Consider the following 144,179-nt stretch of genomic DNA (forward strand, 5'->3'; position numbering starts at 1 on the left):
GCAAAAGTGTAGGGTATTGAGGCATTGATAATTAACAGCAGCTTAACAAGAGACTCCTCCCTCCTCTGGAATTGAGATTTCTTTGGTTTGTAGTTTTTAGTTTTGACCATCTGTGCTGGTTTTGGATGGGACAGAGTTGATATTTTTCACAGTGGCTGGTTTGGGTCTGTGTTTTGGGTTTGTGTTGAACACAGGGTTGGTAACATAGAGATGTTTTTGTTATTGGTGAGCAGGGCTTACACAGGGCTATGTGGGGCTTGGCTGCTGGTTGGGATTAAACCATGACACCAGCACAGCTGTATGGCCATTCACAGTACAGAGCCAGCCACTGTGAGGAGGAGTACTCCTGACACACTGACTGGAGTATCTGGAGGGGATGTGCTGAGTGGCTGCTACCCAGAACAAGAGATTTCAGCAAGGTTTTGAAGCAGGAACACTAAAACTTCTGCTTGACAAATCAGCATGTCACAAAAGGCCACAGAGATGCTTTGAAATGAGATATGACAAGTTAAAACCTAAAGATGGATCAAAAAAGGACAGGAATGAAAACCTTCTTTTGCTTTGCAAATACAAATCCCCAGTGAATGACATCTTTTAAAAAAGCAGATACAAATCCATCCTGTACTCCTCCCTCCCCATCTTCAACTGCTTGTGATTCAAGTAGAAAAACCCCTACTTCTGTCACACTCTGGGAGCTTTCTGGCATGACACTGCAGAGTAACCTTGTATGTTAGAGAGACTAAAAGGATTGAAACATCTTTGCCTACTGTCTGTGACTTTCAAACAGATATAAAGAACTTGCATTTTATTTGAATATACTTTTCCAGGTTAGAGAGGCACAAAGTACATAATCTTGAAGCTGTCACCAGTAACTTGCTAATTTTTAGAAATCCCCTGCTTATTTAGTTTTTCTGTAACATTTGAAAAAAACAAAAGCAAAAACAAAGATCAAAAACAACAACAACAACAACAAACAAAACAAACAAAAAACCCAAAAAACCAAATCACAAAACAAACTAAACTATTTATTCAAGACAAATGTACCTTTTAGCCTTTCTTTAACAGAGAGTATTTTGGATGTTTAAACCACACATGCCTCTGGCAAGGACATGCCAAGAAGACACTTGGACCCCTGCCAATCTGGTTTCAAGCTTGTCGGCACTGGTTTAAAACAGGACAAGCAACCTGACACAGAATGACCCTGCATCAAGTTGGGCTTGGACAACACCATCTCCAAAGAACCCAACCAGCCTAGATTTTTCTAGGATTTCACTTGCATTGGGATGGCCAGGCCCCAGTCAATGCAAATACCATGTTGACAAGGTGGTCATGGGACAATATCTTCAGGGGGTTATTGGCAATTATAGGCATTGGTAATGATGTTCATGACTGCTATTGGATTTTGAGGCACTGTAATCAGCCTTGTTATCTACTGAAAACCTGCCATGTGTTCATCCATCAGCTTTCTTCTGGCAGCCCTGGCCTCTCTGACCCTATGCTGTCCTGCAGCTACCGTTGTTGAGGTGAACTGGACCCTTGGGACTCATTTCTGCCTAAACTCAGCTGTACTCTATTGATTATTTGTCTTGGAAGGCGTTGCCATCTGGATGATTAGCATGGACCATTTTCTAACCAATGTCCAGAGGCAAAACTAGCTGAAACCCCACAGGGCTGGAGTCACGACTGGGTTTGGGGCTTAATGCTTTCTGTGTTACCTTTCCATGGATGGATGGATGGATGGATGGATGGATGGATGGATGGATGGATGGATGGGGCAGTGCAAACCAGGGCTCTCCAGAGTGTATTTCCTGCTGGCTGAGCTAATAAACTCATGCTTGTTGTGTTAGTTTTTCATTCCTTCCAGCATCATGCTACACTCAATATTTGCATCCCAAACACCCTCTGTAAGAGCACCCTGAGCACCCACCAATGTTCCCACAGCCTTCACTTCAGCCAAAGGAACAAACTTTACCTGATGGGGCTGTAGAAACCTTGCCAAGGGATCACAGATCTGAATTTCAAAACAAGATCCCTTCCCTGAAGTTCCAACTGTGTTGGATTTTAGCTCCTCTGGATCCCCAGTTAAGCTGTGCACACAACCTGCCCTCAGCATCCAGGGAATGCCTGCAGCCTTGCCAGTGCTGGCACTGCCTGGCAGAGTGGGGCTGGAGAGCAGCTGAATTAGGCACACCTGCATGCCCTGAACACTCCTTTTCTGCACTTCTCCTTTGCATTCCTCTCTCACTCCCCTCAGAGATCACACCAGCTTCCCTGGCTTACCACAGACTCTTTACCAGCCCTCATAATCCATCCTTTCCTGGGGCTTCCTTGTCCTACAGAGCCACTGTGGTGGCTCTGGGCAGCAGCTGGTCCTTTGGGCCTGAAGCCAGGGCCATTAGTCCTGAGCAGTGAGGAGGAAGATGAGGAACACCAACACCTCTGCCTTATGCAGAGTATGTAAGCACCAGCCTAACTTCTACATGTCAGGGATCTGACCCCTCTGTCAGTCACCCTGATGAATCCTCTATTCATCAAGAGATAGTATTTTCCCTTCACTTGGACAATCACATTCCAGGGTTCATGTATCTATGAATCCATGACAAATGTAATTAAAAGATTTTATTTTATTAAAAATCGACATATTTATACATTTATACATTCCACATACTGCTGTGTATGTTCACCAGTATAACCACTAAGTCCAAAAGCCTTAATGGTACAAACTTCCATCTGAACAAATTTACTGCAGGGGAACTTCAATTTAGAAATCAATCATACATTACAGAATGTTATTAACTTTTCTTCTTTTTCCTTACAAAGTAGCAGCACATTTAACTACCAGTGTGTTCACAAGGCATAAGCCCCAAAGTGTTGTACAGCAAGAGAAAAATTAATTAGCTAATATAGGCAATAGGAAGAGAGCTCACAATGAAAATGTATTAGTTGCTGCCTGTTATGAACAGCAGGATGTTAATAAAACACTTAGAGCCATGCTGAATAGAGACTGCAGCAAATCAGGAAGAGTTATAAAATAAAAAATTACTTATTGGTAGAACTGTATAAAACAAAATATTTTTAATGTCATTCGAGACAGGAGTCCTGTGAAGAACAGACGTTGTTATAAAGACTCAGCAGTCAGGATAATGCTTGTGTGTTTAAACATGTAATAAAGTTCTAAGAAAACATACACTCCATCCCTACCACCACCTTTCCACAGCTCACATCAGTAGGGCTTCATGTGGCTGAATAATAAAGTGACATTTTACTGAAGACACATCTGCTCAGGAGTCCCCCAGACCTCTCAAGATTTGTACCCATGTCAGTTAAGTGCTAGAAGAGTGACATTAATCAGGTAACAAAGGCTGGAAAGTTTTTGGAGACTGGGAGCAAGGGGAGCAAAGAGAGAAGTTCTCACTGTAACCTCCTGTACACACCTGAGTCGCCTTGGGATGGGCTGCCTGAACAAGTTCATAGGTATCTCTGGTGTGCTCTGTGTAGCAACCCTCAAAGGCTCCTTTTCCCCTGCCTTTGACAATATTACAAGAATACTGATCTCAATGGGACAACTTATCCACTTAAACAAAAGAAATGAAGATGTAATTGAATTCTTTCTCATGAATATACAGATATGAATCTTATTTTGAGCAGAGTGCCAGATTCTGAGCAATTTTTTTTGTTAGGATTTTTCCTCTTATTGACTGAAAGAGAGAAAAACTGCATATGATGACAAACACACATCATAGGTAATTTTTACATGAGGAAGTGTGGAGATATGAAAGTGTAGAGGAAAGTTTAACAAGTGCTTTTTGTATGTACCATCATCTGTAGCAGTGAATGGCTGAAAAAAAGTCAGAGCTGCAATATTTCAGTAACTGGAGGTTCCACGTTAGACAAACATGTCTTGATATCTGCAGAGGCATCAGTGTGAGAGACTAATCTCATTTATTATGTCCTGAATCACAGTCACAGTGTCACATTAAAAACAAATCTGCACTACTGTTTTGGTTTTGACACATACAAAGTTGGAGGAGACTCGTTGGAAAAAGTGAGGGAGATGAATTTCAAATAATTTACCAGCAGCTAAATTAAGGATAAATATTCTGGCAGAATCTCCACTCTCCAAGGGCAGGTCTTAGACTCCACATTCCTTAGCTGGAGATAAAAAGATCACATCAAGCTTTAACTCCCAAAAAGCATTTGCTTCCAAACTAGAAAAATGGTCAGAGAAATATTCCTCTTTCCTGCCTCTCCTCCTTCACAAATGCAGTCAGTAATTAATACCCAAATCTGGTTCCTTCCCTGTTCACTCCCTCTGTGCTGCTGCAGCCATAACTTACCAGAGTGGCAATGCTGGCCCAGGATTTGAGGTACATAAACCACGAACCACCAAACTGACAGTGCCAAAACAAAAGGATTGAACTCAGGTTCCCCAGAATGAAGCTCTCTTACCCAAGGGTGTTCAGTTGTCCCACCTAAGGAAATTTGAATGTCACCTTTCATAAATTTCCTGGTGACAAAGCCCAGAGTGCCACACAGCACTCTGATGTGGGCTGACATCTCCTCTGGTTGGGAATATTCCCAGTTGCTCACATGCTGGACACACACAGGAAGAACACCACCCACCTGCCACCTCCTTGCTGAGCTCTTGCTCTGCCTCAGCCTCACACTGGCTTTCTTTGCTTTTCCCTTTAGTTACCATGGGATTTCCATATTAATTCATTCATTCATATGAGTGCTAGCATAAAATTTAACAAAGCAACAGGTAACAATGTATCAATTCTTCCAGCCCACATTTTCAGGGGATTGGGTTTCAAAGAACTAGATGCCCCCAACTTAAATATTAATCACACTTTTGATTGCAAAAATGCTGGCTTTCATTGTTCTGGTTTCTGTATTTGTCCTGTATGTACAATTACTGGTTTTGCTGCATTTTAGCCAAAGTACATATCTGCAAAAAAGATATTGACTATTAATAAAGAATTATTTAATCTTTTATAGACATACTTTTTCTTGCAAAAGGAACTGAGAACTTTCCTGAGGCCTGGAATGATATGATTTTTATTCCATTGCAGCAGTAATTTATCACTACTAAGTGGGTAAAATTACTCATCATGGAGAGAAGTCTGTTTTAATACCTCCTTAGTAAAAAGGAAAAAAGAGCATACTCAGGATGCTGGCAGCAAAAGAAACTATTTCTTAAGAAATGCATGCTAGTGTACACAAAAGGTTTGTAGGGTCTTTGTAAAAATCACTTCCACTCTTATCAGCAAGTATTTTGAGGACAGGGGACTACAAATTTTTGTATACCATTACTGTCAGTTGTATACACAATGTTCAAAGCCATGGCTACAAGATACAAACTCTGCTTGTACCAGTGCCACAGCAGAATCACTCATGCCAGAACTGAGTCAGAAATGCCCACACGTGACTTCTTTTGAAGTGCCTCTCACTAAATGTGACTTGCATGTCTTAGTAAAAAGCACTACAAAATTCCTTACTCGGGCTTTGAAAAATAAATAAAATTCAGCACAAGTTATACTTCCCTAATTTCAAAATTAGGAGAAAGATTCAAAGGTCTTCTGCTTCAAAGCAAAGTACTCCACACCTCGAGTACAGCTCTCGGACCCACAATGCAAGAAAGGTGTTGAACTGTTGGAAGAAGTCAAGGGTAAAGCCTCAGTGATGATCACAGGGCTGGAGCACCTCTCCTGTGCACGCAGGCTGAGAGCTGGGGCTGTTCAGCCTGGAGAGAAGCTCTTGGACGACCTTACAGCACCTTCCAGAACCTGAAGGGAGACAGCAAGGGAGCTGAAGAGGGACTTTGTACAGATGCATGGAGTAATAGGGCAAAGGGGAATGGCCTTAAGCTGAAGGAGGGCAAACTTAGCTCAGATATCAGGAAGAAATTGTTTACTGTGAGTGTGGTGAGGCTCAGGCACAGGTTGCTCAGGGAAGCTGTAGAGAACCCATCCTTGGAAGTGTGCAAGGCCAGGCTGGATGAGGCCTTGAACAACCTGGTCTAGTGGAAGGTACCCCTGCCTATGGCAGGTGGGTTGGAATAGATGGTCTTTAAGATCCCTTTCACCCCAAACCAATGCCTGTTTCTGTGAGAAGAGATGGATATCTTCTTCCCCTGGATGAGGTCTGGCTGCCCCTTCTTGGAGGCAGCACTGCACCTAGAAGGCAGCTTCCTAAGCCAGCCTTTCTGTACAAGGAGGCTGCATCAGGACAACAGCAAATTTGTTTTACTGAGGCCCATGGTGTGACTCTGGGTGTCCTGTGTGGGGCCAGGACCTGGACTCCATGATCCTGATGCATCCCTTCCAACTCAGCTTATTCTGTGATTCTAGAAAGGACCAAGCAGATGGTCCATTTTGCTGAAAGCCTCCACTGATTTGGAATTCTGAAACAGGGAGCAGCCATACTAACTCAACTGCATGCAATCAGTAAGCCTGGTATTTATTAGAGCTTTACAGAATTCAAAGAAATACTTTCACTTTGCAGTACTTAAGTTTATTTAAAGTTGTCATTATTTAACCTCTCTTGGGGGAAGCTACATCTTTTAAATCAACTTTAAATTTGTTAAATAGCAATGTGAATACATATGAGGGCAGTTAAGTAAAGGGTTTGTGTTATTTGAAAAATTTTAGTTCACAGAATATTTAGTAGAATATAAAAAACCCAGTACCCCTGTAGTGCACTTCTATAGATTTCTTACAATTTTATAACTTCTCTCTGTGGTTTTGATTGCACAAAGTCATCCATAAGCACTAAAAACCTATTTTTGTAGAGTTCCAACCTGCCTAAGTTATGTTACAGCAAACACTTAGCACATCATCTGTACATTTATGTATCAGTTACATCTTAATCCTCCAAAGAAATGCTAGAATGATAAGATCAATTTATTCAACTGTATGTACAGCATATTTGCATATTAATAAATAAATCAGTATTAAAGTCAGGGTCTCTTCCCCCATATAAAAGTGACTACAAGTCTGACCAGACAAACTTTCTTTCTTTTTTCTTCCAAGCTCATCTGTGTGATTGAGGTTATTGGTTTCCACTCAGTACATTACAGTAACTGCAGGAGCAGAAACCTAACAGAACAGCACTTACATTTAAATTCCATATAGAAGGTGGATGGGAGGGCGATACTAAAAAGTGCATCAAAAGCCAACATTTTGTAGAGCAAAAAAATTGAAGTTGAGAATGTGGTCCTGTGGAAGATAATCCAGCCCAAAAGAAGACATGCTGCAGCCAGCATTAAAATTGATGCACATCTCTGTCTTCGTTGTAAGCTGCACGATGCCAATCCTGCCCCATCACTCTTCAGGAATTCCAACTCCAATAAATGCCATCTTCCCCTCCACAAATTTATCAACACCACAGTCAGTGCAAAGTGACAATTCTTAAAATGACTGTTTGCCTTCACTCCGTAACATTCATCCTCCCTGTGAAGAAAAGGCTCCTTTTCTCTTAAGTGTTTACTCCTATTCACAGAAGAGCCCATATTTGCACCTCTTCATGTATGGTAGTGAATTTTCTATCTACATTCATTAGAAATCAAAAAGATAAGTAGCAGTATTTTATATTTACTGGAAGTCTTCCCATTAGCCCAAAAACTAGCTGTCCACCTTGATTTATACTTAAAGTAGCTGCACTTTTTTCTTTCCAGCCCACTTTCAATGGGGTATAAGTCATGGGAACTGTGGGAATATTTCAAGTCTGATTGCTGGAGCTGGGAGAGTGATGAGTCACATTGGAATTGAGATGTCTGTTTGCAGCACAGTGCGTGTGGGCCATAGTCCCATTGGGATATCTGACAAACACAGGCTCACAGAAAGGATTTTGGCACACCTGACAAACCTTTTTGTCTGAAAGAAGAATCGGGGCTCCTTTTTGTTTAACCTAAAAGAGAGGGGGGAAAAATTCCAAATGTGAATCTAACAAGAAAGGAAGGGAAATGATGGAGCATAATTGCAACTATACCAAATGGATAAAAGAAAAACAATTTTAATAATCTGCTGTGAACTCTAAGCAACACTGTCCTAACTAGGAATAGAAGAAAGCTTTACAACTGAATTTACCATTAATAAAATCTACTAATAAGCTTCAATTAATACTAAGTGCTGGATAATTTTTTTAAACAAATTTTGACAGATGACACTGTAAAAAATTGAATTGGAAATTCTGGCAATCCCTCCTAGTGAAAGAAATGCTAACTGACACTTGTTAAAGTTTCTGCAAGAACTTTGTTAATCTGCAAATCCCAGACTCACTTCATATTCATCCCAGAAGCTCACCAAGGTTACTCCTATTTCAAGGCCCTCATTTTCCCTTTTGTTTTACAGAGAAAACATTCAATTAATTTTGAATCTAGTAGTCATGGCAAAAAAACCCCAAACCTAATAAATGCCAAAGACATGAAGACAGCTTTTGTACTAATTCTTCAAACTGTGTATATCAAAGGACTCAACTGTAAAGCTTCAAAATGCTTTTATATTTAAAAACACCCCAGTAACCTACCTTCTCGTGCTTGTAGATTAAGTTTTCAGCTTGTGCTAACCCAAGTGCCACCTGAGTCATTCTTTTTGTGTGAATGCTTTGTCTCACTGCTCCAGCCAGGAATGGGGAGAGGAGCTGCACTGACCAGCTGTCAGGCACCACCTGCAAAACCAGACCTGCATCGAATTCCGCAGCGTGGTTATTGAGGAGATCCACGGCGGCCATGACGAGCGCGCAGTCCGAGGTGCCCGGGGTTAAATACACTGACAGCAGCAGGTGGAACAGCCTCCGCCTGTACTGCGAGTCTCTGCTCTCAGAGTTCCACATACAGTACTCCTCAGCAGCATGGAAGTCCTTCAACTCATGGACAAGGATATGCAAAGCCTTCTCGTGTTCTTCTAGTTTCCCATATAAAATTGCACTCTCCATATGAAGGTCTGTGCCCTGGATTTTGTCTGTTAAATGAGAAACAAGGCAACATTTGCTCAGTGGAGGAGACAACTGCTCCCTCTCCCAGCCAGTGCAACTGTAGAGAAGGCAGATGCTTGTGAGCACAGGAATGCTCAGATGTATGGAAACATCTCTGACAAAAGAGCACCACAAAATATGGGACAAAGAAATTATTAAACAGTAAGTGATCAACCATGGTCACTGACACCTTTTCAATTCTAGCAGACACTGCTACCGTGTACAATAAACTGTAAGATGAAGCTGCAATATTTTTAACCTCTGCTTCTCCCAATATTATAGGAGGTCATAGAATAAACTCCATAAAAGACAATAAAAATCCAATAGTACTTCCCATTAAGAAAAGGACACTACAAACCCTTAATCCAGTTTAAAGTTTAAGTGTCAGCAATAGGCAGGTAGAATGGCAAGTTCATCTGGCATTTCAAAATAAAGTAGAAAATAATCTAATTATTGTAAAGGTGATAAAGATTTGGCATAGGCCTATGCATGGAAAATACAATGTGTAAAATGCATGGAAATACAATGATTTTCTCATCAAAATGTTTTGGTTATCTGGGGGGAACACACTAGCTTGCATTGATCTCACTTGCATGTAATGTAAGAATTGTCATGTAAGAAATCTTTTATTTTGAAGCACATGGATTTCAAGAGAATAATCCATTTTGTAACTCTTGCCTGGAAAAATTTGTTTAAAAACTGACTAAAAGATGAAAAAAACCAAGACTTTCAATGACTGTGCTCCATTTGTACAGTATCCATCACATAACATTTTGCTGCCTGAAAAGGCAAGGAAACATTAAACTTTGGTAAATTTATTTAGTTGCTACTCCCATAAATGTTGCAATTTTTATTTCCACTTACACTGGATTTTTTTCCCACTGAATTTCAAAAAATCATTTCACATCTTTCAGTTCAGTAACAAGTCACTTCCCTTTCATCCACTATTCCATCATTCTTCAGCCATAATCCTCCATACCAGAGAAGATTTACACACTTGGCTTGCTTAATTGCACTGTATGTTTTCATTCCAGTAGATGAAACATTATAAATTAACCATTATAAGCACTGACCAAGAAAAATACTTAGCTCAACTGTTGCTTGCCTAATGCCAATAGTAACATGTAAGTTGTACTTTTCACCTTAGAAGATGCTCATATTTTTATTTAACATGAACCCCAATGCGAGTTTCAGGGTTATGGGTAACAAGTCCTTGGCAATTAGATTCCTTAAAGTTTCACTTCCATTCACTAGAAGCAAGCTGTTTAAAAAATAAAGTTGCAGGTCCCTCATTTGCAAAAGGTTGTCATGTCATCTCATGTCATGCAAAAGTTCCACACTCATCATTAAAAAGAAGGTGACTATCAAGAAAATTGTATGCAGATATTTGTTCTGGCCAGTCGGTATTTTGTCTCTGGTGCAGTGGCAAACATACCATTGGAGCTATAGAGACCTAGGACAACAGCAACGCACATGCTTTCTAAATTAACCTGTGTTTGTTAGAAATACAGCCTATCAAACAAAAACACAGAGAAACTTTATATCTTTTAGTTTTCTATCCTTCAAAGGACTATTATTTTGTGTCCAGCTGGAAATCACATACAGCATTTAAAACCGACAACATGCAACGTACCTAAAATAAAGCGAATTCTATAAAGATCAGATTTCTGAAGCAGACTGCGAAGTTTCAACAGCAGCTCGGTTGTTTCTGTACAATTATCTGTGGTCACAGATTTTAGCTGAAGTATTGCCTCCAAGTACAAGACAGCTAGATGAGTATGGTACTTCTCTTTCTACAGATGAATAGAACAATGTTAGCTCAGTTTACAAATCTCTTGGCCCCAGCAATAACAGTGATGAATATTTACTTAATGACATAGAAATGTGTTTTAACTTATTTAATTTGAATTATTGACGAAGTTTTTTGTCCATACAGATAGACAACTTAATTCAGAGCAGCCTCACAAACTACATTGTAAATACAGGATTCCTCATATTCAGGTATGTTCTTTGACCTTTTCTATTTCTGCAATAAAATCTGACAAAGCCACCAGAGATAGAAAAGCACTCTAAAGGCACAGTGCTTTTTTTGTTATCCACTATCCAATATTCATCAAAATAAGCTGATGATTTGACTGTTTAAAACATTCTCACTAAATCATTCACAATAATCTAGTAATTTTTAAACACCAAATTGATTTATAACCTATCTTTTACTAGCAGGTAGATTTAATTGTAAAGTATTTTCACAAATATTTTACAAGGCACTGTGTTTAACTCAAAAAGTTTGTTTGGAAATATCCATGACATCAGAGATAAGTACATTCATCAGCCATGGTGTAACATACCTGCAACACCAATAAGGGAAAACCACTAATCTGATGTGCATTTGAAGAATGTGAATTAATGCACTAACCATCAGCTCTGCAGAGTTCTTTCAGTGTTCATTTCCTTACTTTATTTCTGGGTTAAAGAACTTCTCTTGTGCTTCAAATGTTTCATAGCCAAATACAACATTTGGCTGCTTTTCTATTGAGCTAAAGCCCCCAAAAGTGTAATACACTGTCACTTAGGACTTGTGAATGCATCTTTTGGGCATTCAGCATCAAGAGTGGTTTGGAATTCTAGTGAGGGGTGCATGGTTTAATTCGATTAATTGTTCAAATCACTCTAAAAAGACAGAATAAAACATTTTCATTTGTAAAACATTGAATCAGCAATTTTAATATATTGCTGTCACAATGCAATAGGATCAACCTGTTGCTGATCATTTTCTATGATCTTGCCAGAAGAAAATTTGAGCCTCATCAAGTGAGTGAAATAAAGTATGCAATAACCAGATGTAACCCCTCAGGGTTACATCTGGTTATTGCATACTTTATGTCTGAGGGGACATAAGCAATTATTTTGCTATCACAAGCACTGAAAAATTCAAAATAGTGAAGGTATCCACTCCTCATCTTTTACTTTAATCTTAAAAAGACTCCTACCCTGCTCTGAGTACACTTGAAGGACTTTATATTAAGCCTATTTCTTCCAAACATTGCCTATTTTCAGCCTTGTTGATCATAACCTGCATTCTGAATCCTATGCCTACTTTTAGCATTCTCACATAACTCACCTGTATTTTTCTTTCCAGTACTAGATGTTCTAGATATTTGACACGTGCTTTAGGATATTTGTTAAGGCAACTGATGATATCATCTGGATTAATGCTGTTTTTCTCCTGTTCTTCCAAAGGCCTTTTAGTGAAAATCTGTACACCAACCTAGAAAGAGTTTATTGCATTTAGGAACTCAATGGCAATTATATTATTAAATGAATATTTAAAATGAAAAAGGAATAGCACTATTGTTAATACATTGTTCAGGAAGATAAACATAAAACCTTGCTCAGCACCACAGGATTCACTACCCTGTGCTTATCTTGATCTCACTCACTCCTATCTGCATACCTCAATTTGTAGTGTATACACTGTCCAGCCTATAAGCCTTGGCCTGGGCATAACTTCCACAAGAAATATTGAATGGATTTGCACAATAGAATAAGAGACTTCAGCCTTTGTAGCAGGATAGCTCAAATTAGAGACCAGAATGCTCTAAGCCTTTTCACATGTGATGATATAGACAGAGCAAGAGACTTCTGTAATTACCAAACCAAAAGCTTAGAAATCTGCCACTGCACAAATAGCTATGCTTAAATTAATATAAATCAGGGAGTGACAAGTTCCAACAGCACAGACTGTCTGATACAGCACCAAACATCACACTTTTTTTTTCTTATTTTGGCAGATTAAGTTAATTCTTCTAGCAATGAAATCTTGTCTTGAATGGAGGCTATTTATTTCATGTCTTGGTGTACACAGATACCACCCATCATCTTTAAAACAAGAGGCAGCAGCAACAGTTGACCTGCCAGGTGATTTATTTATTATAAGATTCAAAAATTATCTTACTTAAATGAAGAAAACAGAAGACATGCTGTACTTTTAATGCTCTAAACTTTGTTTTCAGAATAAAAACAGGCAATTATCACTAGCACTTGCTAATAGAGGGACTTGGATGAATTGAGAAACCTGCAAGTTTTCTCCTGATGATCACTATTTAACTGGCGTTAAATATTCTGCACAAGGTCCAATCAGGTATCAAGAAAATCCAACATTAAGGAAAACCCAAACACCACTGCAGGGAAATACTGATATTCTGTTAAAAGTGTATCAATCACAAACCTCTTCATTTTTTTGTAAAATCCATTCAGAGTACTTCCACACTAGCTCTTGGTCTGAGCAGAATGTAAGGAAGTCTACTATGTAGTCATAGAGATCTGACCGTGTAGAATCTTGAATGTCTCCATCAACTATTTTCACCCATAACTGCAACAAAAACACATATTAAAGTGCTTAAAACATGTATTAGCTCTTCCAGCTCAAAATTCATGTCAGCTATTAAAAGACTTAGTCCAAGAGTTGTGGAATTAGAAAGAGTTGACAAGAACACAAATTGCAAGCAACATTGCTGGTCACCCGCTTTTGCCACCACACCCTTCTCTTGCATCTGGCACATTCACCCAACTCAGACCCCATATCATGTGGGCTCATTCTGAGAGTGACTAAAGGAGGTACACTAATCACAAAGAAAGCTTTTTATCAAAAGTCCTTTTCTCCAACACATGGTATATTTTTCATGTGTTCTGTGTGTGCAAGATGAAAAGCAAATTATACAAGCAATTTAGAAGAAAAGCTGGTGTTCTGCTTTTCTCTCGTTTTGACTGAAGAACTACAAGTACCAGGTGATTTAATTTTTACATACATTATAATTGGAATTAAAATGTGCTACACCTAGCTACACCAGTTTACCAATAATCCTTGTTTTTTGCAGCATTGAAATTCTTCCAAGATTTCTTGCACATGACAGATATGTTTTTGTTGCCCTTACCTGTTTTCTTTTCAGGCTGTTCTTACTATTTATATAACTGACCTGAATGCATTTGATTGGGTTACTGTGTTTAATGTGCTCAAAAAGCTGCACAATAAGGCAAACTTAATATACTGGATATGGTCTGAGACACATCAAGAACATTCTAATTTCTCTAGGTGGAGTTTTGCAGACACAAAGAACAGGATTATTTAACCTGCAGTGTACAGGCCACTGCTAGTATTAGTGACATCAGATGGAAGGTCCCCAAAGGGATTACTAACCCATCTGAAACCCACAGATCTTGCAGAATGTGTTCACTCTTCCTCACCAGGTAAGCAAATAACCCTCAGTTGCTGTCTATGTCTGCCATGAGAATACAATGCTGTTTTGCTGTGTGTATACAGATCAATCAGCACCGGGCATGCTGCTTGGTCCCAATAAATATATTTTAAAGTGATTGCTTGATTATTTTAGCACTTTTGTCCATCTTTTAGGAGTATAAACATATGTTCTGGTATGTACAGTTTTGCTTTAACAAGATCATACAAGCATCTAAGTAGCTGTCAACTTCAGTAAGCTCTTCAGACTTTTCATATCTAGCATATTAATTTATTCAAGGAAGTCTTAGTGTAAGTTTCAAGTTTCTTATAAACACACATCACAACTTCTCAAATAGATAAATTAAGACCTCAGATTTTTATCTTAGAACTAAAACAGTATTTTGGAATAGATTTCAGGTGACACAAAAAGCTTTAGTCTAACCTGAAGTGCTGCAGCATCCTGACCATTGTAGTGATACAGGAGACCAAGTGCAAAATACCTGTAAAGAAAGAGAAGATAATGTTAAAACTGCTAGAACTTTCCCACTAATTTCATTATGACTTATTAGCACAGATTGCAACAAATAATGGCTTACAATGACATGTACATGGCCATGTCTACACTTCAACAAGACTCTGTAGGCTGTTGTTATGAATCAAAGGAGAGAAGTTCTGCCCTAAAAGTGTGTCTCCATCATTCCTGTCCCCAAGACAGTTTGTAGTTACTAGATCCAAACTACACCAAGTATGTGCCCAATGCCATTCTGTCAATTTAATGTACGGACATTACACACACCTCCAAGAACTATTGCTCCAATAGTTCATCAGTTGTCATTAAATCATATTTTATTATGTGTTTATTTAAAACTCTCTTTTACTGTCAGAAATGCTTTTCTTTACTGTGTCATGGAGTCAGGTCAGGCAAAGAAGAGCTTTGTACAGTGCAAATTCATTCAATGAATGAATGAATGCATGAATTCATTCAATTCACACTTGTAAAGGTGTGTCTTGTAAACAACACTTACCAAAAGGTTTTAACAAAACCCCTAAAATAAATGAAATCACCCCAAATATAACCATAATTAAAGACTCTTCCTCACCAATATAGTTGCTACTACTGCACCAGACAGTTTAAAGCTAAAGAAATGAAAACCAAAATAGACATACTACATAAGGCTGGAGTTTGTATTTTACACATTTACTATCTAATGTTTCCTGCTTAATGATTAATTCTCTGCCTGCTGGCATTTCTGTTTTGAAGTCATTTGCAGTCATCTTAAGGAACCTCTTTTTAGTCAATCAGTGGAACATAGAAAGTTTGCAATTCAGAAGAAAGAGTTCTTTCCCTGAACAAGCAACTACAATTTTAAAGCCACTAACTGGTTAAAAGCTTTTACCTAAGGTAGTGCATGCTTTAGGGCATCTTTTCATTCTGTCTGTGTACAGCTACTGCAGCCATTCCACTCTTCCATTATCTCAAGCAAACATTTAACTTTTTTCTCCCAAACTTGCACCAGTTCTTTATTTTTGTGTTGGATACGGAAACTTTCACAGAGAATTCTGCATTTACCAGGATAAGACAATGCATTTCCTTTACTTTAGACTGTCAAGTAATAGGTTTTCACCGACAATTTTAAATGCTAACAATTAGCATTAATACTTAATTCAGACTGAGTTGTGTTTGGACAGGTGAAAGCACAGGAACTACAAGTGCTCAAACATATTGTTCGATAAGCCAAGAGCATCTAAGACAATTTTCCCTCTGATCTAGAAGGTGCAATAATAAAAAAATCCACTTACTTTTTGTGTTTTTCCAGCCAGGCAGCACTATCTGTTAAAAGACAGAAGTTCTCTGAAACTAGGAGATCCAGCAGGCTCTCATGATTTGCCTCTGCATACAGTTTGAGTAAAGCAGTGTCAATATCCTCCTTGTAGCCATTTGCAACCTCAGTGCTGCGGACTTCATTCAAGTAACTCATGAGGAATCGTTTGCATTTTGTCATCTTCTCCTGGTCCCCTTGGGTCAGCTGGTTCAGGTCGGCGTACTCGTGCAGAGGGGGATGAGACCGGATAAATGAAGAGGAAGTAGGCAACAGGAAGGGGTACAGAGAGATCAGCTCCCGGACATCAAGCTGGCCGCTTCTGCAATTACAGTGTCAAACTAGATGAAGCAAAAAGAAAGAAAAAGTATACATAGGCACAAAAAAAATGTGTGCTAACATATGCTTAGTCAGGACACTAGCATGTAGGCAGTTTCTGGAATATTTTTTGCTATATCTTTAGGGGAGGGGCCATGTGGGTTTGCTGTCTGGAGGGGGCCCCTTTGGAGGTTTTCTCCCAAATTAGTTAAACCAGGACAAAAATGTCCTAGGGTGACATTATGATGCTTGTATCCCCAGTGGTCTGTTCTGTTTATGCTGGATGTTATGTTCTGTGCCTTCAAGACTGGCTCTGAAAAATCAAATATTTGTTTTGTTATCAGCCTGCTCATTCCCCCACAGTCGGTGGGACACAGCAGCACACATAGTGCTGCTTTTGCTTTTTGCTCTTGCTTTTGCTTGTGAGTTAGTTTATCTAGGCAGTTTGAATTTTCTTCTTCCTCCTCTACACACTGAAAGCTCTGAGAATTCTGAGACTGGCCAGCCTTTTGCTTTTAAGCTTCCACAGCTGTTCTCTGGCATAAACAAAAATCAGCTGAACAGCCCTACAGCAGTCCTAGGACTGCCCTAGACTTCATCCATACATTATGGGAGCTAGTCTTCTGTTGGCAAAAAAAAAAAACAAAAAACAAATGTGAACCCTTTCAGGCAAGCCACAAAGACAGTGTCAGTGTAATTCTGGGGAAAATAGCAACTTCCTGTACAAAACTAAAGCTTTCAGAATGTGTGTATGCATGATGAAAACACTTTCCCCAATCCCAAAAAGCACCAGATTTCTCACTTGGCTCTCTTCTTACAGAGGTTCTGTAAGCAAACCACGGATACTGATTATGCATCCATTTAACCAGTAAGTCTGATGTACAGGCAGAGGCCTTGGGTGTACATCTGTGGGGGCTCCCCTGGAATGGCTTTTCCACTTCAGGTGTGAAGGACGCCCTACACTTTTATTCAGCAGCAAGATGTAACATAGATATGCCACATAAAACATTTTTCTTTCAGCCTAGATTGAAATTCCTCAAGCTTTTAAAGAATGCATGTTGTGACAGAAGAATTTTTTTTTCCCCACATGGCAAAAAATCCCTAATTTTTACAGCTAGAGGGAACCCTCTTTCCAGGCCTTGCTTTAGAAGAACAGCAAGCAAATATCCTAATGTTTTAAAATAAAATATCCTGATATTATAAAATATCAGGATATTTTATAATATTTTATTTCACTGTCAAAGTTTTTATTCAGAATTCACGTTTAAAAATTAACATTACTGAAGTGCAGGAAATATTGTTGCTGAAAAAAAAAATCAAAATGAACTTGACAGTTCTCTAAAAGAAGCCCTGTTTAGTTATTTTGTTGGAAATATAACTTTTTAAAAATAATTCTTATCTACCTGGTGATCAGCCAACTCAAAGACTTTCTCTTCACAACTTTGATTGGAATGAATTCCAAAAAGAAACAAATGATAACACAGAATTAGAAAAGCAGCAGATTTCTACAGGCAATAAAGTGTGAAAGATCATCATAAATAGGCTCATCCCTTCACTACAGGCATGCCCTGCATCGTTCTTCTTGCCAGAGACACAATTCCAAAACCATCCAGGAAATATGAACTAGTAGGAGCCATCACCACGACAATCCCCATTTAGAACTTTGCTTTCAAGTTAACACAGTCCCTTGGCTACAAAAATCTATACCAGAAGAAGGAAATTCTGGGAGAAAGCAGCAACAGCAAATTTAACAGCAGCATCCTCTCTTCTAGAGCCTAGTGACTGCAAAGCACAGGAGTAGCAACACAGACAATAGAGAAGAACCACAACAGACAAAACTGGGGAGCCTTCCCTTGAAGAGAGGTATGAACAGCAGATTTTCCCAATTCCTATAGAGAACTCCTACTGCCTAAAGCCCACCTCCACACTAGAAAAGACCCACCTCTAACAGAGGGTAAAGCATTCAGGTCTACTTCACAGATTTCTGCAGTTGAAATTTCTTTTAATCCTTCTTTTGGGATTTGGCTTTGAAATTCTTAGATCTACATTATGATAAGAGGCAGAATAACCCAGAAGTAGCAAGTTCTATCAGTGGCATGACCTGATGGTTCCAAGAATATTTGAATTTTCAGTAGGAACTTACCACAGTAACCTAACTGCAGTTTTAGCAACTGCAACTACTCTGAAATTTCAAGTCCTGAGATTAAATATATTATATGAGATTCATTATGCTAGAAAATGAATCCTATTTGAAGGAAGAGATTTTTTTTTTCCCTCTAATCCAAACAAATCTTCCCTGATTTGTTTTAGAACAAAAGTCAACCCATAACTTGAATAACATCCACAGGCTGCTCAAAATTTGTGCAGAAAAAAGGAGTCTTAATGAACCTGGAGAAATTCAAATATAAACATCGATTCCCTTGCTAGCTATGCTGTCAAGTATCTGAAGATGGCCCTAAGCTTGAGTTGGAGACTCTGACCATTGAAATAGATGATGTTTAAAAATGTTATATTTAATATGCCACTTTTAGTAAGTTTAAAAACATTTTCCAACTCTTACAGCAGCTTCTGAGTCCTTCCATCTTACCACCCAAGTTTTCCTAGATAAGGAAGTAGTCAGCTACCTTACCTCTGACTTCACAAATTCTGGTCTCAATGATGATCTGTTTCCAAAAGAAGAATCCACTTTAAACTTTGGCTAGTCCAGAGCCTGGGCTGTGAATCACCTGGGGTTCTCTCAGCAGGTCTGACTCAAGTTTAGCTGTACAGTTTTCTCTCCCCACAGCAGTGGGAAGCAGCAATCAAGCAGCCTCCTTAAAAGCACAACATTATCCAAAAGTTTCTTCAGAAAAATACCAAATACTAAACAATGACCCCACCTGCACAAATGGCTAACATTCAGCTCAAGGCTTATGGCCTCTGGGATTTGTGGATGTCTTGTGGATCTTTCCATCAGATCTGGACAAAACTGTTTTAGAGTAGTTACAAAGGATCTCATCTCTTGAAAAACACATCTGAGCCTTCAGCTTCTAGCATTTCAGGCTCAGCAAAACACAGATCACACAGCAGAAAACAAACTCTTGAGACATCAGTGTTGTGAGGCAACTTCCCTTTGAGCAATTCTGCATTAATTCTCTTCAGGCTTCATATATATAAACAATGCAACAAGAAGAATCTACAAGTTTTCAGGAAACTTAGGCCTAAATTCAGACCCTTATATCTACAGGTATCAGAGATGCCAAAGAAGCGTACAGTGGTAACTGTTTTACCTAAATCCCACTGGCTGTATTGGAAGCTTATATTCTTGAATCACATTTAAGATGCAAAACCCACATCATTCTTACTTTTTATTTCTCCAAGTACAAGTACCAGCAATTTTTTTAACCTTTTCAGTGTAGAAGAGACTTATACCTACATTCTCTCTATAGGTTTTCCAAGGTGAGAAATACTGTGCAAAGAGTGAACATTTTTATTTGTTAGAAAGAGTAAAGTTTAGAAAAATTCCAGTATCCAGTGGGTCAGAAGGCAAGCAATATCTAACCAGTAAACACTGAAGAGAACTGGTTTCCCTATGACAGCTACCAAACATGGTAGCTGTAATGCATGGAAAATTCAGCAAATGACCTCCTATAAAGCACTGTTTGGTATAACCCTAATGATAGCAACATGAAATATCATAACTATAAATCACAACTATGTAACACAATCACAATTCTGTTACTGCTTATAACAGAATTTGTTAGACCAAAGAAGCCCTACTGTTACTTCTCACTCAGTTTTAAGGCTAATGAATCCAGCTCATGAAAATTATCCCCCTTATGTTGAACTATTTGAATTTCAATAAAGCTACCACATTCTTCCTTTTTGTCAACCTTCTTCAGTATTCAGAAGCATCAGCATTAACTAGGAAGAACTTGGCAAATTATTCCTATTAAAAGTTCCAGTCTTTAAGAACTATGAACTTATGCATAAGATACAACTGTCTCTTGACAAGGTTGTCCAAGAAGGGTAATAATGCAAGAAAATGAAGATCTTTAAGCCAATATAATTCCCCCAGCTAAGCTGTAACTGTCAAATATTGTCCAAGTAGTGAGACCATCTCACTTCATATTTAGCTAGAAGCAGGCCCACATATCACACCAAGATCTCTGAGATACTGCTGCTGCCCTATTTCACTGCTTAACACCCTCCTTCCTCAGGTAGGTACCAAGTTTCCCTTTGACATTAAGACTGAAGTGATTTCTAAGACAAAGTTGAAACATTTACAGAGCAACACACGGGGATGGGAGGAAGTGCTTTCATAGACTGCCACTATCTTTTCCATTTTGCCTGTGAGTATCAGTAAGTTTAAAATGAACAAGATTGATTGAGACTGTATCAGGGCACATGCAGCTGTTACTCTAACTCAGTGTGCCCACCAGGGCTGAAAATCAAGGAACCTGATTACCATAGCAAGTTGTTTCAGAATCACCAAAATACTCTGCTTAGCTTATGTATGGCTGGACAGAAGAAAAGCACAGAAACTTTTTTTGGCCTTCTTCCCTGAGCAGACATCAGCAATTCATTCATCAGCAAAACTGTTGTTCTGCTTTGGAGTTGCAACTTTTAGAGGAAGGGAACACCCTGGGATGCTGCCTGAGCTGCAAAATTTGTGGCTGGACAGCACATTTTCTCATGAAGCATGTTTGTTTCTACAGAGGAGCTCCCACAATTCTATTCATTAAAGCTTATTTTTCAGAGGGACTGATAGTTGTATGGAGGATGCATAAGCAATCCTGGCTCCTTCCACAAGGTGGTAGAACACCTCACAGGATACATTTCCCTCTTTTCACTGCTCTTAAAATATTCTTAACAATGCACCACGTGTACTTCTGCTTCAGATACAGAACCAGAGGTCAGATACACAAGTGTCTGAAAGATAAGGGTGGAGAAAGATTGCAAGTTTCTCACTAATGACAACAGTTACTAGGTGATAGAAGAAGTGGTTGTGGCCAGAACAAATTGTCTCTAAATGCTGTTCAGGCCTTTCCTGTCATTCCCTCATCTTCACTCAGTGTACACTGCTCATCCAAGCTCAGTGTCTCTCATCATACTGGTGAGAAATAAAATGGAAATAAAATGGCAAAGTCCCTCACCAACAGCAACATTCCTCAAAGCTTTACTTTCCTCAATGCATTTCCATAAATCCAAGGACAACTTTTTTCCTACACTGTAAATATGCTTACGGTATACTGAAAATTGTCTAACCTTAATCCTATTCCATAGACTCTAAACTGATTTAAAGTGAATTTCAGCAGATAACAAGGAGAGTTATTTTATGTGGTCAGCATGCATTCCACTAACCACAGCAGCGCTGCATCACAGAATGAGGCATGGCTAGCAGAAATGAAATTATCAGGTAGAATAAAGATAACAAGCAGCACTTTCTGAATGAAAGTGGAATATCAAGGTCAATTTATAAACAAGCGACTGCTGAAATGGCTAAATCAGCAAGGTTAGTACAGACTTCAAGAACAAATCTGTCTCCTGGAAAAGGTCTAGCAGAACAAGTGTTAAAGCAAATTCAGTATCAACATCTTCATAAAAATAGTGCAATCGTGTCAATAATATTTCAATTGCAGCTAATGTTAAAGTTATACTTTTTGTTAAAAGTATTAAAAAAATGAACAAAGCAATGTTCATGCTGTAAATCACAGCACAGACTTGGTGATATGCCCATGAAGGTCAAGGCTTTAAAGTAAAAAAATCTCCATACATACAGCACTCAATTCTTAGTGCTACTATATGTTAGCATCCCAAAAAAAACCCAGTTGCATTAACTCTAGAGCTAAAAAGTTGTTTCAATGTTACTCTGTTCTTAACCCCAACAAAACCATTTTATTACAGTGAACTCACATCTACATCAAAAAACATTCAAGGAACTAAGTTTTCATACCAAGAACACTAACTCCTTACTTAAAGAAGGTAAATGAATAAATTTCTTGTCACACAATTACCTGAAGAGTTCTTTTGCTTCAAGGAACTGAAGCTGTGCAAACTGTATAAAACCTGCTTGCTGCAGGATTCGTTTGTACATTACCTATAAAAAAGAAGGAGGGGGAAAAAAGGTTTATTATATTTGCATCTATGTAGTGCTAGTTACTACTGCAATAGCTACCTGCCAAAAAACACCAAACAAATCATCTTCAGCCACATCTGACAAGTCACAAGCAAAATAAACCTTGATCCTCTATATTTTAAATTATCTACCTGAATATATAGAATCTGCTGTCCAGACTCATTTGTGTTCACACAAATGTGTGTGAACACAACACTGCTCATGAGTACTTACTAAAAGCAAATTCAACAAACAGCAAGTTTAAGTTTTCTTGTTCAAATAATGACTTATCTGACATCACACTGACTTGCCTCAATTTTTTTGAGTTAATTGCAAACATAAAAGCCAATGGTTATCTTTGAAGTTTCCCACAATTCAGTAAGTGCAGAAAATAAAGATGATCCCACTTAACCACACACAGCCACTTCCTTCCTGTCTCATCTCTCTGGTGCAAAACTGCTGGCAATTCTTATATGTTCATCCCCAGCTGATGGCCATATTTTTGACTTTCTGCCAGTTTTGCTACTGTGATTTTTTTTTAATAGAAAATTCTTCCAAAACAGCTCAACCTATCCAATATGCAGAACATTATGTAATGTACCATAAAAATACAGTTAAAGACCAAGTAAACCATAATATGGAAAGTTATTTGTTATCAAACTTTACTGTTAAGGTCACACCTAGACAAAAAAGTGTTTAAATGAAGCTCAGTAGAAAGAGAACACAAAAACTACTTTAAATGATAGGTAGTTATTAAATCTGAGGGGTCAACCAACTACCAATTACAAGATTAAATGAATTCCTTGTGCTCAGAATATTTCCAACAGCAAAAGAGAAGTACTAAGAGCAAGGAACCTAAACTGTGCTCAGCAGAGCATTCCCATTTGTGACAACACTGGTACTTTGGCAAATACACCCAGCTACCTTCTCATGTCCTCGGTTTTTCCCTTCAATTTGCTCATGAATACACAGTTTTCTAGTGTTTCACACTGTACATGCAGGCTGGTACTAATACCAGACTTAGCAAAACCATTTTCAATAAAAATACGCAGAGAAACTACAATACAATAGGAATGTATTCCAGGAAGGAATTGCTGAAGAGCACCAGGCCTCAAGTACAGTGGACTGATACTCTGATAATTTTTCAACTTGATTAAAGGTTACAGATTTACCAATAGAAAAGCTTGGCTTCAGTCCATTTAGTCTGTGCATGCTTTACTTATGGTTTGTCTAATGGAAATATTTAATCTCTGTTGTTAGCAAGTCTCTAAAATGCTTTGTAAGGTTGTGGACCTTTTCTTGCCTCCCCAGTGTGTAGGAGAAAAAGGGAAACAGAGAGTAATGTTATCAGGCACAGCTTTTCAGACAAATATAACAATATAAAATTAAACAAACAATACTTCATGACATCTTTATATTAACTAATGCTTCACATTCAATGTAATGATTAAAAATAGAGTTAACTAAGCTAAAAGAGAATTCAATTAGCTACAAAGTAAAACTTCTTTAGGGGATTGACTCACAAAATATCCAGAATATTTTGGACTTCTGACAGTGTTATTACACCACTACACACTAATCTGTGAATCAATGAATACTTACCTGGTCACCTTCCTAATGACACTGCTGAAGGATTAAATTCTGCAAATATTTGCATCTCATGGCAGCAGGAAAACGTTAAAATCCATCCTGACTTTCCAGGGAAAGACTTCTCACCCCACTGACTAGTATCAAAAGTAGATAGCCTGGTGTTTTCCCCCCCACAAAGCCAGTTTTCAATTTTTGCAAGAGAGTGATCACTAAAATTTACATACTTAGTTGATCATGATTTTGCAATAAAGTTCAAATTAATTTCACTGAAAGCACTGCTTGAATTGCAGAGTTTAATCTGTTCAGCATCTTTTTGACAAAAAATGGAAAAGAGTTCATTGATAGTGTAACTATAAGCTGAAGGAACCAGTTTTAAATTTGAATTGATAAAGTGGTATTCACTTTCATTTAAATGTTGACACATCTTCAATTCTCCCTTAAAGACATGCAGCAAAAAATTGAAGAATATCTACAGATAGACACTTTCTGAACTTTTTTAAGATGCAATGATGAGATAGGCAGTATCCAGGTAGATTTTTAGCTGACAGTATTAACACTAGATATTAAGATGTCCTAGGGTAAAGATTATGGAGGAAAACAGAGCAGATTATGGAAAATCCAATATTCCCTTTCTCACAGATTTTTAAGAATGGGCTATACCTACATGTCAAACACACACAGGTAAATTGTGTTTATGACAGAAAAAAACCTACAGTTCTTCCAGACCATTTTGTCAGATCTGGAACAGGCTTCTTTTAAAAAAGTACTAAGTTACACCCAGTCAAAATTCAACACATTGTTTAGTCCCTTATAATTTCTGAAGAACTACCATAGGACTTGCAGTTCTTTAGGCAAATTCTGCACTGTTGACTAAATTCACATAAAAAACAGTAGCTACAAAAACATGACATAAGTTTTGTATTAATTCACATCTGAAAAAGCAATAAGAAAAAGAAAGATGACTGCTGAAGCTGTGATTGCTGTAGTGAAGTCTTAATTCTCTCAACTGCTAAAAAATCCTTTCTAAAATGGTCAGAATTCCCAACTACATTGTCCAAAGGAATTTTTCTAGAAAGCAACTTTGTCTTTTCGTCAGATTTGGGTGCAGTTAATATGGTTTTTTAACTAAAAAGTATTAGAAAGGAAAAAAAAAAAAGAGAGAGATACCTATGCAAGATGTGTGTCAATCTAACCAAGGTCTTCACTACCATCAACCATGATTTCTGCAAACGTCAGCTGTCCTGAAAAATTAATAAGTAGTATTCAGTTATTTCATGGTAGCATGGTAGAAAGGCCTTTGTATTCTATCAAAAATTATATCCAGCAGAGATATCCATCTCCTTGGAGTACTTTTCCTTAGCATTTTTTACCTAGCAGGAATTCCTGATGCTCAAAAACAAAGAAATTTTCATCTGTTATGGCAGAGCTAAATTTGCAGTCTGCGGGAACCACAAGTCAAATAAGAGGTTCTTAGAGCTTCTAAGGCATGACCTGCTACTTTTCAATAACTAAATATTGACTGTACAAATCATTCTGAGAGTCCAGGACTTCATTGCTGCTATTCCACTGCCACTCTGCATTACCAGCATATATAGGTATATGTTTATGCTGTTATACACAGGGAGAGCATGCACCCATGTATGCATGCAGTGACAAAGCACTGAACCGCAGGGAAAAACCCCCATGTCCTCAAGATCTGCCCTGCAGTGCCCTGGGTTCAAGGGACACATAACATGGCATCAGCCATTGAAAACTGCATCATGTGACAAAGAGAACACTGTACTTCATGAACCACACAATAATAATCACTATAATGTATGGATAGATTGTAGTGGTTGGATCAAGTGTCTTAATGCCAACCCTATGCACTCCATCCTACTGCTTGTACAAAATGGCAAAATAAGGCCTTTGAAGTGTCAGCTGCTCAGGATTCAGTAATGCCTGCAAACAGATACCAGAAGATACCTATTACAAAATACCAATTTTCTAATAGATATGATAGCTATCTGAGGATAGCTCTCAAAAAGGAGTTAGAAATGAGTGCTGTGTGGTCAGTTAAAGTATGTCAAAGAAATGTTGCAAAAACATATTTAAGGTGTGCAATTTGGTTGAGGTCCATCAGACTTACATTACACAAGACTACAGCAAAGAAAGACTGATGTATCTGTAACAAACCTGTAATGACAATATCAGGTATCAGAGTCCCCTTGGAAAGCAAACTCAACATGTTACATTTCCAGCTACAGACAAGCTCTGAAAAACTGAAGCAATGTCTCAACAACTAGGCCAAGATGAGTCACTTTAGTAGGAGTCAGTGGGAAACTCCATCAATTCAAGAATTTGATAATTGGTTAATATCAATTTGCCAATACAATCCAGAAATAGAACAGCTATTTTGCTTGCAAGAACTATGTTTTCTGGTTTTCAGCTGTAGCATTTGGTTAAAATAAGTGAATACCCTTAAAAGCCCACTAAGTTAGAAAGAACTTAAAATACTCTAGGAAACTAATTTCAGGAAGACCAACCCTGTACACTTAAGACATTTGTGAAAAGAAAGTAACATATTTTAAAGGCTGAAAAATTCTTAATGCAAGAAAACTGAGGAGGAATGAGAGTCTACACAATGTATTTTAGATAATGAATTGTAGTTCATCCAGTGGCAAAACACAGAAAGTCATTCCCACACTAAACCTACATGAACTGTAAAGAAATAACTGGAAAATCATAGATCATCACACATAGAGGACATTGATTAGATTATGCATCCTACCCTCACAGTGAGATTTTTGTTTGCTTCTTTAAACAGATTGGAAGGGAAAAGTAGGAAGTGAAGATGCAAGCAAAACATGCTGGAAACAACCCTGTGGCTGCCTAAATACTTGTAAGCTTCAAGTACTTTCAGTTAGTTGGACCTTTATGAAAAGATGGGAACACTTTTCTTGACGAGCTTTTTAGTTCCAGCAGTCTCCCAGCTGCTCTTTTAAGAGAGGAATTAAGGATCAAAATGAAAGCTGATACAAGTTTCATTTAATGACTGCCTTTTAGGCCTTGACTGAAACTGAAATGAAAAGGAATTAGAAGCTTCTTGAAATTTAAAAAACATTAAAAAAAAATCCTGACAGCCAGAATAGTCATGAACCATTGCAATCTTGTATCTTCCAGAGTCATGTATACCTTTCTTAACAAACCAAAAGTAACACAACTGTTTTAATGGCTACAAAATTCTCCAAAGTATATTAAAAAAAGGAAAACCACAGATTTTCTGCAGGTTACAGATCAAATTTTGCTTTTACAATAGGAAAGAAACTAAGTCAAATATCCATTCACCTACTCCATGAGTAGAGATGTCATGTTGCTTTTTACAAGTCTCTAAATAGGAGAAAATACAGTAGAATATGTATGGCAATATAAATCAGGGGTAGAAGGGAATGAGTACGAATCTTTAATCAACACTGTAATCAAAGAGTTTAAGACACAAAAACTTTTAAATCTGAGTTACACAGCAGTACAAGCACTACTTGTAAGAGCTTGGAAGTAAGATGCATTTGCTTGAGATTTCCCATCACCTAACTTTGAAGTTAAGTGCTACTGTGGAGTTTAGGATATGGTGAGAATCTTAAATAAAAAAAGTAAAATTTCAAAATTCTAATTTGAACTAAAGAATACATTATTAAACAGCAATAGCAAATAATAACTGAATCTAGTACCAAAGAAGCATTCACTGGATTTTCTGCCACTAGACTTCTGGTTATGCTTTGTTTTCAGTTCTCTCAAGTTACACAGTTGAAAAAATTCAACAAAATCCCAGAAGAACAACAGCATTCAATCCTGCCAAATTCACAGCTTCTACAAGTACAAAACAATTTAGCAGAATACCTATTTCCTCAGGCTGGAATCATAAAAGGTATTACAACTTCTCTATAATGTAAATTCCTCCCACACATTCTCCAATCACTTGACCAATGGAATACATGACCCCACTGTGAAATTTCTGTTTTCAAGAAAATTAAAGGAAGGACAAACCTGAAATTTCTCTTTTGGAATATTCCTTCGAGCTCCTTTTGCTAGAACAAGGGCTTCTTCTACTCTGTGGCTAGCTAAAAGATCCTGAATCTGCTTTTCCAAAGGTAGTGGCACCAAGATATACACACCCTTGTTAGTAGCAACAATCACCTTTCCTGGACAGAAGAAACAGATATATTCAATTCACAGCCTCTATAGGAAAAAGCAATTTCAGAAACAAGCTTTAAAATACACAGTTTAAGATGTAAAAACTTAAACAGGGTTAAAGTCCCAAAAGTGACCTTTGCTGCTACCACTTTTACTTGATAGTACAGTTTACCTATGAATCCTACCTCAGAATTAAAAAGATATTGGTAAATTTATTTAGTTACAGCAGATGTTGTTCCACCCAAAGTAAGAGAAATTGGCTAGAATCACTCATGATGAACTAAGCTGGTAAGGCCACTGAAATTACTGTCCAGATTCCAGAGAGTAGGAACTTTTAACAACAGGTATTTCCCCAGGCTTATATTTTAAAATTTTAAGCCATACATCAAATCTAGAAAGAAATATACAGTTCACAGTGCTAGAGTTTGTAGTTTTTCTGGAAAAAAAAATTAGTAGCATAGCATATTCCACACTTGAGTTCTCAATTGAAGAATAGATCAATAGAAATTTTTGCATTTTTTTCAGTTATCAGTTCTATGTGAAAACCCAATTTTAAACCTCTTACACAGATATTTTAAAAATTATTTTTCTTTTGTATTCCTTTCTAATATGTAAGAATTTTGTCAGGATAGTCAATGGACAAATACCTGTAGATCACAATTACTGAGTTGTAGCATTAAATTAACATTGCTCCTTTGAAAGAAATAACCAAGCTACAAGAAAAAGCTCTAACTCCATAGATTCCTACCCAACAATTAAGTTGACAATAACAGCATATTTAATGAGCATACATTTTGTTAGAAGCGTGGAATTTTGAATTACTGAAGTCTGCAAAGAATCTAACGAGGAAAGCACTTGCAACAAAAGTTTCAACAGTCAACACACTTGTTATATACTTTGTTTAAAAAACAAACCCAAGTGACTTCAGTGGTTGTTCCAGAATTACTGATGCAACAAAGTGTCCTTTTTAATACCTTCAAAGTCCTGTAGAATGTGACCTTCTTTAAAGGGCAGGGTTTGCTTTTGCTGCTGGTCCAGCATGCTGTGCACCGTAATGAATTCATCATCGAGGGCAACCACGTAAGGAAAGCACAAAGCTGCCCCAATCACATTCTCTGACCAGTGCACTGGGGCGCGCTGTGAAATCCCATCTACAGTAGCAAACATGCCTAAAAAAGGGAAAAACAAAGCCTGAGGCTCATGCTAGTTGAGGATTGAAGACTGCTCTTCCCAACACAAAGCAGGGTACCAAAGTACAGCAATGGAAAGTCTCAGAGCAGATGCAGTATCAAGGCAGCATGATGAGAACACCATCACACCTCCCTGGACCTGACAGAGATGTTGGTTAATTCAGTTCAAATTTTTTTTCATTCTTCGTCACAGTCCCTGCACAGGAAGAGACAATGCCATAAACAGATAAGAGATGAATACTGAAACAAACTAGCAAGAATTATTCAATTCAGAAAGTTTAAGAGCTTTCTTAAAGGAATTATGCCATGTAGTTTGAATTCATACCAGAACAGTAACACTTGTTGAGACCCAGCTTTCAAAGAGTCTTGCCTTAGTAGGAGCTGCAGACCTGCACCACCTGACCTATCTGGCAATGCAGATGTGTTTGTTCTTGTAGTGTCCAATGACTACAGAGCATTTTAGTGGACACAATTGTTTACTTACACTTTTTCACTTTTGCTACAGCCAACCTTTTCAGAGAACAAGGGCCCAGCTCCTTGGGGTGACTCACTTCCTGTGAAGCATCTGCATTTTCAATCATTTGAAAAAATGCAGAGGCTGTGTATAAAGCAGCACAAAGTAAAGACTTTCTATTATTACAGCGATAACTCCTATGCCGTCTTCAGAACAATCAGATTAAAGCTTCAGTTAATTTGCAGGGTGTTTTTCACAATGAAAAAACCTTTCCTCGTGCCTGTTCTGTCCTCCATTCTTCTCCTAGCTTAATAAACTTTTAAATTTTAAATTGCTTTAGGACCACATGCCACTGGTTCTTTTCATATAGATATTTCCCAATTCTGAGACATCAATTGAAGAGAAATTTCAGTCACAATTTTCAGGCCTAGTTCCATAAATATTTACCAGCACAGTGTAAACTTCTGTTCTAAATATGAATTCATATCCCTTAAACCAAGAATTCTCAGGCCATTAAAAAGACATGCCCATGAAAATTGATCTTTGGCAGCAGTGAGCCACTTGACAGCTGGCAGAATAAGTCTGAGCTCTAAAGAACAGAAGAGATTAAAAGATTATGTTATTCAATTTACAAAATCTCTTCCAAACAGAGGATAATGAGGCAAGGCGAGCTGGGTACAAGGACCTTCTTGGAATGAAAGAAAAAAAAAAAGTAAACAGAGAAAACAAAACAGAAGAATGTAAACTTTTACAGAACTGCAGTATAGAGATCAAGCTTTTGGATCCCTTACAGTGGCATTCAAATGAGCAGCCCTTTCCCCTTGACTAAGGGTTCCTTTTCACTACAATGATCAGCTTGTCAACCAGAGCACCTTACATAAAATTTCTAAGTTGTAATATATAATTTCTAATTTACTCTATAGATCTTGATATTCTTATGACTCAGCAGTAAAATTTTATGTCAGGCAAAATGTACTGTCCAGTTTTAAAGGCTTTCAGTTGTTATTCCGTGATATAATCCCACTTCAAAACATGGGAGAAAACCTGAACTAAATACATGCTAACCAGTAGTAAACTTAGGGCTTATTACATTTGGAAGACTAATTCTTAGGCTTTTTTATTTCTGTGATGTTCAAACACAAATAATTATAAACCCCATTTTTTTTAATGAAAAAGATCTTTTTTAGGTAATTTTAAAAATCTTTCATGGAAGTTAAAAGGCCTGCATTCCAGTCTCTCTCTACACCCCTCTGCCTTCAATAGCTAGAGCTTCTGAGGCAGAACGATGCATTTTCTGTCTTCATCCAGCTCTCACCTAAGGATAACAATAAACATAACTACAACCAGGAACCACAGCCTTTATAGTACAGGAATGCATCTGATAAAACTTGAGATGAGGCCGGCAATCAATTCCATATTAAAAATTGCATAGGCTACCCACAGATTACAAGAGTTACCTGAAGCAAAGCTACACTGTTTTCAGCACCAAGAGATACAGAAATATTTTAATATTTTGTATCATCTGCATACTGTTGAAGGTGTGCCCTTACCTACCAGCCATGTTGTTAAAATGATGTTAGTATTGATCTCACATTGGCCCCCTGGGGTACAAGACCAGAGGCTGGCCCCCAGCTGCACTCTGCACTGCTGACAATAAATCGTCAGCCGAGCTTTCAATCCACCTCAGCTGTTTCTCCAGCTCATTCTTCATCTCTTTGTTTGCAAAGGATGTCATGGCAGAGAGCGTCAAACCCTCTCTGAACTTCACAAGATCACAGCTCCCCTCATTCGCCAAGCCGGCCTCTAATCACAGAAGACAGTCTGGTCAGGCAATTTTCCCTTTTTAAATCCACATGGATTACTTCAAATCACATTCTTGCTCTTTGTATATTTGGAAACAGCTTCCAGGATTTTCTCAGATCACCTCCCTGAGGGATCAGGGTAGGGCTGGCTGCACTTCCCCGGTTCCTTTCTCTTGATCACCTAAGGCAGGAGTGAAAACATGTTTTCTTGCAGTTCTGAGGAACATCCTCTGATCATCATGATCTTTCAAAGATAAAAAACTGGCCTCAAAATGACATTGACCATCACCCTCAAGCATTCATGAGAACATCCCATCAGGTCCCATGGATTTGTCTGTCCAGCTTATTTAAATGTTCCATAACCTGATCCTTCTCTGCTGAGGACAAATTTTCCCACTGTTCCTTAGGGCTGATGATTCCTGAAAGGAGGTCATACCAGTAGACTGACATAAAGAATGTATTAAGCTCCTCAGTCTTCTCCATGCCCTTTAGCATCAGGTCCTCCACCCCATTTAACAGTGGGCTTCTACTAGCCTTCCTGGGCTGCTGATATGCTTGTAGAAGCTCTTTTTGTTGCCCTTCATGGTGTTCAGCACAGTCAATGCCAGATGGACATTGGGCTCTGCCCTGGTTTTGAACAGAGTTAATGTACTTAGCAGCTGGTGTTTTGGATTGAGTAGAACAATGCTGATAACACAATGATGTTCAACAGAGCACACCCCTTCATCATCTCCTTGGTCACTATTAGTGCACTCTGGAAAACTCCTGGCCTCCTTGTCTGCTGCTGTGCTGCCCTTTTAGAAGGTTAACTCCCATCTCAGAGAAGGTTAAGTCCCATCTCAGCTGTTAAAACACAGCTGTGCTGATTTCCCAGAAAAAGTGAGAAAGCTTCCACTACCACAATGTTCTGTAAAGACTTCTTTCTCTACATATGCCTGAAGCAGAACTTCTTCAGCTCTGTTTGCTGCTTATGACACTCTCATCACACCACCTTGCACTGATTTGTTTGCCAACACAGCCTACCACCACGCCTAACCTAAATCCAACTCACCGTGTTGTTTAGTCAAGATGATAAAAACACTTTTGCCTCACTTGACCTGGTGGATCCCATCTCTTCCTTAAATAGGGATCCATAGTCCTAAAAGACAAAACCCATCACCACAAACTGTACAATCCATTAGCGGTCTACACAATCCATGTACTCCTCCTCAAGATGTTTCCTTAGCAGCAGGATTGATGAGAAAACCCCCATCTCCAATATGAGGGAGTTTCCCACTACTATTATTTGCTAATTCCTCCTGGTGCTACTGCATTGTACAGATTTGTTGGACAGAACTTCCTGCTTTTCATCTGCTACTGTAAGCACTGAGTGTATTATATGGATGTAGATCAGCAAGCAGAGAAGGAGAATTCTTCCCATTATCAGAAGTCATGAGTTTCCTGTGTCAGCCACCACAGAACAGCAGAGACCCAGCCTGTCCTTTTCCTCTTTACAGCTGGAGGTTCAAGCCTCACGCCTGGGCTCAGTTTCCTTTTTGCCATCTCTGGTGCCATGTACTCTGCTGACCTCCCACTGCATCTCATTTACTTGGCAACAGAAATCCTCAGCCAAGCACACATACAGGCAAGGCCAATATTTTTCCCTGGTCCAGTCTCATCATGAGGCAGGGACACTCTGCACAGCTCAGGGTGTGAGGAGCTGCACCCTTCACTGGGAGCTCAGCCTGAGTCAACACCTCAGACCTTCTGGGGCAGTTGCTCCAGCTGGTGCTGGGAAGCATATCCTGTGCCAATATCAAGAAGTGTCCACTGTAATTTTAAACACTTAAAGCCTCTGTACAATAGGAAATCTGATTAAAAACATGCAACAAGAGTTTCACAAACTAAAAAACCGAATTTTGGTAAGCAGTTTCATACATATCAGAAAGGACTGATTTTCAACTGTAAGTTAACTAACTACTGGACAGAAAGAAGAAGCACCAAAAATGAAGTTCTTCCCACTTTTGAAAGAAAGAGCTAAATACTAACTGCAAGTAAAGACAACAAAGTGCCAAATGGCTAAGGATCTGCTATGAACAATTCTAACAACCAGTTTAAAATCCAGTGTACAGATAAAGAAAAAGGTTACATACACAATAAACTCAGAGATGTTTTACATTGATTATCATTTTAAGCACTTGCTTTTTGCCAATCTAGATTCCAGTCTTAACTCAAAAGAAAATTAATTCAAATAAGTGTCACTTCAAACACTCTAAAGCCAAATACATTAATGCAGAATATCTCCACTCTGTAAAAGAGGTTGAACTTAGCATAGATGCTCTACCAAATGCCAAACCAGCATGCCCTGATCAATGAGACATATGAAAGTAAACAAAATTAGAACTGAAGATTTACATTAAGCCTTTTCAAGTCCATGCATTCCACAGCAGAGGCCCACCTGAGATATCAAGATACACAATGCTTATCTACTATAAATGTGCCCAGCTATCTTCATAATTTCAAAGAGACAAACGTTAAATACACTAGGAATTGTACCAAGGAGGAACAGCAAGATGGATAATACTTAGTCAAAACATCACTGGGGAGGGAATAGAAAACAGGAGATAAAAAAAAAAGATTAATTAAGTAAGGAAAAACTGTACAGTTGAGAGCAAATACTCTAAAAGGTCTCTGAGGCAGTACAAGAAAGACTTTGCCCATATCATGAAGAAAAGAATGGTTTATAGCACGTTTACAGCAGCACAAGTGAACTTGTTCAAGATCTCCCATATCTGACATTCTACTTACACAAGGATGTTGTACTTTATGAGTAATCTTCTCTTCATGTATCCCTCTTACAGTACACCAGACAAAAGCAGAAGTCAGACTAAATAAAATTCTGATTCCTAACTAAATACAATTATGCTTTTGAAATTATATTCTTAAAGAAAAAAGAAAAGAGAAATTACTTGAACAGAATCTGGTTTGACATGCCTAAAAATTTGTAAAAATTGAATTAAGAATGGAATCTACTCAGAAAATCAGCTAATTGACAAATTTTAACTTCCCTAGCAGTACTAAAACAGTTAATGTCCAAAAGTGCAAGTCCCTATTTAAAAGAACTAATAACTAAGAACTTTACTAGGAAGTGGGCAGCCAAAATGACTTAGAAAAGCACTGTATCTGAAAAAAAAACCCAAGTTCATCTTGGAACATCTTTAATTAACATAAATTCTACTGAGTCTACTTCTTTGGAGAAAAGCTGGTGAGCTGATGTACATCTTGCATTCTGGTCACAAAGCAAAACTTCAATATAAGCAATGATTTTCTTTAGAATTTATATTGCACACTTGATTTTCTTTGGAATTCATATTAAAAACCAAAACCCAAGTTAAGAACCTAAATAGCTGTGAACTTTGTGCCATGCTATTCTTAATGTTTCAGGGAAAATACATAAACAGAGTCTCCTGAAAGGCGAGTCATATGGCAAACAGCATGAAAGCATTCTGCCTGTGGTCTGTCAGTTCTGGGATATTGCAGCTTTTCCAAAAAAAGCTCGAGATTACTGACATCACAGCATATTGTCCATTTAGATAGATTATAGTAGTCCTTACAGTCTCTATTAGACAAGAGCATGATTTCACATTATTTAACTTTGGTTTTGCAATACTTAAGCTATAACTTTCTGTTAACACAGAGCTGAAAAATACTACTAAAATATTAAGCAAATGAGAACATAAAAGCTGGCTAGTATCTGATAACACCTACAGTTGAGGCAGCATTTACTATTATAGGAGGTAGGATGCAACTTACTTCCACTAAAGGTTCTTACTAATACTGTAGCACAACATAGCTTCTTGTGAATGTGTTAAAATCTATAAAATGGACTTCATAAGAGCTCCTCTGAATAGCAACTGAGGAAAAAATTAATTCATCTACACTAATTGAACAATTTTGTAGCAATATTCACAAACCCACCAACCCTCAACAAACCCTCTAGTCACTACAGACTCTCTATCAATCTCTGAAACTTCACTTGGTACTCAACAATTTTTTTTTTGCTAGGGCCTGCAAGGTACAATGAAATGAAGCTTTGATTAAAATAAAACACATCATGAGAATAAAAATAATCATAAAATAATCATAAAATCTTGTGCATTAATAAAAAAAACACTTAGTGTGGTTTTTTACACTTATAATAGTATTATAGATTTATAATAGTACTAAGTATCAAAAATTTACCATCTCCCTTTTTATCTCAGCATTCCAATATAGACCTGTGAAGGAAATCATGATTATTATGCATAACACTTAATTTGTAAAGCTTTGCTTCAGAAATTCAGAGAAATAAAGAGAAGCTATAAAAATTGCAAAAAATTAAAATCCTTAGTCTCACCTAGGCCTCCAGGGCCAGCCAACAGAAACTCTTGTCTGCCTATTCTTTTCACAATTGGCCGTTTCTCATCACTGCAATAAGGAAATAGGTCCTGGGAGACGCCAGTATTGTAATTCAAAATTATATACTGTGTAGTAAGGGCAAGGCATAAGTAGTAACCATCTACAGCCACAGCACAGGGTTGTTCAGGAGTAAACACTTCCTTCACTATCTGGACTCTGTCTTCAAACACCATGAACATTTGAATGGTCCGGCGCTTGACCGAGATAATGCAAACTTCAACGCAGAAAGGATCCCCACTCACAGGGTTTTCATTCAGGGTGAATGTCACAGCTCCTTTGATCCTAGCACCAGTGGGGACAGGTTCCAAGTTGATCATGTTCACTAGTGTTATCGTGTTGTCACAAAGCACAAGCAGTCTTGTGAGGGCAGAGGCTGCTTTCAACTCGCTCACAGGCTTCTTCAAACCCAGGTATTTGTGTAGTTGCTTGGTGGCAGCAAAAGTTATTTTTCCAGCTGTGGATACCTTTTCATCCAACAGAAAGTGATAGATAAAGCAGTCATTGGTTCCAATATAGAGGTTCTTCCCACAACACTCAATGCACTCAATGTTGATGTAATTTTTGTCTCCCATTAACATCTCCCGCTCAACAGCAGAAACGAGCTTGAAAGCTTTAACGCTCATTGTGTCTTCTGGGTGATCTAATTAAAGAGAAAAAAACACTACTGTTTACCTCTGCACGTAGAATCAAATATCAGAGAAAGCAATTTAACATCCACTTATACAAAAACTTAACTACTGCATTTTTAATAGTCTATACTCTATTTCTAACCCAACTACACAAGCCAGAGCAAGCACATTAATAACAGAAATTAATCAAATTGTATGCTTCCACTTCTAACCTATTCTGAAACAGATTCACAACAGCACCAAGCTATCTGAAGTGATGCTTTCTCCACAAGTAACCAGCATGTTATTGGCTCTCTCAGACACCGGCACTACAAGAGGTTATTGCCAGTACTTAGTTACTTACAAACCTGTCATGCACAGGTTTCTATCACCTGTTCATGAAAACAGACAAGTTTCAGGTCTTGGATTTCCTGAGAGGCTGCAAGGCATTTAGTACTACTAGTTAACGTGTCATGTTGCTTTACACTCCACTGTAGGCCTATTAATACACAGCCCCTTCACAAAGTATCACAGGTATATTCCATTTTAACACATATTTTACATTCCTTAGTCTCCAGCAATCAGAAATACATACTTTCCAAGCCAGTTCAAGAATAACTTACACAAGGTATCATACAACTCATAATAAAAAATGATGGTTTGGGTCTGTAGCTTGTTGGTTTTGTTAACATATGCAGAGTGCATGACCCATAAAGCATTCATTAAGCTCAAGATGCAGTATCACAGAAATTCAGAGTGTTTTTGTTCTCCACTACCATAATAATTCCAAAAGCCTGTCTTTAAGTGCTAAACAGCACTTCTAATATTTATTCTACTATACCTACCCCTCTCCAATCAAGCACTGTCAAGGGACAGATGCAATTTATGAAGCAGATAATACTGTTTTAAAAACAATCCATGCAATTTTATTCTACTCCAGACTTGTGTTATTGTTGTAAGAAACCAGCAGACAACTGTGCTCAACACTCCAAAGAAGCGCAAAGGAGAAACTGCTGGCCTTGTTTAATCACTTTTTAATTTGTCATGACTGGTCTGTAATGGTCATTTAGCCAACGCAGGCACAACACTAAACATCTCAAACACACACAATCACTTCTGCTCCACATGTACAGTGGTGGTGCAAAACATCAAATGAAACCTCTGTGGACCAACAGAGAAACCAACATCAACAAACTAGTCCTGTAAACAAAATTGAAACTAAACACAGACAAAACAAATTTAGTTTCCAATTACTATATCTAACAAAATCCTTTGTTTTTGCAAGAGAACACTAAAAACTATGGTCAAATTTTCTATAACTGAGTTAGAAAAGATAAGGTACACAACTTGCAGGTAATCATGAAACAAAATTATATAAAACTAAGATTATGGCTAACAGCAAACCATACTCCCAAGATACAGTAGTAAGTGTTAGTGCCAAATACTTCAGAGTTCATTTTTTGGGTTTTTATCAGAAGTTTAAAAGATTTTAGTTTGGGCTTCCATGACATTTTCAAGTTCTATATTCAGCTGAAGTACAAATTATTGTTATGATCTTCAACAAAAAAAACCCAACCAAACAAACAACCAAACAAACCCAGGAAGCACTAGAGAAATAGCTGAGGGTAAAATGATAATGGCAAGTCTGGCAACACAGCCACCTTATTCTCCAACATGATCAAAAGAAACACAGCATTTTAAGTTAGAGAGGACTGTCCAAAGGTTGACTGCCAAAACAACCCCGACAGTTCTTAAGAGCCTGTTTGTAGCCTGAAGTGATAAACTACGTCTGCAGAGGTCAGGCAGCCTTCATACCTGAAGCTGCCAAGGACTCAGTTAATGTTCCTGCAGCCCAAAGTAAAAATGTGAATATGTGCCACTGAGAGAAATGAAGAATTCTACTCCTGACCAAGATGTGTTAAAAAGTCCAAAAGAATTTCCTAAATCAAAGTTGATGGGAATTAAAAATATGAAAGAAATCTTAACAGATATATGACTCTTGAACAGAAAGAACAAAAAATCCATAGTACTTCATAAGTCTGGTAACAAAGAAATGAAAACATCAGTTCTAGAATAAAAAAAGATGTGAGAAAAAGCTTTTAGGAACAAACAGTGCCAACATGCATGACCTGGACATAACCTCTTTTTTAGCATTTCTTTTGTTCTCGTTAATGAAACCTTAGGGGCCAGTGAGCACTGCAAAGGAACAGGTTTTAGAGAACATGCTGTTCCTTTGAAGTGCAAGAGGCCACCCCATAGTTACTGATAGTATTTCTTATACTACATTTAGATGTAAGAAGCCCGGAAAACAAGATAATGGGAGATGTTTTCCTGTCAGAGAAAAATAAAGCAACAGTCAAGAAAATTATCAGTCTAGTAGGCACTGATTTTTAAGCGCAATAATAACCCCGCACGCACTCATTTCCTGCAAGAAGTGGGAAGCAGCTCTCCCCCGCTCCAGTTAAGCAATAACCTTGCATTACATTGTGCTCTCCCTGCCTTGGAGAGCAACACCCTGCCTCCCTCACCTCCGCTCCGCTCCCTCACCTGCCCGCACTCCTGCACCGTGCGCGGGCTCCGATTAACCTGTGGCTACAACTCTCGGGAGCCGCGGAGCCCCGGGAGGGCACGGATGCGCTGTCCGTCCCCTCACACACACCGCGCGCAGCCAGGCCCGCCGCCGACCGGCCCCGGTACGCCCGCCTCCGCCCGCCCGGACGCGGAGCCTCTCCCGCCGCCCTCCCGCAGCACCTGCCGGCGCACAGCGGAGCCGGGCCCGCCGCTCCGGGGCCTCGCGGTGCGGTGGCGGCGGCCGGGGCCGCCTCGGGGCGCGCTGGGATCCGCCGGCGGCGGGCGGGGGGGACGCGCCGCTTCCGGTGCCGCGCCGGCCCCGCCCCGGCCGCGTCACCGGGCACGGGCAGCGGCGGGAGGCGCGTCCGGTCACGTGCGGGAAAGCCGGGCTGCACCGGCCGGGAACGCACCCCCGGAGCGCCCCGGGCAGCTCCGCAACTCTGCAGCCGAGAGAAGAGACTAATGCACTTATTTTATATATTTATCTCTATCTATCTATCTATCTATCTATCTATCTATCTATCTATCTATCTATCTATCTATCTATCTATATCTCTATATAGTGTAATATTTATATGCATATTTTTATTTGTATATATATTTAAAATACATACATAAGAGAGTCCAAAGCCTTGGGATATACACACACACACACACACATATATATGTATATATGTGTGTATATATATATATATATATATATATATATATATATGGGAGATGCTTTTTTCAGGTTCTCAAAAAGTGCCCTCACTCAAATTTGACTTAAATAGTAAAAGTCTCATATCTATTATGAGACTTACAATAACGCTGTTTGTATATAGTATTTTATATATTATGTAAGTGTCATATATTATAAGAGACATATACTACTACTATTATTTATATAAATAAATAAATATATATATATATATATATATATACATACATAACTCTCAACCATTAAATGCTAAAAAGATAAATTACTTATTGGTAGAATAGCCCTGTTAAAGTTTAGGGCTTGACATGCCTCAGTGACCTAGGAGGAGGTTAACACAGCTTGGCGAGAAGGGTGTGCTCCTGATAGTGGACACAAAGAATGCAAACTTTAAAGGCCACAAATACATTTGGAAAAATTCCCAAGATAAGGAAGAAACTAACAAAGACTGCTCATCAACTCTGCTGGAATCAGCTCCGACTGGGTAAAAGGTAATTCTGGCAGGGGGAGAGCTACAATCACTGACTCATGGCCCAGGAAACTCACTGGCTCAAGAGAAGAGAGAGGAGGACTGTGCAGGCTAATCAGCATGAGAAGCGAGGGAATCATTGACCAGTAGAAGATTAATTAATAAAAGAGCAATGCAATTTGTAGCCAACGAACATTAATGCCTTTGTTTGTTAAAATATGTAAATGGTAAGTTTTGATGGCCATCATGCTGGCTTTGTGGATTTGCTGCCAAGCACATATTTCTGCACAGAACTGTAAATAATTCAAATATCTCAATTCTCTGTGTGGATTGGCCTCTTGCTCACTGAGTGAAAGAAGTGATTTTGGGACAACACATTCACCAAATGAACAAAGTAAAGAGCAAGGATCAGAACAGATGTAAAACATTTTTTTTTCTAATTATAAAATCTTAAAAAGAAAAATAATAGAAAATGGTACCAGGTATCATTTATTTCAAATTGCACTATTGCATTAACAAAAACATACAAAAACTAACTCTACTATGAAATGCAATAGGATCACTCAACAAGTCTATGAATACAATATAGCTCATTAAAATTCTATTATTTTTACAGCAATTGGAAAAGAAGCATTATATTTTTATCAGACTGTTTGCATTTCATGTCTTTCAGAACTTTATTGTGAGAGGACATGTTTTGGTTAATCAAAGAGGAACTAATTTTGGGTACAAATGCGTACAAAGTAAATAGTAACATAAGAAAATCACAGGGTAAAAATCTTGATCAGCACAACTAATTCAGTTAGCAAGGATATGTTTCTGTGAGGCAGAACTTACAAGGTACTTTAGGAAGAGGGAGATGATCCATGTAGTTTACAAGAAAGTAATTTCATTCATTGAAATAAGCACCAAATCCAGGCTGAACATTCACCCTAAAAGCTATATTCATTTACAAGATTACTTGAGTTCAGTTGATCTTGTGACATAATTGGCTGAAGTGAGAAATGAATGAGAAAATGAAAATAGAATAGCTGTGTGCCTGCTGGGCACAGAACTATAAAGTCGGGCTTTGGGCAGCCCTGGCACCCAGCCCGTGCTCCCCCTTGGATGCTGCTTCCCCGAAGAGAAAAAGCACAAGGGAACAAATTGTATATACTGCCAGAAGACACTTTTGAGGAAGCCACATGATATAATGTTACTACTTACTTGTACACTTAAATGATTTTTAAATATAAAATTTGAATTTATGCTTTTTGAAGTGCTGCATATACGTAGGCTCTGAAGTGACATACATAGTCATAGTATCTTCAACGCCTTCCACCTGGATGTAGTTTTATTGTGTTACATTGTTGCCTGTGCCTTGCAATTCTGTAAAAGTCGTCAAGTACTTCAAATTACCTTGTAATTTTATGTTGTAAAAACTACGTGTACGTGTCTATTTACACATGTAACCATTTGTAATTCTCTATTCTGGTGTTAAACATCTAAGTGGGTGACAGACTCCAATGGGCAGGCAGCTATTGTACTTCGGAATTTCAAAGCAACTTTTTTTGTTGCCTATCAAGCAGCGTTAACCAGTGGGTGTCACAGCTATGGGCAGGACGGAGATCGGGTTTAACTCCACAGCAAAGTTCCGGCATGCAGCAGCACAAAGCGTTCATATGTGACAGAATGACAATAAAACAGATGTTCTCCTGGTTCCATGCTACCAGCTGGGGGGTGAACTCACCTTATCAGCAACAACTAACTCCCTCAAGGGCAGAGAGGCCTTGCAGAGAAACTCAGACAAATTAGAGCTGTGCAATCACCAGCTAAATGATGTTTAACAAGGGCGAGTGCTGGATTCTGCACCTGGGATGGGACAACCCTGGATGTATGGAGAGACTGGGGAATGAGAGGCTGGAGAGCAGTGCCATGGAAAAGGACCCAGGGGTCAGTGGTAAATCGAACATGAGCCAGCAGTGCCCTGGCAGCCAGGAGGGCCAAACCTGTCCTGGGGGGCATCAGGGATGGCATTGCCAGCTGGGCAAGGGAGGGGACAGTCCCGCTCTGCTCTGAGCTGGGGCAGCCTCACCTTGAGTGCTGGATACTTTGGATACTTTCCAATAGCTTTATATCTTTTTTATACTGTGGCAGTTTTGAGTGCCACAGTATAAAAAAGATATAAAGCTATTGGAAAGTAGCCAAAGTAGGGCCACGAGGGTGAAGGGCCTTGAGAGGAAGCCGTGTGAGGAGTGGCTGAGGACACTTGGTGTGTTCAGCCTGGAGAAGAGGAGACTGAGAAAAGACCTTATAATGGTTCAACAGGTTCTTCATGAGGGGCAGGCACTGATCCCTTCTCTGGTGACCAGTGACAGGACCCAAGGGAATGGCTTGAAGCCATATCACGGGAGGTTTAAGTTGGATATTAGAAAAAGGTTCCTCACCAACGGGGGGTCAGGCACTGAACAGTCTCCCCAGGGAAGTGGTCACAGCACCAAGCCTGACAGAGTTCAAGCATTTGGAAAACACTCTAAGACATGGGGTGTAATATTTGGGGCTGTCTTGTGTAGGGCCAGGAGCTGCACTTCGATGATCCTTGTGGGACCCTTCCAGCTCAGGATATTCTGTGCTTCTGTGGGATTCTGCGTGTTTGCCCTGCCCCGGCTGCCCCGCGGAGCGACGCCTCCCCAGCAAGGCGCACTCTCGCTCCGGCCCCGTTCCAGCCGCGCTCCAGCCGTGACGCCACCGCGGCGCGCGGCTGCTCTGGAGACGCGTTTCCCTCCGCGCGCGGGATTGTGGGAGTCCGGGAAGGGGCCGCCGGGGGAAGAAGATGGCGGCGCAGGGAAGAGCCCGGGCGGGTGGCGGCGGTGGCGAGGAGGAGTGCGGATCTGGGCGTTCGGAGTCGGAGCTGCTGTTGCTGCATCCGGAGCTGCTCTCGGAGGAATTCCTGCGGCTCACCCTGGAGCAGGTGCGTCCGGGGAGCCGGGCCGGGCGGAGCGGCGGCCCCTGAGGCGGGGCGAAGAGAGTCACGGCGCTCAGGGAAGAGCAGGCACCAAGTCGGTGCTCTGGACACCACGAACTCGCGGAGAGGAGGCTCTGGCGGGGGAGATGTCTCCGTGTTTGCAAAGGGGCTGTGCTTGAACACCGAGGATGCTAAAAAGCAATTTGCCCAAATCGAGACAGTGTCTGCATACAGTAAAAGTGGCTGTGGAAGGATGAGCTTTACACTGTTAAAGTTGTCACGTCCATACCCAGTGTGTCCTGCTCTAGGTGACCCTGCCTGGGCAGGTTGCTTGGACTAGATCATCTCCGGAGCTCCCTTCCAACCCTAACAGTTCTATGAATTAAAGAAATGCAGCCTATGTAATCAATCAAGCTAATGCTTTAATCCATAAATATTGATACTTGATAGTTGGAAAATAATTGAGTTTGAAAGTGGGTTATAAACAGTTTAGGACCATAAAAAGGTTTATTTGATGTTTGGAATACTAGTTACTGCCTTGGCTGAAAATTTCAGGTGCATGAAACAATAGTAATTAAAGTTTCAGGGTTTTGTATAAGCTGAAAGAATTTTCATATGCTTTTGTCCATGCAGCCTCTATGGACAGGTTTCAGGCCAACATCAGAAGTCCTGAAATGTTGCCAGAATCAGTAGTGGCAGAGGCTTGACCTGCTCTCGATGACCTCGATTTGTAGGATGTTAGTGGAGTATTTTTCACACCCCATAAATTTAGCATGAGGTACCAAGAAATGTTCACAACCCAATACACAGTTAGAAAGAAAACTGGTGTTCTAACTGGGGTTCCTAGAATCACAGAATAGTTAGGGTTGGATGGGACCTCTGGAGATCACCTTGTCCAACCTCCCTGTCAAGGGAGGTTCACCTAGAGCAGATGACACAGGAACACATCCAGGTGGGTTTTGAATGTCTCCAGAGAGGAAGAGTCCACAGCCTCACTGGGGAGTTTGTGCCAGTGCTCTGCCATCTTTAATGTAAGCAAGTTCTTCCTCATGTTGGGATGAAACTTATCTCCATTATTCTTTGGGAACTGGGGAAGATAACACAGTTCTACATCCAAAAGTTTGACTTGAATTACATTCTAGTTGTCTGTTTTCTAGTCATGTGAAAAAGAGCTCTGGTATTGTAGTTGGATTCTGGGAAGCATGTTTAAGAGTGCATGAAAGCATCAGCCATCAACAGTATGTCTGTCATAACTTAAAGGGAGCTGCTCCCTTTTTTGGCTGCTATTTTTCTTGGGAAAACCTGCAGTATTTTGGGTAGAGAGGGGCTGCAGGGTTGACCTGTGTTGGCAAAGGTGAATAACTGCCCAGATGCTGGTCACAACTGGGTCCATGTCTCTCACACTGTTGAAGAAAGCAGCCCATCACACTCCTGAATTTGAAGCAGAGTTGCTCATGGCACCTGTGCTCAAATGCACTTAAGGAGCAGCAGACAGTGGGGGCAGGAGACTCTAAAGGACACACAGGGAAGAGGCACATGAGGAGATATGTGAAGAAATGCACTTGCAGTTGGTGGAAAAAGAAACCACTATTCACTGACCAAAATATCCTGTGTTTCCCATTGCCTCACTGAAGGGAGAGGCTGAGTGTAATCCACAAAGAAAATGAAGGAAGTTGACAGTAGGAAGGGAGGAGACCAGGCTGTTGTGGGCAGATCCTGGCCTCTCCAAACTCTCATCCCAGCCACCCCTTTACTTCTGGAACCCTGGCCCAAAACAATACAGTGGATTTTGAAATAAGAGATTATGCTACTGAGATGGTTCAATGTTGAATTCAATATCATAAAAATAACAACTCTTTTTCTGTTCCCCACAGAAAAATATATTAGGTGAAAATGATGTAAAGATGGACAAAGATGGGCTCACTGATCTCTATATTCAGCATGCCATTCCCCTGCCTCAGCGTGACTTGCCAAAAAGTAGATGGGGGAAAATGATGGAAAAGAAAAGACAGCAAAATGACTTGAAAAGTGAGAAGAAAAGGTAATTTAGCTTTATTGGGCCAGACTTGGACAATTTAGGACAATGCATTTTGTTTAATCTTTGCCTGATTAGTGAAGCTTGTACAGCTTTTCGATATTGTTACAGTTTACAGAGAATGCTGTGTTGGCTTGCCTGTGTCAGAAGTGTTAGATTCTACTACTGCAAAAAAAGGAAAAGAAAATAGAAGAAAGGAAAAAAAAAGAAAATAGAAAAAAGAAGATAATTTTTTTTTAAATTTTGTCATTTAAATGTTATTAATGCTATCTAGCTTATAGTGCTTCTTTTCACAGAATTGTCTTTCTTATAAATCCCCTGTAAGTATTGAAAGGCTGCAATAAGGTCATCCTGGAGCCCACTCTTCTCCAGGATGAGCAGCCTCCACTCTCTCAAGCCTTTCCTTATGATCATTTTGTGACCCTCCTCTGGAGCTGCTCCATATCCTTCCTCCAGAAGCTCCAGGTCTGGATGCAGCACTCCAGGTGAGGTCTCACCAGACAGGGTAGGGGGTGCAGAATCACTTCCTTTGACCTACTGGCCATGCTGCTTTGGACATATTTGGCTCTCTGGGCTGCAAGCACACGTTGCTGACTCGTGTCCAGCCTCTCATCCACCAGTATTCCCAAGTCCATCTCAGCAGGGCTACTCTCAATCCCTTCACCCCCAGTCTGTACTGATCCAGAGAATTGGTATTGTTCCTTCATCCCCCAGCATGTGTTGATAATGAGTTATTGGTGGATTTGAAGGTACTTTATAATGAGGAGAAAGGAAATATTTTTTGTTTCACTGTATAATTGCTAATTAATAATTGTGTTTGCAGAGTTTAAGGAAAGTGCTAAAAGCATATTTAACTATGCTTTCTTCTGGACAGGGGTGGCCCACTCTATCTAGAGTGAGGGGTGCATGCTGCAGCAGTTTTGTGTGTCTGTTTCAAAAATAACATTTGCTTTCTGAAATAAATATTCTGTCTCGTTTTAAAAATCTTTCTGTTTGTATTTGCTCAGAAAGCAAAATCTGCTTCAAAAGTTTGTTTTACTGAATCTCTTCACTCAACCTTCCACCTGCCCAAGACTTTATGTGATATGCATGAGTGGTATTCTGATATGTTCAGCAGTAAATCCTAAGGAAAGGTGGATGGAAATTCCTGTAGTTTTTCAGTATTACAGCTTGTTGATGTCTTGAGTCTCTTTTAGCTTTGCTGAGGTTTCTAACTGTGAAGAGCTAAACAAATTCTGTCAAGTGATTTGGGGTTTTTTAGATGTTTTTTCAGTTTTTAGTTGTTTTTTAAAATTGTAGCAGTGGCTAAAACACCAAGCTTTTTTTTGTCCAGTTTATTTTCCATATGCATAAGAGGTTAGAGTACCTCAGTTTGTTTACATCTGTGGACTTGAGGATGAAAGTGTGAGGTTAGTGTTTGGGCAGGAAACTGTTAGTGTACTGAAATAGATGCAAAAGAGCTTTTTTATCAAAACTGAAAATTGAAGTTTTTAAACAGGAGTATTATATCTCTTGATGGTGGTTTGGATTTTTTATTTGTTAAAGCTGCACTTTCCAAACACTTTCGCTTTGTCATTCTTGAGCATTGCATTTTTAAAACTCTGAATTCATATAGTGTGAGTTATGTTGACTTTGTACTTTATTTTTTTCTCAGTTGTTTTCTGATAATACTGTTTTGATATTAGCTTGATAATATTCATTTTAATGAATCAGTGGTTACTAAACTGTCCTGCTCTGACTACACATAGACTTAAAGGCACAAACTGTTAAAAAAACATAATTAAATCCACTATTCAAAGAAGATTTATTTTAAAAAGGTGTGAGGTTTTTGCTTAGTGTTTTTATTCCTGAGCTAACAATCTTTTGGACTTACCTTAACATTATGATTTTGAATAAGAGTGGAAACAGGGAAATTTAGAAGTATCAGAATATGAGATGCTGTTCCTGCAGGTAACGCAGCACACCCTTCCTTAAATACTCATCTTTGGAAATACTTCACACCTATCATCTCTGTAGTTACTCTAGAGTAACTGCAGTGGTAGAAGTGCAGTGACTTTTGTTGTACAGCTATAACTGTCTGCTTAGACAGTTCCTCACACAACTCTCCTTGCTGAGGAGCACTGGTCCTCACACAGCCCCCTGTGCCTTTATATTTTGGAAGTAACTTTTATTGCTTTTTATTTAAGTATATAAGTAGATTTATTTTTATTTATGTTTGGAGCATCTTAGAGTTTGATATTGATATTTTGGGATGTTTTCTTCAGGGAGGCAAAAATTTGTTTTCTTCAGGGAGGCAAAAATTTGTTTTCCCTACTCATGTCATGGATATGCTATTTTTTGATCACCTAACCTACGTTTCTGTGAATTTTATGGTTTGTATTTTCAGTGTTACAACAGTGGAAGGTTTAAGGAAACGGCCATTGATTGTATTTGATGGCAATTCGACAAGTACAAGCATAAAGGTGAAAAAGACGGAGAACGGAGCTGCCGATCGCCTGAAGCCTCCTCCTGCTGGCAGCACCACCAACACAGTTAGGAGATTATCTGTTCCTTCCAATGCCTCCACGTACCTTTCTGCCTCCAGTTTGTCAGAGGACGCTAAGCTGGGAATAAGGAATAATGAGGCTCAGCAGAACAATGTTTCAAAGACTGACAGCAGTGTGTTGACTGGTCTGAAGGTTTACCCTTTGTCTCCGATAGCAGGAACTACTGTTGTGAAGTTAAAGAGGTCTGTTCCAAAAGAGGAATCTGATTTGCCGGTATGTTTGCGCAGTATCTTGTTTTGCAGCTTTCTTTTTTTAAATTGCAATTTAAAGGAGCCAAAGTTAGAGCCTTGCAAGAGTTTTCAGGATGATGTTATTTTGGAGTAATAGTAGAGTGCAGGCATCTTACTGCAGGGGTTCCATACTGCCGTCTCCTTATCGCTAAGGTTCCATACCTTCTTGGTGTTTCTTGTGGGCAACTCCTCAGAGCACTGAGTCTTTCTTCTTCACAAAGGAGCCAACTGACTCCAGTTCCCTTGTCAACTAACCAACCCACTCTTTTATAGCACTCTTTTCTCATTGGTTACAGCTGTGGCCCCTTAAAGTCAGGCCTGTCCTAATCTTTGCTAACTGGCCCAGCTGCAGCTCCTTAGGGGTAAGATTACACTATTTTCTTATATTCTATCCTCCTACAGTAGAGTATTTAGAAACAGTGAGTATTAGTAAAGTGTAGCTAGTTTGGGAAGTATCAGAATGAAGGAAGTTTGTGCTTGTCAGTAGGAAGCTTCTGTGTAGGTAGTGGTGCTGAGTGTAGCTGCCAGATGGGGACAAAGAACAGTGGTTAGTTTTGGCAATGGTATGATTACAGGGCTTGTCAATGAGCAAGGAACAATGGCCTGTCTTTTAAAAACATGTCACAGTACAGACATAGGTCTTAACACTTGTTTTGTATTCCTTCATGATACAAATGAAGGAGTTTTCTCATTTCCACTGGAATATGGGAATATCTGGAATGAATGTGGGCTTCAAAGGAAGAGATAGAAATATCTGTTCTCAGTTGAACTGCAGGGGGAGCTTTAGATATACAGTGTGCTGTTACATTGATTAGCATTTCCTTAAGACTTGACACTGAGCTTTGTTTTCTCAATATTGCCTCCTGAGATGCAATAAAACATTCATATTAATAATAATATATAAAAATATTGATGTATTTTAAAAAATCCTTTAATGAAAGAATGCAGGCAATATTCTGCTGCATGGATTGGTACATTCTATCAGAGTTCTGTTAAACATGAGTACCACAACACATGGCTGTTGTGAAAGACAGCTTTAGCAGCTTTTAAACGAATCATGGCCGAGGCTCTGAATGGAATTTATGCTTGAGAGATGTAGGTATTTTCCTACTATCAGTATTACTAATTTCTTTCAGTATTTAGAACTCTTCCAAGTATTGGTCAGATCTGAACCTACAGAGCTTTTGAAGCTTGCTTAGTATACACCTCACAGCTTCTTTGCTTTTAATTTAAATGTGCTATTGAATAGAAAGTGATGCTGTCAGGAAGAATCAGTGTACTTTGCAGATGTCTGTAAAGCCTGATCTATTTTTAGTGTAATGACAGTAAAGGCAACTCTGTCTCCAAGCAAGTGACTGTTCCTTGACGTTCAAGAAAAATTTACAGAATAGCACAGAACTGTCCCTATTATCTTTGGGTCTATTTCCCTTAAACCATTCAATGGTTGCAGTCCACAGGATTCCTGTAAATAAACTAACACTGAAAGTCTTATATAGAGAAGAACGATCTCTAGATTGTGCTCCCTGAACCAGTGTGTTGCAGTATGCTCTTGAAAACTCATATACCTGTATTTCCTCTGCTTATGTGAACCTTTAAAGCTCTAATTTCTCAGAATTTTTTTATTATTGCTTTAGATGATGAAAGGGAATTATTTTACTACTTCATCTGCCATTTCTTTGCTTTGGGCTTTCTTGATTTTTGCAGGTTTCTTTGGGCAGGGGGACTTGAAAGATGAGTTCATCTGAGGCTTTGGCAATTATTTCTCTTCTTTGTATCCAGGTCATTACAAAGGAAGACCAGATTTTCTTTTTCTTCTTTTTAACGTTTTTTACTATTTGACAAAAGTAAATTGGTTTTCTAGTTGTGTATTTGGGGAATTTTCCTTATATAATTCCATTTCAACAAGTATCTTAAGAAGACAACCTGAAATAACTTCAGAAGTATGTTTTGAAACTCCAATATGTACCTGTTTCTAAGCTGCATGACTGAAAGAAATATTTGAATATTTAAGAATATTTAATTGTAGGTTGCTGAAAACCAAAACACATGTATGATTTGCAGGTAGTTAAATTCATTGGCTCTATTTTTATCTTCACCAGAGAAATTATGTGATATTTAGCTTTCTCCACAAGATGGCAATAGAAAGCTGTTGTAGTAGCCTGTAGCTGAACAGTGTAATAGTGCCAGATTGAAATATGCCAGATTAATGACTGACTCCTGTTTGCACAGTATCTCTAAGAATAATTATATATTTTCTTGTATTCCAGAATGACCTAAAGCCTTCAGAAGCAAAGAAGAAAATCCAGCATGTTACATGGCCATGAAGTAGCTAATGGTGCTCGAAACATAAATATTACTTCCATATTTTCAAATAGATAGGTCATATTTAAACAGTTGAAATAAAATTATTTTAAAATTTACACTTACAGAGATTCAGATTGCTGTGAAGTTTTAACAAGTTTAACAACTCCCTGGAGTTGTAAAGCTGGAGTCACTATCACCAGTCACCTTAAAAGTATCCACTCTTGTACACCAAGTAGTTAATTACTTCTTTAAAAGGTGGTGATATTACACTATACTAAACCCTCCACTCCTACTTTTCAAGATTATTATAGTTCATCTCCTCCATGTCACTGTGATTCACACATTGTTTCACTAAGATTCAGTTTTATTCCACATCTGATTAAATATTAAAATAGCTGTTGAAATTTAGAGTGATTCCCTAGAGCCTTCTTGGCTTTAAAAAGGTAATAATTTAGGTGAGAAAACTGACCATTCTGCTGATAAGATAGTCTACAGACTTTTTTTTTTCCTTTTTGTTGCACAGGAGTGTAGAATTTGCAGTGCAAGTTAGGTTGGTAATAAGAGATGAACTATTTTAACAGCATTACTTCAAATTGAAGTTTCTCTTGATATATGAAACAAGGAATGCACAGATGGAAATACGTGATATGAAACTTTGAGAGGAAGAAGTGAATGGATTAGTGCCACGTTCTCTTAAGTACACAGGCATATTTTTTACATGCATAAGTGTAAAAATGTGCCAGTGTAGGAAATTTGATTGTTTTCCTGGTTACAATCATGCTTATTTATAAAATATTGGGGAAACCCAATGGAATGCCCGCCAGTGCTTTCTCAGCCTACAGACAGCTGAAGAGGGATGTGGATAGGAAGACAGAAGTACCTTGAGAGCATTAACACATGTAATTGCACTCTAGAAAAAGGCCCACAAACCTGTTTTCCCTTCCTGTGATAATTTATGATGGATTTTGGTTTTCTGTGAAATTTGGTGTTTCATCTGGATTATTGGTAGTGCCTCACAGGGCAAAAATCCAATTAAGTTGATGGAAACATTTTTATTAAAACTCAATGGCTCAGGGTAAAGCCAATTTAGATCAGTTTTAGATACGGATGGTAAATAAGAATAATAAGAATGCTCCCAGATTTGATAAAAAAAGAATCAACTTCTGAATCCACTTAGTTAACCCAGTAAAAGAAGTTTGGTAGTGGTCTGAAAGCTTGTTTACATTTTTAACATTGGTTTATATTGAAACCAAAAACTGTAGCTTAGTTCTTTACTTTACAAAAATTCTCCATTCACTGTTATGATGTAAAAGGCACCTCTTGAATGCTGTAAAATGGTAAGAATGTGTGTTTTGAAATGGTGTGCTCTCTCCCTTTTACTAAACACTTGTGCAGTTTTTGTACTTGAGTACAGCAAACTTTAACGTAACATTTTTTTATGTAAAGACTTGTCTTTTAAGTAGCCTTATCCTATTTAAATAAATTAAATTAAAAGCAAATGAAACAGTGCTGCCTTGTTTTGTTGTGTAATTAAGCTTTTATACAGTTATATTTCACTGGACTTGATGTAATCAGCATTTTAAGAGTAAAAGGGTCAGTAGCTGCTTTGCAGCTGTGGCAGCAGTTAGTATCACACTGAAGTGCTGGTTTTTGCACTTGTGTAACAGTCTGATGGGAATTCTGTTTTGTGGCTGGCTTCCTGTCAGTGGTCTAGAGTCTAGGATGTATTTTGTGTAGTTCCAGTTGCTAGGAGCATGTGTGTGTTGGTATGTGTTAAGGAGGGGTATGCAGAACTGCACTGGAATAATAGCATCGTGCTGCTCTTGCATGGTAGCAGTCCTGTTTCCAGGCTAGGACGCTTTCCAGTCTTGCATGTTTCACCTACCTTTCTCCAAAGCTGGGGCCATTTTGCTACCTGTTGTAGCACTTGGGAGGCAAGGTGCAAGCTGTGCTACTGCCTTCTTAGAATCATCAAGGTTGGGAAAAACTTCCAAGGTCATCAAGTCCAACCTTCACCTGAATTCCACATGCACACTAAGTTGTACCACAAAGCACCATGTCTGTGTGTTTTGAACACTTCCAGGGATGGTGGGTGACTCCACCATTCCCTGAGAGTCTGTTCCACTGCTTTACCACACCCAGTCAAGAAAATTTTCCTAATACGTGGCATGAACTTCCCTTGTCAAAATTGGAGGCTGTTTCCCCTTGTCTTATCACAAGCTGCTTGAGAGAAGAGGCCAAGCCCCACCTTGCTATGATCTCCTTTCAGGCCGTTGTACGGAGCAGGAAGGTCTCACCTCAGCCTCTTCTCCAGGCTAAGCAACTCCCAGCTTCAGCCCCTTCCATTGCCCTTCAGCTCCATTGCCCTTCTCTGGACACACTCCAGCACCTCTGTCCTGCTTGTAGTGAGGGGCCTAAAACTGAGCACATGACTCAAGATGTGGCTTCTCATCTGTGCCAAGTACAGGGGCACTACCCCTTTAGCTCAAAGGAATCTTTCTTCTCTCAGCAAAGCACTAGAGCAGAGCTGCAGTGTGCTGGGGGACTGGCAGACCCCTGAGGAGAGAATGAGGTGTTTGCCCTCCTTTCAGAGGTGTGGATAAAGAGGGATTTTTGTGGCTATTGCTACAGCTTTCATCATAGAATGAAATCACCAAGGAATAGAATTTAATCATTCGCTGAGTTCTGATTAGCACAGTGTGCACTTCAAAAATGTCAGCCAGCCAAGTTCTTCAAATGGTGTGCAATAAACTAAATCTGATCTGCTACATCTATTTAGATGGTAAAATTAATGAGAGGGGAATGACCTGTGAGCACTTTGCACTTAGTACTAAGAGACAAACTCAAGGAGCAAACTTTCCCTACCCAGTAGCACACAGAGTAAGTATAGTCCTAAATATTAATTTCACATCTGAAGATTCCAGTTGGAGGTGTGACATATTTCTTTCCTCCTTTTTCTGAACACAAATGAATTCCATCTGGAAGGTGTACTGGGACTGTGCATCACATAACATGGCCATATTTCCTGCAGTTTGCTTTGGGAAAAGGTTTATCTTTCTTTGTATTATTTCCTTTTGATGTTACTGTCCTGCCAGCATGCTGTTGCTGACAGTTGCTGCTGTGGCAAACATAGCAGAAATTATGCTACAACAAAGAGTATTATGTATCCCAATAGAGAACAAAATTAAAGCCTGCCCTACTATAGAAGTTGAACTTCTAACTTTTGCAAAGATAGATGGATGTCTTTTGAGTTGTCTTGACCTCCTTGCTGAGAAGAAAAATATTTTGTGCTTGAGTTTAGAGCCTATGAACACATTTTTATCATCTGCAGTCAGTACAGTGTGTGTTTTCACACACTTGTTCATTTTTGCTGGTAGTTTTCCCGCTGACTTCAATTAGTAAAAGACTATGTTGTACAGCAGGGCCCTTCTGAGAATTGTCTAAACTTCACACTCCCAAAAATTGGGTTCAAAAAGGGTTGTGTTTGTATGCATTGTGTTTCTTCAGAATGTGAAATCATTTTTGTAAATATTATGTAAACACAATTAAGCCACAATCGCAGTTTTGTTTTAAACAGTTTTATTTTGAAAAATACAATGTGCAGTGTAATGTCCACCAACTGTAATACTGACACTGTCAATCAGAACTTGTACTTCACACAATGACCAGCCAGACATGCAATAAAATATGTACCTGTCATGAAGCACTCCCACTTCCACTGTTTCATCATTATCTCTTTATGGCATGTCACAAATCCATGTACATTGAAACACACTCTACTTTTGCAGTCTTTCTACAGACTTGACAGCACACACTTGTCACATAGCTCAAGAACACTGGGGTCACACCAGCCTTATTGGAATTGAATGGCCTTTGCCATTGATTTCAGTGGGCAGAAGGCTTCACCCTGGATATCCACCTATTAATGTATTGTGTGTGGCCATTTTTATCCTTGAACTGCATCACTTGCTTGTAAATGGAATATTTTTTAGGAAAAAAAATCTTAAAAATTGTATGTTATGTCAAAAACAGCCAAATAGTTTTACATCATGGGTTTTGCATTAGTTTTTGTTATTGGTAGAAATCTTAAACATCAACACTGCTATTAGAGATTCTCAAGCTGTTTTCCCTCCAGATTTGGAGAGTATAAAGAAAAAGGTTAAGAAATGTTAATAGTACAGTGAGACACAGAGTGGCAAAGCTAGCTCTGAACATCCATGTGTTTCAGGCTATATATTGCAAGCACGGCTTTCCTCCCTTTTTCCTCACCCCTTAGTTTGAGCTTTAAATATCCTTTCCACATTCAGGGCAAAGGATGTCATCCCTTTCTGTGAGGAAGCCACGACCCACCAATGAAAGGGAGCATTTCTTACAGTTAAAGCAATCATTATGCCACTGCCGTTCTTCAAAAGAGATGTACTTGGTTCCTCCGAGTCCTGTTTGAAAAGCAAAATCATTCTGTTACAAGAAAACAATGGCAGGTCAGCCATCAGGTCATGCAGACTGACATGGAGATCTGACATACAGCAGCGAAAAAATGACATTGTGAAGAATCTATTTGTTGCTGTGCTAATTTTGCCATCCTTATTCTGTAGTGACTAACATTTTCATCCTCAAATACTTCTGTTGCTTTCAGCAAAGTCAATGAGCAAGGCTGTTATCCCTAGTGATAATGGCAGAAATGAACTTCCAAGGAATGGCCCTGCAACATGCAGCAGACGAAAAGCAAAGCACCTGACTCTGAACAGAATTCTGGTAGGTTTTTACAGAATGTTTTATGGCACCTGAGTATGTTAATTTATGTTTTGTAGAGGTGCATTTTAGATAATTAAAAAAGAAGTCTGTCATGTGTCATGACTTGGTTCATAGCTCTGAAGGAAGAATGTCTCAGGAAAAGAAGCAGGTTAGTAAAAGAGCATTACAGAGTTTCAGGCTATGTCAGTTATCATTGGGTGTATTGAAGTTGTACAAAAGAAAAAAAAAAGGGGAAAACATTTCTTAGTAGTAATTGTCTTTTGCTTAACCTCAAAAATGACTACCTGGAGTTCCATAAAAAGATTGAGTTGGGCATCTCTTGTACCAGGTCAGACTTTTTGTTTAGTTTCGCCTTTAGCAGCAACTCAACACACAAAACAGTCACAAAATGTAAAAGCACCAGCCACAAGAGACCTACCACTGATTGGGTTTGTGCATCCAGCACACTTTTTGGCGTACAGGTTGCAGAAGCAGCTCAAGCAGTATGCAAACTCATCCCTGGAGGTAAAGCGCTGTCCGGACAGCTGCTTCTTGCACTCAGTACACACAAAGCACTCCTTATGCCATGGTTGCTCCCGGTAGGTAACGCCTCCTGTGGTGATAGCCTGTTTTAGGGAGAAAAAAGAGAAAGTGTTTTCTAAAGAGTGGCAAGTTTGTGTTTTGATTTGGTAAAGAGGAAGGTTGATGAGATTTTTGTGTGTGGGAGGAGGGGAAGGAGGTTTAGCAACAGCAAGATTATAATTTTGCTTGAAGTTGACCTTGAGAAAATCATGCAAGTGCTTTATTGTTATTTCCTTATTTATGAAAAGAAACCCCATACTAAAAGTACTTTGTTCTGCATATATTATAAAATATCACTTTCAATTGTACTCTGTTTTACTCTTGCTCTTTACTCTTTTACTCATACTACTCTTTGTATGTTGCTTTTCGTATGCATTTACCAGAGTTTGTCTCATCACTTGTCCCTTTCTTCATGGTGGGGAATTACCTGATGTGTTTCAACTTTCTTTCTGTGGGAAAGACTGGTTTATTTCATATTTTAGATGAAGTATTTTCTTTCTGCTTCTCCAGACTTTGTCAGGGAGTTTTATTTCACAAGTAAGTGGAACTGAAATGATATCATCTCTTAAAACCAGTTAATTCTTAATCTTTTTACACATACAAAAATGAGATATTCTGCCTACTTGGATATAAAATGGGATGGACTTCAACCTCTTAAGTTTCACATAAGCAAAGTAAGAGCATTACCTTCTTGCACTGGACACATTGCATGGCAAACTGCTTTTCATAGCAGGGGACACAAAAGTTTTGATTGTCCTTAGGGATGAAGCTCTTTGTCCCAATAGGCTGCTGGCAGTGGCAGCAGATAAAGCAGGTCTCGTGCCAGCTGTTGCCCTTGTATTCCATCTTCCGAGTACCTGTAATGAGAGCAGAGCACCAAGTGAGCTTCTGGATGAGATAGATGCAGTTCATAGCTCTGGTTTGCCTGGCAGCTCTCTGTCAGTCCAGAAGCATTGCAGCTGTGAGCCAGAGGCTATTTAATGTTCCTACCAGATTTGCATGACATTTGGTACCATTTTAGATTTTTGGAGATCTCTTCTCCTGCAAAGAAGAGAAACATTTATTGCAAATAGCTACAGCCTACAACAGCTTTTTGTGGTCTTATTAGGCAAATAATGAATTCCAGTGCACAGGAAGATTCAAGGGAATTGGACAGACACCAATATAAGTTGCTGTTAGTGCTGGGTGGAGGTCAGGCCATTCCTCATTAAAGACTGACTTCATTCATTCCACATCTGTTTTGTTTCTTTCTCAAATAGCAGCAAGGTACCTGGTTAATTACAGACTCATAGAATGATTTGGGCTGAAATACACCTTACAGATCATCTAGTTTTAAACTCCCTGCCATGGACAGGGACACCTCTCACTAGACCAGGTTCTCAGGGCCTGATCCAGCCTGGCTTTGAACACTGTCAAGGATGAGGCATACAATTCCTGGCAAGCACCTTGCCTCCCTTTCCCAATGGAATACAGTCTGTCTGAGACAAAGGATTCTTTCATATCTGCTCAGGAGCCTTTTTCTTGTTCTCATTGAGGTGTATTATAAGTTTGCAATTGTTTCCAACTTGACAGAACCTATCCTAAATGTTTTTCTGTCTCTTGAACCTTCCAGTAAGAAAAAGCTTTCTCTCTGTTTTCAGTTGAATAGAAAATATTGTTGAAATGTGGAATTTAAACAATCCTTTTATTGGAAAGCAGAAAAGTGGTATGGTAGTTAGGAAATAAATGCACTTTTCTAGAACAAAGTTTTAGGGTTCAGATAGTGTTCTTTGCAGATTCAGTCCACTGTATGGCAGGTGGACTCTCAGCCCTTCCAGGGAATTGGAGATGCCCTATTATATAGTTAAATTTATTTGCACATAGTATGATTTCTATGTACCAGTTTGAGTCAGAATATTTGATACTGGCCAGAAGGGTAAACAAACAAATGCTTTTCCTACAGTTCTGCATCACTCTTGGAGCCTGTAACAGCAAACATGAAGTCAAATATTTGGAAGACTGACAAGCTGATTGAGTTGGCTAATGATAAAGAACCACACTAATGCCTTTGATGCCAATTCTCTCTGCCTCTATTACTGCGGGGTTTAACCATTTTTCCCCTTCTCAAGCATTAATTCATCTTTGTTTACTAGTTGCATATTTATCTTCTTTTATGATCTCATTAAATTCTGCTGAGAGGCAGACTTCAGGATTTATTTGGTGGTTTTTTTGTTCTTTTAAATTGACTTGCATCAGTAGTAAGTGAACTGTTAATAATCTCTCTGATGCTTACATTCTTGAATATTTTTGTTCCATTTTATTAACAGACACCTTCTAAAAATTATGCCCTCTCTATGCTGGTAACTTCCAATATCATGTCAAGGAGCAAATAAATCAGTCCTTGAAAGAATAATAATCTGGAGAAAGAAGATGTAGATAATTTTTTTAATAGACTAGAATTTTATTTTTACATTTGCATCTGTGCTGTCTTCGGGATGGTGTTGTCATTGAAACTCAAAGTTGGGAGAGCCCTGTTTTGTTGGCACCTAGACTGAAGTCAGGGTAGGTTGGGTTTGCAGAAGGACTGGAAGAACAAGCTTGTAATCACTTAAATGGGCATCTCATGGTAAAGCTTCCACAGCTCGGACAGGAGCACTCTTTGCTGGGTTAGGAACTGGCTGGATGGCCGGGCCCAGAGAGTGGTGGTGAATGGTGCTGCATCCAGCTGGGGCCAGGCACCAGTGGTGTCCCTCAGGGCTCTGTGCTGGGACCTGTTCAATATTTTTATTGATGACATGAATGAGGGGATTGAGTCTTTCATTAGTAAATTTGCAGATGACACTAAGCTGGGAGCTTGTGTTGATCTGTTGGAAGGTAGGAGGGCTGTGCAGAGAGACTTGGAATGGTTGGATGGACGGGCAGAGTCCAATAAGATGAATTTCAATAAGTCCAAGTGCCAAGTTCTGCATTGTGTCCACAATAACCCCCTGCAGCGTTATAGGCTGGGGACGGTGTGGCTGGACAGTGCTCAGGAGGAAAGGGACCTGGGGGTGCTGGTTGACAGCCAGCTGAACATGAGCCAGCAGTGTGCCCTGGTGGCCAAGAAGGCCAATGGCATCCTGGCCTGTGTCAGGAACAGTGTGGCCAGCAGGAGCAGGGAGGTCATTCTCCCCCTGCCCTCAGCACTGGTGAGGCCACACCTTGGGTGCTGTGTCCAGTTCTGGGCCCTCAGTTTGGGAAGGACATGGAGACACTTGAGCACATCCAGAGGAGGCAACGAGGCTGGTGAGGGGCTGGGAACACAAACCCCACAGTGAGGAATGACTGAGGGAGCTGGGGGTGTTTAGCCTGGAGAAGAGGAGACTCTGGGGTGACCTTGTCACTCTCTACAACTCCCTGAAGGGTGGCTGTAGTCAGGTGGGGGTTGGTCTCTTTCTCCAGGCAGCAGCTAACAGAACAAGATGACTGAGCCTTAAGCTGCACCAAGGTAAATATTGGATATTTGGAAAAGGTGTTTTACAGAAAGAGTGATAAAGTACTGGAATTGTCTGTCCAGGAAGGTGGTGGAATCATCATCCCTGGATGTGTTTAAAAGAAGACTGGATGTGACACTTGGTGCCATGATTTAGTTAAGGTGTTTAAGGTATGGGTTGGACTTGATAATCTTGAAGGTCTCTTCCAACCTAGTCATTCTGTGATTCTGTGATTCTCTGATCTACATTTTGCATTTAGTGGCTCAAAGCAGAGGTCAAGTTTAGCACTAACAGTCTCCACAAAAGATATCCAATCACTTGCTGGTCCTTTCAAAATAAATTATGCTTTCACTGGTGACCATACTCCTCTGCTGTAGCTCCTGTACTACCACAGTGTGCTGTGTAAGCAGAAAAAGCGTGGTGAGTGTACTGCTCTTCCAGCGTGGTGACATCTCAGCTATCCTGGGTAAGCAGCTAGAGACCAGTGGGTAGTTGAAAAGCTTACTAAAATTAATTTCTTCTCTGGGTTATAAGAGAAGCAGTGATTCTGTGTCACTGAATCCAACCTCCATTAATACATAGCAATGTATAGCTGGCATAATAGACAAAAAGAGATCCACTCAGTAAATCACTGATAATGGCAATGAATCTGATGAGCAGAAATAAAAATATATACACATAATATTATAGAATCATAGATTCATAGAACAGCTTTGGTTGAAAGAAACCTTTAAAGATCATCTAGTCCAAGGCCCTTGCAGTAAGCAGGGACATCTTCAACTTGATCAGGTTGCTCAGAACCCCATCCAAACTGACCTTGAATTTTTCCAGGCCTGGGGAATCCACCACCTCTCTGGGCAACCTGTTTCAGTGTTTTACCTTAGCCCTTCGTTGTAGAAAACTTATTTTTTATACTAATCTAAATCAACCCTCCGTTACTTTACACAAAGTTACACTTTGTTATTTTGCAGCAGGCCCTACTGAAAAGTTTGTCCCCATCTTTGTTACAGTCTCCTTTCAGTACTGAAAGGCTGCAAACAGGTTTCCTCAAGCCTTCAGCCCAAGCTGAACAATCTCAGCTCCCTCAGCTTGTCTTTATAAGCAAAGTGTTTCAGCCCTCTTTGGGATCCTCTTTTGAACCTCCTCCAACAGTTCTATGTTCCTCTTATATTGAGGTTCCCAGAGCTGGGTGCAGCACTCCAGGTAGGGTCTCTCAACAGCAAAGTTAAGGGGCAGAACCACCTCCCTTGACCTGCTGCCCACGCTGCTTTGGATGCAGCCCAGGATACAACCAGTATTCTGGGATGTGAATGGACTTCCTGTGTCATGGAGTTCCAGCTTTAAAACTAGCACTGGCTATTCCCAAGCATGTCAGTTTTTATTTCTGTGTCAGCAAAATGGGTGCACATGGAATAATAGAGATGTTTAAACTCGGAATAGATAGGGTTATCGGCTTTTAAATATTGTTGCTCTATTTCATCATCAAGCCTTCATTTTTATGCCCTAGGAGCAAAATGTTGTGGTTTCCTCTTTTTATTTGAGATGAACAATATCAGAACCAGCTGACAAAGTAACTACTAATCGCTATGGAGTGTGTATGAGGATTCTTCAAATTGCCTTTTAATATTTTACTTCTGCACTGATAGCACTTCAACATTAAACCCCTCAAATCATCACAGAATGCTATAGTATTGTTGTGAGAAGACCAGGTTTAGCAATCTATTACTATAACCTCATGTTTCATGTTAAAAAAAAAAAAGCTATTCCCTGTTCCTTCATATATTTGTGCTCAAGGAAGACCTCACAGGCACTTTGACCAATTTTTCATCAGTCTGAGAGAAGCTAAATTTTGAGTAATTAGAGAAAATTTTTATGTGAATGAAAGTTCTTCCATGAGCCATTATGGATATTACATGTTCTGGTCATGGAAGTGGACTAGAATGCACCATCACCAGTTTTTTACATAGTTCAGCATGACTTAATAGAGATAGTCAAGGAGAGACATTTCTCACAAATATTGCCGACTTTGGGCTTGATATTTAGTCCAAAAAGTGAACATCCTAACCTGGCATAATAGTCTTCTTGCACTCATTACATTTGGAAGAGTATTCATTGGAGTAGCAGTCAGTACAAAGTAGATGTTCCTCTTTTGCAGCAAAAGGTTTGTCCACCAAGGAATTCTTGCACTGGAAGCAGTGGAAGCAGGTTTCATGCCAGTGGCGGTCCTTATAAGACAGATCCTGTAGAAATCCAAAACCACAGAGTAAGTGGAATGAATAGTTTGCACAACTGGAAGCTCAGAGAATGCAAACACATCCAAATCTGAACTCCAGCCAGGAGCTGGGGAGCTTTGAGGAAAACAAAATGTTCTGACAAAGGTGAACTTATTTTGCTGTGATAACCAAGAGCAGCTCATGACAGCTATCAACCCTTTTTCAGTTCAAGGTAACCCTTTTTGTTTGTGACAGAGGAGCAGCTAATTTCACTTAGGTATTTCCTTTGAGAATTTAATCCAACTCAAAAGCCCAGCTTTTGAGTTGGATTAAAACTTGTTAATCTATTAGGTATGATAGACTTCCCCTATTTGCCTTATCTATTGCTGATTTCTTGTTCATTTCATAGACATTTACTCCTGAACAGAAATATTTTTTCCCAATTGCATTCTGGCATTTTTTGACAGATTTGCACCAAGAGTGGAATCAGTCTGATCCCTTTTGGGTTTTTTCCACTACAACAAATTTTTACTGACTCTTGTGTTTTGGTTTACCTATATTTCAGATGTGGATTTTACTGAAAGATACAAGACTATATTGTACCTGCATCCCGTGATCCAGAGTACTGGCTAAGGGATTAGTATGGGCATGTTAGTATTTAAAATACTCTTCACAGTGGTTCCTTTGATTATTTAAAAGAAACAGGCCTTCTCAAAATTGTGACCTAAAATGGTGGATTGTTCTTTATAACATTTAAATTAAGGTGGCCTGTACATGTAACACTTGAACAGTGTCTTCGGACTTCAAACAAAATAGAGCTTGGATGATTACAAGAAACGGTGTTCACCCCAAAATATAGAGGCTCTGGTATGGGTTGGGAGTGTGAAAGGCTAGAATTGTCATGAATAGGGAGTATAAAACTTCAGCTGAAATAAGTTCTCAAGTTCTAGCTCAAGATCTGTGTATTTATTGCAGGCATTAAACTATCAGGGTAGTTGAAGGAAAAAAGCAAGTGGTAGAATAATGAATTCCAATTTTGCAGTTGTGTGAAGCGTTGCAAAGGGTTCATACCTGATCTGGCATAAGTTGTACTGTGTCAGTCAGTACAGTCATAGTAACTCCAAATGTGCAATCTTAAGGCCAGAGCAAGATACCACAGATTTAGGTTAACCTAAAATAACAGTTTGTCTTTGGGAGCCTTGTTCTCATAAACAGCTAGCTGGAAACACTGAAACAGTTTCATCTAGCTCAGCTGATATGTGGCAGCTTGTTAAACTTTAGTAATTTGTGTAAAAATTTGACTATGCAATTAAACATTTCTGTTTGGACATCTGTGCCACTCACCTAATTTTTTTGAATCATTGTGAGTAACAATTTTCATCTCTGAGATTGCACTCTGTGGTAGAATATCTTAGACTTCCACTTTACATCTTTCAGACAGTTGTTTATTCAGCTCATCTATTCATTTCAGCTAAATCCTTCTGAAACAACACAAATTTCTGACTGTAATATTTTAATCTTTTCTAATAGCAAATGAAAACCAATCTTCTTTGGAAGTTACTTACATTTTTTTTTCTTTTCTTTTCTTTGAGAGAAGTCTAATAGCCTAAATCTGGGCTCATATTATATTTTCAACAGAAAAATACAATATGCAGTGCTTTCCAAAATAACTGAAATTGTACTTTTAGAAAGTAGGACAACAGATCTGATCTTCTTTCTCTTGTAACATGATTTATTCAATTATTTTTCCTCATTACCTGTCATTTCCTGGTTTTGCAATTTTCAGCAAGCTATTTTTTAATATCCAAAATTCATGTGGTGATGTATGCTTATTTTATCAATGAAATGATACCCTGAAATGGTGCATGCCTTTTAGAAGAGGAGTAATGAAGACAAAGATTAGGTGTCAAAGATGAAAGATTTGACCCCTGAGTCAGTTATAATGGCAAGATTTTATGGGCAGTAGCTGCGTAGGTGACAGTAGCAGATATTTCATTATGACGAAGTCATGAAGCAAAACTCCAACAAAAAGTACCCCAGATAAAAAGTGGATTGAATAATCTTTAGCTACTCTAGATTACTATAACTCTACATTGAATGTAGAGAGAGTCTAAGATGTCTGACTTTGACAGTAGAATATTAGGGTGATGAAATGGATATTGCTTTCTCTCTCTGAATCTGTCACATCTGAAAGCAAACAAGTCCAAGGTACTGATGAAACTATTTATGCATCATGAGTGCTCTTAGGTCACTGAAAAGGAGGTCTATTGGTCTATTTCAGCATGGTGTATATATTACTGGAGGCTTTGACTTGTTCATAAGCTGTGGATGTATTGATCTGGAGCAAATTCTACACTGGAAAAGCATGTGCAAAAACTGACTGAAAGCTTTCTGAATGTCAGGCTGCTCCTCTGTTAAGCTGAAAGAGCATCAGATTTAGTCTAGGTATGTGAATTCTAGTTTATGCTAGCTGATTGTAACCCAAATAAATCTGTTCCAGCAGAAGGTACAAGTGATATAGAACTAATTCCTGTTGTATTTTCATTGTGACACCCACAAAGAAAACTTTGACAAGATAACTGTTAGCATGGGCAAGTTCAAGTTTTACAGCTTCTCCACAGCTCTGTATAGTTTTGCTCCAGCATGGTTTATTTGGCCTCTAGGGTGGGACTGCATGTGACTTAGAAAAGTGTGTTTTTTTAAAAAAACCCAGAAGACCCCCTTAGACTAGGGTTACCAGTTAACTAGGTTAAGCTTGGGCTCCTCATACCCTGCATTTTTATTGTCTTCTCCTCAGGCTTTTTAAGTCTAAGCAAACTGAAGCCATTATGCAGTACCATTTCTCTTGAAGAACAGGGTTTCAACTTCTCTGGATGTCAACAGGGACCCAGTAGGAAGAAGGAGATTAGAGAGTTTATTACCAGAACAGTAACTGTATATGTTGTTCATGGCTTTTTTTGCCACAATGGTCTATTCAGAAGGTTGAATGTAGGAAATGAGCTACACCAACTAAATGCTGTGCAGATTTTAGCTACACATACCCTGTAGCAAAACACTGACACAGTAGCTGTATCTCACAATCCACTCATAATTTAATTTGCACATTTCACAGAGAGAGTTTTCACCCCCTTCTGCTTGGCAAGGCCAACTTGTGGACTGCATTAAACACAGGATTAATGTAGATATTTCCTGTATTTGCAATGGTTTCCATACCATAGGATCTGCAAGGAAAGTATTAAAACAGCCAAAGTCAACGAAAAGTAACCCTTCAGCAGTTAAGCAAATGAGTGCAAGATGCATGGATTTCCAGAAATAAGCCTGAAACTGTAGGTGTGGTGAGCATTCACCAGGGACTTAGCCATTAAAATTACAATTTTTTTTCTAGAAAAGTAAATTTCTCCTGTAACCTGTTGGCATATGGATAATGTGTAATAGCTGTGAGAGAAACGACCCTGTATTTTCATGCTGCCTGCTGGTGCCTCCTACCAGTCAGTACATGAAGCTTTTAATTTGTCTGTGGAAGTTTTGTAAGCATCAGCTAGAAGTGTTTACAGTTAATGAAATGGCTTATGCCCAAAGGTGGCATTCAGACATATGTTGTCATTCTGGGATTTTTCTGGTGGCAAAGACTTGTTCTTTTAAAACAAAGAACAAATTAGTTATTACTCTGTTAAGTTTACAGTTACCCATAAACTACTTGAAAAACTAGAAAGATAGTGAAGAAATTTCTCCCCTGTCTTGAATTCAGGGTAAATTTCTCTACAGCATTGTTGTCTTGTGGCCTCTCTGTGCTAAAGCTAATACACAATGTGAAAATTCAGCATCAATTTCATCCTCTCAGAGTCCACTGCTGTCAGAATTTGAGTTATTACAAGTGTCCTCTTCTCAGCACCTGTGCTTTCACTTTGGTGTAACCCTGTCAGTTATAGGAGGTTTGATTGTAATTGGGAGGGTGGGAAAGAAGGAAATTAAGAGTATCTGGTTCTCAGTGTAGCTTTTCTTAGTGAGGAGAAATAATGGTGGCCAAGAACGGACTTGTGAAGGAAAATCTGATGTGAAAACTTTGTGGGACTTTCCAGGTTGTAATGTGGATGTAAGTGTGCACACTGCTGCCAGATGCAGAGGCCTGGATGTGACCTTTTCTCATGACTCTGTCACTCCATTATATTTTTTTATTCCAAATTTTACAGTTTTAGGTTATGCCGAACATACAAACAAATTGGAGCCAATATCGTCCATGCAGTAAACACACTGGTTTCATTCCCAAACATAGTACAATTTATCTTCTTTGTTCAGATGAAAAAGTATTAGTAAAAAGATTTATGTAAAAATGCATATATATAGGTATGTATATGTGTATTCCTTTTTTATTTATATACCTACATATTCATACAGTGTAATGAGGAGAAGCCTGATTTTTTTGGTGACTGTTTCATGGCTGAATTATGCTCAGTCACAGTGCACACACTTCATCTGAAACTTACTTTGTGGCTGAGGCACTTGTAAGGGCTCTCTCAAATGTGTTCTCTAGTGCCTATTACTGTCATTGAAAAACTACTTTAGTTTTCTTGTCAGTGAAAACATTCATAGGATCTCTTTTCCTACCCAAACATGGGTTTTTTTCAGAAAACTTGCAAGAATTTAAGTTTCAACTTTTATCCATCAGAATTTGCTAAAATTGCTCAACAGCTTCAAAAGCTACAGCATAAAGTATGGACAGGCACAAACAGTAGTCACAGAAACAAAAAAAAAGGACATGTTTGTTTCTGGCATGCTTTATAGCTCTTTAAGAAATCTTTATTTACTATCTCTTAGTTGTGTTTTCCACATATAGTTCTGGTTTTTACATAGATAAAATATTCTTAGATTGCAGACAGTGGGGGCTTTTTTTTTTTTTCTATCTGTTATTAGAGCGTGCTTCACTTAAAAGCAAAGAAAAGCAGTATATCGGATAACACCCACACTCCCTAAATACATAAATCTGGGTTGAAAAGTTCAGCCCGATTAATTCCTGAATACTTTGACCAAGATTTGTTGAAGCTGGTCCAAGTTTTTAAATTCTTGACTATCAACACATGGAAATACCTTCTCAGGGGATTAGAAAGTGACCTTAAAACAAAAGCACATTCTGGAACGGGGCAGGAATATTTTGCTTTTTCAGGTCAGGCCAGGCCAGCTGTATCTCATCTCTAACCTGAATATTTATGAGCTGTAGGAAAGCTGGCAATTTTATACCTTCTTACAGATTATTGCCAGTTCTCTCTCTTGATGGTGAAAAATTTTTACCTCTTTAAGGCTTCTGAAAGTGACTTTCCTACTGATTTGCCAATAGGGTGTTGTAGATCAATTTGGAAGGTATGAGACATTTATTTTTTCCAATCTGAGTAAGCATATATTTTTATATCTCTGAAATAGTGATTGGGTGATAGTATCACTAATGGGAATTAGTTTATCTTTGTAGAAGCATGGATCAGCAGTGGGAAATCAAAAATCAGATCTCCTTGGGTCAGTGAAGAATCCTATGGGCATGCAATACAAATTGCAGTTCTACTGCAATCTCATTCTGTCAGTGAAAATCTTGCCCAACTTCGAACAGGCCAATTTTATGCAAGGGGGATGCATATCAGAGGAAGACTTTGGTAGCTGTATAACAGACACTTCACTGGATGGCTCCTCTGTCCTCATTCAGGCAGGCTGAAATTGGCATGAATTCCAGGTTTTTTAATTAATTTAAAAGAAATACAGGTGGTCACAACTATTCTGTACCAGGCAGGTGTTTCCATGTCTTGTAGCAGTGCATAAATCAAGCAAGCAAGGCCTCTGCTCTGTCTATCCCATTCTTTAATTAGACTCCACTATCATCATTCTGTATTTAAAAGGTTATTTTTTCTAACTCTATTTGATTTATTGCTAGCTGGATTTCTGTGACCTCCAAGTTAGCACCCTGAGTGTGTGTCTCTTGATGACCACAGAAGTGTGGTCACAGCAAAGCCAGCAGTGGCTTAGCTCCCTCTGACCCAACAGTAGGCACAACCAGCTTCTGTCACCCTTTTAGATCCCAGCTGGCCCTGAGGAAAGGTTCACCCAATGAATTAAAGAGGATTTCTTACATCAGAGCATCAGATCATTCTGTGGTTTATAGGAGTGGATTTCTATTACCATGCTGCATAAAGAAAGGTTTGCCAAGTGAAACAATAGAAAACAGATACAGGGGTCCAGAAAACATGCTCTCCCATCAAAAGAAACCCCTGTGTAGCTGTTAGGCTGGATCCTTCCAGATCTCAGAGCTCTGTACCCAGGCTGCTCTCTCAAGATTTCTGTAACAAGACACAAATCTGACATACCTTGCAGTCAGCACCAATAGGTTTTTTGCATTCCTCACAGGTGTTGGAATAAAGATTTTCATAACATTTCACACAGTAGGGGCTGTCCTCCTTCAGGATGTACTTCTTACCAAATAGAGACTCTTTGCAGTAGTGGCAATCAAAGCGTTCAGTCATGTTGGTGTCTGGAGTCCAGCTATCCTGCCACATGGAACAGGCACATGTCAGACTGAGCTACACTTGACCCAATGCCCCAAGAAAGGTTTATCAATTCTTGTTTTTCACATTGTACCTCAGTTTCAATCCGACTTTCAGTCAAATAAATGAACACAGTAGGAAAAAATTGTGCTATAAATTTTGCAGTGCAGCCCATCTAAATCTGTTGATCCATCTTTGGCCAGACCTAGTGCTAGAGATGAGAGGAGGGATTAAACCCCGAGTGTGAAGAATTCTTGTGGGATTTGTAAATGGAATTTGACCTATAGGTCTGCAACAAGAAGGAGTTTCTCTAGGGGATGGAGGGAGTCAAGTCCATTAAGAGCCAGCTAATCTTCCTTCAGAAGCAACATCTCCTACATAAGGCAAGGGAAAGGTTTACATTGCGCGTAGTCTTGAGTCATGCACAGACTATCAGGCACCACATGAGCTTCTGCACCTTCCTTCTCTACATTCTCAGTAGGCCAGTGTCTGGCAATCATTCCCCCACAGGCAGATACCAACCCTCTATCTCTGCTCGTGCATGGGGCTATGGGGGTGGAAGGTGTAGGATCGGTGACTGTGTATCTGATTCTCCTCTGATGCACCTGAAGAAGTTCTCCAATAGCTGTAGTGTATTGGGACACAAATGGGAGCTGGCTCCTGGGTGTTCTGGCTCAGACAAATGTAAAAAAATTATTATGGAAGGGAAAAATCAAGTAGAAGAAACTGTATATGATGTTTCGGCTTGTCTGAATTAAGTGCAATTGATGTTTGCTCCTCAAGTTTTGTTACGTCTCTATAATTTTCTGGATGCACACACAAGCAAAGATGACACAAATGCCTTTGATGAATATTTATTATTGCCTGGGACAATTTATTTTGGATTTCATCACAGTCATCACCTTCTTTCTTAACCTGAGGCTTGCAGCATGTGGTGCACCTGAAATCTGGAGGGTACAGCTGGAGGAGGGCATAGCTGCCTAAGCTGCCTGCTTAGGAAAGGGAATTTCCCAAGCAGAAAGTACATGCCACCTGGACTGCATGATCTTAGCTGCCTGCCAGGCTGCATCTCCTCTTTAAGGCACATCTGATCTATAAATCCTTAAATGTTTTGAGTACTAATAGCTTAAGTGGCTACCTCTGTCTTTCATGCACAAGTGACATTTACAGCATCAGCAGTCCTTTTGCCAACTTCAGCTCTCAGTTTTAAACAAAATGTTACTTGCTTAGTGTTCTTGGCAGAGGTTGCTGATTTCTGGAGTTTGTCCTCTCCCTCTGGCAGTGGGAGCCACCCATAGGGCATTCTGAAATCCTGAGTCCTCCCCCAGGATTTCAGTTTTTATTATTATCTTTCATTCTGTCTATCTGGGATGTGTCTATCAAGGTTTTAGGGCTGTCTGAATGGACAATTTTTTTTAAATGGCCAATCCACTGCTGAATTTTGTGGTGACTAGCACAGACTGAGGGGTGAGTGTGTGAAGTAGGTAAGTGATGTTTCCACTGCTGGAAAGTCTTATGAATTCCAAGTAACTACTAAAGAAGAGAGACAAACTAGCAAGTCCCAAAATGTGCCTAGAGGAGGAAGCACAAATCCTGGCAGCTGATCTTCTGTGCTTCTGACAACCCAGGACTAGCAGGACAACCCCTTTGGCCTGCAAAATGGTCTGGGAACTAAGTAACTTTCTTATCCCAGAGGGGAACTGGGAGTATGTAGGGTGCTCTTTGTCCTTAAGGAGCAGAGAGGCTCAAAGGACTGATAAGAACACAGAAAGTAAGATGTGCTGGAGAGAGAAGTGCAATGACCACCCAAAGCTCCCCTGTAGCCCATTTCCAGCAGCAGCAGCTAGCAATGGAAGTATAGGGCAGGAGAACAAGGGCAATACAAAGGGACATTTCCTTAACAATTGCTTCCAGCAAGTTAGTCTTCTCTTGAAATACACCTGCAGTCTTTACCATTTAGTAGATGATAATGGATTTTCCTCTCTGTTTTGAGCCTGTTTACACCCCTAACCTACATAATAGGTTTGGATTTTCCCAGGAAAGAACTAGTCAGGACTTAATTTCCTCCTGGAGTAATCTCAGCAAAATGGAGTCAGACCAATGTACGCTGAGTTATATGTGTAGATGTATGACTAAGTCTGAGAGGAGTGATAGCTTTTGTTCAAATGGTCTGTATTTAGGACAAAAATCTGTACTTTTTACTTGACTATATTAGGTTTTTTTTTCCAAATGATAGGATTTTGTTGCCCATTTAATGTGCATTATTGCTAAGTTAAAATGTGAGCAGGAACCACTTAGGAACTTGCATTTGTCACCCTTCTTCAGAATTATTTCTTTTCTAACCCTGATTTAAAAGTAGATGTGAGATACTGAAGAGTGAAAAATTTCTCTTGATGTGTAAAAGCAAAAACTATAGAGTGTGATTCCTTTACAAGTTTATACAATTTCATCCAAAGCTGCTAAATGTAAAATATAGAAGTGCTTTGTGATTGGAAGGACTGTTCCCTTAGAAGTGGGCATTCCTGTCTCTTGGTCACAGGACTTCCCCTCTTGAGTGCTGTATTGTCTTCTGGGTGCATTTCACTGGAGCAGAGGCAAGCATCATGTAATAGATGTATTTAAGAATTGATATAATAATGTAATAATTGAACAATTCAAAATAATTCAGCAATTATTTAATACTTGGTGCCATGATTTCAGAAAATACCTGGGCACAGCCTGCAATCCTGAAAGAGATCTAGTTTTGTTAAATGTATTCTAAGATTGTCCCAGGGGATTGTCCCCCTCACCCTGAGCAGGGAGAGGCAGTCCTCATTTCTACATCTCAGATTGAGGGATGAACTCTGCTCTATGAAGACAATACAGGGACAGCTCTGGATGAGATTTAAGGAACAGCTCTAGAGATTTGGGAAATTGAAAGACAAGATCTGCATTTTGGCTTTAGTTATGTGAATCTTTTATTGGATCTGGGACCAATTTTGGATCCAATGTCTTTTAAAGTTAGGAATTCAGGTTCGTGTGGTTTCATTCAGTAAGCTGGAATTAAGGTCGAAGCATCCCAAAATTCTGGGCTATTTAAATCCAGGTCTTGGACTGAATCTCATGATCTACTATGTGCTATTTCGAGCATATTGTACAGAGTTTTTTCCTACTCCAGAGAGAATTAAGTGTGAGGTAATAATGGGTCCTATCTACTAAACACTAGAAGGAGTTTCAAACAAATAATTTCACTGTTGTCTTACCATCAAGGAACGTGAAATTGTACTGAGCAGTATTTTTGCCTGTCACTTTGTACACATGGTCCTTTACATTGCCACTCCATTAATTCCTGTTATATAAAATCCCCTCATGTTTAGCTTAGTGTAAGCTATATGCACTGTTTTGGACTTTAGGGGAAAAAAACCAAAACAGGAGACTTGCACAGCTGTGGATGGACACAAATTGCAATTCAACCTCCTTGCCATTGATCTATTTCTTTCTCTTATGTTTGATACTTGTTGACCATAAAGTGTTGTGGGACAGAGGCTCATCATTATTACAGCTCCTTGTGGTTAAAGATCTTTAGATTTTATTACTGTAGTCATTCTATACTTAAACTTTTTCAGATTGCTCTCAACATAATCATGATGAAGAAATTGATTTTTTTTCTGCCATTCAGTCTCCCTCCTACAGCATCAGACATAGCAAGTACATCTCCAAAAGAAAAAGAGCTTTCTGTTGCCTGCCCAAAAGAGAAGCTGCAGCTTATGCCAAATGTTAGTACTACCCACACTCTGTCTCACAGGAAGAAAGAATTGGCAGAAAAATTAACAAAAAGTTAGTAGACTGACTCAAAATCTATGCTTCTTTCCTCTTCTTTCCCTGTTTGCTCAGTCTCATTTTACTGGCAGTAATTCCTAAAGTTGTCATATTACTGCATAAATATTAGGGCTCATCATGTCATTAAGAAATTATCCAGCGTTCCCCCATCCCCTGACACTACTGACTAGTGAAAAAGCAGACCTTGCCTGCTTCTTCAGCTGTGTCTGCAAGCCTAATAAAAGCTGTTGTGTCCATCTCTCATTTCAACTTTTCCTAGGGGGTGTTGAGCACTGAGAGATGTATCTGCACACACACAAGAGAGAGAAAGAGGCCAAGGGGAACTATCTAAACCATGTAGGAGTTGTTTAGTTTATTCAGTGAAGTTCTGACCTCTTGTTGTAACAACATCTGGAGACAGAGAATTAAGCCCCTGTAGATAGATGCCAAAGGGGGGCTTGCTGCTGACTGAATTAGGTGAGCAGTGCTGGGGCTTTCTCTCCCCATGCCCCTGGATCAGTATGTTGTATAACCACCTGCATAGGAAACAAAAGGTCTTCCTTCAAGATGTACAGGCATTTCTCCCACCTGACTATTTTTCCAGAAGATCAGTACACATGGAGAATTTTCTGTTTATTTCTCTTCCCCTGAGGAAGGAAGATTTGTGTCTGGCAACTCCAGTGACATGAGCCATGCAGGTTTGGAGCATTTGGAAACAATTTATGATAATGCTCCAAAGGCTAAAATGAAAAGATTTATTTACAACCATGAACTGACAGTTCAAACTATGCTGGTCTTTCTGGCAAGAGGTGATTTTTTTTCCTTGCAACTTAGCTGCTCTTACCACATTCATTATCTATCATCTTGTTGCAGCAACAGGAAAACACTCTTGGAAGACCTAAGCATCTTTCCAAACCAGACCATAAGGCCATGCAAGGGGAAAAGAGGGAAACCTAATTGTATTTATTTTTAATTTACTTTAGAAAAATAAGGAATGGCCATTTTCTCTTCATCAAAAACCAGGAAATTTGGTTTAATATTTGAAAATTATAGTAATAATAACAACATAAAATAATAAAAAATTGACCCAGAGTAAAATATCCCAGTCATGAATTTAGATGCTAAATTTTAAAAGCTATTTAAAGAAAAAAGTTTCCTTTTTAATAAAGTTACCTTGCAATATTCTTCAAAATTACATTTGGATTTTTCCAAGAACTCACCTTCCTTGGAAATGGCTGACTTATTTTGTGTATGGTATAACATTCTGATATATTTTTTACAGTTTTTTTAAATCTCTGCTGTGCAATTTTCTGACCAGACAGACTGCATTAACATATGCAGATAACCAAAGCATACCTGGTTCCTGTCTGGATTGCACAGTCAGCCTGTCATGAACAGGAAAGTGGACAGTGTGCTGGGTAAGATTGTATTCCTTAGCAGAATATAAATAATTTAAAAAAATGAAATAGAAAATGTTTATTGTGTGGCAAGGCTCCTCATGCATCTGGCTAAAGTAATCCCAGTTACAGCAGTGGAGAAGGAACTCACCACTTGTGGTTCCTGTGTGGTTTATTGTGTTTGGCAGTCAATAAAGGTCTGCTCCAGTCTAGAGCCACTCCAGCAGTGGTAGAGCAAGAGCCAGCAGTAATATCTACAAATGCCACAGAAGAACTGAGCACTGACACTTTGAAATTGTACCCCACAGATTTTGCTCTATGGTTATCTCAGGCTGATTCTGAAATGACTGAGGGTCCCTGGTCTCACCCATATTCCTGCACACAATTCAGTTACAAAAGAAGAGTGTTGAAATAACATGGAACATTATTTAAATCTGCCATAGCAAGGAGGAGCACAGTTCAAGTGGAAAGGCTTGCTTTTATTTTCTATTTTAAAGCCTTTTGAAATTGCTGTCCTCCTTCTTTCTCTTGCAAAATAAGCAAATGCTTGTTCAGAGGAAAGGTCAAGTACTTGATCCTGCTTAAGCATAAAAATTTATATTTCTAATAACAACATTTAAGATAACAGAAAATTATAGTGGAGAAAACCAGTATAAGATTAATAAACCTTTTTATTATTTCTGGCACTATCCTGAAAGAATAGTGTACAAGCTAAATGTCTGCAGACATTAAACTCTAACAAAGGTTTGTTTTTCCAGAAAAGCATTGCTTTCTCTTATTGTCAGGAACACTGCTAATCTCAGAGAAATTAGACTTCAAGATAAAAATACCCAGAAATGCCATGTGCTACCATGCAGTCATGTTTCCAAATTTTTCTGTATTTTTTAAATCCTCCTTACTACTACCCAGGGCACAAAACCAGAACAATGTCCCAAATAGCCTGTGCTTCCCTCTTTAAAGAAAGGATAGAAGAAAAATTGGGATGATTCTGTGGAAGAAGAATGCTTTGGTTTTTGTTCTATCCTCTAGCAGCACAGCTCTGATTCTGTTTACTGAGGTAAGACCACAAAGCCCCTTGTGTCTGGTTTGGGGGACCAGTTAATGCACATCTTACAGCTGCTGGATAAAACTGCTGGATAAAACTGCTGTGGCACTGAATGCCTCAGGGCTGTGAGGTACCCAAACTTCCCTGCCCAGCCAGAATGCCTGTGGCCTTCCAAAATGTGACAAAGGAGACTACATAAACCTTGGGGCACCCATTCAGCTGGGCATCTTAGCAAACCAGATCAATTGCACCTGCATGAAACCAGTTAGGCCCAGTTTGGGGGGGTTGTGGCTGAAGACTGTGTCCAGTCCAGTCCAGCCAGGACACAGAGAGCAAAACTGGACACAGAGAGCAAAACTGGACACAGAGAGCAAAGAGAGCATCTACTAAGATTGAGACAAAGTACTTGTGGTGTGTGAGAGGTACAGAAGAAAGCACAAAGACATAGAGAGTCTGATGAAATGGACATAGGAAATCTTTTTGTGGGCAAGATTATTTCCAGCTGAAGAAGGAAGATGTTGAATCCACCATGGAGAGCTGCATGGCATAGTAGGAGAAGGTGGAATTCTTCAAAGGCGAGATCCTGGTCTCTGAAGACACTTCTGCTCTAAATCTCAAGGGTGCTTCAGAGCAATGACAAAACACATCTATGTAAATGATTGCAGGTATTTCATGGCTTTATGCAATTTGCTGTTTTTATTATGCAAGATGAAGTGAAGAAACAGTGCTGGGTTCTGAGCCCTTACATTTATGCTTGCTGAGGGTCTAGAACTAACACCATCAGAGTGATACCTTAGAACTTTCTCTGCAGTGGTGGATATATTTGAAACTTTAAATTCAGGAATTTTCTATGAAAGGGAATGGTGAATATGGTGAATATGTCAGTGTTATGCTCACCTGCATTCCTCCTATGGCATATCATTATATGTACAATAACCATTCAGTATCCTAGTTGATATAATTCAGTATAATATAGAAGGGTATGTGAAAAGGAACAAAATTAACTTTATCACCTGGCATGGGTATTTTGATGTTCATGCTTAGGAGAAGGCTCTACTGGTTTATAATCAAATTCTGTCTATATATAGCTAATTAATATTGTTGAAATGTTAATGCTTCAGTGGCTGTCAATGTATCCAAGATTTATTTTCATGAAACCTGTCATTACCCTGCCATTTCACATTCTCACTTGTGGTGAATCTGCATCACAAATAACTGTGCATATGTAAATGAAATATTAAAACTACACCATTAGAATTAATCAGTCTAAAAATGCAAATTATGAGATTCCCCCAGTCTCTGAAGCAGTACCCAAGTGAGGGAAGATGATTGCCTACAACACTACACCATTCAGAGTTTGTCCAGAGATGCTCAGGACAGATTTACCCATCAGAGAAACATGGATAAGACTTAGACCTGAATGTTCCTGGTCCCTGGGGATCCTGAAAGACTGTGAGCATGCTGGCCAGCAGCAATAGGAATTGCTTGTGGCTGATGGTGTTAACACTTAGCTGACCTTCCCTTAACTCTGAATATCCTGGCCCCTGTGAGATGAGGTAAGGCAGGGAGGTGAGGACACCAGCAGGTAACACATTGCTTGGCTCTGAGGCTCAGAGCTCAGTGTCCTGGAGAACTAAGCCAGGGGTCTCTTGTGAATATAGGTCTTTGCAGCCCTCCTCATCCCTTTGTTTTGGAATGAAAGTTTGAATTTGAAGTGCAGTGCAGCAGAAACTGTCATTAGCCCTTACAATTATAGGAGTTGTACTTTGTCACCAATGTTTTGAGGTTGTTTTCTTTTTTTGGCTTCTGACATTCAAAGCATGATGGAATCCTGGCAGGCTGTGTTGTGTGTGATCAAAGGAGTTATCTGATCTCTTTACTAATGCAAGGTGTGCCATCTGGGAGAGCTGATGCCTGTATGGACAGGAAATATGTGATTTCAGGGAAAGTGCTATCCCTGGACTTCTCTAAGGAGTGGGAAACAGATCATTATTTGCTCTTGAGCTCTTCAGTTGAGAATCATCAGTACATGCTCTGTGTGGTAGGAACTTCACATGGACAAACAGTATCTGACACAATATAGCCACTGCTGGGAGATAACAGTGATTTCACAAAAACTAATAGTATTTTCCTGTAAATCCAAACCACCTGGAAGTGACTATTTGGTGCTTGCATATGTAGCACTGCCGCTTTCTGTGGGAGCACATTTGGCAGAATGGTGAGAACCAAAATTATCTGTATTTTATCCCAGCACTTTTGCCATCTTGGGCTTTTCCAAAAGACCACAAGAAGTGGTTCACCCCCTAGCCTCAGGTGTGCTAGTTAGATGTAGATGTCAGCTGGGAACCCAAGGTAACTTTTACAAATTTGATTCCTCAACAACATCATTTTATATCTTTTCAGCTGCCCCACTCACCTCAACCACATGTTAGTTCACAAGCCAGAGGTCATTTTACCCTATGGCAAGGGTAAAAGACAGTTTTATTGGTTCTCTGATCAGATTTTGATAGTAATGCTAGGCTGTGTCAGGAACTGAGTTTTCAATACAGCAACTCATATCCTTTTAAAAATATTTCTCCATATGTCACCAAGAATTGGTAAGGTTTTATTGAAAAAGAGCAACTCTTAGAATCCATCCTTTACCAGTTATGTCTACAGGTGCACAAAACAGACCTAAATTTTTGTAAAATAAACAAACACATGGGGGCTTTTTGGGGTTGTTTTTTTATTTTTTTGCCTTCCATATCCAAATGCCTGAAGCAATCATGTTCAAAGTTTACCATCTGGCTGATAAAAGGCACAGAAGATTTTGCCCAGAAACCTGTGAGTCCAATAAATTTATGAACTGATGAAAATAGGGTTCACAGCAGAAACCCAGAGACAACCATAATTGAAGCATTCTTTCACATTTAATGAATTTATGTATCTAATAACATAGATGGGACCAACAGATAGATGTTGGTCCCTTTTAGAACAATTCCTGTTCAAGACAACATATAAATACGCATAACCATCAATAAATGTTACAGATACTGACCCTGACAATCTCCATGTCAATTAGCAATCTTAGTTAATATACCTCTAGATTGGAGTCAGGGGAGTGGTAATTACAGACTGACTTGCTGGTATCTATCTTTTTATGACATTTGCTGTACTCAGCAAAGCTGTGTGTCTCCATACAGAGCAAAGCTGGAATATGCAGGTATTTGGTCAACTAAATAAAAGCCGTATCCCTTGGGGGAAGTCAAAAGTTTGGAACAGCCATCAATGCAGACAAAAGTTAGTATTTCCTTTATTACATACACAGAGAAATCCACGTTAGTATACAGTAAGGACTGGGTTATTGTGGCTGCGCATACATGCACACAGAGAGAAGCACAAAAAGAAGGAATGCAGAGCTAATAATTGGGATTTGTATTCTAATTTATTCTCTCCACATAAAAAGAAGAAATACAATGCTGATGGCTACCTGTTTTTCCCATACACAATCTATCCACGCTGTTTGCCTGCAAAGAGGAGAGGCTACCTTTGTTTCATGTGCATCTGCTCTTGCTACAGTACCAAAATGCTCCTTTGTTGAACCCGGCAGCAGGAGTGCACGGAGGTGTAAGGAATCTAAGACCCCATCTTCTACTTTTTATCACCTCCCCGGTGGATTACACACGCAGCACAATACAGTCATTAAAAATAGTTACACATGAAAAGACCCAGTGCCTCATCAGCTCGCTGATGTGTCACTTTACTGACGGACATGCAGCAGTAATTGCTGCCATAAGAAATTTGTCTTTTTGTCCTCTTAACACCCCTGCCCGTGCACTCAGGAGAAAGGGGGACCGGCAATCTCTCTCCTCGCATCCTTCCCCAATAATCCACGGGGATATTGAACAACCCTCTCCTCCTCTCTGCACCCTTTGTTTAAAGCGACACCTCCAAAGATGTGTTCGGGGAAAAAAGGGATATTTACTTACAGAGCAGTAGCGGGCAGTTAATGCCACCTCCTGGACCGGGGACAGGGGGTCACATCCATTAACAAAAGTGCCAAGAGCACTCTGGCCTGCCCGCAGCCGAGAGCTGTGCAGCCAGCTGGGGCTTTCGAAGAGCTGCCTGCAAAGAGCGGCTCCGCCGAGTGCAGCTCTGCAGTCAGCGAGTGTGGAAAGAGGCTGCTGCCTTCCCCAGCCTAGTGAAACCCCTCGCTATCATTTTACCATATAAGGAGACAAAAGCATCGGAGACTCTCATTCTTTGAGGCGCTCTGCAGCTGGCATTCGACACGTTCTCTATTCCAAGGGTGTCAATACTTCCCCCTCCTAAACATCTTGTCTTTCTTGGCCCCCTTCCTAAAATAAGGCTCCCTCTCCCCTCCTCCAGCCTTTGTTTCTCTAAACCCCTGATGCTTATTAATAACACAGCTTTGCTAAATCCGAGAGTTCGCTCTTTGCAGAAGGAGAGGTTTTACAGCAACTCAAGCCCCAACATTTGTAAGGCTCTTCACCTGGCTGAGATAATAAAATCCTTGGTTAAAATCAATATGAGGCTTTATTTGCTTTGGTCATTTTGCCTGCTGAATGTCTTGCCAAAGAAGAGTGAAACAACCTGTCTCTCTTCTTCTTTGTGGAGAGATGCACATTTTTACAAAGACCACGTGTGCAGGCATTTCTTTATGAGCATTCAGACCCCAGTCTAATTTCTCTCCACCCTTCTTTCTTGCCAAGCTTCCCCATAATCAGGAGGAAAATGAACAAAAGCAGGGGAAATCAATGAAACCAAAACCAACCATCTTTTTCTAAGAGAAAGCCAAAGGAACAGATTGTCTCAGCACATGCTCAGTACCCAGTTGAGAGCCTTGCCAGTGTGCACATGGTAAGAAGAGGGGGAACTATTAATCCTACTATATCAGGAACTACTTTTTCTGCTACAAAATCCATTTTCATTTATCAGCCACTCTAGCAGAGACACATTCTGCCAATCAAAACAATGAGGGTCCTGGGAAACCTCCCAGAGGGGAGAATTTGGATCAGAAGCAAAGGGAGAGCTGCTCTCTGCAGCTTGAGGGGTAGGCTGGGGAGGCATTTCAGGGTAATTCTTCAGTAACGACGGGCGCTTGCCAAAGGGAGGTGCTTTAATATGAATGCTTTCAACCTTAAGGGAAACCAGAAGGATAAATATGTAAAGCCCATTGTCCCAAGAGAGCCTTGCTGTTGTTTTGCATGCAGAAGATGCCAGGCAGTCCAGTGTTGGCTGCTTGGTTCTGGCATGTGCCTGAGCAGTGGTGTAGACATGCACATGGGTTAGATCACAGTTTCTCCTGCAAGACAAACTTGTGCCAGAACTCTGCCCTGTACTTGCTGTCCTCTTATGCACCCAAATGTAGTCAGATTTGGAATGGGGGTGAAATGTGTTAGTTGGCCTCAGTGTTACTCCAAATCTAGAAAAGCAATGGTTTTAAAATGGTGGGGAAGGGCCATTCCTAGTTCTTCTATCAGAAGCTAACTCTCCTTTACAGATGTGAGTTATTTTGATGATCAGCAATGATCTGGTTGTCAGTTGATCCAGCCTTTGCTGTTGAGTTTTCAACACAGGCTGACAATGGGCATACAGGATTAAGGATGCCATGGCAATTAAATCTGATTTAAATCAAAGCTGCTGCACTCCAGGGGAGTCCCTGACTCTTCCCTTGAATTTGCAGTGGCACTGTAAAATGAATTAAACCAGGGTGTGAAAAATTGTCATTGAATCCATGAGCTACCTTGGAGCTGCTCCTATATCCTGGGAGAGCTACTGGTTGGGTTTCCAGCCCCATCAGTGAGTTCCTGGATGCCCTTGGACAGCAGATTTCATCTCTCTGTTTGTTAGCTTCACAAAGAAATATATATTTAATTAATATATATATTATAACATATAATAGTATATTATATATTATTATATATAATAGTATATATAAAATATGTATTATGATATATAATATATATTATATTATATATAATATATATTATGTATATAATATATATTTACACAAATAAATATATATTTTTATAAATATATATTTAAATAATATATATATTATTTATATCTGTAAATATAAAGCTTAGGGCAGCCAAACACATGTGGAAGTTGCTAGGAAATTTACAAAGGACTAGCTAGAGGATAAATATAATAGGAGCAATAGTTTCTCTCTTTTAGGTTAAACTATTGCATAGTGGCAACAATAATAATTTATTTCCATCTTAGTTTCTGTTCTTACCTCAGCTCTGATTTAGTAGTGCACATAAAAAAGGGAAAAGGCCTTCAAGGTAATTAGAATTGGGCTATTTGATTCCAAACTTTCCTAACAAACTAAACATTCTGAATGTGTTGATTTTTTTCAATTTTCATGATATTCTTAGTTCCCCATCTGTCCATTGACAGCTACTGCAGCAAGTCTGACAGAGATTTTTTGATGATCCTTGATACAAGACAGGTGTTTCTCATAATTATAAGTTTAAATATATACTGGCTCCAGTTGAAATTATTTAGTTTATCTGTTGCAGGTCTGGGTTGACTTAAGGAAGATAAAGGAATTTTTGCATATTTTAATATAACACTTCTGACTCCTTGAAGGCAGAAGAGCCTCTGGTGATTTAAAACCCATTGGTTTGTGGGCTCACTATGGGACTGGACACTCAGCAGCCACATCAAGACTGTGTGGGGCTGTGAAAGGGATGAGGAAGGTGATCAGGCAGCACCTTCCCTTATCCCAGGATGAGGCGTATGCACTCCATCACACACTACTAGGGAAGATACAGGGAATTCAGACCCCTTACCCCCCTTCAGGACCACTCACTCCACATTTGTCTGGCAAGTAAATATCCATCAGTGATTGGTAGCCCTTCCCAGCCTCTTTCCCACCAGACTCAAATTCAACAGGTGTGAGTGGGTGGGAGAGCCACAAATTTCATTAATTTTCAGAGAGATGGGGAGGAAAGGACAGAGGCCCTTCCACTAACAAATTCATTATGTAACCCACTTCTTCTTTTTCAATAGGTATATTTTATATTTTATTTTTAGTTCATTGGTTCTCTGAAGAACCCAGCAGAGATCAGGCATCTTCAAGGCTTCAGAGGAGTCATGGCAATGAAAACAGGGGCAGTGCTTCCAATAGTGGGCCTAAACCAAGAGTGGAAATGCACGTTCCATACAGTGATTTAGAAATTTATCCTATGGTTTATATTTTCCTCATGTGTATAGCATTTACATAGCATATATTGCTTGTTCTTCAGTGGTTTGTGTGTTTAACAGGTTAATTCTACATGTAGAATGCTGTACTTCCATATGGGTAAAAAAGGTGGAAATAGTACCATTTTCATAGCAGGATTTCTCAGTGATTTTACTAAGCCCTCATAAGTCTCACTTCAGCTACTGGGCTGATGCTGGAATAACTATAATTTCAGCACTTATCTCCTTTTCTGGCTGAAAAGAATGAACAAAGAAAAGTAGTGGAAAGAGACAGCTGGAAGTGGAATATTTTTATTTCCCCCAGTTTGAGACATGAGAAATATAATGTCTCTGAGAGAGCAGGGGAGGAGAAAATATACGCTTTTGGGTTTGAAAATGGCTAAGCTACTGGCTGATTCCTTACTCCACCAATTTATCCTGGAAACTGTTAAGTTCCTTTATCAGAATTCTACTAATCCCATTTTTGATGCTTGAATCTATGTAACACAAGCTTCAATTGAATATGAGAGGGTGCATTTAGGAGAGCTGCTGTTTTTGGCACTAAGACTTAGGAAGGAGTGTAGACTAGTGCAGAGGTTGCATTTTAGTTCATTAAACCTAAAATAACAGGTATGCAATATTAAATCTTCCTGAAATTTCATACTGATTAAATGCTCACAGATATGTATTTTCCCTAAGAATATGAGGAATTTGCAAAGGATAAAAAGATATTTTCAGCATGTATTTTCTTTCCCAATTCAGTTTCCAAGTCACAAGATTTTGTGCAATATTTTGATCTTCCTTTCTTCCCCTAGGAGACTCAAACCTCAAGTAGAAAGACATATCAGGTAAGAAATATCAGAATTTCACTGATTCTGATGAGGGAATTACAGACATCTTTGGACAACCCATTAAAACCACCCCAGCCAAGGCAGATAGAGAAAGTCTGTCTGCTTTTGGATGATGTAAGACTTCTACTATTGATGCTTAGCCTAAATCAATGAGGAAACTTTAATGATTTAGAAACTCCAATCTAATATGTAAAAAACCTCCAAAACTTCCATGTTTACTTTCTTAATAATTTATAGTTTTCACATGCAGTGTTAAACAATTTTCTTCAGTAATTTAGAGAAAGGTGCCATGGTTCAATAGCATCAAAGAACTTCTGATTTTCATAGGAAAAGTTATCTTTAGAAGGATGATATGATGCTATGAGACTCAGATACAAGTGTATCTCTGTGATCACAGGGTCTGACATAGAGATGAAAGCATTTTTGACCATTATGGTCAGTTTGGACAAAGATTTCATTAATTTTTTTTAAGTTAGACAGGACTTTTGAGCCAGTTAGCCCTAGTTTCATTCAGGGAAAACTATCTCTTGAAAGAGGTGTCCCAAAGTGAATATGGCAGTGAGACACCTGTGGTCTGTCACTTTCTGTGTAATTGCTCCCATACCCTTCTCTCTGTGGACAATTGAGATGTAGGAGAGGGCTTGCAATGGATGACCCAAACAGAAAGACAACTGTATCTCTTTTTCTGATGCTTTCCTCTCTCCCAGCTGAGTACAAACAGCTTTTATCACTGATGTGCAGAGGAACACAATTTGATCACAGAGGAGTAGTGCAATGATGCTTGAAGAAGCAGACAGAACACCAGAGGAAGCTTCAAGGATCAACCCAGGGATTAAAGGAATGGTATCTGCTAAGGAAAATCCCCCTTGCTGTCAGATGAGTTTCCAAAAGCTGGGAAAGCTGAGGCACCATATTACAGGACTGACAGGTCATTCACTGGACAAGCAGCATTGTCAGAAAATCTATCCCAGGACCTCATGGATTAAAAAAAAGCCATACAGGCCATTGCACAATAAGGGCAGCCCATCAAAAAACTCCCCAGGCAGTAGCTGCCTGTACCATGTGGGGCAGCCACCCTGAACAGCCCTCACCAGGCTGTGAACTGTGTGAAGAAATAATGAAGATTTACAGCAAAGACAGTGGAAGACAACCATTCTTATGGAATGCGGTATTTTCCCCTACTTTCCCTAGCATTCTTTCTCATTCTTTCCCCTCACTAAGGAGGGCCTTTACTTTTAAGGAAACTAGAGTGAAATATTCTGGTCTTTGCCATCTTCACTTCTTTGGCTTCTAGGTGTTCACTAAACCCCTCAGCTCCACAGTTTGTTCATCTGTAACCAAGGGTAGAGACCTTAGTGGCATGTCTGCAGAATGCTTTGGGATAGAGAGATGAAATCAACAACAGGTCAGGGGTCTTCATATGACTCTAAATGATAATAGTGCAGGGACCTATGCAGAGGAGCTCTTGCTTCTTTCCTTTGGATTCAACTTGACTGCCATATGGGGCCTGAATATGACTGATGGGAAGAACCTTTTGGGTTTCCTACTCTTGCAGATGGAATCTGGGATGTAAAATTACTACAGAGGTTGCAGTAATTGCTGGTCTTCTGAGCTGGCAAATACTACCCCTTAATTTAGGATTTATTAATTTTCATATAATCATGATTTATCTTTTCCTATTCTAGATGCATGAAACAAACACACTGTGATTGGTCCAAGAAATTAATGACTCTGTGTTTCTGAGTGCACCAGAGACCTGCTATTCTGTAAAAAATAGCTCCCATTACCTGTGGTGTTCCCAGCAGCACACTTCTGCATTTTTAGGCAAAATCCCCTTTCAAAGTCTTTCTCCCTCCCACTGCTCCACTGCTCACAGCTTCCCCAAAACCCTACTTCTGGGGGTATAATCTGCTTCTGCTCCCCTTAGCACTTTTTCTGCCTGCACTCCTGATCACCCTGCACTGTTATCAACCTCTGGAAATAACCAACAGCAACATTTGAGACTCCCATTTCACTTTATCAGACAGCCAGAGGCCTCAGGAACTCCTGAGCAAAGGCAGGTTTGAAAAACTGAGCAGCTGGCAGACACCTTAAGAACTCGCCTAACTAATTTCCAAGGCAGAAGTGACGATGTCCAAGTCATCCCTGGCAGATCTCTGTCTAATTTTCCAAGGAAGGAAGGAAGTGGCGAAAGGAAGGAAGTGGCAGAAGTGGCGAAAGGAAGGAAGTGGCAGAAGTGGCGGAAGGAAGTGGCGGAAGGAAGGAAGGAAGTGGCGGAAGGAAGGAAGTGGCGGAAGGAAGTGGCGGAAGGAAGGAAGTGGCGGAAGGAAGGAAGTGGAGGAAGGAAGGAAGTGGAGGAAGGAAGGAAGGAATATTTAGACTGAAGTTTTCAGTCTAACATTCATGCTTGTAAAGGATGAATAGTGTCAGGAGAACTTGTCATTTGTAGTTATTCAGATCACACCATAGCAATATGAGCAGGGTTCCTCCAATTTGTTATGCTGCTCTTGGGAAATATCTTGGGAAGAACGTGAGAAAACAATGTAATGATATCTCTTCATAATACTCTGCCAGCCTCCAGCAACTTTTGGCTTGGGGATTTCTTAACCTGGAGGCAGTATTCATGCTGAATATCACTTTCATGAACTTGCAGTTCCCTCCTGATTGCCTGAAAGGAAATTCACAGTTTCCAGCAGGCTAAGATCAAAGCTGATGAGTAGGTAGCTCTACTCTGTGTAGCTGAAGAACCATCTTCCTTGTGTTAATTTTGAACATATTACCTACTAGTTTCATTAGAGGCCTCCTAGGTCTTACCTTTGGAGATATAATGAGAAACTTTATTCATATGCTACAGGCTGTTCATGTCTTTGTCAATCTTTATATCTCCCCTCAGCCATGTCTCCTAGGCCAGGGAGTCCCAGTCTGCCTGTTCAGTCTGCATGAAAGTTACTTCTCGTGTTTTATCACTCCTCCTCAAACTTTTTCAATATGACAATTTAGTTTTTCAGGTGATGTGGCCAAAACTTTAACATTCAGTTTGCATTTTGGCTGCATGTGTTCTGTTGGTTTTGGGGTTTTTTTGCAAACCTATATAACCTTTAAATTTCACACCCAGCTAAACATTTCAGAACCATTACTTTATAGCTAAAGTTCCATTTCCATCCCATGGTTTTATGCTCATCTACATTCAGTATAAGAGGCTGTTCTAGTGCCCACTCATCTTTTTTGCTTAAGATCCTTTTCTCTCATCTGGTTTCTCAGTCTTAGAAATTCCCACTAATAATGTCCTATTAATCTCTTTACTGTAAAACCTATCTTTCAATTGGTTTTATGCCATACATGCAAATATCTTCCCTCTTATCCTGTTACTGCTTAGGTGTTTTTAAGGTTTTGTGGTCAGAGCCCTTATTGAATACATGGAAAAGGACAAATAGGCAGATGCTGCCAACCAAAGATCTCCTGTATCTCTATGCTGTTTTTCATCTTACAGGAACTTGATGGATTTGAAGAACATGATTTCTCCTTACCAAGGTATATTGAATTTCTCACAATGTATCATATTTACCCATCTTCTCTACCCTAATAGTGATTTCTACTAAATTTGTCAGTCTTACCAGGCTCTATTTCTCCCATTTTCTCTTGGAAGAATTTGAAAAGGCTGATGCTGTACTGGATTCATTCAGGTGCTCAGTTCTAAGTCTGTTTTCAATAAGAGGCCATGGACTATTATAATTATTTTAGCTAATTTATCCTTCAGTCCCTTTAAATCTGTTGGATGAACACCATCTGGTTCTAAAATTATCTTCCTATTAATTTTGCTTATTTGCTCCGTACCTCTTCTACAGACACTTCAGCTTGAAATAGATCCTCTGACGATGCCCATAAGGAAGCATTCTGCTGCAGGAAGCTCTCCAAGTTCCTCACAATGAACACAGGAGCAAAAAAAAAGAGATAATTTTGCCTCTTCTGCTACAGCCATCTCTTGCTCAAGGACTGGTTATCTGTTGGTCCCCTCATTCCTCAAACCCATCAACTTGCCTAATATTCAAAAGAAGCATACAGTTGCAAATCACTTCTCAAATTACTTCAGATTCGTAATATTTTGATGTAAGTAGAAACAGTCACTCTCTCCATTCTGACCATGACTGGGGACGTCCTGTTTTGTAGAAAGATCCTTCTGTATGGCAACAATTATTTTTCTTCTCAGCTACTGTTTGTATATACTACAGATAAACTGAGAGGATCTGAGATGTAGGCTCAGACATATATTATGATTGAGAACATGAGCTTAGATTGTGCACTTTGAAGTAGAGTCCTTGCTGTTGATCTTCTTAGGCCTGTGCTTACTTTGAACCCTATAAGTGCTCAGGCCCTTTAAATAATAGGATTAAAGTTAACCTTTGGTTGCTGATGTGAATTTCATGTCTACCACTTCACACAGAGCTGAAAAAATATACCATCCATTGTCAGCCTGATAGCAATGTGGATTGTGTTTGTCCCTGCCAAGTTTATATTCCCATGGCTGTCTAGTGGAGTTGCTGTCTTAATGTGAATGAAATTCAAATGTTGTGAGTAAAATGGAAGAAAAACTTGTACCAAAGGCTTGTCTTGAAGATGAAGTGTCTCTTGCAGGAAGATAGGCAATTTTTATGAATCATTAGAGAGGAGTCAGAACTCACATTATGAAGCAGTGCTTATCCTTTTGCTTATCCATAATGTCTAACCACAAAGTCCAGTGAGTCCTGGTTGGGTTGCTACAATATAAATGCCTGGCATGACTGAGCACTGCCCATTTGTGTGTCCCTGAAGAGCCTGTCCACAATGATGCTGACTCTTCCTTGTATCCAGAAGGATTTCCAGGAACCCAGACTCCTCATTTGCAAGGAAGAGTTTCTAACACTTGGATATCCAGCAAAAAATGTGGGGAAGGGGCTGGCTTGTCTGGCAGCAAACACAGCACTGGCAGGCAGTGGGAACTTCACTTGCAGGAGAGGGCAGAGGAAGACCTGTGAGGAAGGCAGACTGCTCTGCCTGAGTGCCTACAGCACTTCCACAGCCATGCCCCCATTGTTTCTCCTGCCAGCTTTCTCTGTAAGCATGCCCTGGACCCAGGAGTCTTTGCTATTTCCTTCACTAAGCCACACATCCACCCTACATTTGCACTGAAAAACACAGGGCAAAAAGGCAGAAAGGAAGCATGGCTGCCCTCAGCTCTGGTTCTCAGAAGAAACTCACTTCTTTTTTCTGAATTAGGAAAAAGTGCTATTTCTCACCCCTAAAAGGATGTTGAGAGAAGAAACACTTGCCAGTGAATTGCAGGCCATGCGAGTGTGTAACACATGTGTTTAACCTGTGCTCACACAAATTCCTGACTGGGGCTTATGTGCTGGAGCTGAAAAGTACAACAGAGTTTGTTCTGAGAACTTCCTCTCTGTTGTTGTTCTGTACAAAAAGTGCCATGCTGTATCTCTCTCTGTACAATAATTAGTCTTCCAAACCCCTGAGTGTCCTGCTGCCTTCTACACCCAGCGCTGGAGGCAGGGAGATGTGTTGCAATGGAAACCATGCATAGGGAATTAGGATACCAAGCACTTAAAAAATGGGATAAATAACAGAATAATGGGCTTCTGTGTGATGGCATCAATGGCTTGCAGGTATTTCTGTTTTCATATGGTAATCTCTAGGCATGTTGGGCTTTGCTTCCCTAGCCACAGACTACCAAAAAGGAGCACTAGTCAATGCTGTCAGTGCTTCCCTCCTACAGAAAGCATGCAAATTTCTAGGAAGACCTTGGTGAAAATCTGTTCAACTTGACAGGGAATATGCTGATCTGAAAGCCCTCTAGCTTTGTTTATGGAGTGTGTGAAACAGCTTCTGTCCCCACTCATGTGCCATTTTATTCTCATGACAAAGCACTTATTTTCCTTTTTAAGGAAAGTTTAACTCCAATTTGTTGTGATATGGGAGTTCCAGAGACACTGCAGGAAAAAGAAAGAATATTATAAAAGAGAACCTGCATAAATGGCTTCATAAATGATATTATTGAAAATATGAAGTGAATTTGAGGGAAAATATTTTTCTTCTCGCTCTTTCAATGTCACTAATTCTTGGTAAGCATGTTTTAACAGTAGCCAGTAAATCAACCTGCAGCAGAAACTTTTTGAGTTTTCTGAAGTTGATGGATCCCTTTGAAATATCTGTGGTAATCCTCCTTCTATGTTTGTCAGAGGGAGTTGAGCAAAACCAGGCAAAATTGCTCTAGCTGCTTTTGGAAAAACTAGGACTGTGTAATATGACCTATGCTTCTCAAAGCTGATCAGTGTTAGATGATGAACATTGTTGAAACAGCCTGAGATTTATTAGCATGAAACTGTACTCACTGTGATATAAAGCCAAAGATAAAATATTGCAGTCAGTAATAATTCATCTCACTGAAAAACAACTGTGTCAGAGTGTCTGTGGTTTGGTTAGACAACATACAAAGAAGGAAAATGGTGAGGAAAAACATGCAAAGGCAATTTTGTGGTACAAATCTACACAAGTTTGGTACTATTAAAATTAAGATGAAAAGAAAGAGATCTGGGTTTTGTTAAAATAATCTGTGGATGCATCTGAGAGAACTCCCATTGATATCTGTGGGGCCAGGATTTCACCCCCAAGTCAGTATTCACATCCACTTCCTTCTCTGGTTTTCTTCTTTGTAAAATAGCCTTTTACATTTTCTGTACTAAAGAAGTGTTTGAATGAGGCTGCCCCCTCACAGCCTCTTGCCAGCTGCAGTCAAAGGTCTGCCTTGTTCTGATGGCTTGCTCTTTGCAAGGGAAAAAGTAAAGTTATTCATCCATTAATCATATTTTTAAATGCTAGGTAAGAACAAAGTATTATTGTTGGAGATTGCCTTTAGAATGGCTTCACTTTGGAAACAGGCTTTGGGTCTTTTTGTTTAATTTCACTTTTAAATTCAAATCCCATGAAAAATCACAGCATTAGTATGTATGTTCCTGTATTTTGTTCCAGCTAAAGACTTTTGGCCAACACAGTTTTTTTAAAAAGCTAATGCTTTGCTGTACATGATTGGAATGCTGCTTCTGCTTCTTGTTTTTAAAAGGGAACACTGTCAATACACCAGTGACTGTAATATTTTAACACTAAGTGCCCAACCAGGATGATTTTCTCATTTATATTGTTTTAGCCTGAGGCTTGGAAGATAGGCAAAGAATTTGAGGACATGAGAAAACTTCTAGCACGTGAGAAGTGAGACTGCTCTATTAAAAAATACTAGTTTTGTACATGATTTCTTTACTGCACAATTTACTGTGGAAGCACATCTGTTTAGCTTAATAGCAAGATCTTGTACCAGACGAGTGAAGGCAGCTGCCATGTCCCACTGGTGTCCCTCTAAAACACTGCAATCTCTGGTGGGACATGCTGCCTTTGGGCCCCAGGTAACAGGAAACTCATCTCACCAATGCTGGGGAGCAGAAGATGGAGCTCTGTGCAGATCTGACCAGACCATGGTGCAGTGGCCAGATGGTTATGGCTGGGAACAGGGAAACGTGAGGTGCTGGCTGCAGTGTCTGGAGCCTTCTGAGGCACCCACAAAGCTCCAAGAAAAGTGCATGTGCGGATAATTTGGTATTTTACATTACTTTATTCTTCCACTTAAGTTATGTGCTGTTCTTGACATGAAAGTTGGAGCAAACGTGTCCCTAAGCATGTTGTCTCAGCACTATCTACACTGACTGTCACAGCCCACACCAGCACAACCTGGAAAGCTAAGCCAGACATGACATTTTACCTGAGTAACATGGCAGTGAGTGCCTGTCACAGGTGAGGTTGGATACATGGGGGCAACCCCAGAGGCCATGTCTTTACTCATAAATCAAATAGGACACCAGGATGTCCCAGGCACTGAGATTCACTCACCATGCTGGTCTCCTGACCAGACATGTAGGGCTCTCCCTCCTGGGCATGGCCTAAGAGCAAATCCTATCCCTAGGACATGTTTGGATGTGTTCACTTGATTTCAGAGGCCATGGGTGTGTAATGGCCTGGGCAAAGCCCCGGGGCTGCATTTCCCCCAGGACAGCCCTGGGACCAGACCAAAGTTCTGCACCAGTGGCACCAATGTGAACACCACCTCTCATCTTCAGTCAGTGCCTCTCCAGCAGCTTTAGACCAAGTAATCATCTGACCTCCTGCCGTCGAAATCCTCACCGAGGATCTGACCTCAACCCCAAGCACTTTGAAGTGGGCTGTCCTTTCCTACAAGCACTGGCCTTGGGTCAGGTCTAAGGAGTCCTGCACCTCAGGGTACCAGGGACCGGCGATCCTGTCAAAGCCCATGAAGCACTCAGCATCTGAAAAAACCTTTCTTTCATTTAACTTCTTGAATAATGGAATAGTAAACAAACTCTAGTGCAATGTGTGATAGCTTTAGCTTTTAGGCTAAAAGTAAATTAGTATTTCTTACCTTTGTGTCATATTTTGTGATCCTTGGATTTAAAAGCTTTTGGTTATAAAAATATTTATAATAAAAATGTATCTGTAAATGCATCCAAACAAATGTACTCACATGTGCAAATAATCTTATTTTTCCTAAGAGGCGTTCTTTTATTGGCTTCATTTGAAAATTAATGCTCTCATGAGATGAGGTTATAAGTAATATAATGTAACAATATCCTGATAATTGGCATTTGGCACTTATTGCTACTGCTATTTTACAGGCTAGTTTTGATGAATTCCTCTTTGACACAGAGTTATGATTCAGTGCTTTGCTTTCTTTTTCCTTTTCCCTCAGCTGCTGTAATCCATAGCAAGTAATTGTTTAAAACATGAAATCAGCAGGCATCACCTGCAATTTTCCTTTTTTTTCTTTCATGGCCACTAGAAAATGGTCTGAAAGGGGAAAAAGAAGTAAAATGTTCCTTCTGCCTGGCCACTTTTTTCCCCCCACTATCTATTTATTTTCCAAACATGCAACATAAGGAAGAAAATGCTGATAGAGGGGAAAAAGCCTCCAAAAACTAATGAAAAGCTTTCTGCCTGAAGCAATTCAGTTTGCTATACAAACCAGGGAAGTGTCTAGAGTTAGATATGGTCGTGTTCCTTGAGAACATGAAAACATGACAGTGTATTATTAGTGAAGAAACTAAAGAGCAGCTGTTAGTTAGCACCTGGTTCCCAACAGCAGGCTGGGAATACAAAGAGGGACTCCGTGTGTACCCTGGCAGCAAGAGAGGAACAAACATCTTAAAGCCCACTCTTCCCCTGAGAAAACAGCGTTCCCCTCAAGAGGTCAACGCAGAGCCCTGAGTGAGAAGTCGTGGCAAATTGCAGGTGGAAATGAGAAAAGGGCTCAAAAGACAGTGAAAAGAAAAACAAGGCACTACCTTACCTTGCTGCAGCCCAGTGCTACCTCTGCTTATGAGTCTGTGAATGAGAGAGGACAGGACAGCCTTGCCTCTTTATTGCATTGCCCAAACTCTATGTTTCATAATTAGACAGTTGGGCATCCGGTGCTGCGGGTGAGCTATAAATATAATATCTCCAAAGCAGCAGCCATGGGCAGGAGATAAGGACTGCAGCATCTCTGTGCTCACCAGCCTTTTAAGGCATCACAGCTAGAGCTGCATGAGATGGAAAGGGCTGTTGTGCTCTTGAGCAGTGCCAGCCCATCACTTTGCTGCATTTGGGAATGCCTTCAGGAGGTGCTGCAAGGCACGCTGAGGAGATGGTGATATTTCAGGGCTCAGTATTTTGTCTGGGATATGAGCAACTCTAGTTTATCAATCAGATTATTTGTCAGGCCTTTGGGATTGACAGAAACACCTTAAGAAGTGCTGACTGCTCTATGGATGTCACAAACTCCAACACTCCTTCATCCGTCCATCTGTCCACCCCAGTGTGCAGCCCTGTTGCCGGGTAGTTTGTGTCTCGTGTCCTGCCTTGTTTTTGCCCTGCACCTCCTCGTGCAGGAAGCTGTAGTGCCACCTCACTACAAAAGACAGCAGCTTTAGAGATTAGCCTGAGATCACAAAGTAAGTCTGTGCTGGCAGCAGGACTATAGCTCAGGGGTGAACTTTCTGCTCAGGGCTTGTCGTATCCTTCCTGCTGCAAGGTAAGTGTGGTGCTGGGTGAAGGGGACAATAGGGCATTAAAAAAAAAAAAAAAAAAGAGCAAGATTTTTGAGGTGGGAAAAACTCTTCTAGTAGCTCCCATGGGGACAACCTTGCTGGCTGGGGAGGAAAATCTGTCCAAGCAATGCTCAGTGCAGAGGTGGAGTTACAACCTGCCTACCTCCTTGCCAATATCGGATCCATCTCTGCATTTCAATGTATGTCTGCAGAGAAAGGTGTAGCAGAGACATGGTCCTTGGTACAAAGCTGAACTATTTTAAGAGGAGGAAAATGAAAACCTCTCTGTAAGATGGTGTGATGAAGAAATAACAAAGAAATAACATCAGGCAGACTCTGTGTGCAGGCAAAAGACTCTCTACAGCAACATACTCATCTGAAGAAGTGCTGTGCTGTTGAACCAAGGTTGCGGGTTGTTCCTCCCCCTGGCTGAAGCAGCAGTACTTGATGAGGGATTTAGCTCCTTTGCTGATTTATTTATTACTTCCACAGTCCTGAAGAACACGTAATTCCCTTCATCTCCTGCTTCTCTCTCATTTCTTCAGAGCTCTGATTGAGCAATAGTCCTTAGGAGAGAGCATCACCTCCCAGCTTGTCTCTGAGCAGTTTGGACAACAAGTGTAGGTCAAGCTGCAGAGGCTGGATGCTAACACAAACTGTGTGCCAGGCTTTTTGGCATGACAAACTGATTTATGGCTTGAAATGGAGCCCAGTTAAGTTTTATGCTTTTAACTCCAAACCAATGAGAAGCGGGCATCTGAGGCATTCATCCTACCATTAAAAAGCTCGCAACAGCATGTCCTCACCCTCTGCCAGGCAGCATGATTTGAAAGCCTGATTCAAGCCTCTGGTGGAAAATGGCTTTCACACATCTCCTTTTATCCCTGCAGAAATGTCTAGCTTCCAAGCTCCTCACCATGGGTGAGGAGCATGGCCTAGAGACTTGGGTTAGGGAGGTAAGAGAAATATACCACAGAATTCCTGGGGAAAGTATTGTTCATCCTAGATCTAGTGGCCTTTTGCCTCATATTTCTTTAGCTACCATATAAACAGCCCTTTCACATTTCCCAGAACAATAAACAGTTATGAAAAGCTGTTTAAGCAGCAAAAAGGGGAAAGTTAAGACATATGTCTTGACAGCTCTGGAAAGCCTCAGCCTTTTTATGTTAACCAAATTTTTTGTTTGCATGATTCAAAGGTGTGGCTGATGTTGTAGAAACAGCCTGGGTAAATGATGGTTGTCTGCTGCCCCAGTCCAGGATGTTCTGGCCACTAATGACATCTCTAATCCCCAGGTGTCAGCCTGACTGCAGAACATTTTTGGATCTGGTGTGCACATCCAGCAACCAGGGACCAGCTTGGGGTAAACGTTACCTTCCAGAACACTTATCTAAAAACTTGAGAAGGTGGATTACAGATCTGCTAGTGCAAACTTTACTGCTTTTCTCTCTGATAAGAGCAAATGCTCTCTAAAGTTGGTTACCCCACATTGTCCTGCTAATTAAACTGTCCCAGTTTCATTTTGGGTGTTGATTTACTCTCAAGGACCCTCAGCAGGGAAAGGACTCCTTGAAAAAGGATGCTGCCAGAAAGCTAAATCATCAGCAGTGTGTCAGGCCTTGATTCTGTGCTCCTGGCAGCAGGTAACAGCTGAGGCACTTCCTTGAGACAGGCAGGGGAATGCCCCCACACTGAGGGGACCAGCACCTCCAAGGCACAGAAGGGTGGCAGGCTAACAGGAGAGGTATTCCTGTGGATGTTGTCAGAAGCAGAGACATAGCCTTTATGAAAAAGGAGGGGGCTAAGGCTCTCTATCCCACAGCAGTGATGGCTTTGCTTGGCACAGATCCCCTTGTCATTTCCACAGGGCTTTAGCCCAGAGCCAGCCTTTTGAGGGCTTCCATGACTGAGGCACAGGCAGGAAGCAAAGAAAGAATTTCAACCAGTCCTACTCCAAGGCAATGGGATGTGTACGTACAATAAGAGCTGCTTTACAATCACAGAATCATTTAGGTCGGAAAAGATCTTTAAGATCATTGAGTCCAAATGTGCTTTAGAAATGGAAAGGAAATGCTGCAAGCTGTAAAGCACAGCTCCCTTGGAAACCATACCAAGGTGCCATAACCCTTCCAGTGAGGTTAGAGCTTTTACCACTAATCTCTCACAATCAGGATTTGCCCTGCCATTCTCTGCAAGTCACAGAAGATGCCAGAAATGTGGGCATCCCAGAAGAACATAAATGTTCAGGATAGGTATAACAACCCAAAATCTAATCAGCTTGTGCTGGTAGTGTGTTTACTAAAAGAACTCTACTAACAGATATTCATGGGAATCTGTCCTTGCTGTTCTGACATTTGTGTTCATGGTAGGTGGCACAGTGATTAAAACTGTGTTATGATGTCGTTGAGCCTTTAATCTAATTTGGGGGATTTAGATGTGAGTTCTGTACTTATGATATTGACTGCCAGAAACTTAGCAGCAGAGCCAGAGGGGAAGAGGGCACCTGTGGAGATTGTGCTGGTTGTCAATACTCTGCCAACCCTTCAAAGTCAGGTTCTCACAGTGAGAAGGATGGGATTAGCATTTGCTGCTATGAGCAGGGGATTTGGCTGTGCTAGCAAGACATCAGCCTGCTGGCTGCTTCTAGCCCTTTACAGCCACAGGTCACACCAGTGCCTTCCAAATTAGACACCTGCACATAAAACTCCACACTCAGCCCTCCCCACACCTCCGGGAATACCTGGAGGATCCCAGCCCCACCTCCCTCCTGGTGGGCAGCTGTCCTCACTGACACCTTTGTGCCCAGACTATGGAGCACAGGTGAGATGGAGGTGCTTTTCATATGAAGAGCAAAGCAGGGTGATTTTCAAGGGCCTCATCTCTGCCTAATTTCCCCTTCTACTCTGCATTTTGAGCTGAAGCTCCAAGAAGATGTCATTGCTGCAAAGATATGCTCAGGCTTGAGAGCAGGTTGAAGCACCCAGAGCCCTGTGACCTGCATGTTTTCCATGGATGCTCTCATCAGCAGTTCACCTCTCACACGTTTTGCCATCAAAAGCTGGCATCTGGTGTAAGCCAGTTATCTGTGTGCTTTCTATGGGGGCTGGAGGTGCCTATCTCTTGCTGCTGACTACCTGGTGAGAGATGATGGCTCACACCAGACCTTCCTTCACATAAATTTTGTCACCAGCTAACTTCTAGTTGCTGAATTGATGTGAATGGTGCCTCACTCAGCATGAGATGCCCTTGCTTTGAGTAGTGAGCCACAAAAATGCCTCTGTTGGGTGAGATGTAAGTTAACCTAGCCTCTTTTCTTGCCCCTAGCCAGTATTTTGCTTGTGAATATATATATCCCAGAACAATTTTCTGAATTCCCACGGGTTTTGGATTGGGAGCTCTCTGAGACAGAAGCAAATTATATTTAATGACCTTGATGCATTTCTTTTTTTTTTCTTTCTGTGAATTTCCTGCTGTTTCTGATCCCAAGTGCTTGAGGTGTGCGTTCTGTCCCAAACCCAGTCTCCACAGGTTGTACCCCTTGGGCCTGGTGGCTGTCAGAGGTCAGAGCACAGGCAGGAGTTCTTCTCCTAGCAAACAATGCCACATTTGGGTAAATGATGCAGATGAGCCTGAGTTTGAAAATTCAGACATTCAACTCTCTCCAAAACCTCTAAAACCAAATTTTGCATGGAAAACCTAGGAGGATTTTTCCATTTCTCCCCCTCTCAATCCTGTGTCCCACTCACACTGAGGGAGATGTACCCAGTCCCCAGGCTGCCTTTCTGTGCCTACTTAATGGCCCTGAGTCTTAGGGTTCACTTTGCAGACCTGATGACACAGCACTGACAAATGAAGTGCCCTGAGTGAAGAGTAACTGAGTGGTGACTCTTAAGCCAGAGTCAGTGCTGGATGTATTTTCAGAGTACAAACAAAGTTGGAAAAGCAGAAATCATTTCTTCTTCACTCCTCCACTTATATGCCAAGCAAATACCACAGCTCACAAAAGGCCACTGCTCTTAGCAGCTGTTTCATGGCCCCATCTCTGCCCTTTCCCATTTTGGCTGAAATACTTGTTCAGTATGCTTTAGCTGCTGGTTTTGGATCATGCTAAGGCTTCTTCAGTCCAAAACTAAATCTACCCTCATAATCCACCACAGTTAAGTCCTAACAAAGCTAAGCAGGCTTCACTTAACAACAATAAAACCTTTTGTGGTTTGTAGTGACAAAAGGATCCAAGTGATTGCCTGAGTTTGAAGCAGACGAGATACACAGTCCCAGTAACACTGAATTTTGGTGCCCTCTTTGCCCACTTACCTGTCTGTTTGAACTAATGCCTTTATCCCACTCTACCTAATTGCACCAGTGAGTATATGTGCAAAAAATTCTTTCATGACTTCTTTTAGAAGAGAGGAATTTTCTCCTGAGGTAACTCTTATCTCAGAGAAGTACAGTGCTATAACCCTAGCAGCAGGAGTCAGGAGCTGCCACTAGCAAAATGAAGAAATCAAGAGCCCAGCCTGCTTCACCTGCCTCCAAGTATGAGGCTGCTTGTATAGATCAAGAATTTTACTCTAAGCAGTTTTATTTTGGCCTGCACAAACTCAGAAGCAGACTTTTGTAATAGAAACTGTAGATTGCCTTAAGCATAGGTGTAATCACCAGCCTGCCCATAATAAATTATAATAATCCCAGGTCTGGCATTAATTCATGGTGTGACCTTGGACATGACACCCACATCCATGATATCCAACCTGGCAAGTAAATGCAAGTCCCAATGACGGACAGAGATGGTGCAAGTGCCAGGCACTTTGAAAAAAAATCAAATTAAGCTCCCAAGGGGTCAGGTTTCCCACTTGTAGGGGAAACTATGAGAGAGATCATTGCTCAAGAACAAGATCTGAAAAATACACTGAGATGATAAAAAACCCCAGCCCCCAGTGGACTTACAGTTTTCCACACCCAGTAAAAGGATCTTTCTGTCAGGAGCCCATTACCCAGCAAAATCCCCGCTGCAATAGCTCTTTCCTCACATCTGACTCAAGTTTCATACTGAGTGAGGAGTACTTGGTCTTGAATAGAGGTGCTTCAGCACCTCACAATCATCCTGTCTGCACCCATTACTACATGGCAACCAATAAGCTGTTCTTAGGCTACATAAAGTAGGACTTCAGATGTAAAATTCTGTGACAGTCTACTACCTTCAAAGGCACTTCCCAAAACAGCATGCAAATAAAAACTAGCTTAATGCAGCTGGAAATGATGATAAACCTAAAATCTTGCACAAAACTGTTTAAGGCTTGTATTGTGCCTGCACCTTGTGGAGTAGGGCAGTAATCCCCTTTTATGATAATGCCCTAATGCGAGCCTGGTAGCTCAGGTTAGCCTGCTGAAGGCCATCATGTACAATTTGAAACAAGCCCAGCAATATTTAAAAGTTGTGTTTACAAAGAGCAACTGTTGTTGTTACAGAATGTATCCTTCTCCTGGCCACATAATCAACAGGTAACTCAATCTTTGCTAGAGTTTGCTGACAGAAGTGCAGCCTAGGGCTGCCGTGTACCTCTGAGGGTATTTAGCACAATGGGAAGAATTTCAGTGTAGAGCCCAGATTAGCCTGGATGCAAGTGCTCAGATTAATGTCCAACCTGCCACCTGCCACTGCCCCTTACCCTGATCCTGTATGTGACTACAGTAAAGCTCAAATGCTTCTTTTCTCTTTATTTCAGTCACTCATTTTCTCTTCCATGACATCAAAACCTCTGAAGATGATTGAACTAATGCTTCATCTGTCTCAGTGATGTCTTTTGTGAGAGCTCATAGTGATTTCACTGGTGGATTGAAAAAGTTACATATACTATAACTGCTATTAATTTTATGGCTGAATTTAACAGAGAACATGACACTTACCAGGCAGATAGCTGTTTATGGCACCTGAGTTAAATATTAGCTACTTCTGACATCATTTGGGCTGCTCAAAATTTTCAAAAACAATTCAAGGATGAATTATCAGCTCTATGGACATGCATTAATTTGAAAGACTTGACAGACATTTTCAACTATTAAGTTGTTGGAGCACAGAAATCAAAACCATATCATGCTGAGCAAAAACATGACATGTCTCTGCTACATAGACCTTCTCAGCCAAGACTAGCTACATTTTTACACACTGATCAAAATGCACAAATAGCTCTCAGATATTAAATTTTTTGGGGAAAAAACCCCACAGTGTCTTTCTTTTTATGCTTTAAAAAGACGTATTTACATTCAGTATGACTGAAGGACAGTGAGATTACAGTCTTTATCATACAAAATCTGCATTCTCTTTTTACACGTATCCTGACTATGAATTTGCTGACCTTTTTTTGACGCTGCCTGTATGCACACCTCAGAAAACCATCATCCAATGAAATACTAGACCACCTTAGTATTACCATAATTTTCTGTGCATTTCATTCCATGTTCCACCACCTCTTTTCCTCTCACATGTTATGGCTGGCACACCATAACACATGTCTCCCCTACTTCCCTCCTGCCCCAGACATCTGCAGTATCAGCTGCATGGTCTCCCAACCCCTCCTCTCCACTCAAGCCACAAAAACCACAAGGTAATCCTTTGAAGTGTTGCCTCCTTGCCACCACTTCTTTCCCCTCAAGGATTAACCAATGTTTCCTCAAAACATCTGCCATTTCTCACCTTCCCCTCATCCCCCTCACCTCCCCATTTAACCTTATTTTCCTAGAGCACTTTATTACTCTTTGTCTGCCATTGACAAATGTCCTTGTGGTATTCCTCACCTATCCAGCCCTGCACAAGCATCATGTCTGGCCCTGTTTTGGCAGGGTGTGCCAAACCAGGGCAGGAGCTGTGGCCATCTGTTGCAGCTGTTGTTTCATGGCTCCTTGCCGTGCTGGAGCAGCCCCGGTCTCTCAGGCAGGAGGGCTGCAGAGAGCAGTTGAAATCCATAAATCACCCAGACACGCCAGTTATGCCCAGCCACGGCAGTAAGGGCAGCTGCTGAGAGCAACCCCAGCACCTCTTGGAAAACTCTTCCATAAACAAATCTGCCATTGAATTTTTGGGCACAAATATTAAACATCCTGGACAGAACCCTGCAGAGATGGAGACGAGAAGTTCACAGCTCTCTTTGATCTGTGATCATGCTAATCTTGGCTCCTGCTCAGCAGACAGCAGTGCTTCTGTGTTTTAGGAGGAATCTGCTCTTATGCTAGAGTGTATTGAGAAGGTGTTTTTCTGAGTCTCTGCATGAGCCATGGGCATCACCTCTCATTTGAAATTGAACTTGGGCCTGAACAGATTCAATAGTTGATTGCCAAATCTAAAGAAATATGAAAAGAAAGACCTCCTGGCTTTGAAGAGTCTAGAACTAAGAGAGATTAACACGTAGAAAGAAAGAGAAGTTTTTTTCTCTGCCATGCATGCCAAAATGCATTTAGAGCATTCAGTTCTGCATAAAATTTCAACAAATCCTAAAGTAAGACTGGATCCCAGACCTGAGGAGACTGACTCTGATCCTGCTCTGGTCTTGATCTTTTGTCAGGAAGGGCTCTGGAGACAACTTTGCCTTCTGGAAATCAAATTTTAAGAAAAACAGATATCAAATACTGACAGATATTGATGATGACATTGATGATGATGATGAGGAGAAACAGGATGAAGAGTAAGAGGAGAAGGAGAAGAAAGTGTGGTAGAGAAAGGCCAGGGGATCCCAGAAATACAGCTCTCAAAGTATCCTTTCTGGAACAGTTGTGTTAGATGACTGAATTGAGAAGCCTTTCTCTTGTGGGACCTTTGCTTCCATGATGAAAAATGACTTGCATCATCTCTCAATATGACTAGAGCAGTTCTGCTCCTTTTCAAACATGTCAGCAGCTCAAATTGCCCAGCTTTTTCTTGGTGGCTCTGTAAATAGGAATGCCAGGATCTTATTGAGGACAACTATTCTGTATAACACTGTCCAGCCAGCATTGCTAGTGCAAAAACAAAAAAAAAGAAGTTATTTACTAAGTCAAAACCATTTTTCACAGAGATGTGATCATGTTAATGTCAAGCAAGCCAAGATTATTCCTCCTGTTCATGTGACCATTGCAAGGGTATCTACAGTGCTCACAAAAGAAGTAAAAACTTTTGCCATCAGAGACCAGTTTTGAAACTTTGCAAATGAGGATTTTCACCACTGTCCCATATGAAAATTAAACACAGGGACTGCTTGATGCATTGGCTAATGTGAATCCAGGATTTCAGTGACCAGATGAAAACTAAAATTGTGTTAACAGAACATGGAGTATATGGAATATAAATTACTTTTGGTTTTAATGTTTTCCAGAAGTCTCTCATCCAGTACATCAACACCTTTGAAAGAAGATGATGCCATCTTGGGGTATTGCATAGGCATAGTTCATGCCAAGCATGTTCATGTCATTTTCACCCCAAAATAGTTAGATTGCCATTAATTCCTGTCTCAATACAGTCAAGATCTAATTTAACCACATGTCTATATCTACTATGATTTTTAGATGATTCATATGTACTAGCTGGTGTTTTTATTACATAAAAATTAATACAAGGAGGCCTGAATCTTGCTCTGCCTTTCAGGAGAAGCTCTCCTTCACAATCAGCATGCATGAAAGTAAGCACCAAGATATTTTGTCTGGGCAGAATAACCCACCTATTCAGCAGGCACAAATGCTTCCCAGCTCCAGCAATGGCATGTGTGGGAGTGAAATAGCCCAGGGGAGAAAAGAGGTGTGCAAGGACATGCATACCCCTTAATAAACATCCCTTCAATGAAACACATGCTGTGGACCAGGTCTTGCTTAAAGACAAGTTTCAAGCTGAAAGGTATGTAAGCATGCTGAGAGCATTTCAACAGCATAAAACAGATAACAGAATAATCTGTCTGCAGCTCTAAGTTTTCTTTTCTTTATGCACAGCTGCCTCTAAATAAGGAGATTGTAATGCTGATCTTTGGATTCCTGAATAAATTCATTCCTTACTTTATCTTCAAGCCTGTCTGGCTGTAGGGGTGATTTAAGTGTAACTGGCAGCCACCGTCATTCCATTCCCATATAAGCCACAATTCAGTGAAGGGGTGGACTGTTCTCCTGTGAAACATACAGAGCCAGAGGTAGCCAGATGCTTCTTCACAAGTTGCATGAGACATTGTGAAAGTTGGTAATGAGGCTTGTAAAAGAAGTCTTCCTGGGACACAGTCTTTATCTCTGGAAAGCTGGAAAAGTGCCTCAGCAAGGATCTCCATCAAGGTCAGGGTGCTAGAGTTGGCTGAACTTCATGACCTTCAGGATGCAGGCGAGGCTGCTGCAGCTCTGTGTGCATGGTTCCAGCCTGTAGTGAGGCTGAGCATATGTTCCTGATGGGCAAACACACACATGCACACAAAATGTACATTCCTGGTTACATGGAGCAGCACAAAAGGAGCCATGCTGCATGCTGCCTTGGCACTGCTGGCTCCACAGAGGATACCTAAACAAAAAATGCTTCTTAAGCACAGAGGAATAGCTGGAACTCCAATTCTGCTTGCATGTGTAAGACCAGGTTTCCACAAGTAATCTTGATGGATTCCATCTACAAATATCCAACTTGAAATATGTAGAAGAAGCATGATTTCTAGAGGATTCAAATGCTGATGAAATTCAGTCCTCTGAAAGCTTCATATTCCCACAGAACAGAATCTCTCCACTCCCCTGGAAGCACAAGTGCTGTGTTTATCCTCAGCATCTTTGTCTCACATACTCCTGGAACTGAAATAACCCTAATTGCCATAATTTAATTAAACTATCAGTTTGAAATGTGTGAGTGTTGTATTGAGACTGCATGGAAAATATGAGTGCAGGTAATTGTGTTAGCTAGGAATAATCAAACAGCTTGCAGGGTAAGAAGGGGCTGACATTAAGTGTTATCCAAGCTGACATATCCTGAGGCTATGGCATTAGGCTGGTCCTCTTGTGGACTGCTGAAGAACTGAGGCTGTAAATGTTTATTTTAAAATGGGCATCCAAGGGTGTGTTTCAGATGATTTGTTACTCCTTACTGAGGTTGTGTGTATTCCCTCAATAACCACTAAAGGTATTAGCCCAGGCAGTGCTTGATACTGCATGAGCAAAGCCATTTCTCAGGGGGAAAGCATAAAACCTGGGGTTACTATTGGCAACATCTAGATCACAGAGGTGTTTAGAGACTAACTACAGCAAGGGAGGCTTTGGACCCTTTAATTTATACTCAGATGGCTTTTTTCTTTACTGGCATTATGTTTATTTCCACCTCACTCAAGCTGAAGAGCTATCCTGTGAGAAAGAGGAGAGCTGTAAGGGAGGTGGTGGCAGTGCACTACACTCTCCACCTCTGAGAAAGGTTTATCAATCCCCTGTATTGAGCTGTGTGATTTTCACTGAGCTTTCCACTGTGCTTTAGCAGCAGAGAATTCTGTGATGGGGCTATAGCAATAACATTCTGCTCCATCCTCCAGGCCACTTCATCCCTACCAGGTGCTCTCCTCACCCTCAGTGCCCAGGCAGGTGACATACAGATCTGATATTTGAAGTGGCACAGCTGGAGGTGCCGGTTAGTTGGGAGAAAGCAGCACCACTATGTTTGCTTATTCCTTATCAACACACTTTGAATAAAAGACCGTAATCTTTGTTGATTATATTGACATACATTAAAAAGAGCCTCCACCAAGAGATTGGGAAGTCATGGCAGCTAATTAGTAGAGAAGCCATTAAAAGGCATTTTATCTTAAAAGTAGCAAGGTGTGAAAACTCTTTTTTGTTTTTAAGGTTGATCAGTTGTGTGTTGTCAGTTCTAAGGCAAGATCATAAAGCAGGCTGCTAGAGGCAATCATTAAAAAGTAAAAATCTTGATTTTCCTACTCTTCTGAGGATTTTATTTTTAGAGTGTGTGTTAAGTGCATCTGTGCGCTTCTAAAGTAAAAGATGTGAAAGGAAACAAATGTGAGACTTGTTTCACATCAGCAGCTTGGCTTATAGGGCTTTCACAGTGGGAGGCTGCTCTTTGGGCTTTCTCAAAAATGGAAAAGCAAAGCTCAGTTCAGCCTGAACACAACCCAGATTATAAAAGATTATCTTTGGACCAGGCCCAGACAAAAACAAATCACAGCTCTCATTAGCCCAAATCAAAACTCTGCCTTTCCTGGGATTTGCTCACTAGCTCCTGGGACAGTCACAAGGGCTGCCATGGATTTGTAACTCCCCTGTGAGTCTGTGGGCTCAGGGGTCACCCCATTGCCTCGTGCTGCTGCACCAGGGCTGGTCATCCTCTGCCCCTCATGGCAGCATCTGCCCAGTGTGGTCCTGGGGACATCTGGGACAGTTCTGCAACCTCATCCTGCCCCAGTGCTTCCTGCTTGCCCCAGCTCTTAAAGGGAGCCCTGGCTGACAGCTGGGTCACGGACCTCGTTTCTCTGCAGGAGCTCCCGCTGCTCCATTTCAGCTGCCTGATGGGCCCTGCAGCCAAAGGCCCTGAGGGCTGTCCTCCTTACAAATCAAAACAGGAAGAGAAATGTAACAGCAAAAATAATCCAGGCGTTAGACTATGAGTTTCTATGGGGAATCGAAATCCAACCAAACAAGAACAACAAAATCCCAAAATTCCCTAAATGCCACAGTATCCTAATTATCTCTGTAGAACTGTTTTTCTGGATCTCTCCAGCAGAAAGAGTCAGTTTATCTTTTTGCTCTTCCAGGCTGTTGGGCAGCTTTTGGACATGATCCAAAGACCCCTGGACTCAGTGAAAAGTTTCCACGGTCTCTGAATCAAGCCCCAGATGCAAGGTGGTAAAAAGTGCGAGTATCCTGCCTTATACTCCAGGTGAAAATACACATATTCTACAGGTGCCAAACATCAGAGCTCAGCAAATAGTTCTTTCCCTTTCCCTGTTTCTCCAGTGCATGAGCAAATGTCTCTGATACAGTAGATGAACCTCTTCTCAGAAAGGAGGACAGGACTGGCTCCCTTCTAGCAGTGAAATTGCTATTGGGAGTGCAGCTGCACATCACAGGACTTCTCCGGGTCCTTGACTGCATAATTTCACACAAAGCCCTGTTTTCAGTGATTTTGTCCCCATATGAGACACTTTAACTGGTAACACTGTAGGTCTCTGAATAGTAACCCTCTGCTTCTGGTCAGGCTGCAGAATTGTGCACAATCTCTGAATAGTCACTAAACTGCCCATATGGCCCAGGCCATCCATCTTTTAAACAGCCAACCTTTACCTTACATTCTCCAATCAGTAAACAACCTTAGATAGCACAATTTCAGTGGCAGCCTAAGAGATGAGACACTGATTGATGCCACAAGCAGATAAACTTCTGCAGACCTGAGTGCCCACTGATCTGACCCCTTGCACCAAGGTTTTTAAAGAGGACAGGTAAGGATCTGGCCATAAAAATAGTTCCACAGGCAGAGAGACAGCAGTAGACGATAAGGTGATGGGAAGCATTTTAAATCCTCTAATTCATCCAAATTGCTGTGTGTTAGACCAACTCTGCTTGCAAATAGCTGAAGTGAATGCAAAAAACTTACCTGTGACTTCATAACCTCTGTTCAGTACAGTTTGTGCCAGGCACAAGGACAAGGTTTGCCAAAGCCTCTCATGAGGGTCATATCATAAAGGCATTGAATTTCGTAGAAAAAAATGCACACTCCCCTCCTCACTTAGCACCATCTTCTAGTGAAAATGAAGATCACAGAGATGTAAGAATAACCCCACATCAAGCCACTACTTGCTGTATCAGCTTGGTTTTTCCAGAAGTGATGCCTCCGGCAAGCTTCAAAATTTAAATATCTGCTGCTCTTCACATTTTCCCAAAGCTATCTTTTTTTCCTAAGCTGTTACAACTCCCTGAGAAATTCAGTTTCTGAGTTATTTCTTCCAGCTTTCCTCTCCTGACCATGGGACTCACTGAACACCACAGATTCACAGAAAAACAAAGCTGGATCTTCTGCCCCAGGCAAGATCAGCTGCAGACGTACAATTTCTGACACATGTCCTGACCAAATGTTATCTTGTTCTTATTCACAGCCTTTCTGAACTGTGTCAGCCTTTTCTGCTCATGCCTGACTCAGATCTTTAGCTCAACCCATGAATAAAACTTCATGAGTCCTTCTGCAGTCAGTGGAGCCCTCCAGAAGGTGGGCCAGAGGCAGCTCAAGTAGGGGCACAGGTGCCCCGGGCAGGTTAGCTTAGACAGTATGAGCACCCTGCTATGTGCATTTCCATGGTGTGCTAGGCTGATTTGGAATAAAACTCTTGCAAGATTTTCCTCTCAACCCCTGTGTAGTGGTAAAGGCCAAAGGGGTGAAGAACATCTGGCCAGCTGTGTTGTAGGCACCCAGAGAGAACAACCAGTGGTGGCACCATAGGTGGAGACATGCAAAGATAAGAAAGATTTATTTTTTTTTTCCCATGGAAGCTGGCAGCCATTGTCAAAATTCCTCTTCTTGCTACCAGTTATTTTGAAAGTTTCACATACACACACAAGACAATGAGAGTGGTCTAGGGCTCATCCTCAATCACCTTAGATCTTCACTGCCCTACTGTGGGCAGTGCATCCCATGTTGATTAATTATTGCTGTTATTATTGTTATGATTATTGCTATTACTATAAAAACTGCTATCAATGGTAAAAAAATATAGCACCTGGTTTAGGTGGGCTTCAATCAGCATCTCCCTTTTTAGTGGAGTAAGGTCCTTGCTGAAACTTCCTCCTGCCTACAAAATATCATTCTGAACCCCTTCTTCCATCATGCTCACAACAGACACTTTCCAAATATTTTAGTTCACCTGGCACTCCTTGGAAATGTCAGATGTGTCTTTTGTGAGGAGCTCCTGTTTTTAACAATAGATTGCTATTTCAAGCAAATACTTGGTGAGTGTCCAGGTTTTGCCAGTGGGTCCTGGCATCTTTGGAAAAAAAAAAAAGGATCTTTATGAGCAATGCTGGTGGGTGGAGGGGTGTGCATCAGGCATGTAAAAAGCATACCTTGTGGCTTTAGTGCTGCATGAATTGTAATCACTGAAGGTAGTGAGCTGCATTCCAGTCACTGTGACAAAGATAAAAGGCAAAGATTTGCCTTCCTAATTATTTATGGAAGCTGGTGTTCAACTATGCAATGCTGTCATGGATAGATTTCCTTTCAGAAATGCACTGCAACATTAGCTGCCCCTCAACACATCCACTCAGTCATTTTTGCAGAGATGAATGGTGACATGACAGGAGTGCTATTTGCTGTGCAGCTGTGACTGGAGTGTAGGGCACTTGGGAGTGGCTCCCTGTGCTCCCCAGGTACATCATGTTATACCTCAGAGACTTCATATAGCAGGAACATTTGTAGCTGCCCAAAAATGAGTGTCTCGGTCATCCTGGCTGAAACTCCCGTTGGGTAGAAATCTTCTCCCTCCTGCTCTTCCTTTTGGCTTTTCTCTCTTTACTCCACATTACACTCTGGTCAGTTTTAACATGACATCTGCCAGGCATCTTTTAGCTAACTATTATCAGATGGCTTAGATAAATACTGCCTTGTCCTGGTCTTGGCTGCTCATTCTTACCTGCAACTACCTCTCCTGCTGGGTTGAAATAAATTTTTTTTTCAAAAATGTGTCTATTGTTTTGGCTGAGTGAATCACCTTAGGCCCATGGAGCCCAAAGCACCATTCAGTTTACCTGAAAGTTCAGGGACATCCTCACTATTTTAGACAGTGAGCACTGCTAAAGAAAACAAGACAAAACCTCCCAGATACCAACTATAAAGACTACTTCAGAAAGTGTTGCTCCAAGTCAACTTTCAAGTGAAAATCATCTCTTGGTGGAGCTGGATTCAGAGAGGGAAAAGGACAAGAGAACCTATGATCCACAAATAACTTATAGTTTTCCCCTTTTGCCACTCAGTGCTTTTCACCCAGCTGTGGCAGCACACAACTAAAGAAACTACAGCTCTGCTGCTAAAGCAAAGCTAATCCATGCACATGCTGCTCTGAGCTGACATGGGATTGCAGCAGGAGGTTTTAAAGGAGATCTGCTTAAAGCCTGCTAGCGGCTGGCAGGTCATTTGCATGTCAGAGAACACTCCCGATGGAAACAAGCAAGCATAAACACCTACCCTTTACAAGCCTGCTTCCATGCTCAAAGAAACCTGATGCTCAGCCATGTGGAGAAATCATTTCTTTCCTCTCCACAGCATAAAGTTCACTGAAATGGAAAACAGCTCTTAGAGCTGAGTGCTCCAACTGGAATTATTAAGTGTTTTTAATAGCTAGCAAGATGATGCATTCACTTTATCTGTTACCATGTAAATACTCTGTACTGAATACACTAAACCATTTTTTGCAAGATTAGTTTGGCTTAGACACGTACTATAATAATTTTAATGAAAATGTTTAGGTCTGAAAAAGGATTTAAATATTATTTCCTATCACTTTGGTGCCTTCGTATAAAGGTGAATGTGATCCTCTGTGTTTCAATGGTTTAAAGCACCCAGCTTAAACTGCATTATGCAGGAACTTCTGTGTTGCCATTAATAGCCCACCTTTAATTTGAAGTACAGAGGAAAAATAATAATCAAAACCTGATTTTCCAAGCATTATCTAGTTTGAACAAATCTCAATCTCACTTATATTAAATAATGTGATTTATTTGCTAAGTTAGGAGAATCTTAAAAAAAAGACACCAAAAGCAGAATTTATAAAGCATGCAGCTTACCTGAGCTGTCTCGAGGAGTGTCTCTACAACACACGCTTGCCTGGGCTCATCCTTTAAAACTGAGTTAATAGGGATTTCATGGGAAAACAATGCCACACACTTACCAGACTGGCAACCATGGCTTTCTACAAGGATGCCCTCCTTCTGCATCCTTCTCACTGCTGTCCCTGCAGACAGTGGTGGCCTCTTTCCCCACATAAGGCTCACCCAGCACCAAAGCAGTATCAAGTGAGTGGGAGGAAATGTTTTCTATCTGCAGGTCAAGGAGGCCACTTTATTTTTAGTACCTGGATCCTTGCCTATCCCACTCCCCCTTTGGGTTCAGCTCCCTACCTTGGATTTTGAGCCTGTGATCCAACAGTCTCAGGAAGAGACAAAAACCTGTTCTCAGCACTAAGAGCTGTGCATGCTTATGGCACGTTTCAGCCAATGGGCATTCATTTATAAACACACATAATGTGGGACACACATTTAAATCTTTTTCTGGCCCAGGGTCTTAAGCATGTGCTAAGACTTTAGGAATTGGTTCCAGGGAAATCAGTTCCATAATTTGGAAGCCACTGCCCAGCAGAACTCAGACATTTGTTGTCCTTGAGCTACTGACACCCAGCCTGAGGACTCTCAGGTAAAAGTTTAGGGTGATCTGAAAGATGAATCTGGGAGGGAGCCACTGAGTTGCTCACATTTGGTCACAGCTCTTTTCCTTTCAGGCCAGAGGCAGGTGGCTCTCCACAGTGAAGTTATGCTCCCAGCAGGAGCTCTAGCACCCCCTCACCTGTGGGAATGATTTAACAACTCTCAGGCCTCTGCTGGAGGTTTTAGTGTTTTACTGGGGATTCTTGTCACCCTTCAGTTTATTTTATTCTGAAGTAAATTAAACTACTTCTATCTGTCTGCTTCAATACTTCTAAAATATATGGTTGGTTAATACTGTGCAAGACTTCATATCCTGGAAAAAAGTCTGCATTCTTCACCAGCTATCAGCCCTGCAATGGTCAACTCCCCAGAGCTCTTGAGACCATTTTATAGCCACACAGCAAAGTGATAGGTGTGGCTCTTGCAGTGGGAGCCACCTGCATCCCTCTCTAGCCTGTAACCCTGGTAAGGCAGGGCCAGCAGGGGACAAGCATTATGGCTGGACCATCCCTGCTGGGGCTGCTGAAGGCCCAGTCTGCCCTCACAATTCCTTCTCCTGTATGATAAACAGCCCTCTGTTTGCAGCTCTCCTCTACTGGAGAAGATGATTCTTGTTCCATCACCTTAAGTCTTCTATTCAGGGATGGTACAGGAGAGCAGAAAACCTAAACTGTGTGAGTTGAGCATGGGTTGCAATCACCACAACTGTGATGGAGGAGTGCCTGCTTCAGAAACAGGAGCCAAACATGTCCATCCTAAAAATAAACAACTTTGGGGCCCAGGCTTTCAGACACTCATATGTGTCACAGAAGTGCCTGTTACAGCTCTTCAGCACTATAGAACTGAAGTTAATAGCTACAGACACATACAGAGTGTAGAAGACCTGAGATGTATAGCAAGTCACATATGACAGTTGCAAATTATGATAGAGCAACTTCACCCACACAGACAAATGAAAGAACTAGCAGGAGGTTACCTGTGTCCCATGTCTAACCTGCCAGGCTACAGCTGTCTTATTTTGGGCCCACAGACACTGCCTCTTAAGGTGGTAGCTCTAACCTAGGCTACAGAAATCTGTCATACTCCAGCTGCCTCAGTTTCCCTGCTTTCTGCATGAAGAATGCAGACCTGAGCACTCCCAGTGACCACCACATTCCTGAGGGATCAGTCACTTTCCATGACTATCAGATAAAGAAAAAGGGATGGGTTAAATTCTCACTTAAAAAATGCAGCTAAGGTGTGATTTTGTCATTTGTCAGCTCAGCCTCATGTGTGGAGACAAGCCTGAATGTTAGATGGACTGCCAATGCTAATTTCTAGAGGGGTGTGCTCTAGATGAAGCTGTACTCTACATCACAATCTCCCTTGCTAATGTGTGAAAAGATGTCTGGGTTAAGCCAGCACAGGTATGCAAGCTCAGGTAAACCTCACACCTTCCCCTTGCATGAAATGAAAGAACTACTAGAGAGTGCGGCCTGAGAGCTTGCATACCTTACTTGTTCAAGCTTAGACAGAATCACAGAATGACAGAATCATCAAGGCTGGAAGGGATCTCCAAGATCAGCCAGTCCAACCATCAAACAAACATCACTATAATCACCCCTAAACCATATTGCCAAGTGCCAGACCTCCTATTTGATGTATCTTGATTTCAAAAAGAACAGAAAAGTTTGAGAAATTTTTCCTGAAGCAATTAATTTGCCTTTTTCCAGTGTCCAAAGGCCATTCCTTTGCTCACTGACAGATTCATTTCCCTTCACAAAGCAGCATTCATAGGTGGCAAACCTAGCTGCTCTTTTCAGTGTGTGATGCATGTTTCCATGGATAACTCTCCCCATGGCTACACCACTGTCAGCAAAACTCACTCCATCTCTCCAAAACTCTCCTCCTTCACAGGCCCCCAGATGCCCACCTCTGCTACCACAGGACAGAGCTGGCTCAGCTGAGTAAGTACTGTTGTCATTACATTACAAGGGTTCCATGTTGCTAGAGTTTCATACCTCCTTGATATTTCTCGTAGGTGGCTCCTCTAGGCACTGACTCTTCCTTGTCCTCACAGGAGCCAACTGACTCCAGTTTCCCCCTCAGCCAACCAATCCACTCTTTTATAACACTCTTCTCATTGGCAACAGCTGTGGCCTGTTAAAATCAGGCCCGCTCCTAATCTCTAATAATTGGCTCAGCTGCAACTCCTTAAGGGGTAAAATTACTTGCTAAACTTCCTTTATTTCCTTATATTGTGTCCTCCTACAGAGTACAGCTCTGTCTGGCTCTGCACTGAGACAACTGAGCTGCCTCAAAATGCTCTTTAAAAAACCATAATATAATCCAGCTTGTTCCCCTGCATGGTTCAGCATGTGCTTCCCCCCCAAAAAAGGTAGCAGTGCAAGTAAAGTGGGAATGTGGCATTGGAAACTACGAGGGAAAGTGGGAAGGTTAGCAGAGGATCTTCTAGCTGGAGTAACCACAGAAAGAGAATCTGTGGTATCACAGAAAATTACTCCACTACTGGAAGCTGTCATGGTCAGAAGGTTTCAGGCTAAGTCTCTGTGTTTCCAACCATCTACTTCCAAGAGATTGTGAGAAAAACTGGTACAGGAGTTAACAGAGGTGGCCAGAGAGCATGGTGCATATCTGTGGGTTTTTCCACAAAAAGATCTTGTCTAACACCACAGAGAGCCCACAACTTCCACTATAGAGCAGCATTATTTGGTGTTGGAAGGTGGAGAAATCACTCAAATAAACAGGAAAGCTCAACAGAAGCCTTCTGCTACATTTGGGGCCTAAAATGATCTTTATTTTGTGTTTTTTCTCTTTACAAGAGGGCATGAAATCTGCCTGAAATACTCAAGTAACAACAAGAGTTCAGTCTCATGATTAAGGGACATAAAGTATTGGGACCAGTTTGTGCATCGGGAGTAGTACTATTTTGAGCACAGTTTGGGAGAGTGCTTGTGCAGTGCCATGGTTTAGGAATCATACTCCCCAAATCAGTACCTCCACCAAGACTCTCTCAAACAACTGCTCTCTCTTGGTCCCACTTCCCCTCCTGCTTCCCACTGTGGTGGGATAGAACTGAGAATTGGAGGCACAAAAGTTGAAGACAACAGCCTGAAGTAAGAACAATTTACTGGAAACAGCAATGAGATAAGAAAAATAAACAGTAACAATATTAATAATAAACTTATACAGAGACAACAATTCAGATGCAAAAATGCTCACCATGAGGACTGTGACAATAAAGAATACCAAAGAAAAAAATACAGTCTTTCCTCTTTCCCTCATCATTTTAACAGAGGCATATAACAGGAGACATTTTTTAAACAGATGCAAACACAGAGTTACTGCAGAGTGTTATGATCTGATTATTGAGAGATGCCTCTACCTCTATAAATGAACATTGGTTATCACTTAAAAAATTTCTATGTTAGCTAATTAATGAATTCCAGTACTCCTCATTTGTTCCTTCAATATCTCATGCTTTCATGCATCAACAGTGGAGAGGGCTGCATTTAAGCTGTGAAGCAGCTTTGTGCCTTTCAGGACTTCTGGCATCAGTGGATTGCTATCCTCTTTTACATCCTGACAAGTTCAGTTTAGGGAAGTGCACTGTTTTGGACCCAGACTATTATTCTGCTTGCCATCATGGTCTCTGATCAGCTGACTATCACTTATTCTTGTGGTTGAGTCCTTAGAAGCCCTACAAAGAGTCAAAAAGTCAAGACCTCTGCTTGCTAAATGTGAAACAAAAGATGAGTCCAGAACAGTGAAGGTTCTCCCAAAGTGCCTGCAGTCCCATTCAGAAGAGCAGGAGGGTAAAATGGTCCCTTTTCACCATGTTCATCCTGGAGACAGGCTCTACTGTGCTACAGCCCTGTATCTTACAGCAGCCCCCTCACCAGGACAGCAGGGACTTTGGCCCCTGAAATGCCTCCTGACTGCTGCTGCAGAGCTCGGGGCTGCTCCTGCAGAGCCAACTTTTGTCATCCCTCCCCAGGAGCTGAGTTTCTGAGAACACTCTGCTGGCTATCAGCCCCACTTCAGAGGTGATGAATTGCTGTTGATAGCCCTCTTCAAGTGAGCCAAACACACCAGGAGGAGCACTGTGAAGCCTGACTTAGATTAAGGCAGGTAGTGGTTATCCATCACCATGTGTCTGTCATTAGCTATTAATTAAACTAAGTAAAAGATAAACATTGTCTTTAGGAACCATTTCCAGGTATTGATGGTTTGCCCTCACTGTATATCCATACCCTAGCACCTGCCAATGGCAAGTGAAGTAGCTCTTAAATTCTTTGGCTATATGTTTCACGTAGTATTTACTCTTAAGTTTAGAAATGTCATCCTGGTTTTGGAATGGCTGAAACTTTATGTAATGTTCAATTTTTAGCAACCTGCCTACTGTCAGTCTACACCAATGACAGCAACTAAATCTGTCTGGGAGCTTGAGAATGATTTCCAGGAAAACCCTTGATAAGATGTTACAGTGCATTATTCAAGTTGGTGCTGGCCTATCTTCTTGGCTCTGAAGCCAAATGAATATTTTGGCTGATATGGGGCTTCCCCGACAGTTACTGCTTCTCATCCCTTCTGCAGCACATATAATGGCTCCTAGCAGTCTCTAGGCCGTGGCAACCTGTTGGGAACAGGCTGGATACTTGCACACCCCTATGAGAACCTTCCAGCCCAGCTGCCTACTACTCTGATCCTCACATCCTCTGATCCATGGAGTTCCCAAACACAGGTGTGCCCATGGAAGCAGAGGCTCAGCCAGGATATGTGGGTGGCAGTGTTAGTACCACATGGACTTGCTTAGCTGCCTAGATCTCGCTCAGCCCTCAGTTAGTGTGCCTCTGATCATCCATCCCAGGAGCTAGAGGGTGGCTGGGGTGTTTTTGCAGGTGAACCATTACCACATGATCCATCTGCTTGCATCCAGCTATGGAGGTGTATTCCTAGTCAGAACTTAGCCAAGGGCCTGGCTTTCTGCTCCTATGTCAGTGGGCTTTGGCTCCCTTCTGGTAACACATTCCAAAGTCTAAAAATCAAGCATCTCTTTTTGTGCTATGTGGTTTTCTTCACTGAGACATCAATATCAAAGTCAGATAGGGAAGAGACGGACCTTGGACCAAAAAGCAGGAATATCTCCTGTTGTCTGCTATTTAGAAGGAGTCTCAGGTAGTGTAAGCTTAGTCTGTATTTTTGATACAGAAATTCTTGGAAAATTCCAAAATTGCAAAATTTGCAGAAAGTTTTCTATAGGAAAGGAAATAGTTGTGGGTTAAAAATTATGGTATGTATTCAAATAAGGGCTACATTTTTCAGAAGTCAACAGAGGATAATGCCATTGCCTTAAACCTGAGTGAACCTAAAAGAGGATACAAAGATAAGCTTTCATTGGTGATGTATGTCATCATAAAAATCACCCTAGCGATGCCTCAAAGGAAAAATTCTTCTGTGTCTTCTTATTCTCTACTCTCATGTCCTTTCCCTACTAATTACTAAATGTTCCTACAAGTCTGAAGACAAAAATGCAAAGAATAGTTTTGTTCTTTAGGCACTGCTCTCTTCTTTATTCCTTCGCAACCCCCATGCCTTATTTCAGCACATACAGTCAGTTGTTTAATATGTTTAGCAAATAGAAAGAAAATATTTATAAAATTGAACCTAAAGGACATCTTCATTTCTATTATTTTGGCAGAGTCAAGATACCATATTTTGTAAGATACTAGATTTTGAAACATCTGTGCTCTGGATGTCCTTGAGTCCTGGGTGTGAAAGAAGTGAAGCTATAGATTTCATCTCAAAGGGATTTAGCAAAAATTATGTTCAGAGTTTTTTGTCAGCCTCTCACCTCACAGACTTTTTTTCTATATTCATCCACCATGAAAGAAATTTAAGCTGCCACCTGAACTAGCTTTATATCTTTGTGGATCTCCTGGCTAAGGCTCACCAGATGAAGCAGTGCTTGCTCAATCTAACAAAGTCTCAGCAGTAGCCATGAACCGTTTTGCAGGCAGGTTCTGCCTTAGAAGTGAAGGAGGGAATTTTCAGCTTTGGGGGTTCATTATGCCAAGGCTTATGCATCTTCTCTGCCACTTTGCTAGTGGTGCCCAGGAAAGCAAAACAGCTAGAAGGATTTTGAAAAAAAGAAGTAACACTTATTGTTTTGCTTGATGAGTATGCGAGCCTTTGATCTAATCTATATGTGCCCGTCTCAGCGCATGGTATCTACCCACCACTGTTTTCCTAGCTGTGCCTAGGCACTCCCCTCTGAAACAATTCCTTTTTAGACTGTCTTCTTGCTTTGTGCCAGGAACTTTGCTATCCGCCTGAGCAGATGGAAATATGCGTGCCTCTAACAAATGTGACCTTGTTAAGCTGCTCATCCTTCATGTCTGAGCGAGAGAGAGCAGAAAAATGTTACACCCACTACCTTCCAGAGGGCAAAAAGCCTCCAACGGCGCGCGCTTGCCATGCGGTGAGGTGTCTCCTGGTAACGCTGCCTTGATATGATCAACACTGCAACTACTGCTTCCCAGCATCTCAGCATTGCCATAAAGCATATGCTTGCCTGCACACCAACGCCTGCTCCCTCCAGCTCCTGGAAAATGCACCTGGGGGCTAAACGTGGGGTGCCAGGAAGGAGCCGTGGCACAGCAGTAGCTGTCATTTTGGCAGTTGTTGAAAAGGTAACGTGAGAGATAAGCACAAAAATAGAAAGGTAATGTGTGTATGGAAAAAGAGGATAAATGGAGGCTTGTAAATAGCTTTGCTTTGTGACTTGATCCTAAAAGAAAGTTCTAAAAGGAACCTGCGACTGTTGCAGCATAATTGGAGTTTATACAGATACAAGATACAAGGAAGTTGTGAGCCTGAAGTCTGTGAGCGTGACCAAAGAATTAGAGCATGAATCTTTAGAGAGTCTGACCTCTCTTAGGTTGTTTGTCCTTTGGAGCAGCCTATTCACTCCTAGAAGTAGAAATTATATTATTCTTAGCCCTTGAGAGCTCCAGTCAGTTGCTCACAGGGAGGTGTTTCAAGCTACTGAATATACCCTGCTGTCTCTGAGACACCTGCATGGGGCAGGAGGGAGGGCGCAGGGGCTGGAGGTGGCCTGTGCTGCTGTGGCTGCATGAAGGAGCCCAGGGCACCACACAGGGCATGAGCCAATGTGTGGGCAGTGGAGTGAACTCCCTAACCTTCAGGTTCTTACATCATGGCTGGTGTTTCTTCACACAAATACAATACCACCAATAGCCACACTCAGCCCATTGTCTTAATAAGGACAAAAAGTGTGCCTGTTATAACTCCATGAACTTCAGGCAACCAAGCCCCACCCCTGTTCCTCTGCCAAAGTGCTCTGTAGAATGTGAGGTCCAAGGGCTGCTCCCAGTGTGAGTCACAGCTGAGGGCCACATTTCAGTGCCTTACAAGTTACCTTCTCACCTTAAGCATCGTCCTAGTAGAGGAAGATTCTTGAAAGGTGGCAGGGGAATCCAAGGGAATGGCTGAAGAAACGTGAGGTTGGAGAGTGGAGAGGGTTGACAGTGAGCAAGGAAGGGGTTGCAATGACCTTTGGTCCATCCTAAGCCTTCTCTCCCCTCCTCCATACCTCTTCATAGCTTTCACACTCTCTTCATCTACTACTGGCATTTCTTTCCAAGTTTTGTAGCTGCTGAATACGAGGGAAGGAAGAATATGCAATTAGAATATACATCATTAGGGATGCATAGGAATTTTTGCATCTGGCACTGCAATCATTTGAAATTAAATAAATCTAAGCCTTTCCAGCATATTTAAGACTGTTGAAGCCTGACAGTTGACAACAGAATGACTTGGCTTTCATCCTTCACCCTTTGTCTTTGGTGGCAGGATCTCACTGATGCAGTGAGGTAAGGAGTGAGCTACCAAAATCTTATGTCTGTTTTTCAGGCAGGGCAGTGTGGGTGAATAATAGCAGCTCTTAAAAAGTATTGGCTCACAGAGCAGTTGTTAGCAATACACAAGAAAGTCTTAGCAGACAGACAGCCTAAAAATCAGAAACAAGTTCACTCCTGGGACAGCTTAAAAGGAGCCACGGATACCCCATATCTCTCCTTTGTTGGGGTGGTGAGGTAGCTGCCAGCCAAATGTGTGTTGTCTCCTTTTAGGGTCTAGGTCCCTGCTATCAGCAAATTGTTTTTATGTTTGGTAAACCAGCCAACTTGTGACCTATTAGCTGCTAACAAGTGAAGAGGGTACTCTTCTATCCCTGGTAAAATAACCAAAAATTAATAGGCCAGATTATCAAATCTGATCTGGTGCTTCTGTGGTGTTCACGAGATGAACAGGAGCTGGCAAACATCCAGCTGCAAATGGCTAGCTAAAAATGCCTCTCCTAGTTGCCCCAACTCCCAAGAGCAAAAATTGAGAAGAAGCAGGTAGAGATGTTCCCCATGCAAAGCTAAGCTTAGCCCAGGTCCCTGCATCACTGTAAGTCAGGTGTCTTACCCCACAGACTGTTGAGAAAACACAACTGGACTTGTCCTGGTAGCTCTCACTTTCTGAACCAACCTAGGTTAGACTGTAGGTCAGCCAAGCAACTGACCACAGCTTTTTGCCAAGCAGTATTTGTTGGGGTAATCCTTGGTGGTACAGTGCTGTGTCTGAAGAGGGGCAGAGAGAGGCTATCAGCAGCCTCTGAGTAATGTTTCAGCAGTGAAAAAGAGAAGAGACTCTTTCTCCACTGTCCTAGACCCACAAGAAATTTATAAACTTCCTTCCTTCCTTCCTTCCTTCCTTCCTTCCTTCCTTCCTTCCTTCCTTCCTTCCTTCCTTCCTTCCTTCCTTCCTTCCTTCCTTCCTTCCTTCCTTCCTTCCTTCCTTCCTTCCTTCCTTCCTTCCTTCCTTCCTTCCTTCCTTCCTTCCTTCCTTCCTTCCTTCCTTCCTTCCCTCTAGAGAACACCTCTCTTAAAAGGGGCATGAGATTTCTGTCCTCCTTAGCTGCTCTCTCCATAGGCAAGGGAGGAAAGGCAGCCTCAGAGTGGGAGGTGTCTCCAGGCATCACTGGAAAAAAACAGAAAAAAACCCTTCTTTTCTGGCAAGGAAAATGTTGGCAGTGTTAATCATTGCCAGTGCCAAGTGTTAAGAAAAAGACAAACAATGAGGCAGATTTCAACAAACATGAGATTAAAAGCAGTGCCTCTGGCTTGTGTTAATGGCTTCCTGATACTCGGGCTTGTGGTGTTAAGGAGAGGTTGCATATGTGTGGGATGGGAAAGATTAGATGTTAACCTTACAGGTTTGCTCTATCTATCACATGAAGATGTCTTTTTAAAAAATTAAATCTGGGATTCTTACTCAGCCTTCTGTTTTCAGAATATGAGGCTTGATGTAAAAGATCAAATCATTGAACAAAATTATAAATGGCCATCAGGTGCAACATGTTGTTGCCTTTTTCTCTTTCAAGGTATTTCTACTTAAAGTATCAGAGTAATCCTCTACCACAACTAAGACCTGGGAGCAGCATGCAGTAATTGTCTCAATTTTAGATCTTGTGGCTGTGTAGACTCTTGTTTCATCACAAACTACTTTTATAGAGACCAATACTCTACTTTTTGTTTAAGTTAGTCTCCTGGCTCCATCAGGACAGGTTCAATTTTTGCAGTAGCTGGGATGGGCCATGACCAGTACCTGGAGGTTGTTCTATGCCACCTCACCATTGCCAGGTGTGGGAAGAAGAAACTTTGTCTTCCAAGGAGAAGGGCTTCCTTCTGGTGAAACCAGCATGGCAGAAGGAGCAGTGGGGTAGCACTGGCTCTGAGCCAGAGGGGCAGTGGGGGTGGCATGGAGGAGGGGGCAGCTGGGTATTGTCTACTGTGGTGAGCAATAATGTCTGTTTTCTCCTACCCTCTGTCATCAGTATTGCTGCTCTTACTGTTTGTTTTCTTATCTCATTGCTGTTTCCAGTAACTTGTTCTTATCTTAACCCATGATATTTATTTTTTGTGCTTCCAATTTTCCTCTCCAGCCCATCTAAGGGGATGGGGGAGAGGGACAAGGAAGAGGGTACCAAGCAAGTAGCAGCATGGTTTGGAGAGTCTCAGTGGGAACACTAAACTGGAGAGTACCATTCCTAAACCACAGCAATTGCCTAAAATCTTCCTTCAAAACTGTTTTTGGTGTAAACCAATGTAACATTTATTTTCCCAAATAAGTGTTTGCTTTCCAAAACAAATATGTAATTTTTTGAGAAAATAAATTTAATCAATTGAAACCTTGACCCTAGGACCTTATGAAAGCTGTGGTTCAGTGGTTCCCCTACATCAGCTTGATTCCTACCGTGTTCCACTGCTTCCCCAGGGAACACAACTCTGTAGCAGCAGAGTTGCAAGGTCACAGGCATCATTTGCCCAGCAAGCCTGCTGTGTGTGGAAAGGATGTGGATATGAGAGAGCTAATAAACAGATCTCAACAGTCACTGCAGAGACATTTCTAAAATACCTTGGTTCTTGGTGGAGAGATTTTTAAAAATTAAAAAAAAAAATAATATAGATGTTTCTGTTTTTTTTTTTTTTTTCATACAATCAGATTTTGCTTGCAAAGTGAGGAGGAAGCATTTGTTTTCTCTCATCTGGTACAAACTAGTTTTGCACCTGTGTAATTTGGCACCCGATGCATAATTATGTTTCTGTATTGCCATAGTGCCTGAGAACCTGACAGAGACCAGAACTTCAGAGAAACCAAAACATTTCTTTCTTGAAGCTGACATAGCAGATTTCTAGCTGACAAATAGCAAATCCTTAAATTTGTTGGAAAAAATTCTTAATACCTTTCAGACCACAATGAGAATTTAAAATACAGACAAAGTAAAATAGGGATGTGTTGAGATTTCTGTCTATAAGAGGATAAACTTGAAAAATTGCCCGTTTAAGTGAAACATGTACACCAGATACAACTAGAAGCAGAGACGTTATAGCAATTAAATACAAGAGCAGGGTCTTACTGTTCTATGCAAATAAAAAGTTGAAAATTAGTTGTTTATGAATTTGTGTTAGATTCAGCATTATCAAACAATACCTAAACTCAACCCAAAACTTCTCCTTTGGTGTCAATTCTCTGATGTCTAATGAGGAGATAACCTCAACCCTACATCCCTCTAGGGTTTTGTTTCTCTAGTTAATTGCTTATTTGCATGACTCCTGCAGAGGAAAAAATAAAAAAAAGAAGAGCTGTATTTAAGAGCACCACCCTTCTTATGATGTATGTGGAAATTATCAGTCTTCAGTGGCTGTTGGGTGACAGACACACAGTGTGACTGGACAGAAGGACATCTGCAACAATGTGCCCAACAGGATGCTTTCCCTCTTCCAGAGATTTGTGGCATCCAGAAGCCTAAAAACCTTTCCTATCAGGCTCCTCTCTATCAGTTTAAATAGGAAAAGCACTTGAAAGCTAAGTTCTTATTTTTGCCTTTATGATAGCATTTCAAAACTTTCCCCAGAATCATCTCTCATGTGTTAAAGAAACTCCTGTGTGGGAGGAGAGAAATAGTGCTGAGCAAGACCATGAACAGCATGGAAAGGCTGTTTGCCAGATTTTGCCTCATCATCCTCAAATTCAGTTCTGAGGGAGTCCTGAGTCACTTGCATGATATAAAAGTAGAATATTTGCACAAACCTAAGTAAAGATATGGGATTTAATTCCACTTTTTCTGCTGGCTTCTCAGCTCTGTATTTTTCTTGCTCACTTTTCCATTTCATCCTTGGATTTTCTCAGCCTTCATTTGCTCAGTAATTCTCTGGTTTATGTCCACAGCCTTGTTAGTGTTGTCACTCAGATGCTGCAGGAAAAGACAGCATGCTAATGTCCAGAGGAAAAAGAGGAGGGTGGGTAGGTCAGATCACACCTCTGCCACATTCATACCTGTGCTGTGGCTGACCTGATATATTGTCTGGGGGTGTCTCCCTGCTGGGTATCCCAGAGAGTCCCAGCCACAGCAGAGGAAAGGCTGTCATCTCTCTGACAGTGTGCAGGAGAGAGGCGAGGAGAAAAAGGAGGGAAGTCTTCAAGCAGAAGACAAAATGAAATGGGAGATTTCCCTGTCTCTGGCAAAGGTTAAGAGAAGTCCAGACAGGGACAGGAATGTCATTCAATTGTTGAGAGAAAGAAAGATAAGAAAAAGAGTAATACTTCATCTGATATGGTTGTTTGTGGTCCTTGAGTAAGGAAGGCTCAGCAGTTCCCAGTGCAGGTATAGGTGGGTTAGGCAGAAGCATGGGCAGTGTTGGTCAAGAACTCTTCAGTCATCAACAGACCCCAAGTCTCTTGTATGGCCAGAGAGAAGAGCAGTTCTCTTCCACCAGTGCTATCCCCAGCCCGTTTGACTTCAGAAAAAAGGATGGCTTGACCCTTACTCATTGCCCTTTTAGATAATAGCATAAAGGCCACTTCTGGTTTTGACAGCCTTTTAAAATAAAAAAAATAAAAGGTCACATGGACTCCAACATATGGTTAAACTTTGATCATTCTGCAGAGCTTTGCTGTGTCATGGGACAGAAGAAGGAAATGGCTGTTGGCCTTTTCTCTTTAAATTCATAAAGGAGGAGACAGAAGATTTTCCTTCATCTACAGAAGTAAATTAAATGGTATGTGAGGAAAAAAATTCTGTACAGAGATGTTTTCACTAGACTACTGGATCATATGATTAATCTTCTCCTGCTTTTAACAGGTTTTATTTCAGGTTACAAAGCATGGTAATTGAGTTCTTTTTTTGTTGTTCTAGTTTTACTGATTTATCTTTTCCTTCTTGCTTCTTCCTCAAAGTTTACATAGCAGTCAGTCATCTGCACCACCTCACCTAATTATATGAGAATGTTCAAGTCTTCTGATGAGGAGTAAAAAGTATTATTAGGGCATTCTGCTTATCTATTACTGATACTCATTTTAATACCTTAATTAACAAAGTAGAGGGAATACACTCAAAGGTCAACATGAATTCCAGAACTAAAGCAATAGGTCAATAATACATTTAAGATTGTCAGGTGGTCTGAAGGACTGAATTTTAGACAGTAATTTCATTTAAGGAATGTTAGCTGATTGAAGATTATAAACTGAGTGGAGGTCATAAAAGTTCCTGCCATACCATGGCTGCTCATTGTGAAATAAAACCTCCACACACACCACAACATCAGGATACCCACCTGGGAAATGTACCCAGGGAATAAGGCTTACATGTTACTGATGTAAAACTACAGCTGCTTTAGAGAAGAATGTTCCTCAACTACTTATAATCAGGATCTGTCCATCCTTGCCATTATTTAGAAAAGAGCTTTCTTTTGCGGGGGGGGGGGGGGGGGGGAAACTACAATGACATAATCTCCCTCCTAAGGTGTCTGAAAAGAGATATATATATATATATGTGAGTACAAGAACAGCAATCCTCCCCCATAGTATCCTTCCAGTATCCACAAATGACTATAAATTATTATTACATTTATCTTAAAAAAACCCCAGTATAATATGTCTAAACAATTTTTTTAAAATAAGATGCTGCAGTTAGTTAAGTTTAGAAATGTTGCACTGTAGGAGTAGCAGCAGGAATGACAATTTAGCAGGAAATACCCCTGTGAGTTGCAATTTTATGTATTCCTGACTACAGATGATGAGAAGAAGAAAAAAAAAAAGACTGTTGGAAGAAACCTGATTGGGATTAGATATTTTTAACATTCCAAAAGGCACATCTCCCTGTGGTGGTTTGACAGGAAATGTGTTTTTGGGGATGCTGTGTTTTGGGCCAATGGATATTCAGACTTTAATGTTGCCATTTAACCTGGCCATTTAGGACACGGACACGCCTCTGAGAACACGGGGTTAAAAGCAGAGCTCTCCCCTGGGAGGGTTCTCTTGGGTTTCCGGCAGAAAAGAGTTCAGGTCTCTCCCCCGGCCCAGCTGCTGGCTGGGCAGGGGGAGGGGAAAGCCATGAGGCCGAGAGAAGTAGGCCTGAGCCCGGGGGTGGAAGGATGGAAGAGAGAGAGAGAGAGAGACACCGGGAGCCATCGGGCAGCCCCCCCGAGAGACACAGAGAGAGAGAGAGAGAGAGAAAGAGAGAGAGACAGTGCCTGGGACTGTAACCTTGAAACTGGATAAACATGGGCCTGTGCTGGCAGCACGGCTGGGACGGAGAAGAGGGGGGGGTTCAGCCGGCCACTTGTAGGAGCTTTTAACCCTTTTTGGAGAATGAGAACTTTACAGAACATTGACCTTTCCTAGAAGATAGAGTGGAAGATGAGGAAGGAAATGAGCCAGTGTGAGAGAGGTCTGGGCGAGTGAGAGATAGTGGAAGAGTAGAGAAGAATCCTAGTGGGAAGAGATGATGGAGTGGCTTTTGCTGGACTCTTTTTGTACAGCCATGGACAGAACCATGTTCCTTGTGATACAGAGACTGCATCCAGGGGGAGGCAATGCCTCAGGACCAAGAGGGTTCAGTGTTGGTGCCCCTCAGCCCCAGGGGGTGAAAAAATATGGGGGGGGGACAGGTGTCCCAAAGGAGAGATTGTGGGGACAGGTGTCCCAAAGGTGAGACTGTGCCTTTTTTGGATCGGGACAGAGCATCCTTAAAAGACAACCCTAGAAGCAGCTCTGGTCCGTGTTCAGTGGTGAGAGCACTGGACATGAAAAGGAAGAGGTCACGACGGCAGATGTACTCCGGGCGGTGCCACGACTGACACAGAAACACACGAGGCTTCAGCTGTGTTTCCAGGGGAAGCCCATGGTACAAGAAGGATTCCTCTCCTCTTGATGAACTGAGGATTGATTGTTTGAAAGGTGGTGTTGGACCGAGAGTTGGTGATTTGAGGAATAGATGTATTGGGTTGGAAATTTGGTGGCGGGGGGAGGAGGAAATGTATTTGTAAGGTTTTCATTTTCCCTGTGTGTGTGTGTTCCTTTTTATTTGTAGTTGTAGTGTAGTTAATAAAGTTTTGTTTTCTTTCTTCCCTAAGTAGGAGCCTGCTTTGCTTATTCCTGGTCACATCTCACAGCAGCTACCAGGGAGAGGGTATCTTCATGGGGGCACTGGCATTGTGCCAGTGTCAAACCATGACACTCCCTTATCTCCCCCTCATCCTACAGCTCATTTTAACAATCAGAAGGCCATACCCAAGCTTCTGCTGGAGAGTCAACAGTGAGCATCATCCCCCTGACCCTGCAGAGAGGCCAATTCCAAGTCAGCAAGCACATCTCCAGGAAAAACATCTTTATTTTTTCAGCGTGGCCACTGTCCCTTGGCCTCTTTTTTGAAGTTCATTGCTTTCAAGAGCTGTGAGCATCCAGATGTCTCTCATCTCATCTGAGAGAGCTTCCTCAGTTTTCCTTCCCTGCCCTTCTGCAGTTCATATTTCTGACATCAGCCATCTCTTCATGGGAAAGAAAGTCACTTCATGAATAGGACAGCATTTCATGGACCATTAGGCACCCCAGCACAGGAGGATTGTTTGGAGGAACAAGGGAAAATGGAGAGTACAGTGACAGACATTTTTACTCTGTCATATCCTAAATCCTGAATGCTTGAATAATTTATGCTTGTGCACAGATTCCTTAGTGAGAAGACAAAACAAAATCTGATAATGTTTCTTTTAAGCAAGTCTCAACAAAATCATAGATCTTGCTTGCCAGATAATGAGGTTGCTGTTTTTGCCTTCTCTTTTTTGAAGGCATTGTATGAATTTTTGTAGTCTTGGGTTATTGCCCTGGAGAATGGCCCATAATTTGAGTTACTGAGCATGCTGTCTTTGTTATGACTTTGAATGGGGTTGGTTCTAAATAAATCATGAATAACAAGAAAAAAACACAGCAAACAAATACAGAAGAATCCATGTGATCAGACCAGAAAGACTAGCCTTTTGTATCCAAGTAAATAATGTAGTGGAAAGTGGATCTGCTCACACTGAAAACGACAATCAAAAGTCCTGGTAATGGCTGCAAACTTTGCATGCCCATCACGGTGATGGTTCGTGTGCTGCCTTACACTTTTCATGGTGGGCTTTCTCAGGCACCAGAGAAACGCCTGCCTCAGTAGGATGGTCACACCAGTTGGAAAGAAGAAGGCATATGAGGCCTTCAGCATGAGAGCAGAAAGCTGATGAAGGTTTGTAGGATATTCAGGCATATTCCCCACCTGGAGCAGTGAGATGAAGGTGGCCCAGGTCTAAGGACAAATTCCTTTGGAAAAGTATCAGCAACAGGCTATCTGGCAGTTGTGCAGGCACAGGGTTATCCATGTATTGAGAGACATTCACTTTTCCCAGCAGGCATATCCAACATCCAAAGATAATTTGTGCGTTGCCATCATTTCATGTCTGTCAGTCAGACTGTTTTGGTCCAGGCACCGCTCATTGCTCAGCTGGTCATGTGTCATCTGCACAGAGATGCGCCTCTCTTGGCCACTACAGATCATGCTTCTTGCCACCACTGCATGTGTACCCAAAAATATGGCATGCAGGCTGTGCAGGTCCTCCAGGAAAGGACAAAGACATGGCTCTATATATGTTCTGGACAGCTTGAGGGACAGCTTCCCAACTTTCCTCCCCCAGTTTTTGTACCAGGCTGGCAGCTGCAGAAGGAGAAGCTCCAGTGGTCTCCCACCTGAAGATACTTCTGGAGCCAAACAAATGTTCAAGGGATTTAAAAAACCTTACTGTAATACAGAAAGAAATATTTCTTCATTAGCTTTTTAAAAGGCCTACAGACTTCAAGTTAATAAGAGCTTTTTCCCTGTTTTCTGCCTTAGAACTGATCCAAAAAAAGCAATGATTTGGTTCACATAAAGTAGGTACAGAAAATAGTTCAAGTGTAATTTTTATCTTTGTAATATTTCTTTAAAAACTGTGAAAGTGTTTGTAGCTGGCTGAAGATCCTGTGGGAAAACATGTACATTCTAGCAGCATTATCTTCTCAGTCTGTTCCTATGACTGTTGTGTACTGCTGTTGTGACAACAGATTAGCTGCAGCTATTTCAGTTTCCAATTGAATTTGGATTAATGGGTCATTTTAAGGTCTTCTCTAAATCTATTGCATACGCCACATAAATTATATGAGAGCTGGGGTATTTTGGAAGTAAAGAAAATGTTTTCAAAAGCCCATATATTGCTACAGGGTTTGTTTTTTTTTTTAACCTCGTGCCTTTGTCATTTTTCCAATGGAAAATGGAGAAAAATGTAGTCCAGGACAATGTGCAAACTTTGTCTGTTTAGCTGTATGGTGTTAATATTTCATTCTAGTCCTTCACAGTGTATAAACTTGAAGCTCAGTGAAATAAATGGGGTAGCTGGAATTCACAAACATAGCTGCAAATCCTATTAGCAGTTAAACACAACAGGTCTGAAATGCACCCTAGTGTGCATGAAATCTACTGTGCAAACACAAAATAATCACTTCGGGTTGAGTGACATTTGCAACTTATAGGTAAAAATACTCAGAGAACTTAGTGTATTTAAGCAAGTCTGCCTTTTCCTGAAAGTGTCTACTAAGTCACTTGAAACTTAACATTTAATAGAGGGGAGAGAAAAACAGCCAAGGAGATGTCCTGGTCTAGTACAAGGCTGGATTGTGCCTGTTACGTGGCAACTAAAGAAAAGCAGGAGGGTGTTTAGCTTCCAGCAGCACTAAAGTAAACAGGTAAGAGTGGGAGGCTGGATGGGATGTGCCTCTGTTACGCACTGGAAACTGCTATCCAGGATATCTAAACACATTCCTGGTGCTCTTCCAGGCAGCACCTGTCTCTTACATCCGTGCTCAGGTCTAACACACTTGTGTAAGCAACCTTGTTCCAGCTGCTGTAGCAGTCACCACAAAGGAAGAAATCCAGTCCATTTTTAAAATTAGCCATTGGTCCCAGAGGCTCAGCAGGAGACACTGCAGTGACATCGACTGCATGGCCATGAGCTGCTCAGTCCTTGTAGGACCAGACCTTCCACTCCATCCTGATGTGAGGAGAGCAGGGCAGGAGAAAGGAGAAAGGAGAAAAGGAAAAAGAAAGGAAAGGAAAAAGAAAGTGTTCCCACTAAAATACTTGCCCCAACTCAGAGGCAGCTAATGATGGGAAATGCAGCATTTACTTTTGTAACTTATTCCAGCAATGAACAATCTCACAGCCAAAAACGTCTATTCCTGTTTGTGGTTTGAATGCACTTGGATTTAACTTCCAGGTATTAAAGCATTCCCTCCTGCCCCTCACAGGAAATTACACCCAGGCACTCAACCACTCCCTCCAGTCTGCTTTTGAAGAATTAACAGATTCTTCCTGTATCAGAGCACACAGCAGTTTTTCCAACCTTTAATTCATTCTGGCAGCTCTTTGCCACAGTCTCGGTAGCCTTTCAAGTCCCTTTAAAAAGGGGCACACCAGAATTATGTGCTGGTATCTGGGTTGACAACAGAGCTAAATTTACCTCACTGCTCCTTTGATTTTATACTCAGGATCTCAGATGCCCTAGGTGATTGTGCTGGTCCTTCTATGCCGTCACCTCTCAGACTGCTGTTAGGAGCTGATGTTTCTGAGGATACAGTTCCCCAGTCTGAGAGGATGGTCTGGCTCTTTTCCAGCTGTGGTTCTTCCAGGTCTGATCCCCACTTGGCACCAACATCAAAGCATGTTTTGGCTGTGACACCTCACCTTGGTGAGGGAGGGTACATCCACAAGTGCTCATGGATGCCCTAGGCTGGAGGTAGATGTTGGATCCCAGCTTCCTTGAGTGATCAAGGTCACTCAGCATCACCATCCTTCCCTCACCATTGTGTCCTGCTTCATAATCTACACCTGGAGATATTATTATTATTATTATTATTATTATTATTATTATTATTATTATTATTATTATTATTATTATTATTATTATTATTATTGTTACTTAGAAATAATCTTATGCATGCTTCTCAATTTGAAGTGATGAACAGAGTAAAATTCTAATGCAAATGTCTGTGGGACTTGACTAGAAATGACCATTTATGAGAACCCATGGGCAAACAATTTTTGGTGTCTGTCATACAGACAGTTAAGGGCATTTAGGGTGTTATATTCATAGCACTAGTCCATGTGTCAGGTAGGATATTGTTAAGGAGAATCTAAGTGTACTTCTTATGCTGTCAAGCTTCTTTATGCCACAAATTTGTAATTTCAACAAAAAAGGAAATCAGACTTTCTTTATAAACAGATCGATTTTCCATAAGGCCATGTTGATCAGTATTAATTTAATTCTCTACCTTTGTTTCTTTTTTAATTTTCAAGGTCTTTCATTGTTTTGAATTTGCTAATGACTAATATCAAGCTTAATAGCCAGAGCAAGTCTGCTGCTGGCACAGAATCAGCATGTTCTGACACTTTTGGGATTTGCTTGGGGCTTTAAGACCTCTACAAAATTAGTGTCAAAATAGGCCATCTTGCTTTTTTTGCTAGCATTAATAGAAATTCTCAATAAATTAACATCTTAAACAGTTTGCCATCTCTCTGCAGCAGTTGGCTGATATCACAGTCAATATTTTGCTCCTGGTAGAATTAAAATTCCTCTAACAGTCTGTGACTCAGGTAGAATATAGTCTATACCACTGATCAGAGAGGCAGCTGGCACAGCACTAGCTGCACACATAAGCAAATGCTGAGGAGAGATAAGAAGGACAGGTAAATAGCCCTAAGTACTCTTCCAGCAGCCAGCCAGTGTACTTGTATTTTCTCTTGTTTGTCTACACTGTATATATCCTCATTTGTATTACTTGTCTCTCCATTCCCAATGTTCACCTCTCTATATATGCACAGGTATATATGCTCTCATATACACATGTTCCCACCTTCAATATTAACAAGTCACACTTTGACCAAAGCTGTCTTGGTTGCAAAAGAGATATTTTTTAACCTAGTCTAAAAAACCTCTGGATATGCAACTTCTTTATCTGTCGATGGATCTTCCCTGTACTGACCTAGCTAGGTACTGCAAACCCCAGTTTAACATAAATGATGAATGGTCTCCTGTTGCTGGCTTCTTTAGGGGTCACATTCACACAGTCAGTCCCCCTTTTTTCTTTCCTGTTGAATGGGTGAGAGTTCTTATTTTGTGACAGCACTGTGGATTATATTGGTAAAGTACCCCCCCATTAATGTCTTGACTGTGCAGAGGTCTCTTAAAAGGAACAAGATGACAAATAGATGATAAGTATGGTATTTATTTTATGCACTGCAATAATCTAATTAAAGCATAAGTTATTATATACTTTTAGACTAAACATGGATACCAAAGAGAGCCTGCAAGAGGGTCTGAGATGGGCTTGCCATTTGATGAGCACACTGTGCAAGAGCATCTGTCACTCATTTAATTTAATGTATGATTAACAACTCCTGAACATGATTAGCACTTCTCTAATTGTGATTAATGTGAGATATTCTGCAACAGCCTTTCCACAAGTGAAAATTCATAGATTGTTAAAATGGAAAAGCAAATATATTTTATCATCAGCCACCCAACATCTTGGAAAGTTCCAGAGTCTCTTCAATGTCCCAGTAAGCCTCTAATTGTGTCTGACACGAGTGGCTTTAACTATATCCCTGTTTTTTTCAGAGCTGACATTTAGCTCCAAGATGTTCTCCAACAGGTGGCCTTTAGCTGGATGGTTACCAAGTGACACTGGTGACAACAACATTCTGCCCCATACGTAAAATACAAGGGATGTGACAGTGACAGGAGATATCATAAAGCACAAGAAGAAAGCTTCCAGATAAACTGTGGCCAGTTCTCTTTTTTTCCCCCTTGTTTGCCTGTTTAGAGATGAGCTTTCCTGACCTTTGCTCTTTAAAAAAGCCTGGGTTTGCTAGTTCACTTGCTTGCTTCCACCTTTCTCCAAGGGCATTTGGAAGGTAAACACTATATTCTTTTCTGCCCTCCACAAAAGACTCTAGATGCTGAAAGAAAAATGTTTGAAAAGAAAGTATCTTTTCTCTTTTAAAAAAATAAGTCTTTTGGTGCTCTTTAGGATTTTTAAGTTCCTTTTAGGTTTAGACCACTTGATGCACACAGTGTGTGTCTTCATGTCATTGTGTAAAACAATGCTTTTTTGTTTCATTAAGTTATCAAAACTTTATGGGAGAAGAGCATAATCCTTTCACCTTGGCTGAATTGCTTACATCCCTCAGGAGAGCTTTGAAGAAATTGCCTGGACTCCTCAGTCTGTGTGGTGACCAGAGAAGCCAGCAGTGGTTTATGAGCCAAAGGAAAGGGGTGCAGTCTGTCCCCATGGAATTAACAGGCAGCAGCCAGCTCTTCTGGGAAGCAGAGTGCTGGCCATGGATTAATTATGGGAATTTAGGGAAGTCCCTTGTCCTCTGTGGGGTTTGAAAACTTCTCTGTGAACAAGACCTACACCCCTGGGTCTCCTGGGGTGGCTGCTCCCCATTTTGTTACCTAGAGCAAGCCTGGGCAGGGAATAGCAAACACTCTGGGTTCAGACACACTGTCCTTTCCTCTCAGGGAGCTTAAATTTGGGGGGTTAAACCACAATCAATCTTGCCAGCATCAAGTGATATTTCAAGGCGGCAGAGCAGAGGGGACAGCAAGCCACCCATGCTGGGGGTTCTGTTCCATGTCATGCAACATGATGGAGCCACAGAGCCCCCAGCCTGCCTTCAGGTCAGGGATATTTCCTTCCTGTCAAAGGCTTTTAAATGAAATCATCATAATCAGCCAGCAGAGATGGGTGGAAGCCGGTACCTGAGCTTCCAACATTGTACAGGGGAAAATGGAGTAAAGAGTGTGATGGACAGAGTAGGAGAGCCAGGTGTGAACTCTGCCCCTTTAGGCTTGAAAATCAATTGCAAGACAAAGAGTTCGGTTTAGTGACCACAGTGACAATCCTATAAAGTAACATTTGTAACTGTGTATTTGTTACCCCCGCAGGCACTGCTCTCGCAGTATAAAAGGCTTTAGAGCATCCCCGGATGGTATTGTCTGTTCAGACTGAAAGCCTGCCGTACAGCCATGCTGTTCCCGTGACACCCAGCCCCAGATACCCAGCTGAAAGCAGAAGTTACTGAGGAACCAGGTACAACAAGGGACTGCCGATGGTGAAAGGAGAAGCAGATCTGCCCTCTTGTGTGCATGGTATCTACTGCAACTTTTTCTAAATTAACATGAAGTTAATTTATTCCTTGTAGTAATAAATACGGAAAAGATATTAATGCTTTGAGTGTTTTAACCTCACCATAGAAAGAAAAATAAGGAAATAAAGGATGAAGGATTGGGTTATTTCTTCTCAGGAACTGGTTTGTAGACCTGAAGGTAACCAATGTGTGTAGTATGATCAGGAGAAGCTGCTCTGAACACTTAGGCCATCAAACTAGAGACTATGAAAATAAAAGTAGTACAAAACCCCTAAGACAATAAATCTGATTGCTAGGGAAACTCAACCATCTGCAAAATTATTACCCATTAAAAGTAAGCTGTTTTGTTGTTGTTGTTTTGTTTTGTTTTTTGTTTTTATCGAGGATGCAAAGTAGCTTGAGTGTTTTCATTGCGTTCATCACAGCAGGAAGGACCAAGAGAGAAGATTTCAGCTGAGGCAAGTATATTTGGCCAGTCCTAATTAAACCAGAGAGGGACAGAGGGCAGCCAGCTTCATAGGGCTGGGAAGGTCAGACCTTCTATGTCCTCCTCCTTCCAGTTGTTTTCTTTTGAAGCTTCACAGCCAGTTCCTTTAGTCCCTAACATACCCAAATCTCACGTATTAGACATGACACTTGTGAGAAATTATAACCTGGGCAGCTTCTCTGGACACACAGATCAAAAGATCAGACTATCAACAAAGAGAAAAGGTAGCACAGGTTGTTTCAAGTGCAAAGCTCAGGCTTGTCTTGCCATGGCACTGGCAGATCAACCTGCCAGTTTATAACCAGCTGCTCATTTTCTGTTTGCAAACTACTTAATAACATCTAGGGGTAAAGAGTAGAGCTTGTTCTGGATTGGATTTCTACAAACAGGGTTCTTTTCTCTTTTCTTTTCTTTTCTTTTCTTTTCTTTTCTTTTCTTTTCTTTTCTTTTCTTTTCTTTTCTTTTCTTTTCTTTTCTTTTCTTTTCTTTTCTTTTCTTTTCTTTTCTTTTCACAATGAAAAACATCAATCAAAGGAAAAAAAAAGAAAAAGAAGCCAGGCACTATTACAGAAGAACCTGTCAGTAGACAATGAATTTACAGCTGAATAGGCCAGCTATAAATGGAGTGAAATCTGGATGCAGCTTTAAAACACAGGCTACAGCAAAAGGTGTGTTTTCAATTTGTCATCACTCTTGTGAAAATATGCTAAGTCAAATGGCATCAGTTTTTCACTTCTTTACAAGGAAAAAGCAATTATATTCTAGGCCTGAGGATATAGTAATATATAACAGAATAAACAAATTCTTCCGCATATAGGAATTCCATCTTCCATAGAAGTGGTAAATGCTGTTTAGGTGCATTTCCCAACAATTTTCCTGATTCTGTTTAGAGTGTTTTTTTCTTTAAGAGTTCCAGTGAGATCAGCAATAAAGCAATCTCACGTGAATTAACCTGGTTTTGTCTGAATCAAAATTACACCAACAATAAATGTGACTTAGTGGATCCTATCTAATATAACTTCATTATAAAACAACACCAATATCCCTCCTTACCACAGGACAAACAAGAACAAAAAGTAAAATTAATAAATTCTGCCATTGAAATAAAACCAATAATTCCTTCTTCTCACTGTTTACCCTTTACCTATTTCAGACTCATTGTTGAAGATCTGGGGGGTTCGTGGCCTTTTATGCTTGTTTATGCTAAAAAGTTGTGTCCAACATCTGGGCTTGCAGTTTGAAATGGTACTGGGGGCAAAACTCTTTAACTGCACCATAAAGCAGGCTGCAAAATATTGAATGACAGGAAGATCAGGTGTTTTCTGTTAATTATTTCTCAATCAAAGAAAGGCCAAAATAAATATACCTTGTAAGGCCTCTTTAAAAAAAATATTTAAACACTTTGTTTTTTTGGTATCAGATCCATTCTTTCATTTTTGTGTATGTGTGTGTGTGTGTATATATATATACACATATATAAAAACCCCCCAAGTATTTTCCATTCTTCTAATATTTCTTTCTTCCCTTCCCAGAGGACTGAAACTCATGCACAAGTAAAGGAAAACACACACTACCCCCCTCCTTGTTTCCTCTTAGAACACATATTGTTGGTGGATGTGAATAATCAGTTCCCAGAGAGGGGATGCCCTTGAATCCAGGAGAGCTGGAAGAATGTGGAAGTGTCTCCTCACCTTCTTTAATTGGCCATCCAGACTCAAAAAGAAGCCAAGACATCCTCAAGAGGTCTTTGGGCAATCACAGCACTGACCATATTTTTTGCCATTTTTGCAGAGATGTCTGTTTCTGTTACAGTCATTACAATGTGGATGTTTTAGTGTAAATTTTATGGTCTATATTTTAAAAATGGAAGGAATCTGCAATAGAGTCAGCAGTTGGCAATATCTGAATGACTAATAGCCAACAGAGGTTAATGTCCCTTAACTTCCTCACAGGCCATCAACCCTGAGAGCTGATCATTAATTGCCTGCAGTAGCCTGTGCCATGGTCATTACTGCTTAGTTATTCAGATGAAATGAGTAATACCAATTTTAGGATTTCAGTTTTTTATAAATGGAGAGTTCAGTCTTTCTTTCCCCCAACAAATTCCACATCCAATCTGACATTAATTTTCTCCCCACTTTAATAAACAATGCTCTATGTCTATTAAGCTTTCATAACAGTAAATACTTTTCCCATGTATTAGCCTATAGAGCAGACAAATAGCTGGATTATATTCAGTTATTGATGCATCACTGAAAAAATAACCACAGAAATCAATCATGGTAAGTAATAAATGAATGAACTGAAAATTATAGGAAGAGTTGCATCCAAACTGCAGAGCAGAGGCAGTGTGTGACTTGGTCCTACTTTCTGTTCCCCAGTCACAGGGGAACCTTTGAGCTCAGACTCCTGGGCTTCCCTTCTGAGGAGCTACACGGCATGGGCCAGCTTTGTTTCATCAAGACACATAATTTGTACAGGGTAATCTTCCAAAATCCCCACTATTTCAGCCTCCTTGATTACACTGCAATGTAATTCACAAGCCAAAGTTGCTATAGGATTGTCTTGATAAGAAAGTCTTGTAGAGTCTCAAAATCATGTGCTCTCATTTTTGCCCTGGAATCCAATAACCCTACTTTCTTCACTTTTTTTTTCAAACAGAGGGAAATGTGTGAATGCAACACTGTGGTGAGATCCAGCTGATCCCTGCTAAGGATGTGTCAGGCACTTGGTATCACAGGTATGTCTTTCCTTCCCAGGGGAAAAGCTTACAGGCACTCTTTGGGAAATCAAAGATAAATGCACGTGTGCTTATTTTTAGCACTCAGGAAAGGTATTTAACCTCAAAATTACTGAGCCACAAAATGCCAAATTCTTCCCATCCCAGATGAAACTTTGTGCAAGAAATGACACACCAGATCTGCCTTGCATGGATAACCACAAATAGCAATTACAGAATTACCTCCTGGGCATGTTTTTTATGGTGAAACTCTGTGGTGGGCAGAGTAGAAGAGGTCAAACTTGTCAGTCACAGCAGTTTCTCCTGCTTTGAAGATCAGTGAATTTATCAGTTACAGTCAGGAGAAATGAGGCACCAGAACCAGCCCACGCACAACAGTTCACAGGCAAAGATTCAAGGAGGTTTAGATCCATGGTCTTGATACACTTCATCAGAGGTCACTTCTCAGCTAATCATTTTCCTACCCAATGCACACCCAGAATCCTGAAGCTTGTTCTGACAGTGTATAGTTCAGTGTGCCAAAATTTCTTTGCAATCTGATTGTCTATTATAAAGGACTGTTGTGACCATGTTTGCACACACTCAAAAGCAAAATTGTAAGACAGCTCTGAGTGCCTCACTTCTGGCAGCTCTTTTGCCCAAGGCAGTGGCAGACCAGTACCTAGACTTAGGAAAGAATGTGGGGAAGAAGGGGCAGGAGAATGTGTATCATCACTTCAGCTACCTTTGAATTGAATTACAAACACCATTCTGACCACATGCCTCTGTCTCTGTTTGTGTTAGTATGCATTCAAGTCATGGGATGGCAAATGGTGTGTATCAGACAGAATCTTCAAAGGATGCTTCTGTTGGCTGGTTTTGGGACCTTGGCCTCATGCACTTGAGAATGCCTTCTTAGTCCATTTGGACAAGGTATAAGCAGTGTCCTGCAGAATTTCGTGTTCCACAAGTCTTCTCAGCACAGCACTTTCTGCAGGTTCTGCTGGACACAGTGGGATGGGAAGCTCTCAGTCTCTTTGCACAGCTGAATGCTGTAAGAGCTTGTCCAGCAAAAGCAAGGACAAGAAAAAGCATTTGCTAGGGAATTGATGTAATATGAGCATGTTTGCACAAGTAAATTAAACAGGGCCAGACCATAAGTTTGAGCACTGTTCCTCCATATGTCTGTGCATCTTATCAGTGTTTTCCCTGAACAGATTAGGTCAGTCTACAGGCAGTGCTCTAGACAGCACCTAGATGGAATTCAGAGGTTAGGATGTGAAAGGATCACCCCAGCATGCCTGGACATGACCACACGTGGGATTTTGGAAAGGAGAAAGAATATAGAAAAAGTTCATGAGCCTAACAATTGCAGGATGGCATATTGCAGAAATTGTAAATCTTGGAACTCTCCTTTGCTTTTTTTGTCTGTTATTAGTTCCCTTTTAAGTACTCTCTGGTGGGGGAAATAGAGTCCCTATTTAAAAGAGTTCGCTGAGAAAATGAAGAAGCAATGTAAACCCTGAGGTAAAGAAAAGAGAATGAGGAAGAAGAAGAATGTCCCATGTGTATTTGGTTACAAGCTCTTGACAGGTCTCCTGCATTCATATACAGGAATGTATATCTACATATATATGCATATATGTATGCATATATGTATAGATACACACACACACATATATATACATATCCATACAGATACACAGATGTGTCCATCATGATTATCTTGAAGATCTAGCATATTATTGTTATCATATTACTGCCCTACTTGTCAGGTGCATGACAGATGTGAGCTTTTTGACAGGAAAGGATGAGAATGTAAAAACCTTTCTCTGGAGGTCATTTTATGCATGGAGAGCTGCAAAAGGCAGGGCAGCAGAATGAGAATGGGAAATGGAGAGTGAAAGGATGCTAAGGGCATTATCAGGATAAAGTGATAGGAAGAGAAGATCAAAAGATCAAGGACAGAGCTACGTAGGGGCTTGATAGTAAAAGGGGGATACATGTATTTTTTAAGCTGTGAAATGGAGAAAAGATAGGTTTGGAAAATGAGAGGGCATCAGTTGTGTGTGCAGTGTGATGGAGGCTAATCCATTCTTAGAAAGGGAGAAAGAGCTAAGAAATAATTTTGGTCCAAATGTCTAGGTTCTTTCTTCTTAACAAATGCTGCTGCTGCTGCTAAGAAATCCCATGGACTGTGTGATTCTTAAGATTTGCTTCTTGAAGCTTTTCTTACATTTAGAGTAATTGTCCACTCTCGCTCATACAATCAGGTCTCACACAACTCATCTCTCAGCTGTTCCAAAGACATAGGTAAAGCCATGAATTTGGAGATGAGGAGGCAGCACCATAAATGGACCCTGTCTGATCAGGCAAAGGCTGCCACATCTTACACCACCTAACATGTCATGTCACAGATGGGACAGAGTTTTAACATGTCAGGCAGGTGTGTGTCACCCATACTCAAATAGGCCCTGACTGCTGGCAAGCTGCCCTGTGACAGCTCAGCATCCCAGTGTCCCCTGTGTCCTGGGACCTCTCCTTCCAGACATACTCCTAATCTGTTATTGTCCCTTGTATCAAGTAAAAAGAAATTTGACAGTATAAAGAAAACAGAAAAACTTTAGACTTCTGCCTTCTCTACTGAATTAATCATCTCTGGCAGATTTGTGGCTTCCTATGACCCTTGAGTTTTACTGTCTGCTAGCACATCAGGCACTGATTTTCCTCTCTTTTCCCCCTACAGCAAGCATTACAGTGATCTTCTCAACACTGACAGGGACAGGGCTTATTTCCAGTAAAAGGGCACCATACTTAGCTGTGCAGGGTAAGTGAGGTTAGGGGGATAGGTGCATGGGAATAATAAAGGCACAGAGGGCAGCAGACTTTCAATATGTTTGTGCAGTTAAATGTAACAAGTTCAGACACTATCATTTACTTTTTTCTACTGTTCACCAAAAAAGTCTTTCTATGTTGTTTTCTTTCTGTGAGCGCTTTCGTATTTTTCTTAACCTCGGCATTGCAGTGTAGTTAGGCTGTGCACATGAAGATATACTCCCTGCCCTGGGGAAGATCCAAGATAAGCAGAGAAGCGACATACAAATGGCAAGGGGGAGAGAGCGATCTAATCGACTGGCCGCAAGCTCTGTGCATTAAGATAGCGAAAGCGTACACAGAAGAGGAAAGCTGCTTTCTGCTGGGAGAGGCATGCTTCTCTCCCCCTTCTCTTCCTTGCCCTTGTCTTTTATCCCTTGTCTCCCTTGTGCCCTTTTTGTACTTCCTGTGCTGAGCTGGTGTTAGGCTTGTGAGGGCTGTGGCGTGGCCTGTGTACATTTATTGGCCGCTTAGTTTGTTTTCTAATTTAGCTTGCTGCCTGTCTCCCTGCTCATGGCCTGCAGCCTGGCACAGGGGTGTCAGCTGTTCCTTGCTAAAATTGGCTCCATTCCTCTTGCTGTCTGGTGAATACCTAACACCTGCTGATGGTCTCTGAGTCTGAGAATTTTCCCATGTCTCCCATATTGCACATAAAGATGGAAAATGAGCTATTTTTCCACTCCTCCCTTTCTCACGCCTAAAAAGTATTTTCAGGTGTCAAATCTGAATTCAGCAATACTAAAAGATTGTCCAGTTCGGCTGTCTGTCCCTGCCCGGAAACGGGTAGGGTGGTTCTTGGGTGGCACGCGTTTCAAAGGACGAGTCTGGACTCTTCAGCTTTTCGATCTTCAGATTGTTTATTGTTTCTTATCTACAAAATTTTCTGTCTGCCCAACAGAGGTCTGATCTGCAAGGCAGCCAAGGGCACTCTGACCACCCACGGGGTGGTCATGTCTTTTTATACTAAAATCTATGTACATGATATTTACCTTTATTTTCTAATACTTTTCACCCATGTTGGCAAGTGCACCTTCACTGTAAACCAATCCCCAAGCGCCAACATCACCACAGGAGATGGAAGACAAGAAGAAGAAAGAAGAAGGACGAGACACGCCCTGATCCCTCCATCTTGTCTCCATAACCCCCCTGTACCAAAAACCTTAAAGTTTATATTTCACCCTATAAATGTGTCCCTTTTACACCCTTCACTCTAAAGTGATTCTCATGTCCTCAAACTGCTGTCACTTCTGTGGATGGATCAAAATCAAGCCACCAAACACTCTTGGCAACATTCCAGGATTTCCGAGACCCCCAAGGGTTCTCTCGGCAACTCTGGACACCCGGAGTGATGTGCTGAGTTCCCACAAAAGATTTCCTGCATTTTTATTTCTCTATATTGTTCATTTTTGGGTGGAGCTTTTGAAACTCCTCTTCAAAACCATATGGCCATGGTTGCACAAGGAACATTATATAGGGCTTCTCTTGGTGTTATAACACCCTTGGGCTGCTGAGCAATGTATCTGTGAAGCTGAGGTGACCAATTCTGCTCCTGCACCTTGTAGGATGCTGTGGTGCGTACCCAGGAGGAAGTAGGAGCTACCTTCCATCTCATTACAGGTACTTTAAACATACAAAGCTTGTGAATCTCCTGGCACCAAGCTCTAGTGGGATGATGATACTGTAGAAGATTTCAGAGGTCTAACACAAACACAGTGAACTTCCTCTACAGTGAATATCTTGGCTTTGGAAGTTCTGACCAGGGGAAAGATGGGCATTTGGTTTGACATCTCTGCTCTTCTGATGGCTTTTTTCATCCCCCTTTCTCACTGACACTTCTGAAAAGGGCTGTCAGATCACAGCTGCCTGTTTCACACCTCTCTGAGTGAGCAAGGACAAGGGCAGTGGAGCCAAGCACTCATCCCTGGCTGTCACCCAGACAGCCTATGTGCCCTTGGGCAAATTGTCAAATCCTCTACCACCCCTCCCCACCACACCACACTTAACAGAGCTTATTTCTGAGCCCTCCAGGATGTCTCCCCCTCTGCAGCCACTGTAGAACAATCAGTCTGGATCCATGCTCCAAAACTTCATGCATATAACTGAAGAGCCTGGTAAACATCTCATCGCAATCCTCACCTTTCTTTGTGATCACAGGATGGCCAGAGACAGGCACTTCCAAGTAAGACATGAGGTGGGATGTAGTGATCTGGCATGAGTCTGGCATGAAGATCCCTTTCTCTCATTTCACAGCACCTGGTGAAAAGGTGCTGAAGAGACATGGGTGTTTCAACATGCTGCCAGAGTGACTTCTGAATTGGAATGTCTTCAGTGAAATGTCTGAGACATGATGGAGACTTTATAGCCATTTGTTGGGAGGACTTTGTCTGCTATCTGTTACGAAACTCTTCCCAAATGCAACTTAATTGCTTAGCTTATAATAAATTGTATATTCCTGACTTTTCAAAGAAGAAAGTCTGTTTCTTCCTGTGACTGCCACAGGAACAGACACATTGATACCTCATTTCACTAAAAGCGATGTTGCCTTTCTCAGAACACAGATAATGTGAGATACAGATTTGTAAAGTAACTTCTGAAAAGGCTACTTCAGAAACATCCAGCCTCATTAATACATGGAGAGCTTCAAATAGCTTTTGCAAATAGCTGTTTTTGCTGACCTGGCTCATAGACATGAAGAGATTTAAGTGAAGGAAAGGTCCCAGTAAAGTCAATGGGCTTAAAACTAAGGACAGACTAGCAGAATCTACATGTACACAGGGCTAAAAGTAGGCAGACATGCTTTGGCAGGGTGAAGCCCTGCTGTCAGGCTCACTGCGGTGACCCAATTTCTTTGCAGGCCTCTGCAGGGGAAATGCTCACTCCTGCAGTTCATCCCTTTCCTTCAGTGTCATTAGTACTTATCCTTCCATGTCAAACTTTGCAGAGAAAGGATTTTGCTGTGCTGCTGGGTGTCTGGGAAATGGCAGCTAATTTTTGCTTGTGATTTAGGAGAGGCTTGTTTAGGAGAGCAAAAAACTCTTTAGGAGAGCAAAAAAACCTGAGTTTTCCCATGCCATTTAAGGGCTGGAAGGGAGATGGAGACCTACTTTGTTGCTTTCTCAGTCAGTGAGCAACTTCACTGATGTGAAATTTTGGATAACTGCTCCTCAAAGAGGTGGCAGCATGAGCTGCTGGAGAAAAGCTGTCCTTCTTTTTTCCCTCAAGTAGTGCTAGAGGCTTAATCCACTGGACAACAGACACGTGAGGATCCACCTCCATAGCATAAGCAGATGATGGGGGCAACAGCTAGAGTTGGTATAGAGGAGGAAAATGGTTTGGTAGCTGCTTTGAGCTGCCAGCTGTCTGAAGACAAGATTAGGTTTCAGATATCTTGGCCTGTATCCAGCACTGCCTTTCTTATGCAAATGTCTGTATGTTATTTGATTTCAATTTTCCACAACATCCCCCTCAGTAATATGTAGTTAATATTTATATATAGTTAGCTAATGCACAGTTTGTATGTACACACTTGACTGCGGTTCTGCAGATTGGTTAACCAAACTCTGTCTGGAACCTGCCCTGCCTTCGGATTTGTATGGGTGCAAACAGGCTCACAATCTATCTAGTGTAAATGCTTGAGAAGTGAGAAAGAAATTTAATTTTACAAGCAAAATATTCAGTGCTAAAGAAAGTGCATATTTGTTTTTGTACACTACCTTAGAGAAGGAAATACCATAAAATGAAGCCTCAAGGAGCAAGGACACTCCTGGAGAGCAAGCACTGGAGAAACAGGTAAGCACAGGTCCCGTGTCCCCCATCATGTCTCTGCCAATGACACAGTTTGTGTGACAACATTCATTCAATTGACTCAATATCATGCAAGGATGTACTTAAGGAAAATTTAGTGCTTGATAAGAAATCGTGCCCAGCTAAGCCACAGCCTAATTCTTGATAGGAAACAAGGCTACCTGATTTTTTTCACGATTGTTTTTGTTGCAGATAAAGGAGTTGCAGAGTCTCCTTTTTACCACCAGAGGTCATAAGCAAAACACCCTCAGTCACTCTCCGGGAGGGAAGGAAGTGGGAGAGCCAGCAGAAGTATTCCTACATTCTTGCTAAGTAAAATGCAGGCGGTAACCATAAGGATTCTCATCAACTGTGAGGGAAGATGCCCAGGTTAGCAGTGCAGCCATCGGTGTGCCAACACGGGAGTGGGAGACAGACAGGTGGAGGGGCACTGTCTCACACTGCTGGGTGTAACACAGATTTGTTGGAATATTTTGCCCTTTTGTATTTGCTGATTCATGAGCACTAATGCAGGAAACTTTCAGTGTTTTGCAAGAGGTAAGTAGAAGCTAAAATCCCTTTTCAAACCTGTGTGAATATTCAAAAAAGGCACTTGCAGCTTCCCTCAAAATGATCTTTTCTCATTTGCAGACGCATTTCAGGAATACTAGAAAGAATCTGAGCATAATCAGAAGCCGGGAGAAGGAATTTTCCTGACCATAAAGCCTGGATCAGCTTGTGGACAAGAAATACAAGCACGTGATTTCTCTAACCAGCCATAAGACATGAAAATTGGAAAGGCAGCAGAAAGCTTAGGAAGAAAATCAGCTGACATATATCCAAGCTGTAAAACTTTAAACAGTTATAAAAGTCATGGATTGTAAACAGTGTGCACATCATTTGCAAAAGGAAATGTGCTTTCAGACAAATTATTTACAACAAATACCTTCATCTCTTCTCCCAGCCCCTTTGAGCACAGCTCTGAGTAATGTATGTTGGAAGGAAAGATCAGGGCTGGCAAATAAAAATTGACATTTTTTTAAAATCAGAAAATGTCAAGACAAGCAATTCTGCTCTGCTGTAAAACACCATAATGCCTCTTCTGGAGCTCTGTGTGCTCTCAGTTACTGGTGGCCAGGGTTAGTTGTCTTCTCAGGAAGAGCACACATGAGGAAAGAGAAATGGCATGAGGCAGAAGTAATGGTACTGATGAGGCAGAATTTCTCAATTTCCTCCACTGGTTTGCAACTCTACAGCACATGTATTTCCACTATAAGCAAAAATGAGAAATTACATTTATATTAAAAGAACCCTGCCCTGTTGCTCTAGGAATGTCTCACAGTTTGTTTTTACTGAGAGATAGGGCTCTTGAAAAAGAGGAGGTTTTTATTTCTCAAAATTGGTAAAGGAAATTTCTGAGCAATGACTAAAAGTAAGCTTCATTTTCAGTGAGTTATCACTTACAACTCTGACCGAGAAGTTTATTACAGAAGTCTTGACAGCTCATTAACTACCTTACTGAAGAACACTTGTGCTATAATAAAACCACCATCACTCCACCTTTGCAGCTAGAGAAAAAATGAACAGGCCATTTACATATTATATTCAATCAACAGCCACAGAAACACAAGCCTTCAAGTCTCAAGTGAGTTCCAGGTGGGGTATCAGTGGGCTGTGGGAAATGCCTGTCTCCTGCAGACGAAGGCCACCAAGCCAGGGCTACTCCTCCGCTGCCCAGACCATTCAAGATCTTCTCAACCACTTGTCATCCACTTCCTCAACTCCTCAAGGTTTCTTCCTGTTCCCCTGTCGTAGGGGGATGTTGGACTAAGCAATGGTTTCTGAGGCAGTTTTGCCATTTCACCTTCCCACAGAAAAGCTGTGGATCCACATTCTGTTGCTTTGATGCTGTATTAACCATCCCTTTTTGTCAAACCTGTTACCAAAAATCTCTCATAAAAGGCTCCAGGATTTAAACACATCTCACTGATAGAAATGAAGCCAATTATATTGTGTACTGCCCTCAGCAGACAGAGGAAGTTTGATCTCCCTCCCTCTCATTATAACCTGATAAACTGGAGGGCTTGGATGGGCTCCTGTCTGCCCCTCTCCCCTACCCCCTGGGTCTTCCCCACAGTAAACACAGCAAAATTCTCCAATTTATTTTGTAGCTCTCCTGCCATACTTATTTTTCTCCCCCACTCTCTCTGCAGCTTTTTATGTCTTTCTTTAAAGTGTGGTTATCAGCCCTGGATAGAGTAACACTCTAGCAGGAAACTTATCCTTATGGATCAGAGAATGTTAAATACTTCTGGTGTCTTGCACATGACATTCCTGCCAGTGAATCCAAGAATGGGAGTTGTCTTTTCTGCAGCACTATCACACACACATTTTTAGCTTGTGAATCACAGCAATTGCTGAATTATTTTCCACTCTAATGGTGACTTACTGTTAGTTCTTCATTGTGCATTTCTGTATTCACATCTTATGACTAATGGAAGCTTTTTGAATTTCTTTTTACTGAACACTCTGCAGACCTTGGATCCCTTCTGCAACTTGTCAAAATAATTTAAAATCTTATCCCTGTCCTCCAAAGTACTTGCATCCCTTCTCATTTATCTGTCATCTATGAATGGCAGAAAAAAATGTTTTTCAGTTCTATTTTACAATCTCTTAACAAAATCTATGGTAAACCCCTACTGACACATCTATGTTTGACAAAACCAAAACCAACTCTAAGCATGTTTTTCCTTCAGTGGACATGTCCACCCACGAGCCAGATATCTAAGCTGCTGTTACAGTGGGTGGAAGCTGGAGACCTCTTGGCTAAGTGGACAAGGAATGGCCAGGTGAATTTGTTGTCTGAACTGCAGTGTCTGACCTGCAGTGGTGCCCTCAGGGCAGCCATACAGGGCAGGCAGATCTGACAAAAAGATTACTTTGGAGATTGGTTTGACATGATTCTTCTCAATAACTCAGGTTTGCTGGGTTTCAATCACCACATTATTCTTCAGCGGTGCTTCAGTGGTGTTTGCTTAGTAAGTTTGCTCCATAACTTGTTCCACACACTAAGGTTACATTCCTTGAGCTCTAGCTCCTCAGACTGTTCTCCACCTTCTAAAAATGTATGCCATGTTGCCACTTTACCCTTCTCTAAGGCATCCCATAACCTCTTGAAGACAACTGATAGAGAAACCCAAATTGCTCCAGCAAGATCTGCAAGTTTGCCAGTGTGTATTTCATTGGGTGTTACCAATTTGAATGATTCTACTTATCTAAATGTTGTTTACACTGTTCTTTGAAAGTGCAGCCTGCCTCTCTAATCCCTTATTAAAATAGTGATAAATATCTAGTCTTAATTAACCTGGTTTAGTGATGAGTGAGGCTGTT

The 144,179-nt window shown here is 40.8% G+C and overlaps 4 protein-coding genes across 9 annotated transcripts; 2 read left to right on the forward strand and 2 right to left on the reverse strand.

The window, feature by feature from the left end:
- Positions 1 to 2,604: 2,604 nt before the first annotated feature.
- Positions 2,605 to 39,526, reverse strand: TGFBRAP1 (transforming growth factor beta receptor associated protein 1). Of its 3 annotated transcripts, none has more exons than XM_066545258.1 (12): positions 39,447 to 39,526; positions 36,026 to 36,727; positions 29,179 to 29,373; positions 28,058 to 28,212; positions 22,344 to 22,426; positions 16,010 to 16,351; positions 14,652 to 14,709; positions 13,202 to 13,345; positions 12,095 to 12,241; positions 10,607 to 10,766; positions 8,527 to 8,960; positions 2,605 to 7,908 (listed from the first exon to the last, which is right to left on the reverse strand). In XM_066545258.1, the coding sequence occupies exons 2-12, from the start codon at positions 36,708 to 36,710 to the stop codon at positions 7,720 to 7,722; spliced, it is 2,592 nt and encodes an 863-aa protein (XP_066401355.1). In that variant the 5' UTR covers positions 36,711 to 36,727; positions 39,447 to 39,526; the 3' UTR covers positions 2,605 to 7,719. The 3 variants fall into 3 exon arrangements, with proteins under 3 accessions (XP_066401355.1, XP_066401354.1, XP_066401356.1); XM_066545257.1 differs by lacking the exon at positions 39,447 to 39,526 and adding an exon at positions 39,224 to 39,343; XM_066545259.1 differs by lacking the exon at positions 39,447 to 39,526 and adding an exon at positions 39,243 to 39,341.
- Positions 39,328 to 39,729, forward strand: LOC136571413 (acidic proline-rich protein PRP25-like). Its single transcript, XM_066571789.1, has one exon. It carries the CDS (start codon positions 39,328 to 39,330, stop codon positions 39,727 to 39,729), a length of 402 nt encoding a protein of 133 aa, XP_066427886.1.
- Positions 39,730 to 43,233: 3,504 nt separating this feature from the next.
- C2H2orf49 (chromosome 2 C2orf49 homolog) lies at positions 43,234 to 51,995 on the forward strand. Its single transcript, XM_066571597.1, has 4 exons — positions 43,234 to 43,382; positions 45,251 to 45,417; positions 47,798 to 48,170; positions 50,455 to 51,995. The coding sequence occupies exons 1-4, from the start codon at positions 43,245 to 43,247 to the stop codon at positions 50,509 to 50,511; spliced, it is 735 nt and encodes a 244-aa protein (XP_066427694.1). The 5' UTR covers positions 43,234 to 43,244; the 3' UTR covers positions 50,512 to 51,995.
- A 2,058-nt stretch (positions 51,996 to 54,053) lies between these two features.
- Positions 54,054 to 91,750, reverse strand: FHL2 (four and a half LIM domains 2). Of its 4 annotated transcripts, none has more exons than XM_066571601.1 (6): positions 91,673 to 91,750; positions 67,817 to 67,996; positions 61,325 to 61,499; positions 56,495 to 56,664; positions 55,665 to 55,851; positions 54,054 to 54,927 (listed from the first exon to the last, which is right to left on the reverse strand). In XM_066571601.1, the coding sequence occupies exons 2-6, from the start codon at positions 67,970 to 67,972 to the stop codon at positions 54,776 to 54,778; spliced, it is 840 nt and encodes a 279-aa protein (XP_066427698.1). In that variant the 5' UTR covers positions 67,973 to 67,996; positions 91,673 to 91,750; the 3' UTR covers positions 54,054 to 54,775. The 4 variants fall into 4 exon arrangements, with proteins under 4 accessions (XP_066427698.1, XP_066427697.1, XP_066427696.1 ...); XM_066571600.1 differs by lacking the exon at positions 91,673 to 91,750 and adding an exon at positions 78,202 to 78,317 and having other exon boundaries at positions 67,817 to 67,991; XM_066571599.1 differs by lacking the exon at positions 91,673 to 91,750 and adding an exon at positions 78,202 to 78,308.
- Between the last annotated feature and the right edge of the window lie 52,429 nt (positions 91,751 to 144,179).

The sequence above is a fragment of the Molothrus aeneus genome, chromosome 2, assembly GCF_037042795.1.
Source record: "Molothrus aeneus isolate 106 chromosome 2, BPBGC_Maene_1.0, whole genome shotgun sequence".
Lineage (NCBI taxonomy): Eukaryota > Metazoa > Chordata > Aves > Passeriformes > Icteridae > Molothrus > Molothrus aeneus.

Coding starts and splice junctions, on each gene's coding strand:
- FHL2 (XM_066571601.1), bottom strand. CDS start 67,972: ATGACTGAACGCTTTGATTGCCACTACTGCAAAGAGTCTCTATTTGGT. Junction 55,852..56,494: donor AATGTGTCCAGTGCAAGAAG/GTAATGCTCTTA, acceptor TCCCTAAAACAG/GCTATCACCACAGGAGGCGT. Junction 54,928..55,664: donor ATGCACAAACCCAATCAGTG/GTAGGTCTCTTG, acceptor CTTTTCAAACAG/GACTCGGAGGAACCAAGTAC.
- LOC136571413 (XM_066571789.1), top strand. CDS start 39,328: ATGCGCTGTCCGTCCCCTCACACACACCGCGCGCAGCCAGGCCCGCCG.
- C2H2orf49 (XM_066571597.1), top strand. CDS start 43,245: ATGGCGGCGCAGGGAAGAGCCCGGGCGGGTGGCGGCGGTGGCGAGGAG. Junction 43,383..45,250: donor TGCGGCTCACCCTGGAGCAG/GTGCGTCCGGGG, acceptor TGTTCCCCACAG/AAAAATATATTAGGTGAAAA. Junction 48,171..50,454: donor AAGAGGAATCTGATTTGCCG/GTATGTTTGCGC, acceptor CTTGTATTCCAG/AATGACCTAAAGCCTTCAGA.
- TGFBRAP1 (XM_066545258.1), bottom strand. CDS start 36,710: ATGAGCGTTAAAGCTTTCAAGCTCGTTTCTGCTGTTGAGCGGGAGATG. Junction 28,213..29,178: donor CATTCTACAGGACTTTGAAG/GTATTAAAAAGG, acceptor TCTTCTGTCCAG/GAAAGGTGATTGTTGCTACT. Junction 16,352..22,343: donor GAAGCAAAAGAACTCTTCAG/GTAATTGTGTGA, acceptor CTGTAATTGCAG/AAGCGGCCAGCTTGATGTCC.